General features: G+C 45.8%; 1 protein-coding gene across 1 annotated transcript; it reads right to left on the reverse strand.

The window, feature by feature from the left end:
* Positions 1–60973: 60973 nt before the first annotated feature.
* Positions 60974–121317, reverse strand: LOC144097420 (uncharacterized). Its single transcript, XM_077630147.1, has 5 exons — positions 121182–121317; positions 100455–100606; positions 99057–99124; positions 86538–86624; positions 60974–61279 (listed from the first exon to the last, which is right to left on the reverse strand). Exons 1-5 carry the CDS (start codon positions 121296–121298, stop codon positions 61143–61145), a joined length of 561 nt encoding a protein of 186 aa, XP_077486273.1. The 5' UTR covers positions 121299–121317; the 3' UTR covers positions 60974–61142.
* Between the last annotated feature and the right edge of the window lie 579 nt (positions 121318–121896).

Here is a 121896-nt window from a genome sequence, read left to right on the forward strand (position 1 = left end):
GCAGACGAAGCCTCAGCCGCAGCCTGGTCTAGTGCGGCGGGATTTGTTGAGGTCACACCCGGTTTTCTTCTGGACGCCGTCGCCCCAGCAGCAACAGCAGCACCATCAGCAGCAGGCTGGAGGTGGGCTCCATGGGTCTCGTGCTGGGAAGACCCTGCTCCTTCGAGTGTAGAGAAGAGGGAACAGTGACGGTGGGGGGTGGGGGGGAGGGGCTTCGAGCTTCCCGCTTGGCCTCCGCGATGTCCCTTTTGGTTTTCGAGTCCCTCTCCTCCTCAGACCTTGTTGAGCGTCGCCGTTTCCGGAGAGCAGACTCGTCCATTGGGGTGCACATGCTGTCCTCGGCTGCAGAGGTTCGCGGTGAGCCCGCAGCAGCAGCATCAGGGGGAGAGGGCATCACAGCCGGTTCCCCAGGTGTAGCAATGGCGGCAGGAAGCGCAGGAGTGGCCACAAATGGCGGGGAGGGAGCCGCCATGGAGTTCTGCGTCTGGTGAGCGAGCGCCATGGCGTCCCTCAAGGCTAGAACGCGTGGGTCCGCCGGTGACACGTCCAAGGTCCCGATGACGGACTCGAGGTTCTCCGAGGTGGTGATGAACGCCGCCGTCAGGCACCTCACCGTGTCCCGCAGATCAGCTATCTCGGCCTGCATTCGCCGAATGGTGCTGGACGACCTTGCTCTGGTTGGCGTTCGTCTCCGTGATCGTGAGCGTCCTGCTCTGCGTTGCTCATTGTCACCGCCGAACACAGGCCGTCGCTCGTTCACGGTGTCTGTGGCCTCCATGGGGAGGCCCCGCAGCGCCGCGAAGCCTTAGGCCCAGCGTCCGAAGGAGCAGAGAGCTAAAAAACACGTCCGCTCGCTTCGAGCGCCCGCCCTTCTGTCGCAACTCTGAGCTAACGCTCTTAAAAGCCTACCTTGGACGATCAACAGCTGGACGGCCCGCTCCAGCTGCAGTGTACATAGTTGTTGTTGTTGTTAGCCTATAGTGTTGTGCGCTTGTGCTTTCTCTTCTTTTATGGACTCAACACGCGTGCAACCTGTATATATGCATTATTGTGTAAATAGTGTATTTGTGTTTGTTACATTTCCCCGTATCCTTTCTTACTGTTCCGTCACCTCTTGGAGTTCATTTCTCCGTTCTGCCTGCTATCCTTTTTTTCCGCTGCCTCAGCCCAGGAGACTCCGTAGTGATTGCAGATGCCAGGGCTAGCAAAAATTTTTTCCTTCCTTTTGATTTTTATGTTTCTATCGAAGCGAAAAGCTTCACTACGCCAGATTTTCGAGCCGTCAGCGGGGCTGCATGCTTGACCTTGAATGTAGCTATAGCATATAGAGAAGCATACGTAAAGAGCGGACACTCCCGTTGGGCCCTGCGGCCGGGGTACTACACTGCCGCCAGCGCCCCGAGCGGGTGGTCAGACCGCTAATTTTGTCCTCCGAGATTTCAGGACCGTGTTTCAGCTCTGTTTCAGTTTCGATTCCCCATAGCAATGCTTTCGATACTGATTTACCTTTGGCTACTGATATATTCAACTACATCGTCTATGTGGAGCGCAAAGGCCTTAATATTTAATTTCTAAGCATGCCACACATACAGACGTAATAAACTCTCGGATCGCACACATTTACTGGAAATACCACCATGCTTCTCAAGAACCTACGCAAGCTGAGTTAGTTCATGCAGGTTGGAATATTGCAATCAGAGCTGTTCTTACTTCAATTTTGTGCCGTCGTTGAGCCGCCTCTTTCAGTTGCAGGAATAGAAGGATGTGGTTCCGCCCCTTTCAGTTGCGGACATAGAAGGAAGTGGTTTCACACAGAGTTTTCTTTTGTTTAGAATTTAACTTTACAGAAAAAAATACAGGATCTCGCACATTTTATAAAGTACATCATTATACAAAGAGCAACAAGAAAGAAGTTATTATAAAGCCGGTGGCACCATGTCAAGAAGAAAAAAAATATTGCACATGCGCTGTGTGGGTTTGTCATCTAAAACATCACACGTGCGAACAACACAACATGAGTTCTCAACAGCTAGACACAAGCAAGGGGTTAAAAAGGCACGTATAGCATGCTCGATTCCTGCACGTCAGCAGCTTTGAGCGATAGATTCATAGGCTGTTCAGAAATGCAAGCACAACATATTCAATACATCATAGTAACACAATAGTAAGCTTGCACGCTTCTAAAATGGCGATTATTGCGATTTTTTATTGAAAGTGTAGACACCACGCAAAAAAAGCCGCCTCGAGCGAGCTGACAACCCCATATCCTGTAGGCTGGACAGTCGGAATAGCCGTCTTCTTCAGCGAAGTCATCCCGGGGTCCATGAAGTCATCTGCGGTGAAATCTTCCCCGCAGATGCGGTACGTGGCGTACAGCTAGGTCGGCGACTTTTCTAAGAGGTCGCCCCTCTTTGCATACTCGATCCAAGCCATCGACCTGAAACAATTATAACCTGTAATTATTCGCTTCACTCGCAGACTAAAAAAACATGCGCATAGTAGCCGGTTCTAGCAAGAGATTGGAAGCACTGTTTTATAGTTTCATTAAAGTGCACAGAAAAGGTATCGCAGCTGGAACGCCTTGAGGTTTTGCATAGAATGGGACTAAGGAGGGCTCTCGGCGTTTCGCAGGCTGCTTCAAACAATGCAGTACTGTATGAGTCTCAGTCGAAACCTCTTCGGCTAGCCGCTTCACAAAGTCTTTTGCTGCAAATTGGCCGCCTCAGAGAGACTGTTGCCGAGAGAGCGCTTCTACAGCGCCTTCGAAAGAGATCTGAATCCCGGGTGTACTTGGCTTTACATACTCTTCGTTCTGTGGGCCTCGACCTTCGAGATCGACCTAAGACGTTGAAGCCACCTTGGTCCTTTCCGAGCCTCAATTGTTCCTTGACAATTCCCCACGTTCGCGCTAAGCGGAATTCTCCTTTAGCGGCAATGCGTTCGCTCTTACTGGAACATCTTGAGACCGAATATGCCAGTCATCTTCAAATTTTTACAGACGGCTCTGTAGACAAGGTCAGAGGATCTAGTGCAGCTGCTTTTCATATTCCGTCTTTGAAGTATGACTGGTCTGTTCGTTTTACTAAAGTCGTGTCCTCCACAATGGCCGAAAGCGTTGCCATTGAGGCAGCTCAAAAGAAGCTACGGTGTTGTACGCCTCAACCTACTGGCATAATTACGGATTCAAAATCTGCCCTTCAAAGGTTAAAGTACGGGTTCCCCACTGATGCCTTGAGTCTTAGATCCCTACGTTTTGTGCAGAATCTACATAGCAAAGGCTTCTCTATACGTTTTCAATGGGTGCCCTCGCACATAGGTGTCTTAGGCAACGAGATAGCAGACAACCTCGCCCATACAGCTCTCTCCGGGATTCCAGTACATGGAGTCCCTCATGAAGTCAAGCAAATGTTCAGAGATGTGGTGTTTTGCCACTTCCGTTCTTTGTGGAGCTCTCCTCATCAGCCATGTGTGCCCAAGGGTCTCAAAAGGTACCAAGCCACTTTGCTGCACCGCGTTCGCACGGATTCTGCTCGTACGCCGGCGTGGATGTATAAGACTGGCCTAGCGTTGTCACCATTGTGTTCAACGTGTGGTGTGTGTGGTGACATAGAACATTACCTCTTGTGCTGTACTTTGTACTACGCGGAACGGGCTGTGTTATTCGGATCCCTCAAGAAGGCAGGAGTTCCTCACAGTTCTCTTCAGGACATTGTTTTCCCGCGCGGGAGCCAGTCGAGTAGAAGGGATGCTTCTCGCCTTCTTCTACTTTACCTGCAGGACACGGATTTGGCCTCCACATGGTGACCTCAGGCGTGTCTATTTGGGTTTTTGCGGACAGTGTTTCTGTGATTTCAATTTAAGTGTCGCTACGGTGGAGCAATTGCCGGCAGCAACTGCAAGGCTAATCCCACTCGTAGTTTACAACCACTCAACTCAACTCAAGTGACGTCACATCGGGCAGGCTGACACTTGCAGAAGCCGCGTCGCCAGCGACATGAGTTTAGTCCCTGCTGTTCTTTCACGCTCCCTGCGCCGCGCGGGCCCGTTCGTTGCAGCGGCGTGGTCGCGTTTGTCGTCTTTCGTCGTTGTTTTGCGGCAATTTTGTTTCCGTGTGCGATGTGCAGTGGATACTAAATTGCCGAACAAGTGTTGTGTCCTGGAGTGCACCGGCAATTACGATGAAGGCAGGAAGATACAAGTGTTTTCTTTCCCAGAAGACGACGACACTTTCAAGAAGTGGTTACGCGCCATTCCAAGGAAGGACTTCGTGCCCACTTCGTACACTAAGGTAAGTAATGTTTATGGTACTGTTATGCGCTCCTGGTTGCTTTTACTTAATCAGCACGTTTATTGTGATACTTCCGAAGCCCAGACAGATTTATTGTGGCCACATTTCTTTGCTGCAAACACCCTTATAGACAAAGGGGCTAGCATTAGGCTATTTTATTACGTGGATTCTGAGACGTTTACGAAAAGTTTGTACGTTTCTGCAGGTTTGCGCCGATCATTTCGACGCTTCATGCATCGAGACGACAACATCGTACACGGATCCAAGAACAGGAAATGTTCATACAGTCCGATTGCCAGCACCGCGTTTGCGCCGTGGATCCGTGCCTAGCGTATTTCCCAACTGCCCTTCGTACCTTTAAGCACCAGACAACAGCAAGAGAGAAGCACCTGATGCTAAGAGGAGCCGACTAGAAGCTTCCCAACTCGCCGTGCGGTCAAAGGATCACTGGCGTCATATGAAGCGGAGCAGGAGAGACGCTAATTTTCGTCACTCGAAAAACTAAATGCGCGCCTGCATGTGGCCTCAGTGCAGTAGACTGTGATTCATAAAAAAAAGTGTACGATGGTTTTGAACATCACCAACGATTGTGAACGTTGGTTGAAGGCGTCATTGACAGTGTTCGAAAACCTTTAGGTCTCAGCCTGCTACCAAGGATCCGCGATCAAATATCTTGGTAGCGCTGTTGTACCAGGCACGGATTGCAAAGTAAGCTCCTTGTTGGAAATTTTTGAACAACCTGTGCATGCTGTCTGACGAGTCTGGTGAGCGTTGTAGTTCTCACCACCTGTCGCTTGCAGTAAATTCCCTTCTAGACAAATTGGTAGCAAGCATTAATGAAAACAAGAAAGGGGCTGCGAAATTTTTAAAGGAACAACTAACACTCCTCTCTGCAGAGCGTATTCAGTACAGCACACAGGTAATGGTGTTTGCATGCATTCTCCACACAATATCGCCGCATGCCTACAAGAATTTGAGAAAACAAGTACACTAGCCTTGCCCCATCCGAGCACTATTAGGAAAGTGTGCCAAGAAATTGATTCTTGTGATGCAACTTTTCTTCAGTATGCTTGCAAAAAATTACGCATCTGCAGCCACATGAAAAGAAAGTGACGTTGATGTTAGACGAAATTCATATCAAGCCTTGTTTTGATTATAAGGGGGCAGCATATGTGGTGCTGCAGTGAATTCTAGCGACGCAGCCACATCTGTACACCTGCTTATGATACAATGTCTGCTGAGCTCATTTAAGCAGTAGCACACATTCTTCCGGTAAAAACGATACAGGGCGACAAACTACATGCCATACTGAATAAAGTGATCATACGGTTAGAAGAGATTGGGTACAAGGTCATAGCCGTTGTTTGTGACAATAACTCTCTAAACAGAACGGCAATGAAGATGTTTCTGCCAAAGCCAATGCTTCGTCATTTTTATCCACAACCGGCAGATCCAGATCGGCCATTATTTTATGTGGTATATGCTGTACATTTCTTGAAGTGTATCAGAAACAATTGGCTGAATCAGAAAAATGCGGGCACTTGCTATTTCTACCCACGCTTTGAGCTTTCAAACAATGATGTTCGTCCTGAATGCAAAATGACTGCCTCATTTAAGAATTTCAGAGATTTACATAAAAAGGAGTCATCTCTACTGATAGAGTCTGGGTATGGCTTGACATCCAAAGCACTTAATCCGAGCAACTTGGAACGGCAAAATATGAAGCTGGTACTGCAGTTTTTTATCCGCACGTAGCCACAGCCCTGGCAGTTCGTAGTGGTGAAGCTGATTTTCAACATGCTGCAGCAACAGCAGATTTCATCAAAATCATTCTTCGCTGGTGGAGTATTGTCAACGTAAAAACGCCAAATAAAGGCTTCCATCGTCGTACTGCTTACGAAGGACCCATGTCTTGCAGTACAGATGACCCAAAAGTAGCTTTTCTGAGTGGTTGCACTACCTGGCTTGATGTCTGGGAATTTTATGGGCATGACACTGAGGTCCTTACCCAGGACACATTGAGTGCCCTGATGCTATCTGCTCATTCCTTATTGGCATTGGCAAAGTACTGCATAAGTAAACTTCACTTCAAGTACGTCCTAATAGGGAAAGCTCAAACGGATCCTCTAGAGAGTCGTTTTGGACAGTAGCGGAAAATGGCTGGTGGGCAGTCCACATGTGTGTTCGACAGCTTTGTGAGACAGAGGGCAGGATTCGCCTTCAAAATGCCCTGCCAAAGATGAGCACTGATGACTTCAGAAACATCGAAGAGAGAAACAGTGTCAGAGAAATAGGAACCTCCTTTAGTGTTCAAGTTGTAGACGCTGACCTTGGTGCACCCAGAGAAAAAATGCCAGTTATTGCTTATGTTGGCGGCTATTGTGCGCATGCTACAATGAAAGTTTTAAAGTGTAAAAGTTGCCGAAGACACTTGGTTGTTACCGGAAGTGAGACGGAAATGGAAGAAGACACCCATTCCTTAATCGTACAACCGAACCGAGGTGGACGCGTTTCTCTCTGCCCTTGTGATTACAATAGTCATGTACACGGAGGTTGTAGTTACAAAGCGTGTGACACTAAGTGCCTGCACACAATTTCTCCATGGGCCCAACCAAAAGAATGTTGTTCGGCAACTGACGCTCAAATCTCTACCGAGGCTTGAGGACACAGATGCATGGGGAAGTGGGCATGCCTACGAGCTCCTTGTCACACTTGTTGCAAACTGTGCAGCAAACATAATGCTTAACAACTTATGCAAGCAGAGGAATGATCAACTTCATATTATAAAATAACAGAAGGCAAAAAACAGAAAAGCCCAAATCTTTATTGAAAAGTAATTTTACATAACGTGTACACCGCACCTTTAATCACTTTATATTGCACTGCAGGTATTTTATTGCAGTTTCCTGCTGTGATTTCTTTGCTGTAATTCTGCCTATTGTAGTGCAATGAGCCTTCTTTTGTTTGCGTCATGCATGCTTTCTAGCCCAGAGTTTAAATGACAGTTCTTTGTTTTTAATCTGAAGTTTTAAAGTATTTTGGCAATTACGTGCAATGTTGTTTTTTTTTTACTGAGCTGAACCTCAGACAGCGCCTGCTATGGTAGGTGAACGACTTATTTGTCGCACCTTTTGTCTGCATGTGCTCTTCTTGTGCAGTGTCTATTATGTATTATTGTATGAGTGTCTTTATTATTATGCAATGCAGTTTGTGCCGTGGATTCCATGTGCATTCCTCTACCTGCAGCAGTGAAATAAGTGGTTCTTGTTGTATATGTGGTTTCGGTTCCAGTTTGGGGATCACCTGCCGCCAGAGGCACCAGTGTCGCTATGTGTATATATATGACTGTATGTGGCAATAAACCGGGATGGTTTTGGTTGCTAGCAGTTCGTGTACTTGAGCGGCACCCGCCGCTACAATATTGGCAACGAGGATGGGATCCGAACCCACGGGATCATTTCGGGGGGCGTGACTTTCGCCGCTTGCTTTCCGGCGCCATGAGCATTTCTGGACTCGCGCCGCCGCTCCCGTTCCTGCCTGTGCCTGGTCGACCTGCTGTTGCGTGGCCGCAATGGTTCCGCATCTTCGCGAACTACCTGCTTGCTTCGGGGGCCTCTGACTACACGCCGGATCGTCGCAAAGCACTACTTCTTCACAGCCTCGGCGTAGAAGGTCAGCGCATATTTTACACATTACCACTTCCATCCTTGGACAACGTCAAGCTCGGTGAGCAAACTGCTACTGAGAAAACGTCGTAAGATGGCAAGGGCACAGGCGACACAAGGCCTGAAGTATCGTCGTACGATATCGCAGTCGCCGCTCTGCATGCTCATTTTTCGGCAACAAGCAATGTTGTTGCCGAACGGCATCGTTTCAGTATGCGAGTTCAGCAAGCTGGTGAATCAGTGAATGAGTACATCACTGCATTGCGGGAGCTTTCTGCTACATGCTCTTTTCCTGCCGAAGAAGATTCGCTGCGTGACCAGTTCGTTGCTGGTATTTCGTCTCGGAGCTTGCGCGAGCGTCTTCTGCTTGAAGGATCGTCTCTCTCGTTAGCTAGAGCAGTACTACTGGCAAGGCAGTTTGAGCAGGCGTACAATGATCTGCAAGAATTTCCTTCTGTAGATGTTGGACGCATAAATACTCGTAGAAATACGCCTACGCGTACACCAGAATCCGACGAGAGCTCGAAGTGGTCGCACAACCGCCAGTCTCGTTGTTATCGCTGCGGTTCATCTCGGCACAATGCAGCATCAGTTCGCTGTCCAGCCAAAGCAAGCGTTGTCACCATTGCGGTGTCATGGGTCACTTCCGCTCTGTTTGCCAGAAACGAGGCTCCGCTCCGGTGCGTGAGGTAGACAGCCAAGACTCTCCTAGCGAGGAAGTTTTGAGCATTCTGGCTGTGACGACGGCCGCTCGCTCCGCTGTTTACGTCACAGTTTCGATTGACCGTGCGGACATAACTTTCCTTGTACATTCTGGGTCGTCAGTTTCCATTGTTGCACACGATCTTAAGCAGTATTTTGAAGGCCAAGTACTTTTGGCCCCGACTGTTCGGTTACTGGACTATTCAAAACAGCCAATTCCGGTTCGTGGCTGTTTCTTCGCTGACGTTACGTACAAAGCTAGCACAACAAGCCTTCTTTTCTACGTCGTAGAACAAGGCACCTCACTCTTGGGTATCGATGCCATCAAGGCCCCCGGTCTACAGATTGATGGGTCATCTCTGCAATGCCTTGAAACGACGCTAACTTCTGATACTCGAAGGGAACAGCGCCCTGACCCGACGAAAGCCGTCAGGATATTAACCTCCCAAAGGAATTAGTTGGCGAGTTTGGATCTCTTTTCGATCCAGGCCTTGGCCTCGCGAAAGGTTTTGTGCATCACGTCAAAACGCGATCCACGGTGCAGCCAGTGCAATCCAAACTTCGGCGCCTTCCGCTCTCGCTAGGACCATTGGTCTCGGAAGAGCTCCATCGGTTGGAAAATCTGGACGTGATAGAGAGGGTGGAGGCATCTGAATGGGTGTCACCCATTGTGGTCGTTAAGAAGAAAGAGGGAGGTATTCGCCTCTGTGTAGACCCTCGACAAGCAAACAAAGCTGTCGTAATAGACAGCTTTCCCCTTCCTCATACAGAAGAGCTATTGCATAGTTTAGTGGGGGCTACAAATTTTTCTAAGCTAGACCTCGCATCAGCTTACCACCAGGTCATGCTTCACCCTGCGAGTCGCGATTTCACCGCATTTATAACTCACGAAGGCCTCTTTCGTTTTAAACGAGTGTGCTTCGGACTGGCTTCCGCGCCTTCTGCATTTCAGAGTATGATGTCCAAAGTCCTGCAAGGATGTAAGGGCGTGCTCTTCTATATAGATGACATTATAGTCTTCGGGCGGGGCCGGCAGGAGCACATAGATAACCTTGCAGCAGTACTTCAACGCATTTAAGAGGCAGGACTCAAACTGAACAGCAAATGTATCTTCGATACGCAGGAACTTTCCTTTTTGGGTCACAGGATCACAGCAAGTGGTATTGTTCCGCTGGAGGAAAAGGTTGCTTCCATCAAGGATACACCGGCACCCACCAATACAGCCAGCCTTCGATCGTTCCTGGGACTGGTCGAATACTACTCTAGGTTCGTTCCCAACTTTGCCGATATGGTTGAACCGATGCGCGTTCTGCTTCGAAAGGGGCAACCATTTGTTTGGTCTGGCGAGGTAGACTCCAGTTTTCGAAAGATCGAAGACACACTTGCGTCCAACGTAGTCCTGCGGATGTTCGATGCATCTCTTCCAGTTGTTGTTTCCACTGACGCTTCAGACTGTGGGCTTGGAGCGGTTCTCCAACAGGTGGAGGGAGAGAAACTACACACTGTCGCCTTTGCTTCTCGAGCGCTTTCATCTACAGAGAGGAGATATTCAGTAGGAGAACGCGAAGCGCTTGCGTGTGTTTGGGCGTGCGAGAAGTGGCATGTTTACTTGTGGGGACGCCATTTCACGTTGCTTACTGACCATCAAGCCTTGGTCGCATAGCTGTCTACTCAAGGGCCAGGAAGGCGTCCTTTGCGGATAGCACGGTGGGCGGAGCGCCTACTGCAGTACAACTATACAGTAAAGAACCGGAAGGGTTCGCAAAATCGAGTAGCAGATGCGCTCTCTCGCCTCCCTGCGTCACCTCCTCAGGAAGAAGAGACTTTACCAGATGAAACTGTATCAGTTGCCCTTATATCTTCTTGCATCACCAGGGAAGAGTTTGAACAGGCCCAGTCGGAAGACAGCGCACTGCAACGAACCAAGGCCTACATTGAATCGTCCTGGCCTGCGCAAAAATCTCTGCTGGGTGAGCTTCAACCTTTCCTCAAACTTCGCGATGAACTCTCAGTGGTGGACAATTTGATTTAGCGTGGCGAACGCCTTGTGGTTCCCGCATCACTTACAGCGCGGATAATTACCGCTGCTCATGAGGCTCACCCTGGAATTGTACGAACGAAAGCACGTCTGCGAGAAAAATTTTGGTGGCCAGCCATGGACAGGCAAGTCGAGCTAGCTATTCAAACGTGTCATGTATGCCAGGCAGCGGACAAGAGCACGAAGGTTATGGCTGCAAAATTGAACCCGGTCCCCTTACCAAAGGAACCGTGGCTAAAGCTTGGCATGGACATTGTTGGTCCATTTGAGAGAGCACCACACGATTGTCGATATGCGATCACGCTGGTCGACTACTTTTCTAAGTGGCCCGAAGTATACTTTTGCAACCAAGCCTCAACACGCACAGTAACATTCTTCTTGGTGTCAGTGTTCGCACGTGAAGGTTACCCAGAGGAAATTGTTTGCGATAACGGGCCAGAGTTTTCATCTCGAGAGTTCCAAGCTTTTCTGCAGGATCGCGGCATCCGCTTGCGGCATTCGTTCGTATACTACCCGCAAGCAAACAGACAGGTAGAACGGTTCAACAGAGTTTTTAAAAGCTTTGTTCAAGTGGCTACACTCGAGCAGCGTCCCTTACGCCAAACGGTAACAGAATACTTGGGCATTTACCGTTGTACGCCGCATGCCACAACTGCAGTTGCTCCAGCACTTCTCCTACATGAACGTCTGCCAAGGACTCGGCTCGATGTCGTTGGGTATTCGTCAGCAATATTGGCAGCCGGCCCTACTTCAGAGCTCCACCGCCTACGTGAGCGGGTGAAGCAAAAGCAGCAATCCAGTAAACTATACACAGACGCTCGCAGGGCCGCAAGGGAACCAAAGTGAATGTTGGTGACCTTGTACGAGTACGCAGACAAACAACTGCTTTTAAAGGTGACCTGGCTTTTAGCCGCCGAAGAAAAGTGATAAGAAAGCAGGGGCAATCGTCCTTCCAACTTGATGATGGAAAAACGTGGAACGCTTCAAAGTTGTCAAGGATGCCACGAGCTCCTGCATCTATCTGTGGGTGGGGGGAAAGGAGGGATACAAATGACACCGCTAGGGAAAGCAGCTCACCGCCTACCTTGGAGAGACCCGTTTCTGAAGCACCAACCGTAACTTCAGCTGTGGCTGCGGCGAAGCAGCCGCCTATGTCACCAGTGACCGGCTGTGAGCCGGAAGAGACTTAGCCTGCCGCCAGTGGTTTCTCAGAAGCATCGGGACCTCAGCGTAGGGTACAGCCATCAAGGAATAGACGACCTCCAGACCGCTATGGACACTAAGTACAGAAAGACACGTTTTGCAGTGAACAAGAACCTGTCACAATCTGCACGAGTGTTGAGTTTGCTGACGTTGTGAAATATGGACATAAATGGAGTTGTATCTTGTTTTCCTCTTTTTGTATTATATTTTTGTATTATGGGCATAAGACAAGCACATTGTTGTTACTGTAAATATAATTCTGTAAAAGAGCACTAACGTACTACCACTACTAAATCACTAACCCATGTAGCTGTCTTTTTTTTTATAAGGAAGGGAATATGTTGTATATGTGGTTTCGGTTCCGGTTTGGGGATCACCTGCCGCCTGAGGCACCAGTGTCGCTATGTGTATATATATGACTGTATGTGGCAATCAACCGGGATGGTTTTGGTTGCTAGCAGTTTGTGTACTTGGGCGGCACCCGCCGCTACAATAGTTCTTTGTGTCACTTATTTTTTATAACCTAGTTCCTAGTTTAGTCACAAGTGTGTTCAATGTACTGTGGTTCCTTTGCATGTTTTCGACTCTAAAAAGTAATATGTTGTGTTTTATGCCATTGAAGGGCGGCCACCTACTCTGAAAAATTGATGAAATAATATTTTCTTCTAACCTACAGTTAAGATGCGAGTATGGTTTTCGTTTTCTTCCTCTTGGCATTGCAATGTTCTATGTTCAGCTTCCTCTTATTCATCTAAATACCGTGCCACAGGGCCTACTTTAATATACAGATTGGTATTGTAACTGTGTGTACCTCTTATCGGTGCAACAACTTGTTTCGGCTGTCAGTTGTTTATGATTTTATAACACGCAGTATAAAAGACAACATCCGCCTACATTACAGCGCCATATCGTTTTCTGCCTATAATGTATTCTGGCCGCGAATGATGCGTAGTCGTAAATATCTGTAAATATGCATACAGACAAAGTCTGCTGTGAGAAATAAATAGTTATAATTCTGTCCGTAATTATTTGTCTTTGCCCTGATAATCGCGCGGACCTGGTGGTCGACGAGCCTTTCTGTGGCATCAGTTCCCGCGAGGTGAGCGCGCGGCATTCGCTCGCGGCCCTCAGCCGGCGCGCAGTGACGCCGTTGACGTCGCGCCACGTAACGCGGAGGCCTGAAAGCTGTTCAGGGGGTAACGGCTGAGCGTGGGCGCAGCCGGGAAGCAGCGGCTGCGCAGGAGGCCCCAACGACGTTGTTTTGTTGTTCCTTTTACTTTGTTTATTTCCTTGGAGCAGTGCACAAATCTGCTCTCTTGTTGCCTTTTATTCCGACATGACTCGGTCCCCTGCACAGTTTATGTTTTGTCCTTGAGCACCGGCAGTTATGGGCTGTCTATGATGTCACCAAGTAGAGGGGTGGTTGCATTTCTAGAGTGAAGAGCTGTAAGTACACTTAAAGAACGTGTAAATTATGCTGTTTTCGAGGTTTCCGCTAAGCATTTTTGCTATGGACGCACACGCTGCGTACCATTCGGCAGCGAAGATGGATGCACTCTCTGGAAGTCGTACTGTTTCCTCCGAATTCCCTCGAACCGATTTGCTTTCTACGTAACCATATCTTTTTCAACTATCAGTATAAAATTCCGTAAAGCTACTATATTTTATGACTGCAAGGAATTCTTGTATGATATGTTATTGTAAAGCTTGTTTCTTCCACAAGTAGGACTGAAATCATAAATTTGAGAGAAATTGCACCATGGGGGTAGTGGTTCTCCTCTTTGCGCAATGCCAGGTAATGTGTTAAGTACGCCAATATCCTGGAACATCTCTTCACACGCAGGAGCAGTCGCCTGGCAGCTTGCACTTTGTTTTTAAAAAGTGTTCTAGAAGGGCACTTTGTAAAAAACTGATACCATAAATTTTTTCTACAATAAACGAATTTTTAGAATGTATGAGCATGTGGGCATGGCGCTTCTGTCTGCAAGTGATGGTTTGTTGGTTTCTACATAAGGAATGTTTGTGGGTGACGTCCTGTGTGCACCGATCAAAAGATGCAAACCTAAATTATGTACTGGATCCAGTCGTTTAAGGTATGATGGTCTCGCTGACCCATAAACTATGCATCCATAATCTAAGCTAGAGCGAACAGCACAGCGATAAATTGTAAAAGACATGTCCTATCATATCGCCCGCGTTTTCAGGAAAGTACTTTAACTATGTTCAAGGATCGGGAGGCTTTCTTTTTGTAGAGCATTAATGTGAGGTATGAATGCTAGTTTTTTTGTCAAAAGTAATACATAGAAATTTTGCTTCATTTTACAGTTACTTGGATACACACAGAAGTCTTCGTACAAGATTTTCCTATACGTTTCCTCGTAGACACGGGTTCTGCTGTCTCCATTCTGTCGAACGCCACGTATTCAAGGTTGAAACGCTTCCCTTTGCAGCCAACATCAGCGTCACTCTACGATTTCTCTCGCCGCAGAATAACCATCGAGGGGTGTTTCACGGCGCCAGTCATCTTCCAGGATCGGCAGGCCGACATTCTCTTCTACGTCGTCAAGGACGGTACTGACATTCTCGGCATCGACGCTGTCGAAACGCTGCGTCTGCAAATCAACGGTACGTCATTGCAATGCACCCATATTACGCAAGCGCCAGAAGGCCTTGACCGTGAACTGTTTTGCCAGTTTCCGCACTTGTTTGATGGCAAGTTAGGGCTTGCAACAAATTTTGTCCATAAGGTCAAGATAAGAGAAGGAATCACGCCTGTTGTTGCTAAGTTGCGGCGTTTGCCATTTTCAATGCGAGACCGAGTACGCGAAGAGCTGCAGCGCCTTGAGCAAGAAGATGTCATAGAAAAGATTGACACGTCTGAATGGGTGTCTCCAATCGTAGTAGTAGCAAAGAAAAACGGCAAGATAAGAATTTGTGTCGATCTGCGCGAACCAAACAAAGCGATTGTCGTTGACAAATTTCCACTGCCGCACACGGAAGAAATATTGCACAAACTTCATGGCGCAAATTACTTTTCAAAGATTGATTTAGCAGCTGCATATCACCAAGTTCTGCTAAGCCCTGAAAGCAGGGAACTGACTACCTTCATAACCGATAGTGGACTGTACAGATTCAAGCGCGTCTGTTTCGGTCTTGCATCAGCACCGTCTGCGTTTCAGAAAATGATGGCCACTATTTTGCAGAACTGCAAAAACACTTTGTGCTACATAGATGATGTCATTGTGTACGGAAGCACACGTGAAGAGCACTTCAAGAATTTGAAACAAGTTTTGCACTTGATTGCAAAAGCTGGATTGAAGTTGAATGACAAATGCATTTTTAATGTGCAAGAAGTCGACTTCCTTGGTCACAGGATCAGTCACAAGGGAATACGCCCTTTACAAAGTAACATTGACGCCATCAAGGCTGTGCCAGCCCCAACAAATGTCGGTACTCTGCGCTCATTCTTGGGCATGGTAGGCTACTACGCCAAATTTATACCTGACTATGCGGTGGTTGTCGAGCCTCTTCGAGAGTTGCTACGTAAGAATGCCACATTCACATGGAACCCTGCAAGACAAGCTTGTTTCGAGCAACTGAAATGTTCCCTGGCCACAAGATGTTTACAGCTATTTGATCCTGCGGGTGACATTATTGTCACTACGGATGCCTCATCCATTGGCTTGGGAGCAGTGTTGCAACAGACAAGGAATGATGAACTGGTGACGTTTGCTTTTGCTTCTCGCAGGCTTACTTCACAGGAACAGAAGTATTCTGTAGGGGAATTGGAAGCCCTTGCTTGCTTGTGGGCATGCGAATATTGGAGAGTGTACCTTTGGGGTCGTTCATTCATATTACGCACCGATCACCAGGCTCTGGTCACACTCCTTAGTACAAAGGGAGTAGGTCGCCGACCGTTCCGGATTGCGAGGTGGCACGCCAGGCTGTTGGCATACAACTTCACGATTGAATTTCACAAGGGTGACAAGAATACTGTTGCTGATGCTCTTTCAAGGATGCCCCTTCCAGGTCGTGTGGAGGAAGAGGAAGAAGAGACTGTTTGTGTTGTCTCAACATGCATTACTCATGAAGAGTTTGTCATTGAAACGATGCAGGACCCGTTGCTGCAGCAGGTTATAAAGTGGGTGACATCGGCATGGCCCGCAGTGAAGATGTTGCCTGCCGAAGCAGTTCCGTTCTACCGGGTGCAAACTGAGCTCTCAGTCGTTGGAGACCTCCTGCTTCGTGGTGACAAATTTGTAGTACCTTCGTCCCTCGTAGCACGGCTTCTTGACGCAGCCCACGAGTCTCATCCGGGAATAACGAGGACAAAGCAGCGACTACGTGAGCAATACTGGTGGCCTGCTATGTGCAAGCAAGTAGAACAATTCATTGCATCCTGCGCGGTATGCCAATCTGTTGACAAGTCTGCAAAACCCGTGACACCACCTCTGCAGCCAGTTGCATTCCCATCTGCACCATGGCAGAAGCTAGGCATCGATATTGTGGGCCCTTTTTCCGAAGTGCCGGCAGATTGCCGTTTTGCCATTACAGCCATCGATTACTACAGCAAGTGGCCTGAGGTTTGTTTCTCAGCAAGGGTGACAACTGCAACAGTCATCTCCTTTCTGCGAAGCATTTTCAGCAGGGAAGGATATCCAGACGAGATTGTGAGTGATCATGGTGCTCAGTTTACAGCCTTGGAGTTTGACAGTTTCCTCAAAGAACGTGGCATCGCTCATACGTATTCGGCAGTCTATCATCCGCAAGCTAACGGGCAGGTAGAGAGGTTTAATCGAGTACTCAAAGAGTACGTTCAAGTCTGCGCACAAGAACATCGGCCTTTGAAGGAAGCTATCACCGAATACCTGGGAGTCTACCGTTTCACACCGCATGCGACCACAGGAGTGAAGCCTTCCGTCCTTCTTCACGGCCGTCATCCCAGAACAAAACTTGATCTTGTAGGAGCGCCAGGTAAAGAGTTTTTTCAAGATCCGCAGGCAGCGATGAAGTCCATCCACAGCAGAGTAGCACAAAGGCAACAAGCAAGTAAGACTTACACTGACCGTCGACGAGCTGCAAAGTACTCTCCATTAACAACAGGTCAACCGGTGAGAGTCAAGTTGCCTGGTCACGTGCCTAAGGGCGCTCTGAGCTACTCGAGTCCATTCACCATTGTGGACCAATGTGGTCAAGATACCTACAAGCTCAATGATGGCCGCACATGGAATCGGAGTCGGCTGGTACCTTGCCCTCAACCAGTTCCACCACCTACAGTTCCGAAAAGTTGTTCGCCTGAATCAGCAAAACCACTTGGCGAACCACAGCAGGAGAACCACGACCCACCCCAGCAGCCATCTGTTCAGACGCCAGTTGAAAGGGACGTTCCAGGACTGAGGCATTCGACGAGACAAAGAAGACCACCAGTGTGGTTTAAAGACTATGAAAGACATTGAGTGTTTATTGTGTTTTTCCAGTGTTAGTTGCTAACTCTTTTGAGGGGGAATAATGTGGTATTGTATTCTGTAGTTATGTTTGTATAAACTAGGTGGCGCTAGGCATGCGCCCTATCTGGTCAGCTGACTCGCACATCTGTATATATATTCATCATTGAACTGGAATAAAGAGGGGAGTTGGTCGAAGTAGGTACGTGGCGGGTGCTTGACGTGGTGGTGCTCCGGCTGCTCCGGGCAGTCGGACCGGGCAGTTCCCCAACGGTACGGGATACAACAATAATAAATAAGCAAAGTTCATTAACATAAGATTTGCACAGCAGCAATGCATGATAGGCCTGCAAAAACCGTAGTGGGCTTGGAGGGCGGGCGGGGCAGGCAAATGCAGCAAAGTGGACTACCGCAGTTTGTGCTGAAGCAATTAAAGCAGGAACAAATACAAGAAAAGAACTAATAGCAATGAGGAAAGGAATTGAAGACAAACAAACCAACCTCACTTAGGCTGAAGTGTAGTGAGAGGTAGCACTCCTAACACATAGCAGCCAAGCATTGTCATGTATTGATACAATACACAAAAACGCTTTTATACTCGCGAGAAAAAGTAAACAAGAACCTTTAGGATCGAAAGGGAAATGGAAGAGAAATGTGTATGCATCAGCAGGTTACGGGACAAAAAGAACATAAATTGGTCAGTTCGTGCTCTATTCTAACGCGTCAGCAGATTAAGCGGCATGAGTGTGTATCCTATAAGGCTGCGATTTCATTCAGATAGGTAGGATTAAAAAAAAAATCAAGGATAGCCTATGAAAGGTTAGTGCGATGAATAATTTTTTCAGGTTGAACTTCGTTTTCAAGCAAAGGCACTTGCTGGCAGTTGATTCAGAGAAGATGGTATAAAGTAATTACGGGTACGCTGACCGCATCTGGTTTAGCAGCGAGGCACCAGAAAACAGAATTTAGATCTGAGGCAACGCGCAGTAAGATATCAACATTATACATTTCGGACCAGAACTGCCTGAGGATAGCCGTTGCAGTGAGAAGGGCGTTGAAATTTCAGCACCTTAAGGCTTTGAAAAGGTCTGCGCCGGAGGGCAATCCTACATCGTAGCTAATAGCTCTCAGAATAGATCGAAGGATGGAGTTAATTGTATTTTTCCATCGAATAGCACAGTGACTAAACACTGTAATTCCATAACGGAGTATGCTACAAACTTTGTCCATAAAGTTTCGAGACTGATTTATTTTCTTGTCTCGAAATGATTCCCCAAAAGAAATGCTGGTGCTAATGTGCAGCGCCACTTTTCAGGCTAACCTGAGTTTTTTATTTTAGTTGCTGTGAGAGCCGCTGGATGGCACTACATGTAGATAAATACGTTGTCACTAGTCGTCGGCGCAGTCTACTGTGAGTGAATGTGGAGAGATGGGCGTCCACCTCGAACAGCGTGTAAACATGATATGATATGTGAAGCTTGGCAAGACAGCGACACAGACGTATGGGCTCCTTCGTGACGCTTACGGCTACGAGACATTATCGCGGGCGCGAGTTTGCGAGTGGCACAAGAGGTTCGTTTAGGGGAGAAGGTCGGTGGAAGACGACACAAGGCAGGGGTGCCCTTCAACCTCATGGAATGAAACCAACGTGGCTGGGATCAGGGAAATAGTACATCAAGACCGCAAGATTACTGTCCGCATGCTATCAGATGCTCTCGACATTAGTAAGACAACATGTGACCAAATTTTGCGTGAGAACTTCGGGATACGAAGCCTGAATGCAAGACTTGTGCGGCACTCCGTCACACAGGACCAGAAAAACACGCGGGCATCAGTGAGCGCTGATTTGTTCTGCGAGGCAGAGAAGGATGCTGCATTCGTCGACAGCATCATAGCTGAACACGAAACACGGTGTTTTCAATACGATCCGCAAACAAAGATGCAGAGCGCCGAATGGCGGCCCACAAGCTCTCCGGCATCGAGAAAGGTGCGACGACAAAAGACCAAAACAAACACGGTGCTGAGTTTTTTTTCGATGCCAGAGGTGTCATACACAACGAGTTCGTTCCACGAGGGTCGACGGTGAATCAGGAGTTTTATATCTGCGTGCTCCAACACATGCGTGATGCACTGCGACGCCGTTGCGCTGACTTAAGGGCATCTGGATAATGGAGCCTTCTCCACGATAACGCAAGGCCGCGCACTGCTCTCAGCCTGGCAAAATTTCTCGCCAAGCGCACCATTACTGTGCTTCCCCATCCGCCATACACGCCTGACCAATCCACGTGTGATTTTTTTTCCTGTTTCCTCGTGTGAAAAAAGCCCTGAAAGGTCACAGGATGGGGCGAGTGGAGGCCATTTAAGACGCCACGACTAAATGAACGAAATGACCTGACAGCACTGCCAAAAGAAGCGTATTCTTACTCCAGGACCTCAAGAAACCTTGGAAACTGTGTATAGAGTGCAAGAGAGACTATTTCAAAGCGGTGCTGCACAAATTATTTCATTGTTAAATGCATTTTTTTAATAGACTCAGTCTCGGACCTTTACGGACAAAGGTTGTATAACCGAAAGAATGTAAAATAGTTTTACGAACTTATATTGGCATACATTATCGAATATTGTATAATGTTCCTGAAACTGCATGAAGTCCTCAGAATACGTAAGCCAGGTGGCAATTCCAAGTGAAGTGACTGATAAGTAAGGCACCCAAGTATTTAACAGCTAAAGCCTATGGAACGGGAGAGAAGGTACAAAAAGAGCAAGAAGAATGGTGGACCAGCAGAGGACGGTTTAGGCTAGCTTTCATAACAGGATTGTGCAAACAAATAAGCTGCGCTTTGGAGACATTCAATTTAATTACATTCTTATCGAACCAGTTCACACCGCCGAACTTTGCATCTTGCGAAAGGGAAATTGCATCTGAAAAACTGGAATCTTGAGACAGGATAACTGTGTTGTCTGCGTGCTGAAAAGTATAGGTAGGAATAGCAGTGGGCGAGGTCATTGACATATAGATTAAAAAGAAGTGGACTTAATACTGATCACTGATGCGGTCCGGCTTATCAAAGTTATATTACTCCCGTACTGTTCAATTGAGACCAATTGTGTTCAATCTTCGACAAATTTAGTGAGCAGTTTTCGAAAAGGTCCATGAAATCTGATTAATGAAAGATTAGTTAACAAAAGACTATGGCATACACTGTTTGCTAACATTAATCAAGCGAGCGCATACAACCTGGATGGTGTCAAAAGCTGAATTTATGTGGCCTAAAATATTCTCCAGGAGAGCCTGTGTGCCTTTGCCTGGTATAAAGCCGTACTGCGCATTTGAAATAAAATTATTATCATCGAGATACTTGGCCGTAGCTAGCACCAGATATTTTTCTAGTATTTGAGAGATACACGGCAAATCTGAAATCTGGCGGTAATTTTCGTACTTATGAAATGCACCTCCCGTAAAGAGGAGAACTACAATGGCTTTTTTCATTTCTTTAGGGATAACAGCACTAAACTTCAATATAATTCAGCAATGCTAATAGCACACACATAACACCAAAATTTCTGCGCAACTCCTCCACTGAAATGCCGTCTATGCCACTTGATTTATTAGTTTTTTAACTGAAAAAGATTGATCTGAGACCATATTCTGTAAGAACAGGAAGGTGCGCAGATTTGCGCGCGCTGCTTGTTAAAGTGCTGAAATCAGGGTGCAGTTTAGTGGTATCAGAGACGCTCTTGAAGAATATATTAAAATTATTTGAAATAGTTGCCCCTTCTGCAGGAAAACGTGAAACAAGTTACAGCTGATGACCACCAAATTTAGATAGACCTCTTAATTCATTTTGAAGAGACCACGTCTTTTTCATTTCAGACTGAGGTTCATTGAATTGCCGCGCATGGGATTTCATTTTGGCATCCGAATCATGAAGTTGACTCGATATCTACATATTTTATATTTCAGCAGCAACTCAGCGCGGTTGAGAGCCCGTTTCGCTTGGGCCAACATAATCTCTTTTTCTGTAAATGCAGGTATTGTTTTCGGTGATAGCCATTTTTTTTTCTTCGCGACGTAATCTTACATTTAAAGAACGGGTACATTTTTTCCTATATTTATAGAGTATCCAAAAAAAAGGTCTAAAAAATATGCGGGAGAGACTGTACACAATAGGGATTGCCAATCACAGTGTGTGAAGCGTTCGTCAAAGAGCCTTCGATCGACAACGGAAATATCGTTCATCGTTCTAATGGTATTGGAATCTTTGGAATATTCTATAAGGGGACAGCTGACGCAGTAATGACCAGCGGCCTTAGTTTCAACAATCGCTGCCGGTGACGCAAGAGTGGAACATCGGACATTAATATGGTAAATCCAGCATTTAAACAAATTTCCAAATAAGAATTCTTTACGTTTTACTTGATGTACTGCGGCGACTAATGCCCGCTTCGAAAGAAGTTCGAGATAGTCGGTGATCGTGGTGGAAGTGTAGGGCGTAGTGTAGCAATGTTAATATCGCCTATCACACACACGTTGTCTTCAAGAGAAAGGGATGATGCTATAACGAATTCTGAAAAGAATACACGAGCGTTGAAAAAAGCGGGCCGGTAAAGAGAAAATACAACTAATGACATAATAGGTGAGCAGAGTCGCAAGGCAACCACTTCAGCATGCAAAAAGGGAAGTGGTATTTCGGATACAGACCATGTGTCTTTCACAAATACAGCCAGGCTCCCTCCCCTACTCTCTGTCCGAGTGTATGAGAACGATTGATAGCTGGGTATACAAACAGAAGTAATGATGTCAGCAGAAACATTAATTTCTGTCAAAACTAAGACATCCCAAATAGACAGGAAAGACTAAGTTAGATCACAAAAATGATTCCACTATTTCTGAATGCTGCGGATGTTGACATGTGTTGCTATGAAACAATCAGCGGCGTTGGCGGAGAAAAAGTTATGAACTTCTGAAAAGGTACGAAACGAGAGTTCACTAGTGGCGTCCATATTTAGACGAGTTTTGCGAAGCCGATCAGAGTATCGATGCGGAAGAGAGGGTAGCCTTCAGCCTTTCTAGCTAGCGCCCTTCTGTTGCGCGTCCACACAAACTTGCAGTCCTTTTCCTTTCCCCTTTTGCGGGCATGATGAAACAGCTCTCGGGTGGCGCGCGTCAGATTGTTATTAAAATAGAGACGAGGGTTCGGATCCAAGTAATCAAAAACAAGACTTGTGAGACCACTGCGAGCATCCAGCAACTTTTGGTTGACTGCAACAGTCTGCATTTGAACAAGAATTGCCGGAAATGAATCCTTGCGAGCCGGCAAGCTGCGTGCAATAGAAACGTCCGAAGTCTGAAACTCTTCATCGAGCTTTTCTGCCAAATGTCCAGTACAGATGTTAGGTACTCATTGTGCTCAACGGGAAATGCATGTATTTCAAGATTGCACCTTCTGGTGTATTGTTCAAGAGCATTTATATCTCTTTAGTCTTACGATGAATGACTGAAACCAGGGCAGAAGCAGTCAAGGAGAGCGTCTCGCACTGGCCGCGAAGCCTACTAAGTTCAACTTTGTTACCGGTTACCGCAGAGTGTACGGAATCGTATTTAGAGGAAAATAGCTCGACGGGCGTCCGCAGTTCTCTTAGTCTCGGCCGAGTGCTTAGGGCTCTTGGCTACTGATCCTGAGCTTGCGGAAATAACGGCGGGACCAGCGTTCCCGCTCGCTAACGGCGGAAGGATTCGTGCTCGAGGGAACAAAGAGAATGGGTGACAAAGCGTGAACACTCATGTGCTATTTATTAAACTTGCAATTCACACGCACAGAGCGGGCCAGCTAGCTACAAGAAATCAACGAAGCATTCCTCGGAAATAGAAGGCTACATAAGAAGGACTTCCAACTTACCGGATGGGGCAGGGGTGCGACTTCGGAAGTATCGGCGGCGAGCATTTGTATGCGCCGAATATGGCGGCCGGCTTTTCCCGTGCGCGCCGCAATCTTGCGGCAAAGCCATCCCCGAGCATTTGCTGGGAAAGGTGACGAGAGAGCGCGCTTGCTGCGCTCGCTTCGCTGCCTGGAACCATAAGTCCAGCGGCAAGGCAGAACGGATCTCCGTGCGCCTGCCTCGGAAGGTGACGAGAGCGTGAGGCTGCAACTGCTCCTGACGCTGGCCGGATCCTGAAGAGACCCTCTCCAGTTCGGCAGAACTCCACGTAACCTACGAGGTGGCGCTCCCGTCGCTGTTTCCGCTTCCTCCATGAGGAAGACTTCCCTCCTCGCCCAACCGGTGCTGTACTGACGTACGACGGTGAAGATGGGCCACGTCGAAATAGAGGGGGGAAACAGGTTCTCCACATTCCTCCCTCCTTAATTGTTGGCCTACGGTTGAACTCATCCATGAATGCCCACGACGAAGTTTCCACGAGCGCTGCGGTGACGACTGCGAGCGAACTCGTACCGGCGGGGCGCCGGGGTCATCCGACGAGCAGCAAGGTAACCGGGCACCAGAGGTGGGCAAACGCCATCATTTTTGCTTTTCCTTGCTCACCCTCACTTTAAAGAACTTGGTGGCCCTCCCTCGCCCTCATCCTCACATCGTCGGCCCTCCCTACCCTCATAACAGTTGTTAGAAAACGCGGGTTATTTTTTGTAGTCAGCTACTTCTGGCGATATTACTGAGTAATAAACATATAAGACAAGCCCGCAAGGTATTATTACACTACATGGTAGATGCTTATATTGCTATGTGTGCATGTGTGTGCGTGTTGTTTTAACGAGCTCAGCCCCAAATTATCACTCCGGCTTTATTCCTGGCTCGAACTGCATGCATAGATGTGTCCTGCACTTGTAACATTTCATTATTATCTATATTTACTGCTAAAATCAAATCACCTTGTGGTTTTGTCTGCGTGAAAAAAATAAAGTTCGTCAGGAATATTCAGGAAACAATGCAGTAGCATTTACTGCGACAATTATAATAAAAACTAAGCACAGAATATACTTAAAATAGGGAAGTTTGTAGGTCGCCTAATTACCACTACCTGACGACGCTGCGATAGCCTTCGGTCTTCTGAATTTCATTGCTTCTAATCTCCCGCCATTTTTTTGCGATTTGCTGCATGATGTTTGATGACGCTTTCACGCGCACGAATTGAAGATGATCAAGACGACGTTTTCAAAACAGCCAGAGAGACTGGCAGTTTAAATGCCGGTACGTGACGAGACGACGACATTGCAAACACAGCTCGAGAGCTTGGCAGTTCGTACAGGCAGGATGTCTTCCCCAGAAGCGATGCCTGCTTTTCGATGCAGTGGGACTTTTATGCTGTAGCTTAAAATGAAACGTTATTCAGATCTTTTGAAAATATAACGGGTCGTCTCAAATGCATCATTTGGGATGAATTACGGTAATCATTAACTCCCTGAGTATCGAGTGAAAGATTCGTGTGGTTGCCATTTTAGTGCCCTAGCGCTAGGGATTCCACTCCGCCGAAAGCTTGTTGTCTGTCTTTCTCGAGCCTGCTTCTGGCACGTGGGCTTCCTAGGTCACATGACGTTGTGATGTCATTACTACCTGCTCATCGGACTGTTAGGTAACTGCTCATCGTGGAAGTTCAATTAATAATTAGTCGCGAGAGATTCCTCAGGAACAACAACCTGCGTCTCGGAAGCCCCACCGATACCGATAACAGCAGCTGCAATCGCAGGGAATGGCGTGTAGCTTAACCGTTGCACCACTGCGCCAGGGGAAAAATCAGGGCTCCTAGGGACTTGTCAATGCAGAGAATGTCCAATTCTTCCGCAGTACAAATCTGAAATGATCAATATCACGCAAACTTGCTTCATATCTTTTGTAAAACAGCGCGAACAACGACGGACAAGAACAAGAAGGACACGGGACAAGCGCTGACTCTCAACTAAGGCTTTATTAGCAACACCTGGTGCTTATAAAGGGAGAAACATACACATAGTACAACACATGATAAGCTAAAAGAGATAAAAGATAAGGCAGAGATGCATCATGTGAGATGCATCTTTTAGCGTATCATGTGTTGTACTATGTGTATGTTTCTCCCTTTAAAAGCACCAGGTGCTGCTAATAAAACTTTAGTTGAGAGTCAGTGCTCGTCCTGTGTCTTTCTTGTTCTTGTCCGTCGTTGTTCGCGTTGTTTTACAAAAGATGCCTATATACCAACTCGCCCAACTGTACGTTTTGCTTCATATGATATATCAACCAAGGTAAACCCATTGATGTCAAACAAAAGCATACAAATTCAGGATAAACCAAGAAAAACCAGGGCTAATGGTGGTAGCGCACGATACTTCGGGGTCAATCCAAAGCTAAACAGCCCGTGATTTTTTTTTTTGGCAAGTCTACGCATTATCCAAACGCTGAGTATCCATTCCCGATGATGCCTGCAAGCAATTTGACAAAAATGACGCATGCAATTAAGTGGTCATATGTCTCACCAGGAACACAAATAAAGCCAGGGACGTTCCTGTTCTTTGGAGATCACTATAGCTATTTGCTCCTCGTACAACGCAAGGCGGAGCTTGCGACGATTCAGGCCAATCTATTTAGTCTGCTGCTTTATTTCCATGGTAAGACTACAATGGTCGGCTTTGCCCACCATACTTTCGTTTGGTCTATTCCATTTTATTTATTTTATTTGGGAGTTACACAAGTCTCGGAAGAGCAAGCAGGTTGGAGCATACAGACAAATTTTAACATAGCAGTGCTTCCATAAGCATACCTGCAACGTGAGCTTGGTTCAATAGAAGCAGGCACTTAAAAATGGCATGCACAACGGCTTATCAAGAGCCCAAAAAACAATTAAGGACTCCGGAAACTTCGACCACCTAGTGCTCTTTAGCGTGCACTGACATCGCACAGTAGACGGGCCTCTAGAATTTCGCCTCCATCGAAATGCGACCGCCGCGGCCGGCATCGAACCTGCTTCTTTAGGGTCACCAGACAGGCGCCATAGCCACTGAGCCACCGCAGCGGCCACCCACCACACTTTGCGGCACCGGCTTGCTATAAGGCAGTTCCGGCGAAAATATAAAGATTTAGCATATTACAGACTGACTAGCGCGGACGTATGGTGGATTACCGACAGTGCACTTAGAGAAGCAGGTGCACGCCCCGCCCAGCCCAGCACTTGCTAGTGCGGGTGCGCCGAAAACCTCGGCTTGTACGTGCAGGAATAAATCTACTATACCTTCTCGCGGCAGGCGAACGTGCCACATTCACCTCCAAAAGGTTTAATATTTTATCTCATTTAGCCGCCCTGACTGCGTACGATTGCGCGCAATTCATCGCGGCTGAGCAAGAACACGCCACATGGCAAGTTGCTCTCCGTTTTTTATAATTTGATTCTCGCCTACGACAATGTGCGCTTCGAGTGCGAGGCCTTGGTGGAAGTACATGGCAGCATTTTGCAGCTCCAAGGACCTAGCGGCCTGTTCCAGGAAGTGAGCTGTAAGTACTCTACAGCTGTGATGCAAGATTGGCAAGATTCCCTTTATAACCAGTAATGAAAAACGTATTTTTATAGTGAGTGGGTCACAGCATAGCACAGACGAGTTTGGCTAACCAGATTTGCCATATCGCCCTTGCGACGTGCCGTGCGAGGGTTTATGGGCACTGCATCAAGAAAGGACTTATACCTCATGAACTTGCCACATTGTTTGGTTTCGCCAGACCCTCCCTCGGTCATGTTAAAAGGATGTGCCGGATCCTACGATCCGAGCTATGGAGACAGGTTCGTCTGTTCTACAATTGGCTTCGTTTAATGTGTTTTTCTCGGAACCCTATGACCATTGCCGGCACAAAGCTACAGTCTCTGCGGAAACTAGCAGCCCAGACCACAGAATTCATGTGGCAAAGGACTCTGCTTTTGCTACCCAAAGGAAGGAAAGAAGCCCAAGACGGCTGTACGGCTCTTCAGATTCTCGGGGGAGCATGCGTTCCGGAAGACGTCGTTCAAGTCATCAAGAAGGGACCGAAGTACAGCCTCGAGCCGAGGATCCCGGAACATGAGCTCCTTTCCCTCAACCGACAGATTTCTAGCAAAGCCGATGTGGAGGACAAAGAAAGGTGCCTGCTCGACCGTGTTGACAGCCTTATCAGGACGGTACCTACTTTCGGACCTCGCCAACGATCTCCAATGGAGCATGTCGTAGATTTTATCAACGACAATGACCTACGACTTATGCATGCCGACAAAGAAGGAGGCTTCGTCGTCTTGCCGTCAGGCATGTTCAGCGAGAAAGTAGTCCAGGCCATCCACAAGAATTTCGAGACTACAAAACTGAAACCTGGAAAGGTAAAAATTCGGCCAATTTCCGTATGTGAAGAACTCGGTTTACAGAAGCTCGCAAAAGGTATTCACGACAGCAAGCGCAATAGTTTGGATGTGTTTTTCACTGCGAAGACACACAAGGAAGGTGCACCTTTCCGGTGCATAGTGAGCGAAAGAGGTTCCTGGCAAAATCTTGTTAGCCGCTACCTTCAAAAACAACTCAATAACCTGGTAGTGGAAGATCCTTTTGGTGCCAAGAACAGTCTGGTAATCATTCAATTTCTGCGGGAGAACGAATCACTAGGTTGTATTTTCTCTGTAGATGTGGTTGATCTCTTTTACTCTATACCACATGAAGAGTTGATGGCATCTGTCTTGGCCTGCATTGAAACAAGCGGCCTGATTGCTTTCCAAAATACTGCCGGAATATCTGCAGATAACGTTTTAGCACTCTCAGAGTTTTATTTGTCTTCGACAAGCGTTTCTTTTCAAAGTGAAATGTATGTGCAAAAAAGAGGAATATGCATTGGTTCGTGCGTCGCTCCCGTACTGTGCAACATCTTTTTTGCGGGCATTGACAGAACCTTATCGGTGGCATTTGACGCAAGCAAAGTCATCAAGACCTTTAGGTACGTTGACGATTTTTAATTATATTAACTAAGCAATCACCCTTGACTTATTTGCAAACTGTGCAGGATATCCTTTTAGATTTTAAACAACATGGCAAGGGTTTGGATTTTACTTATGAACTCACGGAAGAAAAAAAGTTAGTTTTTAGATATTGACATAACCATTACTGACGAAGGCGTTTGCTGGATGTATCGACCTCGTGCCCGCAAAGAATTGTTGCCCTACGATTCGACGCACTCTAAAACTGTGAAACGTGCCATTTCCATCATGTGCCTTGAAACATCTCTCAAAAAATCGTGCTGTCATAAAGTACAGGAAGGCTTTGATTTACAGATACAAAAGCTTAGACAGGCAGGCTTTCCTTCCCTGGTAATTAGTTTTGTCACGGAAGCATTACTGAAAAAAGTAAAAAAAAGATAGAGTAAGAAAGAGCGAAGATGGTGAAGTATCTGAAAAGAAAATCAAACCGGTGGTGATTCCATACTCCCACAAAGTGGCTCATAATCTTAAGCGTGTTGCTGCAAAATACAAAGTACCAGTGGTCTTCTCTGCACCCAGAAAACTTGCATCGCTGTGTCGAAAGATTAGAAATGATGATGCCAAATCAACAGAATGTGAAATTAAGCATGTAAACCCGTTTCTGAAATGCGCTGTGGGGGTGGTTTATAGCATCCCGCTGACCTGTGGAAAGGTGTACATCGGCCAGACAGGCCGATGTATTAATGCACGTTTAACCGAGCACAAACGATCACTAAGAGTTGGTACCGGGTCACATTTGCCGCATCACTTCAAGGACTGCGGCAAAGAAGAGAAGAATTGTCAACCAAAGCTCCAGGAAACTCAAATCCTTTTCAGAAGTAAAGATAAGACTGCCCGAGAACTGCTAGAAGCCCACCGGATTAAAAAAGGCGGGAGTTCCTGCATCAGCACCCCATCGCTAGTCATACAAAAGAATGAGAGTATATTTTTAGATAAGTTTAGAAAGGTTTGAGTCACTTTTGTTCCCTACAATGCAGTATCCATACCATCGCCAGTATCTTTAACCCTTTGCTTGTGTTTTTTTCCATCACCCCTACTTCTTGGCTATAAATAAGCGGTGCGTGTATCTAATAAACAGTTGCAAGTAGCGCCTGTGTTGTGTCCGTCTTTGCCTATGTGCCGTGTCTTTTGTGCGCTTCAACCACTCAAGCTGAGTGAGATTGGCTTGAATGAACTGTACGACAAGTACTAAAAGTATCTTGGCAGAACCCTTGTGGAATGTAAAAACCACCGCTTATATTTATGTAGTGTAAAGGCATGCAACGGTTTCTTTTCGTATTTCTCAAAATCTTTATTGGTAATATGCAAAATGAGTGGCAGACAGCCGCATCGTTCACTCTTTGGTGAGGTTCTTGAGGCGGTACTCTCTGTACAAAAGCATCTGAACCGACCTGTCAGTTGTCAGTCTCGACCTCCGCGCCATTTGAATAGCGCCTGCTGCGGAAAAGAGTCTTTCGGTATCGCCAGAAGAGGCTGGTATTGCCAAGAACTTCTTTGCCAGACGGCTTAGAATTGGATATTTTTCTTGGTTTTGTAGTAGAAAACGTTCTTGGGCAAGTTGGTTCATAGCTTGAGTGGTTGAAGCGCACAAAAGACACGGCACACAGGCAAAGACGGACACGACACACGCGCTACTTGCAACTGTTTATTGGTTACACGCACGGCTTATTTATAGCCAAGAGGTAGGGGTGATGGAAAAAAACTCAAGCAAAGGGTAAAAGATACTGGCGATGGTATGGATACTGCATTGTAGGGAACAAAAGTGACTCAAATCTTTCTAAACTTATATAAAAATATACTCTCATTCTTATGTATGACTAGCGATGGGGTGCTGATGCAGGAACTACCGCCTTTTTTAATCCGGTGGGCTTCTAGCAGTTCTCGGGCAGTCTTATCTTTACGTCTGCAAAGGATTTGAGTTTCCTGGAGCTTTGGTTGACAATTCTTCTTCTCTTCTTTGCCGCAGTCCTTGCAGTGATGCGGCAAATGTGACCCGGTACCAACTCTTAGTGATCGTTCGTGCTCGTTTAAACGTGCATTAATACATCGGCCAGTCTGGCCGATGTACACCTTTCCACAGGTCAGCGGGATGCTATAAACCACCCCCACAGCGCATTTCAGAAACGGGATTGCATGCTTAATTTCACATTCTGTTGATTTGGCATCATCATTTCCAATCTTTCGACACAGCGATGCAAGTTTTCTGGGTGCAGAGAAGACCACTGGTACTTTGTATTTTGCAGCAACACGCTTAAGATTATGAGCCACTTTGTGGGAGTATGGAATCACCACCGGTTTGATTTTCTTTTCAGATACTTCACCATCTTCGCTCTTTCTTACTCTATCTTTTTTTTACTTTTTTCAGTAATGCTTCCGTGACAGAACTAATCACCAGGGAAGGAAAGCCTGCCTGTATAAGCTTTTGTATCTGTATATCAAAGCTTTCCTGTACTTTATGACAGCACGATTTTTTGAGAGATGTTTCAAGGCACATGATGGCAATGGCACGTTTCACAGTTTTAGAGTGCGTCGAATCGTAGGGCAACAATTATTTGCGGGCACGAGGTCGATACATCCAGCAAACGCCTTCGTCAGTAATGGTTATGTCAATATCTAAAAACTAACTTTTTTCTTCCGCGAGTTCATAAGTAAAATCCAAACCCTTCGCATGTTGTTTAAAATCTAAAAGGATATCCTGCACAGTTTGCAAATAAGTGAAGGGTGATTGCTTAGTCAATATCATTAAAAAATCGTCAACGTACCTAAAGTTCTTGAGAACTTTGCTTGCGTCAAATGCCACCGATAAGGTTCTGTCAATGCCCGCAAGAAAGATGTTGCACAGTACGGGAGCGACGCACGAACCAATGCATATTCCTCTTTTTTGCACATACATTTCACTTTGAAAAGAAACGCTTGTCGAAGACAAATAAAACTCTGAGAGTGCTAAAACGTTATCTGCAGATATTCCGGCAGTATTTTGGAAAGCAATCAGGCCGCTTGTTTCAATGCAGGCCAAGACAGATGCCATCAACTCTGCATGTGGTATAGAGTAAAAGAGATAAACCACATCTACAGAAAAAATACAACCTAGTGATTCGTTCTCCCGCAGAAATTGAATGATTTCCAGACTGTTCTTGACACCAAAAGGATCTTCCACTACCAGGTTATTGAGGTGTTTTTGAAGGTAGCGGCTAACAAGATTTTGCCAGAAACCTCTTTCGCTCACTATGCACCTGAAAGGTACACCTTCCTTGTGTGTCTTCGCAGTGAAAAACACATCCAAACTATTGCGCTTGCTGTCGTGAATACCTTTTGCGAGCTTTTGTAAACCGAGTTCTTCACATGCGGAAATTGCCCAAATTTTTACCTTTCCAGGTTTCAGTTTTGTAGTCTTGAAATTCTTGTGGGTGGCCTGGACTGCTTTCTCGCTGAACATGCCTGACGGCAAGACGACGAAGCCTCCTTCTTTGTCGGCCTGCATAAGTCGTAGGTCATTGTCGTTGAAAAAATCTACGACATGCTTCATTGGACATCGTTGGCGAGGTCCGAAAGTAGGTACCGTACTGATAAGGTTGTCAACACCGTCGAGCAGGCACCGTTCTTTGTCCTCCACATCGGCTTTGTTAGAAATCTGTCGGTTGGTTATCTCTAGTACTTCAGGGTGCCTTCTTCACAGATCGGCTCGTGGAGGTAAGTCTCCACCTCGCTCTCTTGGCTTTCTCCCTGCGAATAATTGTCTCCTCCGAGCTAATCTAATTGGAACTCGAACACCGAGCTGCTGTGCCGACGTTCTGACGTTAATGCAGACTCTTTGCTTCCTGTACATTACAGAAAAATTTGACCTTAAGTTTTATGGCGACTGCAATTGGAGCTATATCTATATAGAATAAATGCTTTTCACCACCACCACCACCAACTGGAGCTGGTAAGATATAGCAGCACTAATGGTGTGCTGTACAGACCGCAACAAATAATTGCGCAATATTTTTAAATGAAAGAAAGAAAAACGATTCAGAGCCTTAGTCATGATGTAGAATGGAAATATGCATTCTAAGCAGCTGTGCGCAATGGGGACAGGTGCATGCTGAGTTTTCAAAAGCCCGAAAGAGCAGCTGTGCACGATGCGCCGTGCTTTGTTTGTCAAATATTAAATCCCAGCGCGGCTTTGAGGCATTGTGCGGCGTTTCCAGCTACTTTATCTTTCGGATTCCGTTCAAACTAAATAGGACATATCAGACATAAAGAAGACGAGATCAAATTTTTGTCGCACAAGGAGCCGCAGTATCACGGATGTCGCTTTTTAGATCCACGGAGGTATGATTAGGAGCGCCCAACGGTTTCCTGAGTAATAATGCATTATTCTAGTAGAATGAGCACAATAATGGTTCAAAAGAAACAGTTTATAGGACAAGGCAATGCTCATTTCTTCGGGACTTTACCTGCTCCTTTTAGCTAAGTCGGCCATATTCAATCGATAAATACAAATTTACACCTTTAGATCTACGCGATAAGTAGGTAATAAAGAACTGCAACTTGCGAATTTTCCCAGTCCATTTTCAGAAATTTGGAACAGCGTTACGAAACTCTGGTGAAACGAGCAGTTTTACATTCGGCATAAACACCAAGCTGAGGAAGTAATCAGATCATGGAAAGTGGCGAGTTCTTGGATGCTGTCTGTAGGCGTTATAGAATCAAATGCAAAATATGTGGAGCCCTGAAAGAAGCATTTAGCTATTAATGTTTCCGTACAATGTGATAGGCAGGACTTTGCATGTGCTGAACATCAAAATGCAATTTTCATTAAGGCGGTTCCTACCTTGCGTGTCCGTAGGCATTGACAGTGTGGCCCTCCTCACTTCTTGGATTAAGAGGCGTTTTGGCAGTGAAGGCGTGCTGCGCAGGAATCCTTCCGGGAAGAACTTTTCATTGATTATGCGCGTTTTGATCTTCGGGTGGAGGACAGCAGCGAGTATGAATGGCGTTTCGTGCACAATGGAAGAGAAACTCGCCTTCGGTTGATTGAGCAGCTCCCGGCGAAGGACTGGAAATCTTCTCTCCTCGTTTTCTTGAATTCTGCGGTAGGCTAAAATCACAAAGATGTACTGTCGTTAGCAATGTGAGAGGGGACTTCCTACACAAAATTAAAATTATTTTCGTTATTTCTCTACTAAATTTTGAGAATGATTTTGGAATACTCTAAGAGAACAACTATTTAGAAAGCAGAAAAAACTGCGCTTGTAACACATTATTAAGGAGTAATCAAAAAACGAATGCTCAGACTTTCGTCCTTCTCATATATCTGTACAGCCGGCATGTAAATTCCGCTGGGCTACTTCGTTATGACAACAGACGGCATGTTAAATCCAAAAAAATCTGCTATATTTCATTTCATTAATTTACTTTCAGTGCCGATCGGTGTTACAGAGAGCAAAGTAGGATTGGCGCCATGGTGAAACGAGCAATTGCACATTATTTGCTGTATCGCTGATCATCGAAAAACAATACCTCGCATTTTGTGTTCCATAGGCGCCACTTGTTGAATGTTATCTGAAACCGATTTTCTTGGATTGGGGCCGTTAATTGTCTACAAAATATATTTCATAAAGCTAGCCTGAAAGAACCACAAACGCAAACGCCAAGGAAAGAAAGGCGAGACATGCATTGACACTGTTAAATGGAATTGCGAATGGCCATGAAAAAAACTACTGGTTCCAGCGAGCGATCGGCGGGTAACAAAGCTTGATTCTTGCCGCTATCACTCTAGCTGGTCACACAATGTAGCAACATAAGTGAAACTCCGGTTGTAGCGACACTTTGGCTTCAATGGCTTCCATTTTTTTTACATACGGTAAGAACAGATTACGGATATAGCGCACAAAGAAACTTCTGATCCTCGACCCTTTGCTGTTTCACCAGTCTCAACACGGTTCTGAAAGCAGTCACAATACACAATATACATACCATTGATGATCGTAACAATGACCACAGACGATGTTACTCCTTGGGCCTGCACAGTGTTCGTAGCGTCGGCCATTGGCCTCAGCAAGGCAACGAAACCATTCAGGTTTTCTAGGGTGAAGAGAGCATCAGGAGTAACGTTGTCTTTTTTATATTGGTTGTGCCGTCGCAGAATGTCCATGACAGCTGCAAAAATATTAGCCTAGAAAATGGAAGGGTTTCTTAATGCACAATGTGGTGCCAGGACTTGAACCACACAGTGAATTGAAGCTAAACCACGGAATTAGTTTACTAGTGCTTTAACATTTATTAAAGGCGTTATAGAGAAGCAATTCCTGAGACCAATCGATATTTGATTTACTTATAAAACGAAGTATTGCATTCAGTGAACAGTGCAGAGAAGACCTTTTCCTCAAGCGGCTCTGTTGTAATTTCAAACGAAGCGCATCTTAACTGGGCTGACGCTCAATCGTATATCACATCTGCGACAAATAAATGATTCAAGGCGAATGCAGTACTTGAAATTTTCTTAATTTTGGCCCAAATTTATTACCAGTCACCAGTCTTGGTGAGTTTTTTATGCCGGCCTCAAAACTATAAACAGGCTTTTCACGTGATGCTACTTTTATACGTCTGAAAGCAATTTATTGATAAGAAATGGGTCTGACATTTACAGTGGTTATTTTTTAACTTTCTGTTATTACTATATTTATTTTAAAATGCATATGTGCTGCTTGAGCAACATAGCATCACAGTACAATAATATTTTAGTGCAAATACAGCGGTACGAAATTTGTTACTGTCACCCATAAGAAAAAGAAAGCCCCGTAAGGCTGGGTGCAGTGTCCAAAATAATCCAACTCAACTCAAGGTTAAGAAAATTATAGCATTTGATACAATACACCCATGGCAACATTATTGACATCGTTGTGTAGCGCTAGACTTCACGGGAAAGGACGTTTTAAACTAATGGCCGTACATACAAAAAAAGGCTTGCCATAGATCCATTTGCTCCCCTACAACCAACATGATATAAATTAAACTTATTACTACGCGTGGCTCTTCCAGTGCCCTGAAAGCCAAAAATATTCATATTGTGCAATAAATTGGTCTTATTATTGACAGGTAAACATTTATAAGGATTACGTCCTATACACAGCAGCCTATTTAAATTACCTAGAGATGGTAATTGTCTGGAAATAAAACTTCCCACACCAGTTATCCACGGTGCCTTTTGGAGCGAAAGGATGGATCTCCGGTGTTTCGATCTGCCACATTCACCGTATTTCCTGCGCACTCAACGCAAAAACGAAAGCGCCCACGGAACCCGCGGCTGAAGCCCAAGGACGACGGCACGCTGCCAGAATATGGCCTGCTGCGTTCGAAGCGGTGCGGTACAAAAGTAACGAAGCTCTGGCGTGAGCGGGGCAAACTATAAGAAAGGCGTTTTCAGCGCGCGACAGAAAAAAGAAGAGAAAGAACTCTACCCAACATTCCCGAAGGCACACGCGGCCTCCAAGCGCACGGTCTCCCAGCCCCGAAGCGCACGGGCGAGGACCTTCTCCCCCTCGACCTTGAAGAACCGCGCACCCGGGCAGATTTTCCGATACATTGCTCTCGAGAAGGCAGGAGGGAGGGAGGCCGAGATTAATAATAATAATATTAATATATTTATTCTACCATCATGCGGTACATGATGACCGGGAGCCCGGAGTAAAACCTGCCCATTGACAGCTTGACAGAGCCCTGAACCCCCTACATTCTGGCAGCAGCAATGAAGGCCGAAATCAGGGCAACACAAGCAATCACGAAAAAGCACTTCAAGGTGAAAAACTACACGATCACAAGAAATAAAAAACAGCAACAAAAGATTAGCACAGCCACACATGGACACTTTTTAATATTAGAGGGAGGTGAGTAAACATGCAAAAACCAATAGCACAATAACAAAATATGTGTTCAAGAAGAAGAAGAAAAAAGACATGAAAAAAGCAAGAAATATTAAATGTGAGAAAGGAATAGTTCCGTTAAACATTTATGTGATATATCCTGCAAATTTATGTTCTGTTCTAAAAGTTGGTTCAGTATTCGCGGGAGCCTAATTTGTAGCGTATGTAGACCGTAGTTAGTTCGATACGTTTTAATTTTCCATTGATTCCTGCTTCTTGTTTCATATTTCGGAGTGTGATTGTCTAATTCTGCTAGCGTTTGAAGGAAGCGTTTGTGATTAGATAATTCTTGTTTGAAAGCTCCACACAGACGATAAGGAAACATGTTAGGAATTATTTTATGCTTTGGGAAAAGTTCAGCGGTGTGATAAGACCGCGGCACGTTTTCAAGAAGGCGCAGAAAACTTTTCTGTAGTACGTGAATTTTTTGCAGGTTTTCCTGAGTTGTAGCACCCCAGACCAAGCCACAATAATTAAGGCGAGAATTAAAAAGGGAGTTATAAATTAAGAGCATCGCAGAATTTGGGAGTACGTGGCGATTACGGTAGAGAATACCAAGAATTTGAGATAATTTTGTGGTTATATGTAATATGTGGGCGTCCCAAGACATGCTTTCATTAAATATAACACCTAATGTTTAGAACGTTGCTGCTACTTCTAAAGGACAGGACCTTAAAGATATATTTTTGCTCAAATAGACTAGTTTGTTTTTAGAGCGGAAGATTACAACTTTCGTCTTTGGTATATTAATTTTTAACGCGTTTCTCAGGGCCCATTGATCTAGTTGCTCTAACGCACGGTTTGCTCCATCTACCAACTCATCTATGTTGTCCCCAGATATCAATGCACTAGTAACATCCCCATAAATAACAAATTTTACGAGCGGTACAGCACAAACAATGTCATTAATGTAGGTATTAAAAAGAAAAGAACCAAGTATACTGCCTTGGGGAACGCCAGAGCAGACGGGCTGCATTTCAGATGTGAAACCATGTAATGTAACTGCCTGTTTGTGAAATTCTAAATATGATTTTATCAGTGAGACTGCGTGCCCGCGAAAGCCGCATAGTTCTAACTTACGGAGTAGCAAATTATGATTAAAAAGATCAAAAGCTTTCGTGAAATCAATAAAGATTCCAATTACTTTTCTGTTTTGTTCAAGCGCCTTCAAAATGTGTTCTTTCTGGTATATTAAAGCATATTGTGTGGATAAGCATTTCCTAAAACCATATTGAGAGCTCGTAAATATCTGGTTATCAGACTCAAAAGAAATAAATTACTGATAGATAATTTTTTCAAGTAATTTAGAAAATATAGGAAGTGTTGATATTGAACTGTAGTTGTTTACTTCGTTTCTATCACCTTTTTTGTAGAGGACAGAAACACGTGCGCACTGCATACCACTAGGAAAGACAGCATTTGAAATACATACATTCATAATATGCGTAACACAAGGCAAAATAAGGTCAAAAATGAACCGGATCGGCTTCATTTGCATCACGTTGACATCACAGTCCGTAGAGAAGTTTATCGCATGAAAAATTGTGAATACTTTAGCTTCATCAACAGGTTTAAGAAATATAGAATTTGAAACTCTATTCACATCCCTTAGGTCGTTTTCAACAAGAAGAGCGCTAGAGACACTAACAAAGTGTTTATTAAATGTTTCTGCTAAATCCTGGCCAGAAATTTCAATATAATTTATTTTAATTGAAGAAATGGCATTTTGATTAATGATCCGCTCTAATAAATTATTCATCTTTTTCCACATGAGATCTGAGCGGCCATTAGTTGAAGCAAATTCAGTAGCATAATATACATTTCTAGCCTTCTTGAGTTCTTTGTTAAGGCGGTTCCGGTATGTCTTAAATGTATTGAAGTCATTTGCTTCTCTTGATTAAATAAAGTTATGATAGAGCCTAATTTTCAAGCGTATCTTCATATTAAGTTTGGGGTCAGCCAAGGCTTGCGAATGAGCCGATTCCGCTTGGCAGTTTCCATAGGGAAACTTGCTTTGTATAATGGCTTTAAAATGTGCAGGAAGTCGTCATAAGCTTTGATTGGGTCGCTCAGTGAAAAGATGGATTCAAAACTGGTGCTTTCAATTTTATGCCTAAACATAGATAAGTTATTGTCAGTTATTGCTTGGAAAAGTTGGGTTTGGTTGTTGCGCTTGTCATTGTTTTCTAAAGCAAAAAAATACAGGCATGTGGTCACTTATGTCATCTACAATGACACCGTATTTAGCCATATTACGGCCAATGTTTGTGACAAACAGGCCAAGCAATGACGTTGATCTAGGTGTAATACGCGTTGGTAGCTGGATTACATTATAAAAGCCATTTGAATTCATTAACAATTCCAGATTTGTCTTAGCCGCGTCATTACTTAACATGTTAATATTTAGATCTCCTTCAAGTACAAGTGTCAGACGTTCATCACGTGCAAAGGTAAACAAAGGTTCCAAGAAATTAAAAAAAAACGTTTCAACTTTTGACTTTGGAGGCCGGTAGCAGACCACGAAAAGAGTAGAGTCCAATAACACGGACTACACTTCGTGGTCAAAAGCACACTCTGTAAACAGCGGTAGTAAGTCAGGCTGCCATTCTTTCCGAACCAACTTGCAGACACAACCACCACGTCCAGTATCACGGTTTAGATAGAATGTCTGATAATCTGGTAGGCGGAAAACACCAAGTTCGTTCGTACACCATGTTTCTGTGATCATGATGATGTCAAATGACATACCGATGCCATCGAAGAAGGCATTTAAATTTGCATCTTTATTTCTAACAGATTGGGCATTAAGATGTATACACTTAAACGCCTTTCGGAACTCTGCACCTAGATAGCTTACAAACTGGCTTGGGCTTATGAACGATGCATTGGTGACGTTAGCCATTAGGAGGCACGAGAAACGAGAGAAGCAAAGCTGCCGTTTGCAAACCTAAGACAGCACGTCAAACTTGCCGACTTTAGACACAACAATCGCTGGCGCGCCGTCGATTTTCCGAGTAAGGATTTTGCCATTAGGGTGCCAGACATACCTGCAGCCCTTAGTTTTTGCCCACTCTTTGACTACTGCAAGTAGTGAGCAGCTACGCTTAGTTCAATTTTCGAGCACGTGTACTTCCTGTTAGTATCAGAAATATTCCGGCTACAGATAATGCCAGGAATTTTATCTCGGCTTGCGGGCAAGTGGTGGATTGCTGTCACGTCAGCATCAGTAAGCAGTGGTAGGCTGCTTTTGTCAGCAATAGCATTCAGCTTATCCAATAGATTTTCGTTATCTTCCAGTGGTACTTCGTGAATCTCCAGATTTGCTCGGCGGCTGCGCCACTCAAGGTTGCCAAGTTCATGCACGAATGACTAAGCTTTACTCTCAGCGGATTCAAGTTTTTCTACTTTGGCCCTGGGTTCCTTAATGTCAAGTTCATTTTTCTCGGTTCGGTTCAGCAACTCTGTCATTTGATCCGACATGAATTGAACAGAAAGCTCAATTCCATCAACTTTTTCTTTGAGTGGCATCAAAACATCGAGCTTTTCATTCATTGTTTCAAGCATCGCCCAGACATTTTGAAGGTTAGGCTCATTTTCAGGCTTATCAAGTTGTTGGGAACGAGATTTCACCCCCTTACACTTTTAACGCTTCCAATTTTTTCTATATGATTCAACTTTCGATTTCAGAGTTGGTTCGGATACGCCAGCACATTTACCTTTATGGTACTCAGATTCACACATACTACAAGAGACACTGTCATTGGGATCAGTTATGACCTATGCACATTCACTACACTCAACAGGGGGAGACATGGTATGTCACTTGGCAGCAGCATAGGCAACAGTAGGAGCGTGGAATTTAGAGCGGGTCAACGAGAAAAAATGTATCACCAGCCTGTAACGATACAGTAGACGGGGTCAAGTAGTGTTCCCACGGCCCCTGCTGCCGCCAAAATGTCTACTTCGGCCTTGCGCGTGGGTTTTATTATCCAGCGAAGGAAGAGCAGAATTTGTCAAAAACTGCGCGCGGTCCTCTTGCGGTGGCGATAGGCGACTTGCATCCAAAACAAAGCATGCGTCGGCAGCCTATCGGTATGAAGGCGTTCTGGTGATCCCTTGACGCTGGGCTATCGCTGAGAGTAGATTCCTTCGACAGTACACGTGCCTGTAACGATACAGTAGACGGGATCAAGCAGTGTTCCCACGGCCCCTGCTGCCGCCAACGTGTGCTGCGACGCCGCCTCTCTCTCTGTCGGCGCCCTCGCTCCTGTATGGAAATATGGAACCATGCAATTCAAGAGCGTGTTGCATCATGTTACGCGGTTCTAGGTCAGGCTTCGCGCAGCGATGTAAACAGGCCCCGGCTTTCGGCAATCCGTGCAGACTGAGCTTGGAGCTCGAGCGTTGCTTTTATGACAGCTTGGGTACCTGAGTGCATAGCCCCTGTTTCTTCTGTGTGTAGTTGATCTTCGCAGTTTATTTTAAGTGTTGCAAGACCTTTTTTTGTCCGCTGTCTGGCTATGTGCTATGAATCCAACGCCAAAAATATGAGCACCTCGAAGGAAGTGAGGTGTGAAGAAGGAAGAACCTATCTTTACTAATAATATCGTACATCCCAATCGAATTTAGCGTTAACATTTTCAGGGCAGGTTCTGGAAGGTACAAATATTCCTAAAATGCGTGTTGCTCAAACTCGATTTTTTTTGGCTAATTTCAACCAATCTAAGACCCACATTCATCCCCAGAGATGACTCGCGAGCCAATGTCCAACGCGAAGAACTGAAAATCATTCCCGTCACTGCGTTGCCAGCGCTCTCACTGTTTTAACAACAGATGAAAGCATTATTTACGTTCTCAAGAATCTTATAAAATAGCACTACGTGCTACGGCACTCTGCACACATACGTTACTGCTTGTTCTAATGTACTACCTGCTGATAGCAAAAAAAAAAAACATTAATTAGGCGGGTATACAGTGCAATGCATATACCTGCCGCTTGGCCTTATTCTCGCCTTCTTGCCTCGCACAGGCGCTCTGCTGCGTAAAGTAGTGAATTCCACCTGGTCCTGCAGGGCACTTTGAAGCCTTTTCCACAGGATTTCTTCAGCATTGAGAGCCAGTGTGGCGAGCGGCTGAAGAAAGAGACCACTAAAGATATGCTGTCTACGAGCTTGCTAGCGTCTTCGTCAGACTTGATAGCGCTGTTCACGCACAGCTGGAGGGTGTGCGCACAGCACGGTAGCCTCTGCCACTTTCGCCTTGCGATGGCGTCGACCTGAAGATCGCAGTCTTCCTGGCCTTTATCTTCGCTTCCTTCGTCGTTGTCGTCGTCGCTATCGTCTTCGGCAATGCTGCGCTCCGCCTTCTTTAAGTGGACCCCACTTTTTTTTCCATTCCTGTTGCTCAGTCGACGGCACTTTGAATGCTTTCACGATGTTTGCAGCGTTGTCCGCCATGACAAAACCAATGGGCTCTGGCGTTAGATCGTGCTTGTGTAGCAAGCTTTCAACTTTACTTTCTATGTTCTTCCCTATTAGAGAAGGTTTCCATAAAAATAACGCAACTATGAGTACAGAAAGCAATTTAACAGAACGGCAATAATCTCATAACCAACCTGTGTGAACCTCTTCGAATGTCGCAAATGCCAGAACGTCTGACCTCGGTTCCCACGCTGAGTCTATGAAGTGCACCTTAACTCCTATGACAGATTCCTTAGAGAAGCTCGTCCCCAAGTCCAAGTACAGGTGCGAGCAGCGGCACTCGACATGACGCAGCTTTAATCTCAACGCTGGGTTCACTGTGCTTTCGGCCTCTATTGTGAGCCTAATCAAAATATAAAAAAGTACAAAGTGCAGTTGACAATGTGTCCAGACTGCAAGCTAAAATAGAAATGGGCAGGCAATGCAAACCTTGCAAGGAAAGTTTTGCAAACGAAAAAAAAAATTGTTGCATAAAGCCTGTATAAAATTCACACATATTGACGGGTTATTGTCCTCCTGGACACATGTTTGAAACGTGGCAGGAGCTTTTCGGTAAAGCTCCTAAACGCAATCCTTCCACAACGCTGAGTGGCATCACATCAACAGCTACAAGATCAGCAAAAGTTTCTCAAAATCTCTTTGCTCAGTGGTTTGTAGCGAAACCTTCACGACAGCATCCTTAGTTTCCTTCAGAAAGAATTGCTTCCAGTGACGGCTGACCGAGGTGAGAATTGTCACGAAATTTATCTGGATGAACGTTCTGCAATGCGGTCAAAATCAGTTATAAATTAGGATTAGAGCGCAGATAACCGAGTTTGTATTTAAAGAAGTCAGCGCGCATGCATAATACCAGAAGCAGTCGTAGAAAGCTACTATCACACAAGCAATAAAGAATGCACCTTACCTTCATGTGCAGGATGAAATTCCATTTTTCGTTTCCTTTTCCTCGCAGTTCTTTGTTGCAGTTGATGCACTTCAGTATCACTGAGCTAGTGTCTTTCATATAACCGAGGTACGTAAAGTGTCCCCTTCAATCAGTATCCATTCTGTAGCTTTTGATAGTCAATCCTGAGTCATCGTCTGATTTGCGGTTATTGGAGGAACCTGGCGCTTCATCCATTGTTTCGAACTTCGCTAAGCTCAAATGGCAAGGAGCCAACGCAATGTATAAGCAATCAGGCCGCTTTGCTTTTGAACAGAAAACCTCAACTTTCAGTTTGTTCCGCGATGCTGGCGCTAGCTTTCTCTCCTAGCGGAGAGGCGAGAGCCAATGAAAAAGACGCCTGCGACGAGGCGCAGTACTCGTCTCAGTTCTCAGTGGACGCCACGATAGTGCCGTTAGGGAAGGGAGGAAGGGGAGAGTGAAAGAAAGAGGCACCGTGTGGAGAGCGCGTCCCGGATTCTAAAACGCTCCTTACCTTACAAAGGGCGCCTCACGCGCCCTAAGGCGACCTTATATGTATTCTGAAACGTAAGTTAGGTTCTCCTTGGTGCTTTCCCACGCTAAGGGAGCCGGCATGCTACATTCATGCTTCCTAACCCCGCTCCTTTACCTGAAGGGTTGCTTTCCCACAAGGATGTGCACACAGTACCGCGCGCAGCTCGTATGCACACGGCCCGCAGCAGCTCTGCGCGCGCTTAGCTAGGACGGCCTCGAGCCAGCCGAGCAGTCGCGAAGTGCCCACCCCATCGTCTTCCTGCGGCGCATGATTTTCGTCGAGGTTGCTTCGTAGTTCATCACAATGCTGACACGCACGTATTACTCTGACGACAGAAGTTTTGAAGAATACCGAAAGTTTTTACGCCACGCAGCTAGAAATCTGCACGGCGATGTTTACAGACCTCCGGTGACGCCTCGGCTGGGAGTCTCGCAGATCGCCTCAACCCAATGGAGCTCTGCAACGACCACGAGTTTTCAGCACGCTTCCGCTCCTCCTAAGAAACTGTGCTAGCCTTACTGGCGGAGCTGCAAATTTGGGACCAGGCAGACAACAGAGGAGCTCCGCTGACACCCGTACTGAAGCTGCTCATCGCACTCCGCTTTTATTGGACCGGTGCCATGGAGACTGTTGGGGGGGACCTCGTGAATGTGCCGAAGCCTGCAGTCTGCAGCAGCATTTTGGAGATGACACAACTAATATGTGTGCGTCTGTTCCCCAACTATGTGGACGTGCAGAGCTCAATGGAAGCAAGGGCAGCGATGACGAAGTTTCATGAGATCGATGGGTTTCCCGGTGTCACAGGGTGCATTGACTGCACCCATGTGCCCATCAAAAGCCCCGGTGCAGATTTCGCTGAAGTCTACAGGAATAGAAAAGGTGTCTTTTCTGTAAATGTGCAGTAAAGTTACTGCGCAAAATACTACAAACATTGACGAGAAGGGCAAAAGTACTATTTTGCGCAGTACCTTTACTCAACGATGTACGACCCACTCGCCCAACAACATGCACTTTTAAATAAATTTTCAGGTTTTTTGAACGCCGTACACTCTTTTGAATAGTGCCTTGCTATGTTTACTCACTGAAATTTATGTAATAATATTGCTTTATTTATATGAAGGACACTACGTGATTGTAAATGTGAGCAATGTAACTGCCATCAGGGCAGCTTGAAACCCCAAACCCGTACACTTGTAGTGCAGCATCAATGCACTTCATTAAACCACGTACCCTGAGGTTAAACACACAAAAACACGTCTGCTACGGTTTTCTTTCTTTTACAGGTTGTAACAGGTCCTGCGCTTCTCTTTTACGACGTCGTCGCTAGGTGGCCCGGCTCCGTTCATGATAACCGAATTTTTAACAACAGTAGGGTCATGGTGAAGTACGAGGAAGTACCTGGCACTCTACTTGGTGACCAGGGAAACACATGTTTGCCTTATCTCATGACACCACTGAGAAACCCTCGAACATCTGCACAAAAAAGGCAAGTAAGACAATTTGCGTTAGTGACTTGAAGTATATAAGCTGATCTTGTTTTAATTTTCTCTTAGGTACAACAGGAGCCACATAAAAACTCGCAACTCCATTGAGCGCGCGTTTGTAGTGTGGAAAAGGAGGTTTCCGTGTCTGAGCAAAAAACTGGAAAAAAAACTTGAAAGAACAACTGCAATCATCACAGCATGTGCAGCTCTTCACAACGCTGCCTGTTCTTTAAGGGACCCACTTCTTAACAGAGATGAGCCAGAACTTGAAGAGGATGGTGAAGCAGGGCCAAGTGTTCATGATAGTCATCTGGGCACGCAGCATAGAACCCGCCTTATCGATCGTTGCTGCTCAAGGAACCAAAGTGACGCAAACGACAGTGAAATGGATACCGATTAGAGGTAATACTGCGCGATTACTGCAGTGTAGAATTTTATCCTGAACTAATGAGGCTGAAAAAGCTATTAATAAGTGAAAATCACATGATTGAAGAAGGAAACCAGTGCAAAAGACGAAGACACAGGAACAAGGAACACAGGACAACGCTGGACTATCGACTGTATTTATTTGAGAAACGATCACATTTATACATTTCAGTTATCAACCAAGCTTGCGCACACATGACAGATTAAGAAGACAAGGTAAATAGCAGCATCACATACAACCGCGTGAGTTCATAAATCTAATTTCTTTATCAAATAGACTAACCGTCGTGTCACTTACACACAGATGTCTTTGATTAACGATATGGTATGCCTCTAGAATTTCACGTTGGCTCTTAGTTTTATCGCGTCAAAAAATCGTAGTCTTCTTGAAGGGCGGAATGCATTTGTGCTTTCTGCAATGTTTTGGCAAGTTCGCCCCGTCATCTGTGGAAAGCAATCTTTCATGTTCTCTGAGCCGGGTGTTAAGACAGCGGCCAGTCTGCCCGATGTACACATTCCCACAGGATAAAGGTAAGCAGTACACTACCTGGGTGGCACAGGTGACATATTTGGATTCGTGCTTGATCGTGCACTGTGAAGTTGTACTTTTCCTATCGTCAATCCTTCTGCACAAACTGGCCAGTTTTCGCGGGGCTGAAAAGACTACATCGACACCGTGCCGACTTGCGACCTTCTTTATATTGTGTGAAAGTGCGTGCTAGTAAGGCATCACTTCACACTTGCTTTTGTCCTTCCTTCCTTCCGTCAACATAGGTTTGGCTTTCATTTTTTTGAGAAGCTTTTCAGAGACACCTTTCATAACATGCGTAGGAAAGCCTGCTTCTATTAGTCTCTTCTGTCGTTGCAGAAAGCTTTCTTGTATAGTATGGAAGCAGCTTTTCTCCAGCGCATTACTGAGGCATAAGGTTGCAATAGCCCTCTTGGTAAGTTTGGAGTGGCAGGAGCTGTAAGGGAGTAATATTTTCTTGGTTCGTGGGGCATAGGTCCAGCAAAGGTGGTTATTGCACTTAAAAGTTAAAACAAGGTCTAAAAATCTACTACGATTGTCGTCCGGTAACTCATGGGTAAACGCCAATTAACTAGAGCACGAAATAAAGCGATCTAAAACACTAGTCACCACATGCTGCAGATTGTCATTAGGTAAAACTCTCAAAAGTACTAAAAATTCATCAACATAGCGGAACACCTTTGCCACATGGTTCATGTCCAATTTTTCTTTCAGTAAGGAGTCAAACTTAGACAGGTAGATGTGGGTTAAGATTGGCGCCACACAGCACGCAATACAAGCTCCTTTTTTTCTGGACGTACACTCCACCATTAAAATCAATCATTGTAGAGGACAGTAGGTCGTGAGAAGTTCTGAAAAACCTTCAACTGAGCAACCACAGCAGTTCTGGAACTGAACCGTGCCGGATTCTTCTATTAGGTCGCGCACTGCCTGCAGCATCTGTTCATAGGGCACTGAGTAGTACAGCTCCTGGATGTCTATGGACACACCTGCATTGGCTCCGTGAGCGCCGCTGTCAAATCCTGGGAACTCCCGACAGAGAATGGGTCAAGGGGCCCCAGAGTGCAAAGCTTGGATTTAAGGAACTGTCAGATCACTTTTTGCCAAGATCCTCGTTCTGTGATTACAGTCCTCAGCGGGCAATCAATTTTGTGGGTTTTAGCAGTGAAAAAGACGTGCAGTCTATCACCTTTCCACGAATTCACGGCTTTTTCAAGCCTGTCAAAGTTGAGGCTCTGGAGAAGCTTCAGGACATCAGATTTGGCTCTTGTCGGTCTTTTCTTGGCTTGAAAAAGCCGTGAATTCGTGCAAAGGTGATAGACTGCACGTCGTTTTCACTGCTAAAACCCACAAAATTGATTGCCCGCTGAGGACTGTAATCACAGAACGAGGATCTTGGCAAAAAGTGATCGGACAGTTCCTTAAATCCAAGCTTTCCACTCTGGAGCCCCTTGACCCATTATCTGTCGGGAGTTCCCAGGATTTGACAGCGGCGCTCAAGGGAGGTGATCACGGAGCCAATGCAGGTGTGTTCATAGACATCCAGGAGCTGTACTACTCAGTGCCCCATGAACAGATGCTGCAGGCAGTGCGCGACCTAATAGAAGAATCCGGCACGGCTCAGTTCCAGAACTGCTGTGGTTGCTCAGTTGAAGTATTTTTAGAACTTCTCACGACCTACCTGTCCTCTACAATGATTGATTTTAATGGTGGAGTGTACGTCCAGAAAAAAGGAGTTTGTATTGGGTGTTGTGTGGCGCCAATCTTAACCCACATCTACCTGTCTAAGTTTGACTCCTTACTGAAAGAAATATTGGACATGAACCATGTGCAAAGGTGTTCCGCTATGTTGATGATTTTTAGTACTTTTGAACGTTTTACCCAATGACAATCTGCAGGATGTGGTGGCTAGTGTTTTAGATCGCTTTATTTCGTGCTCTAGTTCATTGACGTTTACACATGAGTTACCGGACGACAATCGTATTAGATTTTTAGACCTTGTTTTAACTTTTAAGTGCAATAACCACCTTTGCTGGACCTATGCCCCACGAACTAAGAAAATCTTACTCCCTTACAGCTCCTGCCACTCCAAACTTACCAAGAGGGCTATTGCAACTTTATGCCTTAGTAACGCGCTGGAGAAAAGCTGCTTCCATGCTATACAAGAAAGCTTTCTGCAACAACAGAAGAGACTAATAGAAGCAGGCTTTCCTACGCATGTTATGAAAGGTGTCTCTGAAAAGCTTCTCAAAAAAATGAAAGCCAAACCTAAGTTGACGGAAGGAAGGAAGGACAAAAGCAAGTGTGAAGTGATGCCTTACTTGCACGCACTTTCACACAATATAAAGAAGGTCGCAAGTCGGCACGGTGTCGATGTAGTCTTTTCAGCCCCGCGAAAACTGGCCAGTTTGTGCAGAAGGATTGACGATAGGAAAAGTACAACTTTACAGTGCACGATCAAGCACGAATCCAAATATGTCACCTGTGCCACCCAGGTAGTGTACTGCTTACCTTTATCCTGTGGGAATGTGTACATCGGGCAGACTGGCCGCTGTCTTAACACCCGGCTCAGAGAACATGAAAGATTGCTTTCCACAGATGACGGGGCGAACTTGCGAAAACATTGCAGAAAGCACAAATGCATTCCGCTCTTCAAGAAGACTACGATTTTTGGACGCGGTAAAACTAAGAGCCAACGTGAAATTCTAGAGGCATACCATATCGTTAATCAAAGACATCTATGTGTAAGTGACACGACGGTTAGTCTATTTGATAAAAAAATTAGATTTATGAACTCACGCGGTTGTATGTGATGCTGCTATTTACCTTGTCTTCTTAATCTGTCATGTGTGCGCAAGCTTGGTTGATAACTGAAGGGTATGAATGTGATCGTTTCTCAAATAAATACAGTCGATAGTCTAGCGTTGTCCTGTGTTCCTTGTTCCTGTGTCTTCGTCTTTTGCGCTGGTTTCCTTCTTCAATCATGTACCGACTCGCCCAGCTCTCCACTCTACTGAAAATCACATGCAAAAAGCACACTGCATTGTGCATGAGCTCACTAGAACTTTATTTTGCCCTTTATGGCATATTCCAGCCGATGTGGTTGGTGCTTTTCACTGTTCCAGCTCTTCAAGCTGCTTCGAAAGAACAGCTTGTTTGAGTTGCTCAGTTTTTAGTTTCGGTCTCAATACCCTAATTTTCAGTTTGTGAACGGCACTTCTCTTGTGCCTTCGATCCACATATTGTTCTAGTTTTGCTGCATTCGCATCAGTAATCATCTTCATTCTTGATTCGTGTTCGATGCGCCTTTGACTTTTGTCGTCCTCCGCAGCCTGAAGACGAGCCTCGAGCTCAGCAGACAGTGCCTGCTCGATAGCAACAGCTCGACCTCCTTGCTTGCTGTGCGCTGCAGGCTCTGCTACTTCATCCGGGCTGCATGGTGGTGCAGCTCTCTCATCCTCAGTTTACGGCCAAGCAGCACTAACGTCAGGTGCTGGTGAGGCGAGCAGCGTGGCATCGGAAAGTCTGTCTTTGCTTTGGAAGATCACTGTAGACTCTGCAAGAAATTTAAATAAAGCCCTGTATAGTCAAGTTTGTTGCAGATTACTATGAGGCGTTTTTCTTACTGTGCACAACTACCAACCAGGCAAGCAATACGATTTTTGTTGGCATTGTTTAAGACATGGCAGCTTGCAAGCTGCTACTTCTGGCCAGCAGCAGGCAGATAAGTTAGCCTGGCGGTCTTTCGATGATTTACGATGCCAGAACTGAAGCATGACTTGAAGTTTTATATACAGAAGTTTACTTTGAATCCTTGATTATTTTCCAGACTGCATGACACGCCCTCCAACTTCGGTAAGGCAAATACATACTCCCCCTGAAAGGCACGCAAAAAATAAGCATTACAATAATTTAAAACGGCGAAATTCCTAGCAATGGCCTCAAAATGTCTGATTCCATGTTACGCGTCCAGCCCAACAGCTTGCGGGTTTTAAAAAAGGAAAACGTACGAACATTCCTCGTCGTCTTAACTGAAGGAATTTTGCTCGAAGTTCGTCGACCTCCGGATCTCCCGGTTGATGGGCGTAAAAAAAAAAAATCTGTGAGGGACTGCCGCCGTCGCTGACAACAGTGGCGCCTTGGCCGGATGACTTTTCCCAATATGAGCTAAGCCGTTCCGTCGCCAGCGCTTCTCTGGCCCTCAGGTTGGCACGACCGCTGCCAATTCGTCAGGTGGTAGCACTCAAGGCGCTTTGTTGAGTGCACAGACACTACGCGAGTGCTGAAGCGAAGAGAGCTCGCATGGCAGTCGTCGCCAATGGGACGCCGAAGCGCGCCTGAACCATCTTCGCACACCGCGAGACACCACGCCATTTCTGGAAATCGGTCCTTTCAACAGCCACCTGTTAGACGCGCTGCTCGTTGCTTTCGACGGGATGCTTCTGAACTTTGTGGAGCAGGTGCGTCGACTGTGCCACCTACGACAGTTTGGCAGTGGAGTGACGTACCTCAACCATGCATTGCATGAGCTGCCACCGTGGAGGGTTCTCGCGGATGATGGATATCATTTGAGCCTTGAAGGCGTGGCCGTCGTGTGCGATCACCTCCGACGCGTACTCTGCGCCACAGCCCCCCGCGACAAGATGGAGCTCCAGTCAGCTTCCGGTGGCTAACACTCCAAGAGGCGGCTGGACAGGCAACAGGACAGAAACAAAGTCTATTACTCGCCCCATGGTGCAAGAGGTCGAGTCGCCCCCCGTACCCCCCCCCCCGCCCCCCCGCCGCTACATGACGAGACGGGCCTGCGCCCGAGATGGCACGCCACGCCCCGACACAGCGCAGCGATTGACTCGCCACAGGTATGACCCGCTCCCCCAAAACTCACACACCCTCATTTCTGAAACTGGGAAAATGTATCGAAAATGGATCAGGTATGAAGCTCACGGAACAACACTAACACGATATTCAGAAGAGGGAAACGTACCCAAGGGCTTGCGGTTGCAACTAACCCCAGCGATGACCACCCTTAATGCTGACGAGGAGGCTGAGTGGAAACGTATTCTACACGACAGTTCACTACGCCTTGTAGACCTAATTATACGGCACAGTGAACGAAAAACTATCGAATTGGAGCACATTGAAAAATGCACCCGTCTCGAACCGGATCTAACGGTGACAGAAATAACGGAGCTAAAGAAATTCGAAGAACGAAAGACCAGAGAAACAAGCATAGAGATGCTTAGGAAACTCCGGCGGGACGGTGTGGCACCAGCGCCCCGTTTGATAAACCCGTCTCCTACTAGAAATACGTTAGCCCCTGAGCAAAACTGTGCGCCTACTACTGGTCAGCCTTCCATATGAGGTGACAACGTGATGAACGTGTAGAGCCTGCCTCTCACTTCCTCGGAACGTGCATTACTCTCTAAAGGTCTAACCTTCTGCCCACGACGAGAAAATTCAATGAATTTCAATTATACCAAAATCTAGCTAACATCGCAAGGAACTTACGTCTGCGTGAGTATTTTGAAAACCGCGAAACGAGCCTGGAAATCAACATACCAGGGACATCCGACAAGTCATGGACTACAAACGAACAAGGATAGACATTTGGATATGTACATCACTGCCGTTCCAAAGGATATCCTATCATCGTATTCAAAATCAGAACCAAGAGTAGTCAACAACAACTTCTCGTCCGTAGAACGCCAGGCCCTTAACTCTTTAACTCGGCGGTCCGACATCATCATCAAACTTGCGGACAAAGGTGGCGTTATCGTCGTTATGGACAAGACCGAATACTTAAAAGAAGGTTTCCGACAATTGCAAAATAAACAATTTCACACCGAACTCACCAGCGACCCCACAGGAGACTTCGAAGTCGAAATTAACAGTGAGATAGAATCTATCCTCCAAAAAACAAAAAGATATCCCAGGACATGTTTAAAGCAATGAAGCAGGTCAAACCAGTCACCGGGCGGTTCTACCTCCTCCTGGAAATTCACAAACTAAACCGTCCCGGTCGTCCCATTGTCTCAAGTAATGGCACACTCACTGAAAAAATTTCTGGCGTTCTCGACTTTTTACTCAAGGACATTATACCAACTATCCCCGTCTACGTTCAAAACACTAATCACTTCCTCAGAGTGGTGTCTAACATTGAAATTCCCGATGAGAGCTTCTTGGTCACAATGGACGTGACGTCTTTATATACAAACATCCCCCACTCAGACGGCATACGCGCGGCAGTGGATGCATACCTGCGGTCGGATCCTCCAGTTCACCTAGATGGAAAAACTCTCGCAACTATTCTTGGTTTAGTACTTAATTACAACCACTTTGAATTTGAGGGAAGGAACTTTCTTCAGGTGAACGGTACGGCGATGGGGACCAAGATGGCACCTACCTATGCCAATATATTCATGGCGGCACTCGAAACACAATTTCTCGACACTCAACCATCGAAGCCAGTCCCCTACAAGCGTTCGCTGGACGATATCTTCTTCTTCTAGCCTCACGATGAAGCTAGCCTATTAAAATTTATAGGAAACTACAACAAATTTCACCCATCGATATCGTTCACCCACAGCATCTCCAAAACATCTATAAACTTCTCGGACGTGACAATACAGAAAAAAGAAAACGTACTTAAGACAACGCTCTACAGAAAGCCCACCGACCGGCCGCAGTATCTACATTTTAAGAGCAGCCACCCGCACCACTGCAAGATGATCATACCTTACTCTCAGGCTCATAGATACCGACGCTTAAACTCTGAGCTCGATGACTTTGACCGCCATGCTGAACAACTAAAGACAAATCCCTTACTGAAAAAATATCCCGCTTCCATTGTGGAAGACGCTATTCGGAAAGCTCGCGGTCTAGAGAGAAATAAAATACTGAGTCCCCAAAACTTCCAGCAAAGTAAAAGGCAAATCAGCCTCGTTCTCACACATTCATCAAACATGCCACGCGTGAACAATATCCTCTCAAAACATTTTAACATTATCCAGCAAAGCAGTCACCTGTCCCGCATTTTTCAGCAGCCACCAAGAGCGGTATACCGGCACAGCAAGAACTTCAAGGACATTTTAGTTAAATCCAGAACATCACCCAATGCTAACCCGAACCCCGGGTGTCAACCCTGCCGAAAACCACGCTGCAAGGTTTGCTGTCACATGCTGACAACAGGAATTGCAAAAGGTACCTTCGCTGACTTTACTTTCACAATCAAAGAAACTGTAAATTGCGACAGTGCAAATGTAGTCTACATGCTTCACTGCGGCGTGTGCTGCATGCAGTACATCGGCCAGACAGAAACTCCGTTCAGGTTGCGATTCAACAACCACAAGGCCCACATTCACACACTGCCGAAAGTACCCTTTTCTAAGCATCTATGTCTTCCACAGCACTCATTTGAAAGCATCCGGGTCATCCTCCTTCAGTCGGGTTTTCAAACCGGCCGCCAAAGAGAAGAAAGAAGGAAATCGTATTTCATACATAAATTTCGCACATTAACCCATGGCATTAATGAGAATTTGGGCAATTTTGCATTCCTCAAAAACCATTCCAACTGAGAAAGAAGCTCCCGTCTGTTATTTTGCATTTGTTTTCCTTTTATCCTCATTTTAGCCGCCCCCCCCCCCCCTCTTTTTTACTCCATGCCGGTTTCCCTTTTTCCTCTTTGTCCTCCTAGCCTCCTCCTCCGAATTGTCAGCGGTGGGACGCGCGGAGCAGGCGCACTCTGCCGAACGGCCGGTGATTGCTGTCTGCAGCGGCTAGTTGCGGGGTCGAGTTTCCACACGGCGTCTGGACGACCGCTTTTCCGCCGCTGAGGCGACACGCCGCCCTCGTAACTGTCACTGGTGCCTCTTGAACAGGGCGAAATGACGCGGTCTTGACAGCTGACAGTAAATTACATTACAAGAGTTCTTAACATCTGCACCGCTGGGGAGCAGGTCATGCTATGTGCGCCTTTGTGTTTTGTTTCAGTGTATTCTGGTGTTTTCCTTTTTGATCTTTTCTTGTTTTCCGTGTTTTCGTTATTTTCTCCTTGTGCTCGAACTTCTCGCTTCCGCAGAAGGAAACCTTCCTTGCTTAAGTCTTCTCGGCAAAAATCCAATCGCTTAGCTCTCCTGCATGTCTGTAGCCTCTGTATTTTAACTAGCTTTTTTAACTTGTTTCACAACCATTCTCCTTTCCCCTTAGTGCACGCCGACACAGAGAGAGAGTGAAAGTGCCTCCTCTCCCTCTGCATTTAGGACCGTAATTTTCTTAATGGGGGTTTAACGTCCCAAAGCGACTCAGGCTATGAGAGACGCGGACCGTAAATGCGCACATCTGTGTATTCATCCGACTTATAACCCTGATGAAGGACTGTCCACGGTCTGAAACCGTTGGTGAATAAACCTAGATAATCGAACCAGTTGTGACCTTTTCACTATATATATATATATATATATATATATATATATATATATATATATATATATATATATATATATATATATATATATATATATATATATATATATAACAACCATGGTCGTTTTTTCTGCTGCTTTATAAGTAATTTTCTTTAAGCGATTTATTAATCTAAGTATTATTATCCCACTGATAGCATAACACATTTAAAAAAAATTTACGTTTCCCTATGCACCTTGGTTTCGGTGACTGTTGGCTCCCTTCATATATATATATATATATATATATATATATATATATATATATATATATATATATAGTAAAAGCAGCGAAGGAAGTTGCACTTACCGCTATCACTCCCGTCGAACCGGGCATCTCCTTGGACCATACTGTCGATTATGTTTGAAACGTCCGCGCTGGCTCGAGGCCGGTCAATGTCAAAAGCGTTTGGTGCTGTAGTAGTGATGTGCGGCACAATCGCTTCTATTTGTGACAGCCTTTCGACCAAGAGCTCTGGTGGAGGACCACTACCTGTCATGAACCATGCACACTTCGATTTAGTACTTATCATTTTCAAAAAGCACGGAAACTTACCTTTACCCATAACTCCTCTTGATAGCCTGGCCCTTTCTTTCTTTGCCTTCTGCTTCAAGTTGTCCCACAATTTCTTCTGTTGCTTCACTTCGCGAGGTCGCACGTTCGATATGCTGTTATATTCACAGCCCAACCGCTCCCACGCTCTTGAGTTTGCGATGAGCGAAACTCTGTCCGTTTTCTAACATTAAATTAAACGTTTGTATTTTCCGAAAAGCTCTTGAAGAAGATCTTTCTCTGGCTCGGTGAAGTACAGCTTCCCAGGCATATCGGCGTAAATAATATGCACAACCCGAGCTCAAACGACACACACACGAGAATGGCGAAGACTGCGGCACTACGTACACCCCGCTGGTGGCAACAGTACTATAGCTTGAGTTTTTGTCGCCAGACTCAGTTTGCTACTTCGCCAAAAGCATGCGTTTTAAAACAGTCAGCGAAGTTTCTACGAACCATATAGACATGGTGCTGACGAATAACAAATAAATCTGATATGATGAGCAAATTCATTTCAATTTTCGCCAATGCTGCTGAAATCTTTAAGAGTTCTTGTGCATAATCTCGACACCAGTACGGCCATGACACCACCCTTTCTCCGTAAGGCGCTGCTTTCGTGAGGAAGCCCTAAGGAAGCTTTCAGCATTCCGAGCGGCCATCTTAGCCCCCTTACGTTTAGGCAGCATGAAGGCCTCCTTACTAAAGGTAAGGAAATGGTGTAAGTGGAGGAGCGTTTTAGAATTCGGCCCCGAATCTCACGTGCTCTGACCTTGCACACCACACGGATTCCTTCGGAGTTTCGCCTTAATGCATCAAAACTCGGCCGCCGCCGTCGGGTTCCAACCTCCGCCTAGCGCGTCGTGTCGAGGGGGAGAAGAGGTGCATTCAAAATCCGCACATTTAGTTTTGTATTTTTTATTCCTGGCCTTACCGAGAGTTTAGCTGGAAAGTTTTTATCTGTACTATTTAAAACGAGAAACAATGATTAATCTACACTTCGTGACAGTAAGGTCTGCTTCAAGCCCTAGAACACGAGCCGCGAACACCGTCTTGAAAGTGCACATGCAGGCTGCTAGCGGTTGCGCGCCCTCGTTTCAGTTGTACTAGAACAACTTTATTCACCGGAAGTGTATGGAAGGGAACGACGGGATATTTGGATTAAAGTTCAGAGGGCTCTCTTGTAGACTGGACGTCAGGTGGCTACATAGCACAGCCCCTAGCCGTTGCACGGAGTTGTACCTTCGGGCCCGAGCCAGACAACACAGTCTCCCACTGCTCTAGGTTGGAGAGCCTCAAATTATCTGGAGGCTTGTCCGAGGAACATTCCTGCGTGTAACTGCCTCCAGACTACACCTTGACTTTTTGTTGAGCGAGGGGTGTGATGGAGGGAATTTGTTTGTCATTTGTGTAGTTGAAAGGAATTTCTTGGTACCAGACCATTCTCTCTCTGGCCGATTCGAGATTCGAATCGGCTAGCGGCCGGCCGATGAATTCTCAGGCATATTATGGCGCCTAGCAGCGTGCTTGGTAGTTTCGTAGGTGTCTGCTCTCTCGAAACCTGACGTACATTAATTGCGGTCTGGAACGCAGCAGCTGGCGATGGGCTCGAGTGATCGTGATCACCGCGCGGCGTGGAGGGGGGCGGGAGTCGCAAAAAGAAAACATGCGAAGGCAAAGCAGAGGAAAAGCGCTAGAACTTCGGGTTGCGGGTCGGCAGCCCAACAGCCATTTGTCTATCTAGACCATATCGCACTGATTTTAAATAATCGTGTTTCACGTTCGGCAAAACAAAACATCATAAAAGAGAGACCGAAGCCGCGAGAGACGAGCGCATTTGAGAAACTATTGCCACGTGCCGAACGCGCCGCGCGGCCTCCACGCTTAGTCAAAGACGACGACGAAGTGTTGGTTGGCTCCCGAGGCGCTCTGGCTCTGTCCTTCCTTCCTGTGCTTTGGACCCTGGCTGTCTGATTAAAGCGCCTAGCCTTCTGTTTCCCCCGACGTCTACCTGCACGGCTCCTCAGGTCGTGACAGTATCAACCGACGGGCAGAAAAGGAGAAACGACCACGCAGGTCGAGTTACCTCGCTGCCAAAGGGTGAGTTTACACGGTAGACCCGCCATAGAATTGCAATTCCTGTGCTTTACGCCCGGGAATCGGATTACCGGCTAGCGAAAGCAATAGCAGGAGCCCACATCTACTATGAGTGCCGTCGCGCCACTGAGGGCGCACCCCTGACTCGATGGAGTATTCACGCCGCAACGAACGGCATGAGCAGGCTCGTTTCACATCGCTCAAGAGGTCATCTACAGAACAAACGAAGCGAAATTTTATAGCAGGTACTGAGTTTCATCGTCCGTGCTTCGGCTGAAGCGAAGCTGCATAGAAATCAAAGCAAGACACGTTCACATTGCCCTTAACAGCGGCATCCCAAAATTGACGGCACCGAGAGTTACTAAATGTTGCGGCCCGATTAGAATGGTGCTGCCTTATGCATTTTGCTCTATGAGTTCTTATTTGTGCGCGCCAGTTTAATGTTTGCTACAGTGGAGAAGCTGGACTTTAGAGCTGCAATATTAGGTGAAAATTCGGTCCTATGGTGCAAATTTATGTTTTCTGCGCAAAGTTTTCCAAAAGCACTGAAATGAGCAGTGACAGCAGTAGCCCAGCCCCAAGCTCAGCCCGCGCAAAGGTAAATAAACACAGAAGTACAATTAAGTCCGTTGTGAACGGGAAAAGAGTTCTGAAGAATGGCTGCAGCCCAGCAAAAACAGTATTACCTACAAATATCGCACAGCCTGCGACATGGATTTCGTTGCTGGGAACACACTGTTTTGGAACTGCACAAGATAACTATAAAACATGAAGAGGACAAGAAAAAACTCTGTTGTCAGTCCACACTAACAAGCATATCATCCGTTAGCTGTGAAATGGCACAAAGAATTCAGATAAAAGAATCTGAGATCGAGCAATGTTTAGTTCTTACGGAGCACAACCTGCTGTTCACCATCGTGTACCTCTGACTGCAGAAATACGTCTTACCTGGGAACCTTCGCCCTATAATCTAGCGCTCTAAAAGGGAATTGATAACGGGCTGTCCAGACAAGAAGCATTAGCCCAGACTAGGTTTTGGGGCTCCAGCCTCGCCCTCAGACTGTGTATCTTGCCCTCCCTCGCCCTCACCTCACCTCACTATCTCCTCCCTCCTTCGCCCTCACCTCACCATGTCTTTCCTCCCTCACCCTCGTCCTCACGATTTTCATCCACGCATCCTCCCTCACCCTCACCTTATGAGTGAAATCCTCATGAGGTGAGGTTGAGGACGCCCTCATGAAGTTTCGCCCTCGTGAGGATGCCCATCTCTGCCGGGCAGCCGTCCTTGTCCCGCGGCAGGCATCCAAAATTACCGTGCCGGGAGGGTGTTGCTCGCACTGACACGACTCTGTTGGAAAGTAGGGAGGGTTGCGCCCCCCTCGCTCTTGTAGCTGCTACAAACTGTTTGCCGGAGACTCCGCAGCTCGATGACTCACGGTCGCAAGAAAGCAGGCAGGGACCCATACAATAGACAGCAGGCCGGTTCAGCTTCTTTAGAATTCTGCATATCACTCCTATCATCTCAAAAAGATTGAATAAAAGATAGGAGACCGCGCAAACTGACCATTTGGTGAAATGCGGAGTAATGCGAGCGCCAAAAATTTTTCCCGGCACCGCCCAAACGCTCGGTTCATTTGAACGTAGCTGGCTCTCTTCGCTCGAAGCACATTCGCGGTTCGCTTTCCGGCATGGTGATGTTAAGCTCACTTGAACTGCATTAGCGTCTCTGGTTCTGCGAAATTATCAATGCCTTTCACAGCCGAAGAAAAAATACCAAGTTCGTTTGAACAAAGTGCGGTTTTTATAGTTGAGCGAGACCCCTCGGCTCTAGCGACGTTCATATAAAACAAGCAAGCCCGTTTGCGCGTGCTTGTGCCACGGTACGACTATGTCCTCCCAAAAGCGACAGGCAGCTCCCGAAGAGCCTTAGGCCTACTCGCTCCGACACTTGCCGGTGCCAACAAAAGGCAAAGGACAGTAGCTAGAACACAACGCCACGAGGAGATACGTTTCTGCCAAGGTGTCCATACTCGCTCGCAGCTATACCAACAACTACAGAGCGAAATGACGCCCACCGATTCCCGCAGTGTCGGAGCGCCCAAGTTCTTTGCCTGCAATCACGGCTGCAATGCAAATCAGCTGATTACGGCACCCGGCTCTCAGTGACAAAGAGACTGAAAAGGGAACATTTACAGCTATGTACAAGAAAAATCGGGCCACCCTTCAGGCATCTGCATTTACTCGCTTCTGGCTTGCTATTCTCCGTGGACGGCTCGGTCTCGCTCTCCATGAGCGGACCTCGTAGGTTCACCTTCCACAGGTGTACCGATGAAGTGCTCATCAAAAGCGTACCATGCACGGCAATTCTGTCATGCTGCTATTACACTAATCTCGCTGTCAAGAATGCGTCTCAGCCTTGCTAGCAACTGCGAAATTTGGTAAGGCTTAACGCTTTTCCAAATCCGGGCGGGTATTCTACGAACCGAACTTACTGTCGTCCCTCGTCCCAAGAGCTTGCCACAGGTTGGGCTGCCATTGTGGGAATATGGGAGGCAAAGGGTAGGGACGGCCAAACGTGAACACTGATATGCTATTTATTACACTTGAATTTAATACACAGCTGGCCAGCTGCCCACAAAACATCAACGAGGCATTCTTCGGAAATAGAAGGCTACGTAAGAAGGACTTCCGACTTACCGAATGGGGCAGGGGCGCGACTTCGGAAGCATCGGTGACAAACATTTGCATGCGCCGACATTGGCGGCCGGCTTTTTCTGTGCGCGCCGCATTCTTGGGGCAAAGAATTTTCCGAGCATTTGCTGGGGAAGGTGACGAGAGCGCGCGTTTGCTGCGCTCGCTTCGCTGCCTGGAACCAGAAGTCCAGCGTCAAGGCACGAGGGATCTCCGTGCGCCTGCCGTGGAAGGTGACGAGAGCGTGAGGCTGCAACTGCTCGTGGCGCTGGCCGCATCCTGAAGAGACGCTCTCTGGTTCTGCAGAAATCCGCGTAACCTACAAGTTGGCGCTCCCGTCGCTGTTTCCGCTTCCTCCATGAGGAAGACTTCCCTCCTCGCCCAACCGGTTCTGTACTGACGTACGATGGTGAAGATGGGCTGCGTCGAAGTGGTCGGAGGGAAACAGGTTCTCTACAAGTTCTCGGGTTCGAACCCGACCGGGCGGCTGCGTTTCGATGGAGGCGAAACGCTAAAGCGCCCGTGTGCTGTGAGATGTCAGTGTACGTTAAAGATCTCCAGGTGGTCGAAAATATTCTGGAGCCGTCTTCTTCTTCTTCTTCTTCTTCTTCTTCTTCTTCTTCTTCTTCTTCTTCTTCTTCTTCTTCTTCTTCTTCTTCTTCTTCTTCTTCTTCTTCTTCTTCTTCTTTTTCTTTTTCTTTTTCTTTTTCTTTTTCTTCTTCTTCTTCTTCTTCTTCTTCTTCTCAAGTAATATGGAGCAGTCTACTACAACACCTCTTTCTTCTTTTTTTTCTTTCACTTCCTCGTTTATCCCTTCCCTTACGGCGCGGTTCAGGTGTCCGACGACATGCGAGACAGATACTGCGCCATTTATTTCCCCTAAAACTATTTTCAAACCATTTTTTTACATATTTTAATCACTACGCTGTGTTTTCAGCCTAATTATTTGCACTGGCAACATTACGATATAGTGTTCTCTCAGTGTGATAGTTTCGCACTGGCTGTAAACTTATCGCAGCATCTAAGGAAGAAAACAGGAATTTCCACTAACGTACAAATATATTTTTTTAAGAAAAGAGTCGAAAGAAGAAGGTATAGGTAACGAATGAGACTGGGATCGAAAGGCTCAGCCCTCTCTATATACTGAAAACAAAGCAGAACTCCTATACACCAGGAACGTGAACACCAGTCGGGTACGGGAGTGGAGTAGATACATGATATTATAGCGAGCAAGATTATTAGCTAGCTCTGCCCTTATGTTTCGGGTGCAGTGAGCAAACGTTGACACAATGGGGTTGAGATAACTATTTCGTTTGTGGAAGTAAGACAGCAGCAATGACCAATTTTCGTCGAACATGAAGACTGTCCTTTGCTGCCTAGGTGCACCGGCATTAGATGTCATAACCACTGATTGCGCTCAAAACAACTTTTGCAATGAAAAACAAAAGAAAACCAGTGTATAAAATGAAAATTTCTTGAGCACGACCAGTGGAGTCTGCGACAGAATTACACCACGGCGCTTCAGAACACGATTCACTGACCAAGAAGTTACAGACAAGTTTGCAATACCTTTATTAGTTTTTGATAAAAGCGTGGCAGAAAATTCTCTTTAATACACCGAACGTGTACAGTCTCTCACGTCCTCTTAAGCGCGTGTGGCTAACCCAGCCGCAAATAAGCAGGTGTCACTTCCGTGGTCTCTCCTCTGATCCTGTAATGTTTGCTAGTTTGACATTGTTTTTCGGTGAAGCAGTATAATCCGGCTCAAGGCCTACTCCTTCTTCTTGTCGTCAGCACAAAGATCCGGGCTGTATACGTTAACAGCAACCCCGCAAATGTCACTGAAAGCCTCCCTGCATTTGGAGGGCACGTCGTCTTCTACTCCCATAGACACGAGAAGAACGCAATCTGGAAAGATTGATCACACCATCTAATTAAAGTAAAGCGGACGTCCGTAGGCTACGACAAAAAAACCTGCGAGTTGGTCACAGTATGAGTTTTCTATTCAAGATAAAATGTGCAGTCCATGCTCAAAACAGAAAGACTTACTCCGACAGACGCGTTCAAAGCTAATTCGTCTTTTGTGGCTCAGCTTCATTTTACTCGTATTATGTGCGCCGCTTTGAAATATCACGTATTAAGAAGACCGACAGCTATATGCCTTTTGAAAAACAAAGTTCGCAGTGCGCAATTTCAGCATGCGGTGAATTGTATGCTCAAATGTAGCATTGCCCGTAAAGTGCCAGTGACTTTTCTCCATCCCTATTCCTCTGACGGTACAGTGTTTCTGTAATGCGTACGGTAGTTACTGTGCAATCCATCGTGCGAACACTAATAAAAACAGTTTGTATAGAATCACTTCGGCCCTTCCTCACTCTCGGAGACTGCAGCAGGTTGAAGAAAAGCTCCGAGAGCAGAGGACCTTAAAATGTGCTTTTCTGGGTAAAAAAATTTGGCATAAAAACATTTTCTCAGAACCCGCTAAAATTTCTTTAAGGCTGTAACAAATGTTCCCATTGGGCCCGGCAAAAACGTCGCTGGGTTTCAGTGAAATATCTATTGCGTTTTAAGAGAATAAAGTCCATTTCCAACAGGAGCTGAACTATAGAGGACAAGTCATTTTTTGTTCATGTGGAAATCTTTTCTGTGGATTCGTGCTTAGCCTATGGGATGCCAGAGATAGATGTAGTGCACCGCCTGCCATCATCCTGAGGTGTGGCGATCTCCTCAATTTTGCGACCGTGCGGAGGATTACATGTCTCCGTCCATTTCCTGGTCCTGAAAAATCCTTCACTAACCAACAACATCGCACTCTTCGGTGCATCGACACAAATGAGCTCTTCACCGACTTTTGTTCTTTATTTTTCCATCCGAGTTTTCGCCGCAAGCGCCAACTGAAACAAACCCTCCGTTAATTTCTTCAGTATGGCAATGACATCAAGGTGTGTAGTACTGACAAAGATATTCGTACTCAGGAGGCTGCCCTTCAATCTGCCTTGGATGTTACCTCTAATTACGCATCATCAATCGGACTTCAGCTATCCGTGCATGGAACAACAGTCACGTCGGTCGCCAACCGCTGGGGACGCCATAAACTTGCTGCAAGTCCGATCAGTCTTTGTCTATAAGACATCCCACTACAGGAAAGTCCGAGTGTGAAAATCCTTGAGTTGATGATTCACGAATGAGGATCAGCGACTGCATGGCTTTCTCATGCAAAAAGGGAAGCTATTCAGACTTTGGGTTTGAATAGAAGAATGGCTCCTAAAACGGGGGACGCAGGCTCGTTCGTTGCACGGCAATTGGTGGGGGCAGTTCTGCCGCCACGTATTGTTTATCAAGCCCAGTTTCAACATCTTACAAGAGCCCAATTGGATCACCTTGAAACCATGAACTGAGAGGCTATGAGGACCATTACGTGCCTTCCACGCATCACACCGGTAATAGCTTTACAAGAGAATGCGCAGCTCAATACCATTGATGTGCTGGTGCAGCAGCGCCATGATGCGCGCAGACTTAAGGCCAGTCTCTCGCACTCGACGCATGCAATGAGGACTTATGCAACGTCACACTCTATTCTCCAGCCGCCAACGCCAGTTCTTCCCCCATGGAATTTTGCACAGCTCAGCGACAACAAGCCAACAGATAATTGCCGACCAACAACCGCTAATTCGGCATCGTTGCTTTGCCAGAAATTTAAGGAACAAGATGCTTGCCCCTGAAGGATTCATTGTTGTCTACGTAGACGCAAGCATACAAGCCTGCGAAGCAGCAACAGCAATACACTGCCCATGAAGACCTGCCCTGAATCAAACCTTTAGGTATCAGCTTACTGAACGCCCTTCGCCCTTTTGTGCTGAGCTCATTGCAGTTCAAGAAGCACTCTGCTCCGTGGCCGTCATAACTATGCTTCCTGCGGCCCGCGTTGTCATCCGCACTGACACCCTTCAAGTAGTCCGGTTCCTACGAAATATTAGCCGCTAACGATATGTTAGGACATCCACCGGCTCACGGCACGCATCCCGCAGCCAGTACGTATTGATTGAGTCCCACTGGATCTGCTGACTTCTCAAAGCCAGGCAGATTTAGCGACCCTCCTTGATAATCTAGACTCATCACTGCCTCAGCTCCTTAATTTGGACAACTTTACCCTCCTTTCATCAAGAAAGGAACTCCTACGGCCCCGCACAGGTGCTCTCATCCCTCCGTGTGCGGTAGCCCTCCCGCGCGGTCTTACCCGTGCAGAGGAGGTTGCGCTTAGGAGGATCCGGGTCGGGGTTGCCTTCACACCTGCCGTCACACGGAAGTGGTCTCAGTACCGAAATTTATTTCCTCGGCCAGGGTGTCCGATATGTAAACACGAGGACATTGAAGACGTAATTCATCACTAACTGTGGGACTGCACAGCTCTCAAGCCTACAAGAAATCCGGCACCTGTAGGTAGCGGGTCTTTCACTAAACAACCCTGCTTCATAGATTTCCTGGACGCAGGGACTGTACCATCGTTCTCTACTGGACTTAATCAAATCAGCTAGCCTTTTTTCAGTCATTTAATCGCTACTACATTTTTCATCACACCTTCACCCATCATTGATGCCCTAGAGCAATTAATTTCGTTTAAAAAAACCCCTAGGTCAATCTTGAACATCTTTTTCGAGGGTCCCGTCGCGATTGTCACTACCAAAAAAAGTTATGGCAACACTTTGCCAATGCCCTAGAGCAATTAATTTCGTTTAAAAAAACCCCTAGGTCAATCTTGAACATCTTTTTCGAGGGTCCCGTCGCGATTGTCACTACCAAAAAAAGTTATGGCAACACTTTGCCAATCTAAATGGCGGCAAGGCGAATGCCTTTGGCCTTGCTGACTGCGATTCTAGCTTAACAGGTTCCCATACCAGTGGAACTCCCAAAAAAGGTCTACCTTGCCACACTTTTCATCTAGACGACGCTGTTGGCGCTTGGGGTCTGCTTCTATGGCATTTTCTTCTTCTTCTCTTCTCTGGCTTCTGGCTTCTCTGGAGGTGGCCCGCAGGTGGCACCACCAGCGCGCGCGTCGCTACCATGACGACCTCAAGTGAGACGTCACCCTCTCCTGCCGCTATATAGACGGCCAAGCTATATCGACGCATTTCTTTTTTTCGCTATAATTGGCTATTTTTAATTAACTAATCCTTTCACAGTCAATGAAATTGGCGTGGTGGTATATTTTGTCCCCTACATCTGATGCTGGCATTCGTTTTCTGCTATCCTGAGTAGTTGCCGCGTTATTTGTGGAAGACAGCGTTAGACCGTATGCGCGAGTACGAGCGAATCAAGGCTTTCGCCTTAATAATTCATAACTCTCGCCCTCAATATGGTGGGCCTTGATATACGCTCCGACTAGCTGACGGACCAGTTAGCGTTTGTGAGCGCGGAGCAGGATTTCCTAAATCCGTAATGCTGCGTCACAGCAAAGTCATTTCCTTCGGACTACATACATTTTAAAGGAGCCCGATGCCACGAACACATGTTCCCCCGCGTGCACCGTTGCAGCCTCTACAAGGTAGGAGATTGGTCCTGTCGTTTACAGTGGGCACAGCTTCGTCTTTGCTAAATAAATGACTCACCCATATATCGGTCGGGAGCCACGGCCTGCGTCAGGAGCAGAAATTCCGCAGAGATTATGGGAACTTTTCTTTTTCTTTACTTTCAGTACCGAAACAACCCCGGCCCCAAAACTTTGTAAAAATACACACCACTCCGAAACTTGAAGAGATAAAAAGATTATGCGAAAATATGCGATGCTGCCCTTTATGAGTTCAATAATGAGCTTACAAAATTATGTGACGTCTTGGAGTTAATCTAAGCGAACGAATTGAAAATAAGAAGCCTTGTGTGCTGAAAACAAGAGGCTTATTGACTATGAAGGCAGAGCTTGCCGAAACATTCTTTTACTTTACGGTATTCAGGAGGCCCCAGACGAAAACACGCAGGACGTCTAAAATAATGTTGTCCGCCAGGTTTTCCAAGAAAAACATAACGTTAGTGCCAGTTCAGTGCAACGCATTCATAGGATTGGTGAGTCGGCACATGACAAGCCAAGACCTGTGACTGTCCGTCTGTTCAACTATAATGAAAAGATATCCCTGTTTAGGAACTGCTCAAAACTCAAGGGTGACGTCATGCCACTTTCCGGCGGATATTCTGCTAAAGCTTTGCTGATGAGAAAGAGACTGTGTCAATCCGGTTTAGTTGATAGTTGTCCAGATAACAAACTGAAACTTTTACACGAAACATTGTTGCTGAACGGTTTCTGAAACTGCAAGTTGTTTCTGAACTGCAAGTCTTGCTTCATAAAGAAAGTCAAATCATATAGCACACGTTACCGTGCTGGAGAGAAGCCTGCGCAGAAGGTTTTTTGCGTTGTTTGCCCGCGCAATAATCTAGATGATCTGTTTGATAAACTGCGTACTCTATGAGGTTATGGTGCCAAATTTATGATTTTCTGGTTTAACATGTTGGGAATACGATGTCGAACATCTGTTTGCCATAATTAGTACGAGTACAGGGTATGTACCATTGTTTATGATTCGTTTGAACTTAGTAAGGATTAGTTCTTATTGTTAGCTCTACCAGTATATTAAAAAACTGTTTCCTGTCCTGCGGTAAATGTGATATGCACGGATTATTATTTCATCTTATCTTTTCGTGGCCGGCATAAATTGGAGAGCATGAAAAATAGGTTTGGTATGTGCGGTAAATAGAACATCAGAAATTATTCGAACCGATTTCTTTTGTAATGTGCGCAATTTAGCAACGTTAACAAACGTGGCAGTGCCCCATACCAGGTGAGGCTTGTTTAGGAGTAATGAATTATAAATTAATTTCTTAACCGCGACTGGGAATAAAGAGCGAATTTAGACACCATTCAAATAGCTCGAGGTGAAGACGAAGTGTCCTGGTTAAGGTGCCTTCATATCGCTGCTGTGGAAATCTCGCCTGCCGCGTAACTACGTTCTCTATAGCAAACGAACTGGATTCAAGCCATCCGAGGAGGCTTCGGACGCCCAATCGCCGCCTGGTTGCATCTCGCACAGCAAATCTCACGCAGTTATTCCTGGACCTGAACTGCGCACCGAGGCTAGGCCTAGCTCCTCCGGTAACGTGCTGGCGGGGGTAGCTCCGCCTGCGCCGCTTGCCTGGGTGGCATTCCCGCCAGTACAACAGCCCACTGAGCATGGGCCGGACCTTCAAAATCGTGCTTTTGGTCAATCAGATACGGCGCCTGCCCTGCCTTCTCTATATGTACAGCAGCTCGTGAGTGCTTTACCGTCTGGACGGCAAACAGAAACGGCTTGTAACGCTTCGTAAATTCCCGAGCCTCGGGACAGTGGGTTTCGGACGGACATCCGCTGGTCTGGCCAAACTGCTCCAAGCTGCTTCCTCGGGTTCCCGGCGCGCGTATGTTTTCAATTGTGTGCATCGGGAGAGCGGCGCCGAAAGAGTCGTGCGCTAAGTGGCAAAGCCCATTACAACCAGTTGCCGGAGGCGGCGACAGTGTGTCTGGGTGTCCTGTTGGGTGGCCCGTGCCCGGCGGCGGACGCGGCTGCTGTTGTTTACAGCGAGCCCCACCACCTGTGTACCAGCCGTTCTGAAGACGCCTCCTCTTCCATTGTGCGGAACTCCGTTCGCAAGTGCTGCTTCGACTTGTGCCTTGTTTTCGCTCCTTCCACCTGGGTCGCCTTTCGTGTTTGTCATCGCTGCTGCAGGAACGGCCAGGCGCCGGAAGTGGCGAGGGTGTGTCGGGGACGTCTCGGTGGGTGGTTCCCGAAGAAAGTGCACGTGACCCAAAAAGGTAGTGATTGGACGCTTTTCATTAAACCAAGTTCCCCAACTAGGGACCTGGAGACACGGGACCCTTTAAAACGAGCCGCAGTGCTCATTGTGGGACCGAACTCGCTTCGATCACCATGTAAATAAATCTCTGTTAGTTTTCTCTATTGCTCGACTCGTCTCTGCATCGTCGTCAAACGCGATGCCCGAGTGCCTGCTGCCCGACTTCTGACGATCGGCTCTTCGCTACCCGTTGGGTCCGCTAACGGAGCAGACACAACGCAACAGGCTGCTCAGCCTGTACTTCTGGATCGACCTCTACCAATACCACATGGCACATTGAGCACTCCAATGGACCTGTCATCAGCCCCTCCAATCGGGTCGCCAGCCCTCCGCTCTCCTCAAAAGCGCCCTTCGGGGCACGCTGCAACGAGTTCCTCTTCGGCCAGCGACGGCTCACAACGCAAACGTTCCTGCTAACCACAGACCGCCCAGTTGTGTCTACCCACTGCTCAGTGAGTTACATAGCCACTATCAAATCTCTGGCAACGAAAAGCCTTACAGATATACCGACCAGAATTCTGCAGGCAAACCTGGATGCAAGTCTCGGAACGAAAGGTTTTCGCGGCTTTACTGCCAGAAAGAAGTTCAATACTATTGCTGTGTGGCTCCTGACCTTAGCTGCCGTGGAACGTCTGCAAATGCTGCAGTGCATTACAGTTAGCAGCGAGGTCTCGGTACCGGTACAGGTGTACCTGGTTGATGGATCCGACTTGCAACGTTGTGTTGTCTACAACGTCGATGTTAATGAGGACCAGGCCGCCCTTCAGCGTGAGCTTTATTGTCCCACTCACCGAGCGATCCAGGCACGTTACATGAGAAAGGGCGCTCATGCGTCGTCACCTTGCAAGGCCCACCAACACTGCGGGCCTGCTTGTACATTTATGGCTACATTTTACGGCCTCGGTCATTCAAACCAACCGCCGTCTACTGCTACAGGTGCTTCAGACCTGGCCATATCTGTAGATCCTGCCCTTTCACAACTCAAGTGGAACCTGCGTCAGAAGGCGCAGCGGCGTATAGATGTGGCCTCTGCAAAACTGACGACCACGACATCACATCACCCATTTGCCCCACAAATATTAAAGCAACAGAAAAAATTCGTCCTCAGCAAACGACTCAGAATTCTAATACGCCCCTTGTGCAGACTTCCAACCGGTTTGCACCTCTCCAGTGGGATGATGACGAGTGGCCCGAACTTCCCATGCTGCACACGCATGAAACTGCTACCAAGCAGACTTATAGCGAAAATGTGCGTAACGGCTGCCGACATCAGCAGGCTACAAAACAGCGTGGCATCCCGGAACCTCTCAACGATTACATTGTAGCAGTTGATGACCAAATTTCACGCCTTTTGGCGGAGGTCTCAAGGCTCCGACAACACCGTGAACTGCTTTCCTGCCGTAGACATGCAGTGGGATCTGGCACCGCCACTAGAAATGATGAATCAGCACCGAACATGTCCTGCCAACCACTTTCTTTCACCGCTCCTCCCTGAGTACCTGCTACATTGCCAGATAACTCTACAACATCCCTGCTGCGCTTCATAGTTACCCAGTTATCCACCCTGACATGTATTCTCTTGAAACGCTTGGACAATTAAACGAAGATGGCGTGTTCCGGCTTTTCTGGTGTGCTCCAGTGGAACTGTAAGGCCTCTCCACTAAAGTGGGAGAGCTCAAAACCCGTCTTCGCTTGCACAAGCTCCAGGTGTGGGCCATGTTACTGCAGAGGCCAATGCCTTGACAGCAATTCCTGGCTTCAGTGGTTACGCGTCGCCTTCCATCAACGACCATCGTGTGCACACTGCTTGCCCTCCGGGAAAGGTGGCGGTGTACGTTAACACGCGTTTCCCTCACGTATGCCTCTCTCTGGAAACTTAGTGCACTTCGTATCAGGAGGTAGTTGCAGTTGCTGTAAAACCACCGAAGGCAACTGTTGTGGTGGTATCCTTCTACGTAAGACCAGCGTGTGGCGCTCCCTCCCGTATAAATCTGGGCTGGTTATTGACTGTGCGCAGGAGATACCCCAAATGTCCGATTTTAGTCGGAGGTGACTTCAACGCCCCACACACAGACTGGCTGTACCCTACTTCGAGCCCCCGCGACAGGCGTGTGCGGGATGCCTTCGCGGATGCGTTGTTTATTCTTCTAAATCACCCCAGTTCAGCAACGCGGGCCATGCGTCACAGTCACAGTGCCAGCTATGCTCCTTATCTTACGTGGTGTTCTGGCCCCGGCACTCCCTCGTGGCACCTTGATCCTCACTGTTGAGGCAGTGACCACCACCCTATAATCATCGGTGTCCATCCATCACGTGCTCGCCGGTTACGCCGCAAGTGCACGGTGGTCAACTGGCATTGTTTCCGTGCTATTCTCCAGGATCTCCCTGCAGAGTCGTTACTATCGCTTGTTGACCGCATACAATGCGCGTTAAACAGGGCTGCCACCAGCACCTGGGCAGACATCGATCGACCGGTTCCGGATATCGGTCTGCAAAATTTGTGGGCTGCTCGCCGACAGGCCGAGCTGGCAGCGTCACGTGATCCCACATCTGCACAGGCACGTATAAATCTGAACCATATTACTGCCAAGGCTCGCAAATACGAACGAGATCTATCACGAAGTCAGTGGCATGCGTGGTGCGAGCAGTTTTCTGCGAAGTCGTCGAATTCATCTCTCTGGCGAACTTCCCGTGCCATGGAACACGGTCACCGTCGCCCCGACGCAGCTAGCACCGCATGCTTTGCAGCTAACTTGTCTTCGGATGATTTCTGCAGAGAAGCGGCACAGAAATTCTTTCCAAAATATGATGTGTTGCCCCCCTCAGTTAACCAGTCTAACTCGGCAGGGATTCCAGCTCACGTAGATACACTCCCATCAGCACCAGAGGCCGAGGGTTTTGCGTCTCCTTTTACCATGCCTGAGTTGCTTGCAGCAATAGATGAGGCTAAACGGAACACATCGCCTGGTCCAGATGCCATTCCATATGAGGTGTACAAGAACATGAGTTTTGCTGTCCTCTCTGAAATTCTCGACACCATTAACACAGTATGGCTAAACGGCTCTGTGTCTGAGACCTGGAAATTGGCCACTGTGATCCCAATTCCAAAAGCCGGGAAGCCACTGTCGGATCTTAGCAACTTCAGGCCTATTTCTCTAACATCAACACTGTGCAAGCTGACAGAGAAAATGTTAGCCACACGACTGTCGTGGTGGCTGGAGCACCACGGTTTCTACCACCCCGCCCAAATTGGCTTCCGTCCATTCATCGGCTCTGAAGATGGTATGACTCTCTTGGCGTCGCAAGTTCTGTCAACTTGCAGCCACAGCGTACGTACCGTCCTCGCCATGGATATCGAAAAGTCATGCAGCCATTTTGCATTCTATTGACATGCTGCATTTTCCTCTTCGCGTATGCAATTTTATAAAATCCTTCCTTGAAGGCAGACGATTTGCGATATGCCTCAGTGGTGACTCCATAGGATCATTTCAATCTGTTCGGGGTGTACCCCAAGGCTCGGTGCTGTCACCAACACTGTTCAATATTGCCTTCATTCCTCTTGCATGGCGCTTACATGATGTCCCTGACGTTAAGTTCCTACTGTACGCTGATGATATCACGGTATGGAGCACTCACCATGACCTGCTAACTCAAGCGGCGGCCCTACAGTCAGCCTTAGATATTACCGCCAATTACGCTGTGTCTATCCGTCTACAGCTTTCAGTGAGCAAAACTACGTTCATGTCAGTGGCCAACCGCTGGGGACGCCGTAAACTTGCTGCCACGCCAATCCGTCTCAAACTATCTGTAACCCCAGTTCAAGTATCTTCGACATTGAAAATTCTGGGTTTGTCGATACATCAGTCCGGAACGGGTACTGCCTGGCTTTCTCAGGCTAAAGAGCAGGCGTTGCAGACTTTGGGCCTAATCAGAGGTATTGCTCCCAAAACCGGCGGCGCTCGCTCTCATGTCGCACGACATTTGGTGAAAGCGGTTTTGCAACCGCGCCTCATTTACCAAGCACAGTTCCAACACTTAACCAGAGCTCAGTGGCATCGTCTGGAAGCCGTCAATCGAGAGGCAATGTAAGTTATCACTTGCATTCCACGCATCGCGCCGATCGTGGCACTTCAAGAATATGCTCAGTTAAATACCCTTGTCGAGCTTGTGCAGCAGCGCCGTGATGATTGTAGCCTTAAGGCCACCCTTTTGCATTCACCGCGAGCACTCCGGACCTTTGCTTCATCACACACCGTACTGTCGCCGCCACCGTCAGTTCTTCCTTCATGGGACTTTGTGCAGTTGAGCGACAACAAACCTACGGATCTACGTCTCCCAACCTCACCTTAAGCGGCATCGTCCCTTCGCCAGCGAATCGCGGAACAAGATAGTCACCTACCCCGCGGCTCAATTATTATATATGTTGATGCCAGTATCCCGAACTGTGTAACGACGACTGCACTTTACTGTCCCTGCCAGCCTGCACTTATCAAGGCGGACAAGTTTTGATTCGCGGAACCCCCTACTTCCTTCTGTGCTTAGCTGCTTGCTATACAAGATGCGCTTCGCTCTGTAGTCGCAGTTACTTTGCTTCCTACAGCTCACATTATCATCCGTACTGACGCCCTTCAAGCAACTCGTCTACTCCGACGCGTCAGCCGCAGCCCAGAAATATGCCAGAATATACATCGCCGGGTGGCTCGCATCCCGCAAGCCACTCAAACCGAGTGGGTCCTACGTGACCTACTCAATTCAGAAAGATCTGCAGATTCTGCAACCCGCTTGCCAACCCTACCCACGTCAATGCCTGTTTATCAGTATAGATGATGCTGCTCTCCTACTCACAAGAAAGGAACACCTCCGGCGCCGCACACGTGCTCTCGTCCCTCCGTGTGCGATAACCCTCCCCCGCGGTCTCACCAGTGCAGAGGAGGTTGTGCTTCGGAGGATCCGGGTCTGAGTTGCCCTCACTCCTGCCGTAACTCGGACGTGACCTCAATTTCGGCACTAATATCCCCGCTTAGGATGCCCAGTCTGCAACTCACAAGCCACTGAGGCTGACATTCACCACTTATTGTGGGATTGCCCGGCACTGAAGCCAACCAGAATTCGCCTCCTGGCAGCAGCGGGTCTCCCAGACAATCCGTCCTCATATATTGATTGGGCGCAGGGGCCACATCACCGCTCCCTCCTCGCCTTCATTAGATCGGCACATCTTTCCTGCTTTATTTAACACTCACCCACTCTTTCCTTTACTTTCTTTTCACTTTTCTTCCTAACCCCCTTCTGCCAAGAGGCAATAAACAACACTATAAAAAATATAGCTCTTGAACGTTTACAGCAAAGATTACAGACATGAAGTTCCCAAGATATATTTTCCTGTATTATGACAAGGCTTTTCACCAAAGAAACATTGTCTACCAGGGCATGCCCAAGCACGAGATTCGGTTGCCCGCGCACTGTTGTATTTCTTACTCCGAATAATACAGATTATCTTTATTGGGCTAATATATAGTAGTGGTGCTCTACTCCTTACAAATATCCTGTTACGTGCCTCATTCGCGTATACTGTTAATTCTGAAATAGTTCTTGGTCTAAAAAATAGGTTCACTTCATAATCATAGGTAGGGAATTTGGAATTTGCACTAGTATGTTCTAGCCCATAGACGTACAGGTTAAATAAAAGCGGGCCCGAGATACTCGCCTTAAGAACATGTGAATACATCGGCTTTATGTGCGACAAACCAATAATGAGGCAACATTGTGGAGGCGATGGTTTAAATAACTTGTTAGAAACATTTAGAAATTAGCACTGAAGCCATAATGCTCAAGTTTCTGCAAAAAAAAATTTATGATTGATATTATCGAACGCTTTCGAAAAGTCTATATAAATAAAGAGCACATCTGAGAGTCTTTAAAATGATTCTAAATAATTTCTCATTGGTTTAGTAAAGCTGCTTCAGTGGACCTGCCTTTAAATCACCAAAACTGAGAACCTGTTAATATGTTAAACTGATTAATAAAACGAACCATACGTTCGTGAATTAACTCCTGTATGCACTTCGAAATCATAACGAGAATATATATTGGTAAGCAATTAGATAACGCGTCCTTTTCCCACCTTTCAATGTTACTGTTACTTTTTCACTTTTGAGTTTTAGACGCCAGATGTAAACATGTTGGTTTTAAAGTGCGCCAGTGGTTGCGAGATAAAGTTAGCAACATGCTTCATTGAAAGAATTTGTAAGCCATCTAGGTCACAACGTTTGCTATTCTGAAATGACATCAACATTTTCTCAACATCCGCCGCAAAAAATTTAAGGGGGCACTTTGCTGACCTAATGTGCGGTGAGCAGAAAGCCTTTAGCGCATTGTTGATGCTTGTGTCACTGATGTGTGGTTAACATGTTAAATAAGTACACAATTGTTTGTGAATCTTTAAATGCTGGAGACAGTGGAGGGCATTTGAAAGGCATCCATCTGATTCGACGCCTTTCTGCAAACATTCTCCAGCGTCCTAGTCAAGGAGAACTACATATGCGTTGGCAGGAAGTAGCGCAGTCAGGAGCACCTTATCTTGCCCAACAAGATAAGGTGCTCCTGACTACGCTACTTCCTGCCTCCTCTTCCTTCCGCTACTTCTTTACGCTACTTCCTTTGCTCCTCTAGTGCTCGGCTTGACAGTGTTTACGTTTCAGCAGACATGTTATCCAGCGTTTATGGTTACTGGGCCCGGCCCATATTTTTCACTGATCACTGCATGGTGTCTCTTCAGTTAGGGATGTACAGTCGGCGCATACTCCGTTCTCGATGGGAGCTGTGGAAGCTGATTAGCTGCCTGCTCTCAGATGAAATCTTCCAACGTGCTCTATCTAATTGCTTGAAGGACACGTGGTCACGCGGTCACGCCTCAGTTTTGCAAAAATTGGAATTATTTAAACAAGAAACGAAAACATTGCTATTGAAGCCTCAGCAAGAATCGCGTTTTTGAAGAGATATTATCTTCGAGAGCTGAGCCGTACTTTAGTTGAGCTACATGAGTTAGAGAGGATTAGCCCACGTGTCTATGTAGAAGATATCACACCGTAAAATTAGAGCTTCAGCAGTTTGAAACTGAAAGATAAAAAGGAGTCTTGATGAGATCTAGGACCCTTAGATTTTTGGAAGAGGAACCATCTCGTCGGGCCTGGAGTGATAAAAGGCAGACTCCTCTAGCTAAAAAGATATTGGAAATTCAGTATGGTGGTTGCACATAAAGCGATGGTCCTGGTATTATTGAGGCTTTCTTTGACTATTATCGGAAGCTGTTTGGTGGTTGTGCGGGCACAATGCGACGTCAGATTACAGTCACTTATTCGAAGCCTTGCCCCGACTTGACGATGAGCAGCGTGTTTTAGTGGAGGGGTCTGTCACTTTGGACGAAATTAAATCTGCTATTTTTGACCTAACGGCTGAAAAATCTTCTGGGCTAGATGGCATTACAAGCGAGTTCTATAAAACATTTCCCACTTGCCTAGCACTTGTCTTGATGGAGGTTTTCCAGGTTTCTTGCGATCTTGGTTTTTTGCCCCCCCCCCCCTTTCTTTTCTGGGCATACTATATTAATTCCAAAAATCACAGATTCAAATCGGTTAAAAACAGTTGAGGGATATTGTCCAATTTCCCTCTGTATTGAAGATTACAAACTTTTTGCAAAAGTTCTTTTCAATCGTCTGCAGCTAGTTGTCGCTTACTTAATAGGCACGCATCAGGTCTGCGGTATTTGAGACCGCAGCATCCAAACCCATTATCATATTGCACGCTCAGTAGTGGAGACAGTATCAGATGAGATCGAACAAGTAGCTCTATTTCAAATTGACCTCTTGCAAAAGGCCTTTGATAACATTCGTCACGATTTCTTGTTTGCGGCCTTAGGGCATGCAAATATTAGAGATGTTTTCCTTAGGCGCATAAGACTGTGCAGTCTTATTAACCAAAAGCTAACCAGACCTATTGCATTCAAATTATCTGTTCGCGATGGCTGTCCCTTCCGCCTTTGTTCTTTGCCCTATATCTCGAACCCCTTTGCCTCAGTATTATTAACCACCCATATATCCATGGTGTCTCCTTGGCGCAGTGTGAAATTAAGATTTTAGCCTATGCAGATGACGTCGCCCTCTTTTGTTCTGACAAAAAGAGTGTGCTTGAGACAAAAAGAGTGTGCTTGAGATTGAACAGATTTGCGACGTATCAGGTGCGGCTCTTAATCTAGATAAATCCAAGGAGTTTTGGTTGGGCCATTGTGGTACAACGCCAGGTCATTATGGTGGCATAAGCTGAGACTGTGGGACCCTTCACTACCTAGGGGTTACTCTTAACCAAGTTCGCAACAGGGGCGCCTACTGGGATTCTCAGATAGTCTCCATGATGCGACGAAGCCAGGCTTGGATGGGTAGGGAACTATCAGTGTTTGCTCGGGCTCAAGTCTGCAACATTTCTTTATTTGCAAAACTTGGCTATGTGCTGCGGGTTTTGCAATGTGCGAGAAAGAAAGATCAGGTGATGCACAGAATATTGGCTGCATTTGTATGGCTTTCCGAATAGGAACCCATGCGTCGCGATAACGTATTTTTTTCTCTAGAATCTGGTGGAATCGGCCTTGTTCACTTATTCGTGGATCAGCTTGGCTCGCGTTTTTTTCTTTTTCAAATCTTCAAACCACACTTCTTAAGTACCCGTGCTTATTAGGCGCCTCAGTGCGCATTTGCCTTTCCTATTCACACCGACGGGACACACTTTTGAGGGGCATTTACTGAGATTCGTTAACAAAGTTGCTGACACCTTCAATTTCCTCACCGTGCGCTTTTCTGTAGACTACCTGTATAGCCTCTCCAGAAGGCAGATGACTCAGATACTCACAGAGTATTTGTTCCCTGTACCGTTGTATCGGCAACCTTTTCTGGAGTTCCTTGACACCACTGTTTTGAAACGTGTTAGGCGATTGTGCATTTCTTCTGCCGCAAAAACATTCTTTTTCTAAGCTGCACACGCCAACGCTGCCTGTGAAGGCGTGACTTCATGCTGAGGAGATGCTTGTGCCATGGACGGTGAATTGTCGCCTGTGCAATATACCAGAGAAAATTGACCATTGTTCTGTTCTGTGCATTGGTGCTATGTGCTTCAGGGGCATTTTACAACGAAATATTATGAAGGACACTAACATCACATCCTACAGTATTCGTTTTTTGCCCGCGGAGAAAAGCAGTGCTGTGCCATATGATCTATTTATGTTGCTGGGACTCTTTAGTCTCTGGAAGCGCCGCATGATTGACCGCCACGCCGAATCATCATGGTCGTCGAAATTTTTGTTTCGTGAAGAATGCGCCTTAGTGGGGGCAGTATATGCTGCCCTGCAAGAGCCGCCTAGCTGGCTCCCCTATCTGGATGCATATTGTGCCTCCTAGACTTTTGATGTTTTGGAAGGACGGTTCATGCAGGGGTAAGGTGACCTGGTGTTTTGTATAGTAAGCATGATAAAACTTTTCTTTTCGGTACTATTTCCATGCAATAAAGATAAAAAAAGAATGTAGCGTAGTCGTTAGCGTGATCAGCTGCGGAACGGAAGGATAGTCCTTCAAATCCCATCGTGCACACAAAGATTTTTTTCTGTTATCGATTTGAAGAGTGCCACTGACGAACGGACTGACGGGCACCGCGAGCATGAGCCATTAAAGGCTTTCGCCTAAATACTAGATCTAAAAATGCCCTTTCACAAACCTTGTGCTCAAAAACCTTAAAAATTGATCTGAATTAGCGGCCAGGGCGGCAATACTGAATAAGTTGCTGAATATGTTCGCCAACTCAAGACCAGATGATATTTAGCTACAAATGTTTAGCTCGTTTACTGTGGTCTTTTGGTTTGTGTTTAATAATGTGCCTTCAGGTTTCCAAACGACATCGGTACTTCTATTTGCGTCTGGTCTAAACAAATTATTTACAACGTTTCTCTTGGCGTTCGCTCAAGCTGATTTAGGTTATTACTATAAGTTTGAAAGGTTTTTACACGCTCTATGTTTTCAGTTGGTATAAAACGCTTAAACAGCTTTTTCTTGATTCGTATCTCTTTTAAGCATTCTCGTTTTAGCCATAGTTTCCGCGTTCTGGAGGACTGCTGTCTGGTAATCAATGAAAAAACGTTCTGTATATAAGACCTTCAATACTTCGGAAAAAAAAATGTTGTAGGCGTCTTTTACATCAAGTAATTTGTAGACGCCATCCCATGCGATTTCCTTAGATCTGCGAGAAAATTCCTAGTGCAGCATGGCTTTTCTGTTGGGATGTAAACGACCGGTTTTTATTCTGTTTGGATATAACCGAAATTTTTTATAAAAATATTTATGGAGATTTGAACGCTGATTTCGGCTGCCAGTACACTATATGTAGCGAATCCTCATTGATGTTTGTTAGAAAAGTATCAAGAAGGGTTGCTGTATCGTGCTAGATCCGCGTTGGGCTCCTAATAACTTCGCCAAAAGCGTTTGGGTCCAGAATTTGAACCAGATCTCATCTAGCAGAAGATGTATCGAGCAGGTCTATGTTCCGATCGTCTCGAAATACAACATCATATCTGCGGTCATTGACACAACATAAACATTTCTCAAATAACGAAAAAAATAACACTTTCAAGTGGTGGCCGGTTGAGAACAGAAAATACATATTTATTTCTCTGAATAGTAAGTATCTCCTAGTCGTCTGTTGTCTGAGTAAATACTATGGAAATGTTGAAATTTGCACCTTTTTTGCTTTTATCATGACTCTGCCGCCCCTCTAGCTACAACGATTTAAAACGAAACATGTGTAGCTTGGAATATTGGGCTGTTTGCTATTCATTTTTATACCATATTTCAGTTACCGTGATAATGCCAAATGGAAAGGCTAAACTAGATAATAGTAGATATATATCTTTTCTTTGTAGCGCGCAGTCCGTACATTTAGGTGAAGAAAGAAAGGTATCAGTACTCGAGCAGACACCTGTCTCTTGTGCCGTTACTAAATTGACATGTTTTGCTTTGGACATCTTTAACACTGAAGGCATGCGCTTGTGGAATCTTGTCTGAATACGCACTGCAGGTATACAGGACGGGCTCGTGACGTCCCGTTCTTTCCTGCGAAAAGTTTTTCACCTTTCGCCGAAGCAAAACGTCAGTCTTTATGACTCTTCCGGGGTTTAACCATGCCAAGCAAGTTTTGCCGTGCAGGACAAAGGTGTTCGTTCACGTAGACGAAAGGTTGACCAGAAAACCCAAGATGAGTTAGAGAAATGTGTGCTTCACGGGCTTATTCTAGCAAACTGTCTCTCCGTGAAGTGTCGCGAAATTGAACCAGAATGCTCTTTTCGGAACCGTCCTTCCTTCAAAATTGGTGGAAAATTTGTCTCCCGTCTTTCATTACCGAGGCATTTACGGTTTCCCCGATCTTGACAGCCATGTCAAGCATGTTTTCACTCTCAGCTGGTGGACCACCATTGATTTCAATGTTCCGGTTCCCCTAATACTGTGTAAGCTCAACTAATTACCCCAATTTTCAGTTCAGCTTGCCCGCTTTTTATACTTCAATTTAATAATGACAATTCAGTCATTCTGAGGCCTCATAGTCACAAGCGAACTAAAATAATAATTGTTTTCATTCATCAGCTATGTCTGACTTTACAACTTTTTCGACCAATCCTGAATTAGTGCTAAAATGCCCAGGCCTTTTTCTCCATTCCACTGCAGCTGAGCGCTTGTAAATTAGGTGAGTGACATCAGTAGTATGTTAATAACATCCTCGCCTTAAGGCGGCGAAAATTTGTAGATGGCCTCGGCACGATTTCGCTAGCCCCAGGATGCCGAACTGTTGCTGTGATTCTCAGAGCTCCGGTATCGTATCTGCTATGAGGGGGGGGGGGGGGGGGGGTGTTGACGTCCCTTAATTACTGATCAGAGTAAGGAACGACGCAAAGGAGCAATAAAGATTAAGTTTTACCGCCGGGCGTTCGGTGTCGAGCGCTCAAAGCCCGTGGCGTGCGAGCGGTTTTTCAGATCAGCTACAAGGAAGTGCAGCTGACATGGTCGAGATTAGATCCCGCAACCATAGAATCAGCAACCGAACGCCAGTGCAATCAGGCCAGCGTGGCAGGTGTCTTACAACTGCAAACTCCGTAATCCGGGCTCTACAGAACTGTGTGGATGGCAGAGTACTCTATAGCTGTCCAGCTCCTTCGCTCTGTTCTATGAGTAGTGAGTACCTCCCTCTCCGATAGGTTTGAGTGCCCAAACAAAAACAATTCAGAGAAGACGCCCAAGATAAATCATGAGCAAAAAGTAGCGGTGCAATCCATGCTATTCCACGTAACTTCACTGCAGTAATACATGCGTGCTGACCCGCATTCTTAGGTCACGAAAACAATTTTTGGGCACGAATTTTTCAAAGGGTAGTCGAAATAGATCTTTCCGAAATGTTCCTTGAATGAAATCTGGGACAGTTGCGACCAGTGGGAAGGTCACCTAGACATGCTTCTTTGCAAATAGCGTATTTTGCGCGGACAGCCTGCAAGACAGGTGCGTAGCATGTGCCGATACAATGTCACGAAATGCGCAAAATGGACGGGAGATGTCTAGAAATGTGCCATGAGACAACGGGTGAAGCAAGCAATTAAGGAAACGAGGACGCTAGCTAACACACGAGCATAACCGTTACTTTTAGCACGGCGCGTACCGCTAGCGTATCACGCGGGTCAGTGCTCACCAATTGACTGGCCGAGATGCGTCCGGTATGCAACACTCAGCTAGCCGGCATGTGGCGCCATCCTGCAACGTCAGGAAAATTCTGAGCCGTATCAAGGCTGCAGCTGCGAGCCCAGCTCGCGGGCACGTGGCGCCCTCTGGCGTCATCACAGCGGACTTTGAAGCTATATCTCTGTGCCTCCCTTATCTTTGGTTGACAATAATTCCCTTTGTGATCCTCTACATATGTGCTTTCCAAATGGTATTTGAAGTGAAAATTTCAAACCCGGTGTAATTCTTGGAGCTCAAATCGGTGATATTCTTAATTGACGTTTACAAAAACAGAAAATGAGGAGTTTGAAGCCAAAAGTTTCACTAAGCGAGGTAAAGTAGCCTGTAGCTGTGGAGCACAACGACCTTAAACGACCTTCAGTGCAACCAAGGATAGCCGTGATGACTATATGTGGTACAGTCATAGTGTCGAACCCGTGACCACTGAACTTGATCCATGACCTTTAGTTGACCTTTGACACTGGGCGTCCTTTGGGTTGACCTCTGACCTTCAGAACATCCGATGGGGTGATGTGAAGCCGCGTGATGAGATCCGATGGGGGTGTCATAAGACCATGTGATACCATGTCATAGCCAAGTGGCCTTGTGCGTATATACAGGGCGTCCAAGCTAAGTTTAGCCAGGGTCTTAAAAGACGCGGTGACATTCGAAGACGACGCGACCAAATGCATGTTCCTGGCAATTGTATAGAGCAACTCACAGTATTTTTTATTGTATTTAACTGCATAATTAGTAGAGATTATTTAACCAACTTCGCAATCAACGAAGATAGGCGAAAAAGTCCAATAAGAAAGTTGTAGAACGGACAGCGACACGTTCACTTGAACAGTATGTAACTTTCCACCTAGTATTACGTATCGTTTTTTTTTCACTCTCTGCAGAGGCCCATGAAATACAAAAAAATACCACGTGACATGCCCGCTTTCCCGCCGTGACTGCAGTCAAACGTTCCGTGTATGAACGAACAGATCATTTAGTCCGATGTGTTGCACCTTAAGTGTTTAAAGGGCAGCGACGCAGCAGCTGGCTGTGCGATATAGGCCAGCGGCATGCTTCCTTTGTGTCGCTTGATAGCGACAAGCAGACAAAGTCCTTATCGCTAGCGCTCGCGTAAATCGCACAGCCAGCTGCCGCGTCGCAGCACTGTCAACATTTTTAAGCAGCACACCAGGGTAAATGATCTGTTCGCTTCCTACACGGAGCGTTTGACAGGTAAGTGCTATATAAAAATAATGCGAGATGCTCCGTACAATTGCCAGAAACATGCATTTGGCCGCGTCGTCTTAGAGTCCCGCGGCATGTTTTTAAACACTGGCAAAGTTAGCTGGGACACCCTGCATAGAAACGCTGTCGCGAGCGTGTGTAGCGGAGCTGCCATGGACGAGCCTCAGACACTTAGCAAGCGTTTGCTTTTCGCTGGATTCCAGGGAGAGCCACGTTAAGCCACTGGTAATTTTTTGGACCTCGTTCGTGTGCACAAATGCATGTTATGGAGCACCGGCCTGCACAGACGTACTAAAACCGGACAAAAGAAGTTCTAAGAGAGACAGAAATGTGGCGGTTAAATGCATTCTTGCATTAAAAATTGAAAATTGAAGCTACGGCTTATTGTATATCGTGACAAATTTAACGGTTATTTGCTTCTTTATTTCTTAACTAGTACCTCTTTTAAGTTGCCCACAATCTTTAGCATACGTACAGAAGTAGCCATAGTAGATACACCGCAAGGCACGTCTTCATTTTATCCAAGTAGAAACAACGTGACTTAGCGTTAATGAGTATGATTTGCTACCAGTTTGATTCGGGAGAGCCACGTTAAGCCAGAGAGAGCCACTTTAAGCCACTGGTAATTTTTTGGACCTCGTTCAAGTAGTACCCTTGTGCACAAATGCATGTTATGGAGCACCGGCCTGCACAGACGTACTAAAACCGGACAAAAGAATTTCTAAGAGAGACAGAAATGTGGCGGTTAAATGCATTCTTGCATTAAAAATTGAAAATTGAAGCTACGGCTTATTGTATATCGTGACAAATTTAACGGTTATTTGCTTCTTTATTTCTCAACTAGTACCTCTTTTAAGTTGTCCACGATCTTTAGCATACGTACAGAAGTAGCCATAGTAGATACACCGCAAGGCACGTCTTCATTTTATCCAAGTAGAAACAACGTGACTTAGCGTTAATGAGTATGATTTGCTACCAGTTTGATTCGGAACTAATTTATCCTAACTTAGTTTTGCGTGCTGCTCATTTACATACACAACATAATGGCATTTGATTGATGGTACGGCCTCATTAGCACAATTTAACTAAAGTTTTGATCATTGCAATTCCACAGCTTAACCTATGACGTCAGGACGCCCTCCACCATAGGTATTTTGTTTGCACACCAACGCAGCAACTACGGCGATTTATCCGCTGAACGCAAGCATAATGCTGTCGCGTAAAACAGAAGAAGCGCTCGCCACCCTAGCCACCCGAGCGGTCACGCAACCACCCGGGCTTGGCTGTGTGCGCAACCTTGTGGACACATACCAAGCATAGCCTCACAGTCCGCGCGGCGCTTGTGATATGTGGTAAGAGATCTGCTCGCACTGCTCACATTTCGATGGTCTCGTGCCTCGGTAGCACTGTGGTGTTCGATTCGTTAAGTTTGGGAATGGCTGTAATCTCCAGGTGAATGAAAATATACTTGAATGCGATGAACGACTCCCAGCTACAGCACCTTAGAGACTGCTCAAATAAAGCAGGACGAGAATGCGGACTTCGAAAAGCAGCAGGTCAAGCAGCACAGGTGATCGGCTCAATATTGGAAACGTAATGGCAGAAGCGAGTCGTAAAAAGGGCCACAGTGAAACGCTTCACTTGCAATATTGGGCGTATTACCTGTGCTGCTTCGGAGTGGTTTGGTTTATGAGGATTTAAGGTCCCGAAGCAATTCAGGCTATGACGGAGGCCGTAGTGAATGCCCCTGGAAATTTCGACCACCGTGGGTTCTTTAAGTGCACTCACATCGCACAGCACACGGGCCTCTAGAACTTCGCCTGTAACAAAATGACCACCTCGACCGGGATCGAACTCCTGTCTCCAGATCAGCAGACGATTGGCGTTACAGTGTAACTGTTGTTTGGCGAGCCTTTGCCCAGAAATAAAAACAACTCTACGGCGAAAGCAACAAATTTTCACGAGGCTCGTTAATCAGAATGCCTGTCGCTTTCGGCATTCCTGATGTTGACCCTTTGAAGCCCTGACCGGCGTTTCAGTGGATAAAAAAGATGTTTTCCTCCCGGAGATTCTACCGTTGTCTAAGTAAATTCCTTTAACTTGTTTAGAAGTAGGAAAGCTTGCTTACTTCTTTTCAAGGGCTATGTGTACAACTGTCTGTAAAGCGCCTCAGTGGTTTCAGATTTGTCAAGAGGGCGAGTGTACTACAAAGCCGCTGTTATTCCATTTCATTTTATACTTGCACACTCTTCGCCTGCTGGTCAACCTGGGTTACATGGAGGGTATGGCAAACCTTAAGCCAATGATGAACCTCGAGTATGATCATTACATAAAATCCGTAATTATTCAAGCCATGCTGTCTACAACCGAAGCGGCCAGAAATAGTTATTTTATTTGGCAGAGTAATTCTTCACACAGTGAACGAAGTGCCTTTGGAGGAGTTAAGTGAACGTTTGAACGGTAAGTAGCCATCACTTGTTACATTTACAAGCACCAGGCTACGGCGCGTGTAAACCTCAGAAGCGAAATAAAAACGGATGCTAATACATTCTGGTAGTATATGACAGTCTACGGAGCAGATCAAGGTGGTATTACGAATTTTTTGTTCAATAATACAACGTTATTACACGACACTGAGGAGGGTACTTCTCTGAATAACTACTTTCAGCCAGCATATTTACCATAACACAGCTGTAGTTCCTTAGCCCAAATAAGTTCTGTTCTGGCCATGAAATCACTAGAGCTATATGTGAATATCAGAGCACAGCTAACAATTAATTGTCAGAAGGGAAATTAACCTGAAGGCATTTATAACCGAATTATTTAATAGTGTGCTAACTTATTTTCATTTATCTCTATGTATTCTCCGCCTAGTCTCCATCTTGCGGCGGCTTTCCAGACGACTGGAAAATTGCACTGGTTGTTCCCATTTAAAAAGGAGGGTACAAAAAAGAAGCCGATCAACAGAGGATCATTTTACTTAAGTCGTTACCGTGCATAATAGAACACAATTTACATAAAGGCATAATGAAACATTTATTAACAAACAACTTACAGGATTGACAACAAGATGGTTTCCCGAGCGTTCATTTTTATTCAAAATTTTAAATTTTATCACAACTTTCTATGAAATCTGCACAAAAGAGGACCCATTGGTCACCTTTTTTGGACTTTCACAATGAGTTTAATACTTTTTTGCATTCTTTGCTTTTAACAAAACTTGCGTCACTAAATACAAACCGTACAGTTTTTGTCTGGATTCAAAACTGTTTATGTTCCTGCTGACAGTGCTTCGTATGAAAAGGCAAGAAATTCAGTTTAGTAGATAACAAATCAAAACAAATGTCGCACATCTTTTTGTTTTTCATACATATCAACAATATATCTTTAGAAAACTGGTTCTAATATGTGGTTGTTTGTCGAAAACTTTTTTTGAGACAAATGAGAAATGAAGGTGGTATACCCATTTTCCAAGAGATATATCCTGCGGTCTTTATTGGTGCTTAAAAGAGTGAATGAAGTTAAATTCTAAAATTGAGTTTATGTCGCCTTTAAAGGTTAAAAAGACAAGCTTACGGCCGAGCATATATTCAACAGTAATATACTGACACCAAAAAATTAGAGCATAAATATTTAGATGCGACATTCACAACCAAATGTTCACGTCATACGCATGTCGACACCATGGTTTTAAATGCCGTTAGTACCATAAACTTTAAACAGCCAAATATCAGTCCCACGTCAAATTTTTTTCACTCAATAACTTATTTACCATACCATCGACTAATGCTCAAACACACTTTTGCTCTATGGGACCCTTGGTCAATAACACTGAGAAATGAAATTAAGAACCTTCAAAGCAGAGCAGCAGGAGTTTTCCTTAGTCGGTACTAGAGAGCTTTCACAACCGATGGCTGCTGACAAAAAAAAGTTAGGATAGAAAATTCTTTCCTCTCAGTGAATGCAATTTCGGTTTAGGAGCTGTATCAAACATTTCAAGAACAAACTTCATTCGAAAGGAAATATACTTACACATGCCACACCTTCTGTTCTCGCACCAATAAATGTTTTCATCATCATGATCAGCCTTCTTGCTCCCACTGCAGGGCAAATCGCGGTAACATTTCTGTCCACTTAACCCTTTTTCTTGTGCCAGCTGTATGCCCGCAAACTCCGCAAGTTCATCCGCCCACCTAACTTTGTGCCGCTCCTTACTACGCTTCCATTCTCTTGGAATCCACTTCATTACCACTTCATTAAGGACCATCGGTTATCTTGTCTTCATATTACATAACCTGGCCGAGCCCATTTCGTCTTCGTCATTTGGGTTAGGATGTCATTAACCCACCTTTGTTGCCTGACCTGCTCTACCCTCTTCCTGTCTCTTAACGTCGTACCTGTAATTTTCCTTTTCATAACTTCCTGTCTAAATTCAGTTGAACCCTTTTGATTACGCTCCAGGTTTCTTTCCAATGCTAAGCACCGATAAGAAACAGCTGTTATGTACTTTTCTTTTGAACGATATTGGTAAACTGCCCTTCATTACAGAGAGAGCGTGCCAAATGTGCTATACCCATTCTTATACTTCCAGTTACCTCATTCTCAGGATCCGGATCAGCTTTCACTACCTGATCTAAGAAGACGTATTCCCTTACCACTTCCGCCACCTCGATACTAATTATGAGATGCTGTTCCCTTCAAAGACTGTTGAACTTTACTTTGGTATTCTTTGCAAAAATATTCAGACCTACTGTTATGCTCTTGCTGATTGAACATGATTTTCAGTTCATCGCCTAAGTTACTTAGAAAGGTCATGTCATCAGATAATCGCAGAATACTATGGTATTCTCCAGTTACTGTTATCCGAAACTGTTTCCAATCTAGGCTTCATTTTCTTAAGATTAGGAAATACCGTGCAAAAACTAATATGTATACTGGCTCCTGTTATAATTTTAAATGATGATGTATTTTTTTCAACCATGTAACCATCTGCTGTAGTTCCCTCGAGGTAAGCGGTAATGAATGAATAAAAATAAAAATTGCAAATTATACGATGACAGGCATACACTAGTCCTTACGAGCCATTATGCAATGACGCCAATCTTCGGCTATTCCATACTTTATTTGCAAACCCTACGATGAATATTGACTTGATCGGGCCCGCTGGCATTCATTTTGTTTAAATTCATTATATAATTAACAGGGTAAGTGCAGCGCCACTGATACAAAGGGTTTTGAAAGATGTCACTCACGCTCTCCGTTGTGGTAAGGACCATCCACGACGTAGCAGTTCTTGTGGTCCGTGTACAGAATTATTCCCACATCTTTTCTATCTGCGTCTAGAATGCAAAACAGGAAAAGGAATTCTTGGAAGTGGGAGATTACGTAGCTCTTATATTTCGATCCGAAACCAGCTACATTCACTAGTTTAAACTGAAATTTTATTAACGGCAGGGAGGAACTCACACAGTTCGATATAACTCCCCCATGAAATTCATTTCAAGCTAATTGCACAAAGGGCGACATGGATACAGGATTCTTTACTTTTCATCCAGAGACGTGATGTGCCGAGTGAGGGTGATTACGCCATGGTTTATTTTGATGTAAAACAGATTATCACGCTAGATCGAGTCGCTTTCACCTTACAGCTCTGCAAAGAATTTCTTCACGTAGACACCATATTGTCTTTAAGGACTCCATTCAAAATAAGCGACCTATGCCGCTCCTGGGAATTTCACCTTCGTAAGACGTACTTCATTTTCAGCGGGCACTTCAACAGGCAACGATTCAGCGCAGGAACCGGGTGCAGCTGTTTCCGTAGTCTGCGCTAAGCGTGCAGTAGAAGCCAGTGAGAGAACAGCTGTCTCTACGTTCACTCCGCCCACAAAAATGTTCCTTTTTGATGCGACATGCAGTCTGTCCCGCGGCGACTGAATTACATCAAGCCTACAGTGTAATTGTTTGTGGAAAAACAAATTAACAGAAAATTCAATTTCAAGGTATCCTCGGCGAGTGAAAGAAAATGTCACTGTCATAACATCGGCGTACCGTACTTTGACACCAACTGGAAAAATACCTCAACTTTCAGTTTGCAATCCTTAAGGGACAAAAGTATTCGGTCGCCAAGTTGCTCTTTGCTCGCACCTTCACTTTGTGCTTGAACTATGTGCTTGAAAATCGGTTAGGCAAAACAATATGTATAAAATGACGTATTTCCTGTCAAGCAACCGTAAAGGATTGAGCGCTACACGGGAGGTTAGGAAAAAGAACTTGTGCAGAGGGAGCGGGCCTCGAACAGTTACCCTGGCATCCGGCATTTTGCAAGGGGTTAAAACAGTGAGCACTAAAGGTAGTGATCTGATAGCGTTATAGTAACCATCGCGAGAAAAACCGGCGTCCAACCGGCCATGTGAGGAAAAGCAACTTGCCCACCTTGCCAGGTGGAAATGATATTAATGCAAACAAATTAAGTGAAATTTTTACGTGCCCACCGTGGCAGTGCGCATCAGCTCATTGGGCGAGATATGGACAGCTTTCCGAAAAGCAATCCGGCAAGAAATGACTTAGTGGTGCTACGTTGAAGAAGTGATTATTCATGTTATGTTGGAGAATGGTCACGAGTCATGATTATTCATTGCATAAGCTCTGTGCACCTTAGATTACGCCACTTTAACGTGTTAAGTTATCATACGCTACAGAATTACTACCATGCTGTCAATACTTTCATAGGTTCAGTTTCATCATTCATGGCTATACGCGTTCCCTTGCATATTGTGGCATGATGCGCTGACATTCTGACATCATCCGAATTTCGCGCCATGGACGCCGACAGAAGCGCATTTTGTGCCAATGCGACATACAATTCTTTATGATGAAATTTCTATTGCTTGACTCATTTGAAACCTGCCTCTGTAGCTGATGGGGCGTTTGGAACTTGTCAGCAGGGGTTCAGTTGCAACTGGCGAGGGCTCACAGTGTGCAATGTTCTAGTTGAGCGAGTGCGCTATCAGCAAAAAGGCATAAAACGAACAAGGCACACTGTCCCCTTTTCGCGCATGCTGTCACAAAGGAAGAAAGAAAACGCGTTTTTTAGGCAGCATAGAAATAAGCCAATGTATACGAAGCGTTTCGTATCAATTGGGAAACGGATTAAAAAAAAAAGACGGAAGCCTCAGGTAGTTTAAACGAACGAGATAAGGCGTCCCTCATAGCCCGAGTCGCTTTTGGACGTTAAGCCCCCCATAAACCGAACGAGATGTGTGTTTGCTGTCAAGCACCGCTCTTCAGAATATTCTTTATATTCGGTGTAAATTTCAATTACTTGTCATGAATTACGAAAAACTTTAAATATTCAATTTAGAGCAAAGTATATTTCATTAAGTTGTAGACGACGCTCAGAGACAAATAATTCAATATGTTGTGCTCCCCCCGTAGTTGCTGCGTAGTCCTTATTTCCCACATTCAAAGAAAACCGCCAAAAAGTTAAAGTTCACTACGTTACTAGGCACATGCGCTACCACGCGCAGCACTCTCAACCGTGTTCTGAGAGAACAAAACGTGCGCGCTTATCGCCTCGAAGTGAGCGACTAACGCTCAATTAAATACGCACAATAATAAAAATGGGGCCACTTGTCCTCAACTTTTTCGCTGAACACGTGGCGTTCGGTCGCAGACCCACAATATGGCAGCTGCCGAAACGGCGGTTGGGAGCCAGTCTCAATATGATGAGCGACGTTTGACGGCTCGCCTAACGGAGTCTGGGAAGCGTCAAAAGCGCAGCGGAACGTTTGCAGAAGGGTGGGGAGCTACGCACTATTGGCCGACGGAAGAGTGTCGTCGATGGCAGTTAAGAGAAGGTCGTCGAAGTAGGTGCGGAATCCGTATGCAACATGTTGACTGAGGGACCAATGGCAGTCTCGCCGATTTTAATGTCAGACAGCTGGCGGGCTGGTTGGATGGTGCCAGGGGACTCATCATGCAGCAGGTGAGGGAACATTAGGACGTTTGTATATCAGCACACTATCGAACTCCCACCCCCACCCCCCGGGAAATCGAGGACAGCGGCAGGCAGCGGCAGGTTCTTGCGGCGGAGGAAGAAAGCGGACAGCGTAAATAAAACGGTGACGACTACGCGGTACGACACGAGAGAGTAACAAGCGCTGAAGCTTCCGGAGCGACGTCGACATCCACAGCGCCGATGAGCTTGTGCGGCCCGGTGGAAGGGCTTTCAGCAGCAAAGTCGTCACACAGCTCCGAATATTCCAGCTCGGAGAAAGAGAGAGATAAATTTCAAGGTAAGAACTGCAGAGAGGTCGGCCTTTGAAACGGATACCTGGCCTGCTGCTCTACTGGGGAAGGGGAAGATTACAAGAGTGTCGCGATGGGTGGCGATGTGATGAGAAGAGAAATGAAAATATGAGCACGAAAATTTTATGGGATCACAATCACCAGTCGAGGCCTTTGTCGGTCAAACGAAAGTTGAGAAAACGCCCGCATTGCCTGAATAGATTGCAAACTCTATGGCCAAGCGCAAAAAGTGAGTCTTCGAATAGTGGCCTGCTGTTGCAACCCTTCAAGGAAGCGGCCGACTTTAGTCTTTCACGCGCATTTACTGAGCACAGCACGGGCGCAGTCCTTCACGGCGTTATATTGTAACAAGAAATTTTATCTGTCAATGACGTCATGGAAGCAGGATGATAGGACCAAGAACATGACAGTGCAGGAAAAAAAAAACGGCTGGCGGTCTACCATTGCTAAGTCCAAAATATTGTGCGAAAGCACAATATTTACCTGACCTGAAAGCGCGATTGAGGTGTCCGCTTACTCAGGCAGCCAGCTAGGTGCGAATTCAACATTTTTTATCATCAATGCTAATCTGCCCAACGTACGCCTGCGGCCCGTTGTCCAGTGTTCGGTTTCTGGAGCAATGTTGTCAACGCCAACTAGTGCCTTGCTTCTGCCTCAACGTTTTCCACAGCAATGCATGCAGCGCACATCTCTCTGCCTTTGCCACCACATACCTGAGAGCGGGAATATTAGTTCGATAGTTGTATTACTTTTTGAGAACATAGCGAAAAAAAGACACGAACGGCACAGATGTAGACGGCACAGGCGCTACAGGTGACCGCGGCTGAGGATAAAAACGAGCCCAATGTAGGAGAAATTTGATGGAACAGTAGGTTGGTTTGGGCTAGTCGGTAACAGATTTTGAAGACATACCGGAAAAAAAGACACGAACGACAAAATGTGGACGGGACAGGCGCTATGTCCCGTCCACTTCTGTGTCGTCCGTATCTTTTTTGCGCAATGTTTTTAGAAAACGGTTACCGACTATCCGAAACCAACCTACTGTTGCAGCAGATAGTAGTATTAGTTTGTGAAGAACATGTATAATGCACAGCGTAAGAATGGGTTACAGTTGAATAGGAGGCGTGCTCGGCCACGGCCACAGCCTAGTGCTCTCGCGTAGTGGCCAGCGAAGCTGTTCTGTTCGAACCGCCCCGGGTTCGAATCCCAGTGGCAGATATATATTTTATTTGTATATATTTATTTATTCCACTTGACACAAACCCACAAACACGGTAAGCATACAGACATTGCAAGACCTTGCTCGAGCTTTATACACCGGAATAGAGATTTCCCTCAATTATCGCAATGACGACCCGCGCTGTGCATGCGGCCAAAGGTCCAGTTCGCTCTTTGGTAGAGGTGCGGAGCGAAAATTGGGAAATTATGCCGTCACTTCACGGAAAGAGCAGCAGCATTTGATGAATTACGGATTCTGCAGCACCCGTGTCGACAAGCGCATGCAGTGGCAAGCATCGACGATGACTTGCGGGTGGAAAGATGAGTCCTCGAACTTTTCGACGAGCATGCACTTGTTGACTCCAGAACAGCGTAATTTAGTTTCCCTCGCCAACGGAGGTTGTTCGACGGCGCATCGGTGACAGTCAACAGCGACAAGGGGACGGATAACGATGGGTAGTACATGGACGCTGGGCTTTTCCGTACGCATTCAGAGGCGAGCAGGCCGGATCAGAGCGAAGCAAATGAGGTAGGCACGCAGATGGCGGAGTGACAATGCGAAGGCGACAGTGACGGCCCACATGCTCAGAGAACCCGCTAGGAATAGCAGATAGGGCAATTTTGTGACGTGCGTCAAGGGTTATAAACGTGCAAAAGTCAGAGGAGGAGGGGGGAACCGGTTCCATGCTGAGAGCAGGAGCTGGCACGAGGGCGGGCATCGCATGCGGGTGGTCGGGAATCTTGGCTTCGGCGTAGGTCAGTGCAGCAACCGAAGGGACTTGGTGGCGAGCTGGAAGGGTTTCAACAAGTTGGTCTCGGATAATCTGCTGCAACGGCCCCACCAGAAGAGAGGGAATGTCTCTACGCAGGGGTAGCATAGATAGCTGACGTGCGACTGCCACCCGAATGAACTGCTTGATCTGGTTGAGCAGTGGCGACGGTCGGGAGTCGGGCGTGAGGGCAGCAAGAGGATCCGGCAGCGGAGGAGAGAACGAGTCAGAAGGCGTCTCCTGCGGAGTGCGTCGTAACTCAGGTATTGATTGATGACGTCATAGACGGTGGTTGGATTCTTCGCAAAGAGCATCTGCAACGCGCTGCCGTCATTCCTTGCGGAATGTGGTCAATTTTCACGCGCCCTAGAATAGTAGCATCCACACGCTTGCAGAGGCCCACAACGTCTCGTTGTAACTTGTAATTCTCACCAGGTACCTGCGCACGGCCACGCCGACGTCGCTCCGGGCGCAGCTTGCGTACTTCTGGTCGGGAAAAGACATCGCAGAAGCTCGTCTTGAAGCCCGAACGTTGTGATGCCAGCTGTGTGGCTCTGGAATCAGAGGCTTACAGCGCCCGAAAGATAGAAAATGACGTTCAATTTGAAGCCATCAATCCACTAATGGGTGATCACCCGGTCGTAGGAGGCCAGCCGGCCCTCAACTTCTTCAGCTCTGGTACCGCTGAAGGCAGTGGGCTCGCGCTGGCACAATGCTAAAGCCCAGAGAATGGCCGGTGGACGGGTGGCAGAGCTGGGATGGGTTCGTTGGGCGTAGTTGAAGTAGGCAGGGTAGGGCTTGGATGGTCTAGGGTGGCGGCGGACCGCAACCTACACCAATTGAAAGGTGAAAAGTACAAAAGTTTAACTAGGAACGGAAGTCACACAAATGTAAACGGCAGGCGACAGAGAGCGCAAGTGAACTCAAGCACAGCCAGTCCACAACCACCTCGCGCAGCACGTCCGCGCTTCGTCCTTTTCGTCTTCATCAGCCAGGGCAAGATCAAGCGCCTCCGTCATGGTTCGCTACTGTACAATAAAGTGTAAGATACTATGAACTAGGCTGCTTCAATGATTTTCCTTTGTTTGACGCAACAGCGTAGAGAGCTGGGTCTGTCGACTAGCCGTCATGACCTAGGATTGAGAGGAAGGCCCCAGAAATGTACCAGATGTATTTTCAGAATTTTCAAATTGAACAGAAAATTCTTTGGCTTTAGGGTTCAAAGCCAGGCCTTCTGCGTTCCAGGAGGGCAAGCAAAAAATACGGTCACAAACGCGTTGTGTATGAAAAAAAAAGATCAAAGCAAATGTAAATATATTAATCAGATGCCTCTGATAGTGCCTCTTGCTGTAGTGCCTCTCATTCAGAGGCACTACGGCAAGAGCAAGAGGGATGCTTGTCATGTGCGTCATGTGTCGCCTCTATACCTTGCGAAGTAGGGGTGGTATACCAGGTCCCCTTCTCCTGCGGTGCCATGGACATTGGCCAGACTGGCAGTTGCGTTAAGAAACGCTTGATGGAGCATGAAAACACCAGGAAAAATGACCCCTGTCTCACACACGCTCCCACAGCAGGCAATGCCAATGCAGGCATGAAAAGGATCATGCAGAAAGGAGAACTAAAGGGGACCCCCTTGCCCAGGCGCCTTTCTAGTGCAAAAAGTGCCAATGTGTTCCCGATTACAAGAACACGTGCATTCTGTTCCGACATAACAATAAATTAACACGCGAAGTAATACAGGCTTTTTATATTCACCACAACGGCACAAAATGTATCAGCAGCCCTTCCATAACGTTATCCGAGAGGGAATTGAGCTATCTGGCCTCCCACATGCCTTTCAGATAACTTTTGTTGATTGATAAGTAGTTCACTGTTTGTATTTATACGCTTTTCGTTCTTCAATAAAAAAACCAGTATATAGTCAGCGCCTGTTTGTGCTAGTCCTTCGTCTTGTGTTCTGTTCGTGTTGCGCTGCGAGCGAAGAATTAATTGGAGAGGCATGGGAGAGGGCTTTGCCATGCAATGGGAAGAGTAAGGCTGATGGTAAGAATTGCTGTCTTGCCTTTCACTTACCGCCGATCACGAAGCGCGCTCTTCATGTTCTGGGAGAATGTGCTCACGTCCTTGCAAGACTGTGATAGCAGCGTCGTCGGCGACATTCTTCAAAGTTTCGAGCGCGCATGCTTCCTTCTATCAAAACGCATTTAGGAGCGCTACAACACGGCTGCGCAAGAACGTAGTCACTTGTTTATTTTTTTTGATGCTGTCACGTAGTAGTCACGGCAGTCTCGTGTGCAGCAATACAGCTAAAAGGGTTTCCAATCGAAACTCTTTACGTATAGGCTGTCCGGCGCCCAGGAACAACTCAGCGGTGGCGTAGCAACATGCGTGCTCGGTGGGCGCCGGAAAGAATCCTTGCCGCTCTAAGCTGCACTCAATTAAAAACTGATAGCGAACTTTCGAGATACGCGTGCAGTTACCACAGCATTCTGGAACAACATAGAATCTGTTCAGCCTTGGTGCTATCAACAGCGGTAAGTCTGGTCGCGCCTTACATCACAAAGAAAGCGATAAAGCGGCGTGCCGGCAGCTTTGAAGAATGAACAGACGAATACTACTAAGATTACGGGCAATATTTTGCGGCCCCCGTAGTAAACCAGTATAGCAACCCAATTTGTGATTGATTCGAAGCGTCATAAGTATATCGAATTGGTGATTTATTGGTGAGGTCACTGATTTCGTTACGTCATAATTAACTACTCACTTGACTATGTTTCATCGCTTGTAACTCAATAGTGATGAGGTCATCATAAAACGAATTAGATATTTGGTATCCTCTAGATGAGTTGAACACTTTAGACACCAATATTAACCAATAAAAGTAAAATAATTTATGGTTAGGCTTTAAGGTAATTGCCTATTATTAATTAACTGATTACGTCATGATCTAAAAATGGCAGATTCGTAAAGGGCTCGATCAGTAGAACATGTTAGACATCAATATCGGCTAATTGAGTTAATATTTAGTTATACCTAGGCGTAACATGGTGGCCGTGACGTAAGCACTCAGCAGCTCACAATTTCATACCTCATGGCTACCGCGCACCTACCACCGTGAGGTAAATAAAAATGGCCCTCCAAAGAGTATAAAAGCTTTTTCGGCCAAAATTGGTCAAAAATATAGGACCTCACGGCGGTAGGCGCCCGTTCGCTGCTAGGTATGGAAAAGTAGCCTAATAACGTGGTAATACATCGCATGGAAGATAGACTGCGCTACCAAACAGTTAACGCTCTATAATTCAACGTCTTCCAGAGGGTGGCGGCATATTTTTCTTAAATTCTCGATGAAAAGATCATGTTGAAAGTACGGTGCAATAAAATAAGCTCTACTAATTGTTTTCAACCCTGCCTACAACATATATAAACGGATTTTACCCTAATGTGAACTTGTAAAAAATGCAAAATTATAATAGAAAATTATAATAGAATTTAGAAGTTGGCTCTTATGAGCAGGACCGGACGGAAACGTCGTTGACCTCACAGTGGTGCTGTGCACCGCTTATTACTAATATTTAGCTAAATTTACGTGAAACGCTCTGACGATATCTCCCGCAAGTGAGCGTCAAAGCGATGGCTAAGTGTGAGAAGGATGGTAACAAAAAGATGCAGAAAACGACCCAACGAGAAAATTTGAGTAGCGATGAAATCTGGGCTGGATGGCTCATACTTGTGACGAGTAGCGCAACAAAAAAGGGAGCGGTGAACAAGTAGGCAAACTCTGCGCTGTCTGTGTCCACTCGTTCATGGGTCCCTTGTTTTCTTGTGATACTGGTCAGAAAATCTGGCAGCAGAATAAGGGTGAATAAATTTTAAAATCTGGATACAGTTCGTAGACAAGCCTAATGTCGGGCAGATGCAGAAACTGGGCTTTTCAATCCTCAGTGCACTTACAAATAGCAAGGCAGAGTATCTAAAAAAACATTTTATTGTATACAGCGCTTGCTTAAGGGTCTCCTTTTTGCGTTCATGACTTCTCTGATTGTGAATATAAGTAGAGTTTGTGTGCTATTTCTGTCCAGCTACAGTTTGCAACAGAAAGCTACATAACAACTGTATCTTATCGGTAACCTATGAAGCAGGAACATCGAGGACAAAGAAAAGGGTTCAGATTAAACTCATAACACAACACTCTCAGGAAAAAGAAATAGCTTTACTGTTGGCAGACAGGAAGGGAGCACGGTGGGTGAGATAATAAACGCGCGTTAATGTCATCCTTGTCGAAATGAATGAAAATTATACCTGAGCAGGGCAGATGTTGGAAAGACAAGATAGTCGATGGGCGTTAAGGGCAGCGAAGTGGTTTCTAAGAGGAAGCAAGAGTAGCCGTGGGCGGCAGAAAAAGGTGAGCAAATGAGAGTAAGGTATTCGCAGGGACAAGACGCCCACGATGGACACCGGACAGGATTATTTGCAAAGATATGGGAAAAAAGCCTTTGTCCTGTAGTGGGTGTAATCAGACTGATGATGGTGATGAGTTGTCATAAAGTGGAATCATGCCATGTCCGATGGCTTGTGTGTAATAATGTACTGGTTTGCAGACCTCTTACATTCTAGCTGCTGATAAGTGGTAATAAATGGCTTACATCAATACACGCCTTTGAAAAGCTGAAAAGAAACTAAATAAGCTTCTCTATTCTTTCGTGATGCGCATAAAAATTTTACACCGCATTTTGACATAACAGAATGGTTGAGAGGTAAACAATAATAGGAAGTGTTGTCTGTTAAGGAGAGTGCTGTGACACGGAGTTTCGGGCACGTAGGCCGCCACCAACGCGCTCCAGGCTTGAATGCCTTCAATTTGCTCTGAACAATCACAGCTCTTTGTCCTGCTTAGAACGTTACCGCCACGTGCCATGTTGGCGAGGGGCTACGTCGTGAAGCAGCCAAGCTTCCGAAGATGAAGCCCTCTCATTGACACCGCGTCTGGATTTCGTGCAGCGTCTCGAGCCGCTCATCTTCCAAGGACTACCCTACGAAGATGCTGAAGAATGCCTAGACCTCGTTGAAAACGCGCTTGCATACTGCGCGTGGAATGGTTTAGTGAAATGAGACATGCCTATTTTGAAGTTCAAGGATGTACTCGGACCTGGTGTGAAAATCGAAAGCTTGTTCGCAGACTTGAGATGTATTCAGAAGGGGGTTTTCAAGGCTCTTACGAGCATCATTCGGAAATAATGAGAGTCGTTCCTCGAGTGAGGGATTCAACTCCCGAAAGACTCTTCCCTCGGTAATGGCGAATAAATGGAGTGTTTTCTTTCCGCGCTAACCACAACATGGCCGAGGAAAAGACAACACCTTCTAATGCTTGGTCTCAAATAACTTTTTCTCTGGCGTCTACGTTAGCTGCCGAAAATTCCAGCAGAATGCCCGAAGAAGCGTCTACCGTGCAGAAGGCCCTTGACGTCGGTCACGCTAGTAACGCGGATCGCTGCAATGTTTCCGGACAAACCACTTAAACGGGATACCTGAATGGGGAGAGTAACCTGAAAAATGTTATCCGCGATATTGGGAGAGAATAGCAGATTCGGATGTTAGGCTCTTCCCACCAACCTCAGGTAGCGACGCTGAGGGATATCATTCACGAGGCAGTCGAGAGACCGCTTCACCACCTTCATAGAGGACTACAACGGAAGCCCAAGCTGTGATATCCTCCACTGGAGAATGCTGTCCTAGGCCTCTTCGAGGTGGTACGACTGTGCTAGAGCGCCACCCCCAAGTCCCTGCTCGCCCATTCAATGATCGACGCTCTAGGCCCAGAAAGTGCGATGTCTATAGAGAACCCTTAAAACTGTTCCTTGTGATTTGAGTGCGGGAAATTCCGCCACAACCTGCTACAGCGAAGTCGAAGATAGTTGCCCCAAACTGAACAGCCGTCACCGTCTTGTCATTTCCACGCTTCGCATCGCCAAGCCGTAGCTGCACACCGCCCATGTCAGGAAGGCCACAGGATCTCACAGGGGAAGCTCAAGAAAGCAACCTTCGTAGGTGAGGTTACTGGCCGACGAGAAGATGAATGCTCGCTACCGCCGACGACACAAGGTGACGCCGCATCCACTACGGCTGCACTTGGGAACGAAGATTACCCCAATAGCGACATGACGAAACTTCGAGATGATGACGCTGCCATGCAAAACGGTAACGACGCGCCCCAGCCGCAGCTCAACACCAACTGAAGCAATGAAACGCCGAGGCCAACATGCAACTAGAGAGCATGAGCCTTTGACCTAGAAATGACAATATACAGCCTTAGAGTTATTGCAGTGGTTGAAATGGGAGTGGACTAGTCTGCTGATTGGAACATTCTCCGCGCAGCTGAAGAGAGTCATGACACCATAAAAGGCCCATAAATATGGAGTGCTGGAAGGCACATTGCTAACCTATGAGACTGTTACCTGCTCACTGCTGATGAACGCAGTGCTCAATGGTGCGGTATCCGCGGAACCTACTGCAGGGTTTTTCCGCTGACACCTACTGGTCGCGCCTTCTAATGCGTGAAATGCAAGTACTTGAAAGCATCACTCCTTTCTATTTCTCCCATGCACGTCGCAGCGTTTGCGCCACCGCATGGTCCACACCCACTTCCACATCGCCTTCCGCATAGGTCTTTTTTTTTCAGCAAACCTTCGCGCAGTTGGACTTGTGAACAAAGCAACCAGATGGAAATGCACCCATTGAAAGAATAGTGTGCTTTAAGTCCCTTTAATATATGGCAAAAATTAGCAGTCAGTGGTAGTGCGCCGTGCGCTCTCTTTTCGAAGGTCTTCAGTTCACCAATAAAGGTAACGAGCACGTGTGTGGTTCTTTTCCTGGCCTTGGGTTCTGCGCCATAGTCTTCCTTGTCACAGACGCCATGATGGCTCACTGCCAGGTGTTAAAACATCCTGAGGCGGCGCTCCGTTTCTGGTGTTTATAGTGAAAATATTCAAGGTTAACCTAGCACAACCACCAGGTTAATGTGGACTTGACTGCATATCAAGTGGGATGTATGCGGTCTGGCCCTGATCATGGAAACTCTGCTAAACACCTTCACTGAGTTTGTTTTTGGGTTCGTTTAATCCTGGATGCTTCGCAAATATACCTTCTTGCAATCAACCGCTCGCACTTTCTATGAAGTATATTTAGTTCACTCCATCAACTAGTAAGCCAAAGCCAAGGCAACAGCGCCAATGAATGCACCACCAGTTCTCACTTAGCATCCGCTCTTCTACATTTTCTAATTCATTAGTTACATTACACCTCAAAAATTGAAACCGCTCTGCACTCTCCCAAGAGTAAGTAGGTAGAACGTACGACATTGTTTGAGTAGTACTTAAAGCACTTCACAAACAGATATATAAGCAAACTTTTCTTAGAAGGCAAAGTAGGTTCCCCATAATTAAAATTTCCGCCCCCTTTGATACAAAAATGGGCACTTACCATCGTCCATGTAGTATTCAAATTTATCCGGTGTATCTCCTGATGATATGTGGAGACTGACATTTTTCCTACAAGCGAAAAAAAAGTTCGTTACCGCAGACAGATTCAGCTTTTCGCTATTTAGCAAGGTGACTAAACGAACCATACAATTAAAAAGATAGCATCAGGATCCCCCTGATCCAAGATGCGTCGTCGGTCATAAGGTTTGCCCATTGGCTGGAGGGATGTGACGTAACAAGGACGTAGCATTCTCAAAGATTGGAGGTAGTGACGTCAACAGACAGAGCATCCCCATTGGCTGAAGTAACGTCACGGGACCGGAAGTGACGCTGCTTCCGCTAAAGGCATTAACAGTTCCTAATGTTACCGCATTGCGATAATATTATGAATTAAGTGTCCCTGTGAATTTTGTTTCATCTTTCCTTCAGTATATTCTTGTGTATGAGTTGCTCTTCCTATGTTGCTTATTATGTGAACATGTGTGCAGATGCGATAATAGGTTGGCTGGAGTGTCACGTTCATTTCTACAGCATGCCTTGTCTTTAGAAAATTAACCCGAGCTTTCGGTTCGTAATCTCTCTTCTAACATTGGCGATTTCTGGGCTCATTGTTTCTAATAGAAAATCTAATATTTTGCCAAAGTCCGTCGTAAGGCAACAAGTGAAACAAAAGGTATGTTTTATTTTTAATATATTGCTTACCTTAGTTTAATTAAAGCGCCACGAAGGAGTGGGAAACACAAGAGCCCTCAAGCAGGGCCGAGAATGTAAAAACATTTTAACAGAAGCGTATAAGAGAAATTTCTGTTCGTTTAAATACGAAGGAAGGCGGGGAGATCATTTAGTTTGAAACATTTAAATAATGAAACTAATAACAAGGGCGTAGCCGTTGAACACCGTGCCCAGAATAACAGCACAAGGACGAAAACCTGCACGTGGGTCTGTGCAATGACCTGAACACAAATCAGTACTAAGAACCTGGCCATCATAGCGACTATGAAGGCATAATTACCGAACTGAAGAACATCAGTAATTCGTAATAAACAATTGATAAAGAAGAAGCTCAAAACGAAGAATCGCTACCCAAGAAGGCGCTACAAAGGTGCGTCATTCTTTTCGACTTAACTCGGATTCCGGTGATCAAAATTACCTTGTGAGGGCTTTCTGCCTATAAATATATTGTTACCGTTTCATGCTGTGGCAGATCCCCAATGTAGCGGCAGTTTTGGCTCGTCTCTCGATGAATTAGGTTAAACTATGAGTGTGTACGCTGACATTCTGATGTAATTTTTTTTCAGATTGAATGACATAGAAAAGTCTTTTAGCTTTCCTTTGTGACTAACAAGTTTAGTGCATCTTCGTCGACACCTTTATATATTTATATAGAAACAGTGATTACTTTTTTGTTCCGTGGTGCCCTTTAAATAAGAACACATAGGTGGCTGTTTTGGACTTGCGGTTAATGTGCGTTCGCTCCAGAGTCAAGCATTCCATAATGGTGTCATTGTTGGAGTCAGAGATGGCCACGAGGTGAGGAAACATAGCAAATATCTGTAAAAATGAAGTACAAAAGTTAGAAATGCACATTGTTCGTTTGGAGTAGACTAGATTATTACGTCTTTTCTTCTGCAGAGGATCTGAGCAGGCAATTCTTTACCAATGATCAATATCAAAGGCAGTGCAAACACAAGAAAAATAAAAATATTTTAAATGATGAGTACTATTTAGATGGGCACGATATGAGATATAGAATATACATCCTATGTTGCAAACGGGCCTCGGTTTTAACGGAGACAAAGGTGTCAGCTAATGCAGGTTTTGGTTTCATTGGAGTCATGTTGAGAAAACTTAGGCACCACCTTGAGGGCATGACGCGGGAGCATTGATGGGCTAATGCCAATGTATGCTCAATTGCTAATTCTCGACTTTACATTATTAGAGTTCCCGGAGTCCCCATACCACACCTGGCGCAGTTGTCCAGCAATTAAACGATAAGCTTTGTACTGCTGATGGGAGGTGCTGCCATAGGCAGGGCTTCTGTAACTCAGTTTGCTCTTTCTGAAAAAGCTCTCGTGGTCAGTCATTAATTAATTGCTACCTGCCCCGGTGGTCAGTTTGCTTGCAATCCGCTGGGCAGGTTGCGATGACGCCACAAGGTCACGTGACCAAGTCGGCCCACCAATGTTGCTTTTCCGGGGATTTTTTGCTCAGAACGCTGACAACGACGCCGGATTTTTTTCACAACGGGAGTGTTAACGGTTTCTCAACAGAATATCGTTCAATAGACTGCTAAATGCTGGCCAGGTACATTGGGAAAGCATGCTAGTTATTCTGTTAGCTGAGCAGGAAATGGCGCACTTATCCCGCTGTTCTATGCTTAGCGCGTACTTATTGGTTCCAGAATAGCAATAAGTTCACATCGGCTACCCTTCCCTACCTTGTGACATACTGATTTGCCTTTGTTGCACAATCGTCTGCTTATACAGGCGGATTTTTTTTTCATCGTCTAAATATTTTTGTTTGAAAAGCCGTCAGAGATACGTCGCTGCAGTCTGTACAGGTGCATTGCGCAGGAAGGTGGCAATTGGTTATGTGATTGAGCTCAGTATGTGGACGGTTAAATACGAGTAGACCAATTTCTGACTTTTGGGGTAACATTAAATTGCGACATTGAAGCTGTGACTTACATTCAAGAATAAATATTGAAGCTTAGCCCAAATTTTAGAAGTCTTTATCGGCAGTGTAGTTCGAAAACTTGAATGTCAAAATTACGCATATTAAAGTTCACTAAGGAGTTGTCTTTTCACCATTGCTTTTGACCGAAATTTCTTTAACTGCTTCGACGCGATAAAATGAACAAACGCCGTTAGTATTTCTGCGCTATAATTGAGAGCGACATCATTTTACAAATGGCGCGGAAAAGCCGACTCGGTATGTTTTCAAACACGTATTTGTAACCGTAAATATTTCGAACTACACTGTCCTAAAGAAAATTTTCAAACTCAGCGCATTTTCGATACTCACGCCCTTCGATTTCGCAATGCAGTCCTGTCCCATGAATCAAAAAGAAATTGATGAATAACTTTTTGTTAATTGGTATTAAATTATTAAGCTCTGAAACTACACTAAATACGCCGTGCTTTGCAGTCCTCGTGCACAGACAGCACCGATGTATCTCTTACAGTTTTTGAACTAAATATTTGTAATCAGTTGAACAGAAAACGGTAGCATAGCATTGGAAAGCACAGCCAGATGGCAGGTCTCTGGGTGGAGCCCCATTTCAATCGAAAGCAAAAAAAAAGTGCAACGAAAGTCTCTTAACGAGCCATAACAATTTAACGAATTTAGCTTCAGTTATTTTCCTATGTTAATGTAATTAACTGAGATGTACTGAAACTAGTTATATTTTTAAAACACGAAGATACACAAATCCCCACGTAATTTCATTACGATAGCTTTAATATTCAAAAGCACCATTTTAAAAGCCGCGTCTCCCCTTAATCTCATCCGCTCACTTAATTTTCTGCCATTCCCTGCTACTTTTGACTTCTCTTGAAATCAATTCTGTAACTCATAAGGACGATCGGTTATCTTGCCTTCGCCTTGCATGACCTGCCCACGCAAACTTCTTCCTCTTGATTTCGGCTAGGACGTCATTAAGCCGCATTTGTGCCCTGACCCACTTAGCACTCCTAAGGTATTACTAATGTACTCTCCATTAAGTCTTATCCCCAACTCTTCCCAACCCAGGCCTCTGAATACCTCCTGCAAATATGCGGTGAAAAGCATTGGAGAGATGTTGTCCCCCTGGCTGAATTTCTTACTTTACACATAAAGCATTCATAGATTACTCGAAAGCATTTGACTCAGTCGAAACCTCAGCAGTTATCTAGACGTTGTAGAATCAGGGGGCAAAGCTGTACGCAAAAATATTAGAAAATGTCTTTAGTGAGGGCACTGCAATCATATTCCTCCATAAGGTCAGCAATAAGATTAAATTAATATTCGTTTCAATTCAGTTCATCATGACTTATTTAAGAAATACTAGAAATACGTTTTCTAGCATTTTTACGTAAAGTTCTGCCCCTTGATTCTATAATGTCTGGATCACTGCTGAGGTGTCGACTGGGTCAAATGTTTTCTTGTAATCTGTGGAGGCTTTGTTTATAAGAGATGGCTGTAATCTGCGCATTTCTCCATTACATGATCGATTCTGTGAGTACGGGCTAATATCGAGCAGCCTTTAAGAAAGACGGACTTGAAGATTAAGGTTCTACTGAACCTATTAGCAATTACCTTAGTAGACATCTTAGAGGCAACGGTTAGTTAGCACTGATCTCCACTAAAACCCTGAATGGCACCTCAGTCGCCCGAACGTGAAGCCAGTAGAATTAAGCGGCCGCGTCTCGGGTAGTCAGCCTTCGGCAGTGCGCGGCTTTGGGGATGAGCACGGTTTTTCAGTTTCAGTTTTCGTTTTCTCGTTTGGCATTTCGCCTTTTCGTCCTTCTGCTCTTTTCCACTACAATACGTGCCTGAAGCGCAAGCTGCACGAAAAGAGCAGCAAAGTCTTCGGAAAGGACGTGCCTAAAGGAAGGGCCCTTTGCATCTCAGTGAAGGTCACTAGCAGTCGGCAGGACGCTGCTACACGCAATAAGCACGAAGCATTGTTGGTTCAGCTCTGTGTCGTGCCTTCGCGCTACCGTCATCGACCTGTGATTGGTTGCGACATCAGTTTCCGTGCACTGAGTTTGTGCCTCCAGAAGGGATTAATTTTTAGAAGGCATAGGCAAAAACGTTCTCCAGGCAGCCAAGTTTGCATTGATCACTTCATTAAGGTATGCGTCGATCGAAACGCAGCGAGAGCATAGCTGCTACCTCACGCTGTGCCGACGGCGTTCTAGTCCACAAGACTTCCTCCAAAAGGTATTTTACTGCAGTTCCAACCGTGTGCACCCATGACTGTTCCATATTTTACTAAAAATACCGGAATGACCTGTAATACATAATGTTTGGTGCAGTTGACTTCTAACAGCGCTTCTTCTTTCTTTCTTTTTTGTCGACCATTTCTGTCGCGTTGTGCTAATCGAAAAAGGCACACGCTGCACCATTCTTCTTTTTTGTCAGTCATATCCTGCACTGTGCATGTCTAAATATGGTAATATCTGGCACGTAAATTATTTTGCGTGTTTCTTGTAGTTGCAAATGCTCAAACGTGGATGTTACGATGTTACAATACAGCTTAAGAGCACGTCTCGTAGGTAAATGTTGTCATAAAGCAACAAATAACTTCACCCACTAATGTCGAAACGACACATCGACTGCTTGTTGCTCGAAACTGAAACTGCGTTGAGGGTCGACTGTGCGGATTTCAGCCACGCTTCGCCGTTTCTTTCCTGCGCGTATATGTTTGTTTAAGACGGCTTTGACCTCATCGTGATTTCACCAGTGCTCCTCTGCACTCTGAAGGCAAAAGCCAGAGAACAACGGAGTGTATAATGTAAGAACCCCTTTTTAGTGCGGCAAAATGAAACCTGCATCTAATTGTGTAAAAATACAGGGCTCTTCAAACGATGACCAAATTTTTTGCGTTCACTTGCTTATTTTTTTTATTTAACAGCAGATATACTCAACAACAACGCCAAACCCTGCAAACCAAAGGTCGAAAAACGTGAGTTTTTGAAATGAAATCCAGAGCAGACACCCGACTTCCAAGACAAGACGTCCCACGTCTGGTGCCTTCTCTCGAGCCTGCCTCGAAAAGCGGGAATGCGGCATCCACGCACCTCATCATCATCATCATCAGCAGCAGCAGCATCATCATCAGCATCATCATCAGCCTGACTACACCCACTGGCGGGCAAAGGCCTCCCTCATGTCTCTCCAATTAACCCTGTGTTTTGCCAGCTGCGCCCATCGTACGCTCACGAAGTTCTTAATCTCATCCGCCAATCAAACTTTCTGCCGCCCCCTGCTACGCTTGCCAGCTACCTAGTGGAGGTCAGTTCCAGTGAGCTAAGGCGTGTTTAATTTTTCAAGTCTCTGACGTCTCTATGATAGTTTGGTATGAAGTTAGTGTTCTTGAAAGCTTTTCCTGCTCTGGAGAACATGACGCATTGAGTTTAGAAGGTGGCTAGTTTTTCTAGGAAGATCACGACACCCTCCTTCAACATATCTGCTGTTTCCTCAGCCTCACTTTCTGCTTTCGCCCTTTTCAATGCTCCTGAGGCATTATTCCGCCTTTGTCACTTGCGGGATGTCCTGCGCGCTGCTACCTCTCTCATTAACATTCAGATTACACTGACTATAGTAGAGGTTTGTGAATAACTCTTCGGCTACTGAAACTATCTCATCCAAATTGGCAATGATACTGCCCTCTTTTCTCTTACCGCGTACATCTGATTTTTTTAGTGCATTTAGTTTCCTCTCACCAATTACAGACCACCTCCGTATTTCAACAGGCTTGGTGCTCTCCAAAGTTAACTTCTTTATGCTGTCTGCTTTTTGTTGATTATTAAGCTTGGAAAGCTCTGCTAGTCTATTGTGCATGTGGTGTTACATTCTTTTATGCTTTTGGCGTTGTTTAAGAAGATCTTTGGTCACATGAGACAGCTTGCCTGTATCTTGTCTGAGCAACGTTTCGCCAGACAGCTGGGAGATTATCGTTGAGTGCTTGAACACTAATACATCATTCGCCGTTAATGCCGAATATCTGTTTTGCAGCTAGATCCTTGATTCCACTACATTCTCTCTTACCGCTGCCTCATAATTGGGCTCCCGCCTCACTAATTTATTCAGTTCCCTCTTCATGTCTAGGCTAGTTCAAGACCTCGCCATCACGTGGTGACTACAACGTACCTTTTCGTAAGCCTCCATCGCTGTTAACGATGGCTGTGCGAGCGCATAGTTTGAAGTTTATTTCATTTTTAACGCGATGGTGTTAAAGACCTCGTTGTCAAGAAAATCGATGTCCTGGTTGTGCGCGAAAAAACTCTAGCATGAATCTGACGGGTGGTGCCCAGGGAGCAACCTTGGAGGCAGGTGGGCCGCCTTGGTCACGTGGTTTTGAGGCGTCATCAGAAGCTGCTCACCGGTATAGCGTAAAAACTGTCCACCATGGCAGGTCACTGTGAAATTAATAATTTTCCGCTCGGGAAGCGCAGCCTAGTGCGTTCTAGGCCCACCGCTGGTAGCCCATGTCATTGCAAGGCAGTGGCGTATCTCTTAACCACTGCACCACTGCGCCATGAAGGTAATCTATTAATGTAAAGTAGAGAACGTTCTGCTGCATATATGAGAATGAGCCTACTACTCTATTGCGCCATACCCTTATGGTGGGGCTTAACTGCCCTATCAATTTTTTTACGTTGCACACTGCTGATTCCAGGACTTGATAAAGCCTTCGAGAATCTGGTAATCGTGGCTGGAAGTATGCATACACACCTGTATAACCGTAAGTTTGTACTTCTTAATAACGAGATTATTAGCGATAACTGCCACGCTATTTCTAATAATATAAAAATACTGTATGCTATATCCTGTATAAAAATTCTGTAGCTATATCCCAATTAATGGGGAACCCCGCATCTAGTTCTGGTCTTTCCGCTAATATAGGATAACATAGTACGTGCCGCCTATTACAACTTCAAAAGTCTCATCTCTGCCCCTTCGCCACTAAGCCCAAACACGTACGATTTAATGCCCGCTAGGTCCCCGAGCAGCACTGCTAGGCTATTCCCATTTGGTAACGTTCTAGCGTCAAACTTTGCCAGGTTGTTTCTAATGGCGACCTGTCCGGAGCCAGGGGCTCTTAGCATCCTCCGCTGCGTCGCAGGTCTGACCGCTGCCTTTTTAAGCTGCTCCACTGCCGCCGAGGACTGAGGGCCGATAGTTAATTGGTTTGCTCATAGAAGGTTGTGGCCAAATACTACACCAGTGGGGCCAAATGTTGTTCTGGTGAGGGAGTGGGTGGTGGGTTCCGGCTAGCGAGATCGCGCCTAAACCTAGAGATAAAATGAGTAGTTTGCTGCGCCAGCGGCTTCTCTCTGTATTCACGCACGAAATGTAGGGAACATGCAAGTTTTTCGAATGCGTTGACAGTGCCAGCAAAACAGGTGCGCACGTTACTGCCTCTTTAAGAGAGAAGCAATGAATGCCAAATGAGCTCCTCACTCTTTGGAATACGAGAAGCGGCTGAAGGCGGCCGCTCGCAAAACCGCGAATTCGTCGAGGGAAGCGGAAAGCGCTACGCAGCTGGAGAAAATAGGCTAAAGGAGAAATCAGTGGAACAGCCAAATAGACACTAGGGTACGGGTGTCTGCTAGTTGCTTTCTATAAGTGACGTTCTACAGCAGAAAACTTCCCTAATGGTAAAAACAACTCATGCACATGCAAGTGGGCACTTCCATTAGAAATCATCTCGAAAACCCAAAGGCTTATAAGGGGGCACAATTCTGCTTAGGTAATACTAAAAAACAAGTTAACAAACTGTTTGTACGTCATCATCGTCACCAGCAAAAGCCAGACTACGTCCATAGATAAACGGATGCCTCTCCAATCTATCTAATTAAACGAAGTTCAATTATATTACGGCCGTATTCTACGCCATGAAAAACTGGAATTCTTCTTTTTAAAGTCGGTGGTAACCTAATATACAGCCTTCGAACTACATACCAACGCTGCTTCTAAAATTTATTCATTTATTGTGCAGCCCCAATGAGGTCATTGCACAAGTAGGGCAGGGGAAGGAAAAAGGCAACTTGGACAATTCAAGCACAAAATTCAATATATCAATAACTAAAAATTTCCACTTAAACAAGTCCATAGCAAGCGAGCGGCTGGTTTCAGGCAGCGAAATTCAGAGTTCAATGTCCAGTAGAAACGAGATGTGCTTAAATATCTCTGTGCGAAAAAGAAAAAACACAAAACTTTTAAAACAGCGAGTGCAAGAATGTTTGCGACAATTCAAATGAAAGCGCCGAGAATGAAACAATTTCACAAATATGTCTCAGTATTCTAAGCTGCGGAGAAATGATAGCTTCCCGTAGTGGTGACAGATGTCCAGACAATCAGGAAGAAAGCGAAAGAAGGCTTCCAAAAGAAACAGTTTATTGCGATGACCTGCGCCCAGAGTGAACTGAGTCACTGGGCGGCAGCGAAAGCAACAAACATTTTCGGCGGTCGTCGAAGAGAATCCCTGCCGCTCTCAGCAGCACTCTATTTATAGCTGATAGCGAACTTTCGAGATACCCGTGCAAAGTTACGACACGATTCTGGAAAGGCGTAGAATCGGCTCGGCCTTGATGCGATCAATCGAGATAAATCTGGTCGAGTTTTGCTTCACAAACAGAGCCATAAAGCGGCGTGCCGGCGGCTTACATGAATTAACAAACAAAGATTGCACATATTCGCGGCATAACTCCTCTCTCAAAGAAGCATCCACCCGATGCTTGAAAACAAATAAGGTGACGAAAAGAAACCGACTTTGCACAATAGACACCGAGATTGAAATCCCAGCGTCTTTAAGAGCGCATAATATGGGTTTATACGAATTACTTGAACAACTTCTGGTCGTACGCGGCCTCACTGAGATGTAGTCATTTCCTTAGGGATGACTACATAGTCCAGTTCACCTAATCGATGAAGGACCTTGTACGGGCAAAAATAGCGGCGCGAAAGTTTTGCACTCAATCAGCGTTGGCGATGGGAGTCCAAACCAAGACTCGGCCTCCTGATTTTATTCTGCTCTGCGTCTTCGTAGGTTATAGCGTATGGCGTCGATCCGCTGCTGGTCTTTGATCCGTAATTGGACATCTTCGAGCTTCTGCGCGTTGAAGGTAGGCGGCGACGTCGACGTTGTCTTCTTCGGTAACGTTCGGCAGCATAGCGGCCATGGCATCGTGGCATCCCTGCCAAGGACGAGCCTAAAAGGCATCATGACATCTCGGTGGTATCCTGCACACGAGTGTTGCAGGCGAGGACGACGTCAGGCAAGATGACGTCCCAGGTCTTATGCATGAAATCGACATACATGGCGAGCATATCAGCGATGGTTTTGTTAGGGCGGTCGGTCAGTCCGTTTGTTGGCGGTTGGTATGCAGTCGTCCTCCGGTGGCTGGTTTGGTTGTAACGCAGGATGGCTTGCGTTCGTTCCGCCCTGAATGCTGTTCTTCTGTTCGTGATGAGCAGATGGGGGCGCCATGTCGCAGAATGCACTCACGAAAAACTTCGCGACTTCTGCTGCCATTCCGTTCTGTAGGGCTTTTGCCTCGGCATAGCGGGTCAGGTAGTCAGTCGCTATGATGATCCACTTTTTTCCAGGTGTTGACTTCGGGAAAAGGCCAAGCAAGCCTATGCCGATATGCTGGAAGGGCCTCAAGAGGGGTTCAATAGAGTTCAGAGATCCTGCTGGTCGGGTGGGAGGGGTCTCTCGTCGCCGGCAATCTCGGCATGTTTTCACATAACGTGCGACATTGGCAGGCAGTCGGAGCCATAATACTTGTTTTGAATGCGGCGTAGTGCACGCGAAAACCCGAAATGTCCGACTGTCGGCTCGTCTTGTGAAGCCTGCAGTACCCCTCGAAGACTGGCAGGTACAACAAGGAGGCAGGTTTTTGTTTTCTGCGAAGTTCTTCAGGAGGACATCATTCTGTACAGAGAACGGAGACGATCGTCGCTTGAACGAGGCGGGGGATGAGTAGAAGAGCTGGGGCTGATGGGTCCCAGGAAGGCGTCCTCATCATCGTCCGTCGACGGTGCATCTGCAGAGGCGTGTGACAGGCAATTGGTGTCAGAGTGCTTGCGTTATGAGTTGTAAACGACGCTAACGTCACACTCCCTAAGGGCAGGTTCGATCGAGCAATGCGGCCAGAGGGGTCCTTCAAATTGGGAAGCCAACTGAGTGCGTCATCATCGCTGACCATCTTGAACAGTCGTCCGTACAGATAGGGGCAGAAATTCGACGCAGCCCTGATGATGGCGAGGCACTCCTTCTAATTTGCCGAATAGTTAACCTGGGCCTTGAACAGAGAACAGCTGGTGTATTCTATTCCTTTTTTTATTCAGTCTGTTTTCTGAACAAGGACGGCGCCTAAACCCACGCTGCTTCCGTCTGTATGAATTTCCGTCTTGGCGTTTCATCCAAAGCGTCCTTCACTGTTATGTTCTTCCAGCGCCGGTAATTTGCGCACAATCGAAGTGCGCCGGCTTTATTCTTCACTAGAACAGCCGGTGCCCTCCAGGGACTCTGATGGCTGGTGGTGTCCGGTCGTACTAGCCAGGAGTGATGTCGAGGGTCTTCTCGATCGTAGACGCTTCGGTTGTGAACTCGGCAACGGTCATGGGTGGATTTCGGACCAATCCGGCGAAGAAACTTCTCTCTGATACCCCGCCTCAAGAAGCGCACCTTCTATTCTCGGTCATTTGAGGGTCTGAGTACTGGACTCGATGGCACATCTCTTCGACGTGTGCAAGGATGGTCCCATTTATCGGTTGGATGCAAGTTACAAGCAGTAATTCGGCTTTTTCTTCGCAGACGATACTTGTGAATGTTTTCACGAGTTCTTTCCTAAATTACTTCTAATTTTGCTGGGAAGTCTCATGATTCTCATACCATGTTTTAGCTTGGCCATTCAGGACGAAAACCATGTTTTAGCGTGGCCATTCAGCATGACACCTCATTTCCTCTGCCGAAAATAGACGCTGCGTTGCCGCCGTGTCGCCTCGAAGCGAACATTTCTGGAGAATATTAATAGGTTAAATATTGCTATTTCGGCGACCTGTTTGGGCGTTTTGCAGTCTGAGTGTCCCTACTGTACACACACATAATAAAAACTGCGTGCTTTATCGACGTCGAAGGCCACATTTATGTACACCAGCACTAAAAACTACAAATCAGACAGCAGAGTATGGGTTACAACTTAAAGGAAAAACATATCGGAGTCATCCAACGTAAGTGCGCGGAGAATCTCTTATTATATTTATTTCTTCAAATACCCTGTAGGCCCTCCGGGAAGGGTATTACATAAGGGAATAGTGGAGAAACACGAAGCACTCTGACAACACTTTGCTCGAAACAGAAAAAAAGGGGAAAAAATACAGACACCATCTTGAAGTACAGTAAAAAACAACAATAACAACAAAGTTGTAGTGCAAATAGAAAAGCGTTAAAAATTCAAACAGTTGGGATTAAAAATGCAAAAACAACGTAGAAAGAAAAAGAATGGCAAAGAAACATCTCGAATAAGGTTGTGGTATTCGATTGAGCACAAAAGAAGGATCACTAACTCTATAAAAGTAAAGTGGAGGACAGGGACGTCAGATTCTGATGGGTATGCAGCATTTTGTGAAATTTGTCTGCGTGAACCTCGGTAGCAATATCTGATGGTAGGTTATTCAAGTCACTTATGGTTCTAGGTATGAATGATGGCGCGTAAACTAATGACTGACAAGGCACTGATGATCGTGGTGCCTAGTGAACCGCCGCTTTGCACAGGATTTCACCGCTGTTCCGTGGTGAATAGACAGGCCAAACTGAGTGTGAGCGAGATTTTGGAAGCAGCGGAAATATCTGGACCGCCGGGTATACGTGTTATTGCGCTTTCCGTTTTCATCACGAAATCTCGGTGCCCAGTGGAATAATTCACGTATGTGCAGTCTGCGATATGTTATGCCTTACCTAGTCAGAAATTACCAGCTTAATCGTTGTTAATTTCGCATTAAATTTCTGTTTGAACTCTGTGCTTCCGTATCTGTTCATTGTTTCGCCCCTTTGGCTTCTGCGCTGCAGAAAGTTCGCAGGAAAAAAAAAGTAAAAATCGTCATTATTATGAACAAGCTCTTAGTATCATGCGGCCAAACCACATTACCTAACCGAGTCCCATTCACTTAGTCTGGCCGGTGAATGTTCTATGCAGACATATAAGAATAACATCATCATAACTGTGTTTCAATTTCATTCATGTTCGGGATGGTCGCGAAATACTGCAGCAAGGTGGTGAACTAGTGTACGGTGAAGGGCTGCTTGCTTCTGTGTTAAGGCAGAAACTCTTTGTAGAGTAATTGAACCAGGGCCAGCGCATTTGTTGCACTGCTAGTTGCTGGTTTATCACGCGAAGCACATTGCATCTGAGGGATTTTGCTTGTGAAGAGTGGCGGCGGAAACAGGAATCATAACACGGGCATCCTGTACCCTCTTCGGGAGCTCTAACTCTACAACGCTGTTGTTCCTAATTGTCTTTCTTGACGTCCTAAACCCTACCTACACTCGCAATGATTATGCCGAGTTCAAACCTGGCTTCCTCAAGCCCTCCACCAATAACGCAACAGAAATCCTAGCTATCCATTGACAAAATTCCTAGCTCTGTGCCCTCTCCGGCGCTGCAAGCGTTCTTCATCATGCCGTTGTGCAATGCCTCTACGTACACCAAAAACAGGAGGAAAGAAAAAGCGATACTTTTATTATACGGAAGGAAAGTCAGAATTACTTTGCTACCTTTGTCCTGCAGGAGGAAAATGCCTATATCAAATTTATTCTGTAGCTGAAAAAAATAGCTGGCGGTTTAGCATTGCTAAACATAAAATATTCTGCGCAAGAGTGGTTTTTTGCTGGCGGACACCACCGTGCAACTGATGTGTCCATTGAACCAGGGAGCCACTTATCTGTCTTTTCTTGCCGCAAAATGAACAATGTCTAAACCTTGCGCTAGTTTTCAATAAAGTAAAGGCGAAGAACTTCCTCAGTTTTGTACTTTGTAGTTTCTTTGAGAAAAGGAAACGATTAACTAATTGCCTCAGTTCTTGGTGGACACCTCAACCGCTCCGTAAGGGAAGCGAGGAGGTGGTTAGTGAAAGAAGATAGAACGACGAACCGGAGTGTAGTGCTCCAGAATAGTTTGTACCACCTAGGGATCCCTAACGTTGACTTATATCGCACAGTACACGGGCGCCTTTAGCGTTTCGCCTCCACTGAAACGCGGCTGCCGTGGTAGGATTCGAACCCTGGTGCTTTAGGTGTACGCCGCCGCGTGCCACAGCCTGTTTGAGGTGTCCACGTAAGCAGTGATGGTGTGCGTGCATGAGCAAGCCGTTGTTCTATATTCTTCACAAATACGCCATTGAAAGCCGGTGTTTATACTTTCTGAGAAAACTGACCGAATCAGTTGTACCACTTCAGCAGTATAGCCCGCGTTTCCTGAAAAGACTACTTGTAGACGTCTTCACCGGAGAGAACTGCGAAAGGGCAGTGTCAGCGGAGACACTGAAGACTACCTACGTTTGCGAATGAGGAAACATTACTGCCTTTGGTGCATTGACACCCAACCACGCACATATATGCGAACATAAAACCACCAGGAACTGTGGAACAAGCGGTTTCATCACTATTTTGAGGCAAAAGCCTGGGAAGGCATATATCTGAAGGTGCATATGGCGTCACTTCGGACCATTTTTGCAAAGTAGCTTCCAACTTCCTTTGCTCATGTAAGCTATATGGAACAAGAAATTGTATGACACCACCTCGATCTTTCTACGACTCACGGTTGCAACAGAATATTGGCCCGAATGTAGGGAGATCTGGCACCAAATGGAGGTCGGCCAATGGCGAGTATACATTGACGAACGACATGTATATAGAAAATTATTTGAAGGGGCCGTGCTGGGGGCGTGCTGTTTGCGTCAGATGGCCGCTTGATGACGCTACCCTATTTTTCTACTATCGCTGCGATTTTCTGTACCATCTGCGGTATACACGCACAACCACACGCTGCCGGCTTTTCTCCCATTGGCACTAGTAATGCTATAGCAATACAGAAGGAAGCAGGGAGCGCCGGAAATGAAAATTGGTTTTAAGAAATTGGTTTTACGGTTTAGGAAGGGATCACGGCGGAAGTGAAACAAGAAAGAGGCACCATAGATGAATGATCAGGAATAATTTCGAGAGCCTGGGAATATTTAACTTGCACTGACGTCGCACAGCACATAGGCCTTTTGCCTTCCGCTTCTGTCACAGTGCGGCCGACATTGAATACGGCTCCTGCGGCGCACTAGGGCATCGCCCAACAACTGAGCAACGGTGGCCCTTGCGCAGCACTGGAGTGCGGTGTAAGAGGAAAAGGCAAGAGAGAGAGGAGGAGAGCAACAATAGCACCACTAGTGGATAGCAAGAGGAACTAGCGCTCGCGTCGGAACGCCGCAGCGAGACAGAGAGGCAGTGCGAGAGCTAAAGGTTGAGGAGGATCAGTGCAGCAATAGCGCACGTGTCCGGAGCGGGAGCACCAGAGCTCGTGCCGCCGTTTTCATTCAGTCGTGTTCCAGCATTTTCTGTGCAGACTCCGTGTCGTTCGACTCGCGATGTCACAGCTGCCAATTGGCATGCGTGGCTGCCAATATAGAATAATCGTGCAATCAATACAACAATACTGCTGTCGCAGAAATGCCGCATCACGTTACACAATTGCCTTTTTCAATACGGTAGTATATAGAGGGTCATTAACTCGAAAACTGCCAGTAAGCGTAGACGCCTGCGAGCAGCCTTTAACTCCTAGGTAATGTTAGGATCAGTTGTATATCTCCACCAGCCACTTGTCAACCCTTCCCCTCTACTCTTGCCCCTACCCTCTCCCCTTTTTTCTTGTAGGGAAGGTGAGGCAGACACAAACAAGAAGAATGATTTGGTAAAAATGAAAATGGCTTAAAAGAAAATTATTCATAGAACAGGCATGTTGAAGCTTCCGGGAACTATTCCTTCTGTCATTGCTCGGAAAGAGCAACTTGGATTTCGCAAGCCCTCCCTGTAGCTGTGTTTGGGCTGCTAGTGCAGTGGTGCTAGCTTATACACTTCGCCGATAGTGGTGTGAGGGCTTCACGCGATCTGTTAATATGGCAGAGTTTCAGTAGTTGCGCAGTCGGAATTGGAATAGAGTTAGAATTCGGCCAGTGAAAGATGGATGCTTTCGCAATTCCTCCCCATCAATCTAATATAACGCCCCAAAGTATTTTTAATGCGCTAGCATTAGGACAGCCATTTCTGAAAAATATTTCTCGCCATTTGATGCGTCTGAAGCCTCGGTAGGCAAGTAGGAAAGGGGAGAGAGGGAAATCCTTCTCTTCATTTCCAGGGGACAGAAAAAGTGGGAGACGACGGGTGGAGAACCAAAGCAGTGACCTTGCAGTAGATCGTCCGCGCCGTATTCAGAAGGTGCTGAATTCGATCGCAGCGGCCCAGGGTACGCTTCAGTGTCTTTATTTTATTTATACATACTGCAGCCTCCAGCGAAGATATCGCAGGAGTGGGGTAGAATAAAGGAAACAATACAAGGAGGAAAAGGAACAATCATAAACATTAGGAAGAGGTAAAACTTTTTCTACTATAATGAATGGATGTTGTCAGGTAAGAAATTTCAAACCTCAAAGGAACGAAGGAGAAAGCTATACTTAAAGAAGTTAGCGTGGGAATAAAAGGGCGAAATGTTTTCGACATGGTGACTCCCAGTAGATGACAATTGTGAAAAGTAAGATAATTATCTAGCGGAGAAAAACGAGGTGAATTGATTAGATTGTACATTAATTTCAGCCGTTCTAGACGACGACGAGCGGTAAGAGTAGCGAGGCCTAGTTGCGGATGAAAATTATACGGCTAAAAATAGATGTCAAATCTGCACACTAAGCACAGGGCCTTTTTTATGCGCAGATTCCAGTTGGTTCATTTTACACTGCTTACAGAGATTCCATCAACACAAGCATATTCGAGTGGGGCGAATAAGGGTGTTTTATGTTAAAAGCTTGGCTTCTTGAGAAGCGGCGCGCAATGGTCGATTTCAGTTTCTTAGTCTTTTAAGAGCCTTATTGCAGATGACGTTTATGTGTTTTGACCATGACATGTGCGTCAGAAGACCGAAATATTTCTATTGGTACAGTCTGTGTAAGTTGACTGCATTATATGAATATGTGAGGAAAGAAGAGCACAAGTTTGAAAATGATATACAGACAGTCTTAGAAAAGTTAATATCGTGAGCACTTTTCTTGAACTTCAACCACATCTGTGATTATCAATCATCACCCTCATCAATCCTCATCATCATCATCAACGCTTGTTCGCCGGTTCGTATTTCGTCGTCATTATTGGAACTGCCAGTAAAGCTCGGTCGCCCAGCTTACAATATTGCCACGAATCTTTGCAGTGTTTTTTCCTTATTTAAATCTGCCGCCACGCCACTTTATCGCTTTGTTTGCAACGCCAGACGCGACTAAATTTATCTTGATTGATTTCAGCCAGGCAGAGCTGATTCTACGTTGTTCCGGTATGTTCTAGTAACTTTGAACGCTTTATCTCGAAAGTTCACTATCAGCTTTAAATTGAGGACGGCCGACAGCAGCGGGCCTTCTGTTCGACGACCGCCGAACACGCTTGTTGCTACGCCGCCGCAGAGTGAGTCAGTCCATTGTGGGCGCAAGTCAGCCCAATAACAGTTTTCTTTTAGAATAACTTTTGCCCGTCTTCATTACTCCTTCGAGTGCCGTCACCACTACTACATGACAATATTCAATTGCCACGTCATTGACCAGTAGCATAAATGAGCGAATGAATTGTCAAGGACATGATCAGATGGTGATTTAATTGTTCGGCATAAAACACGGTCATCGGCATAAGTTGTATCTTTACTGAAGCGTGAAATGACAGATCCTTAATACACGGCAGGAACAGAAGAGGACACAGACAAAACCTTGAGGAACCCCAGATGGAACAATTGGAGATGAGTTAGTAGAGTTGAACGGTACGTACTGGGAGCGCTGAGAAAATCCGATGTTCAGATCACCAGGAACGAATTTTCAATATAGCGGACAGCTTCAACTTTAATTTAGAGTGCGAAATAGTATCGAAGGCGTTAGCTAAATCTATAAAAATAGCAACGACGTGGTAATCTATATCGAGAGAACTGCTGATGCCATGAACGAATTATGTAAGTTGTGTTACAGTACTGAAGCCACGACGACAGCCATGCTGGAAAGCACTTAGTATGTTATTAGATTCGAGAAATTTCATGATATGTGTAAAGACAACGTGTTCCAGTATTTTGCATGATTGCGGTATTAAGGAAATTCGCTGGTAGTTAGGTAGTAATTGCACATCACCAGATTTCAATAGGGGGAGAACCTGAGCGAGTTTCCACAAGGAAAGAAAGGTGCCGGTTGTTGGGGACTTTATAAGATTGCTGTAATATATCCGCTGGACCAAAGTGAGTAGCGAAGAAGAAATTCCGCATAGATGGCGTCAGGACGACATGATTTCTTGGTATCTAAGTTTAGTATCATATTGAGCACACTTTCAGTGTTCAATGACACATCCCCAAACGAAGAATGCGATTCAGCATCAAAAACTGGAATTATCGAAATGTCTGTAGTTAAAACTGAATGGAAGTAGTCGTTAAAAGCAGAAGTAATTATTGGTGGTTCAGAAACTGCAACATCGCTTATTATCAATGTATTTGAAGTGGACCCAGGAGGTGGTACATACTTCCAGTGTTCACAGGGAGTAGCTTTCATTATTTTGAGCTGAGTAACTTTGTGATAAAAATCTTTTACGGCTGCCATTTTAATACGAAGCTGCTCTTTGGCGCTGATAAACTGATTGATCCTAGCAGGCTCGCCACAACATTTCGGTCCGCGTAATCTGCCGACACCGCGTTTTAAATGCAACAAGTCTCTAGTCATCCAGGGAATCGGAGTGTTAATTTTCTCTGTTTTTAACGGCAAGAAACGATTACTGCACATCTTTACAAGATTTTCAAAGAAAGTTGTTAAAGTAGAACTTATTTGCCCAAACTCTTCAAAGGAATCAAATTGAATGTCAGTTAAATTTAGGAAACGTCCAGTTGACAAAACAAGATTTAGGAACAATGCAAGTAACTCAAACTAACACAGCTTTATGATCGGATAACTCCTCAATCACGTCGCACTCATAACCGTTGCTTATAACAGTGGGGGTAAGAAAGACTAATTCTAAAAATGCCGCCTGCCAAGTGCATTGCCGAACGACTTCAATTAAGCTACAAGATACTGAAAAGCATAACAGCTTCCTTACAAGAGACACTTCATGTCTGCTCACTGTCTTCGACGACCAGTCGAAGACAGGTGCGTTAAAATCGTCCATATATATAACGGTTGAAGAAGTATGGTAATCTAGCAGCAAACTACTTAGAGTTTGTAATTGATCAATTACAGAACCAGGAGGATGGTGAACAAATCCTATTATGAAAGATAAGTTGTCTAAATGAACCTTCCACCACAAAGAGTCGATATCAAGCAGGACTGAGAGTAGAAAACCGAAGGTTGAGTTGAAAAAAGAGGGCAACAGAACAACCTCTCGCTAACCTCCTGTCTCCTCTAACCAGCTTCAAGCCAGGTGAGCGGGGGAGGGGGGGGATCACCTCTGAATCTTACTCACCAATATGTATCATGTGTCTGTGACATCAACAATATGCGGAGTGTAAGAAGAGATTAGCGACAGGAAGTCTGGAAATCTGTAAGACGACTTATTGCTTTAATGTTCACAATAAAAAGATTTTTACAGGAGCGCTGGAGTCAAAAGGAATCGACATGAGCTGAGGTATCAATGGGCTTCGATGGGAACTAATATTACTTGGCCTGATGTTAGGCTTTACTGAAGTTAAAGTTATGAGGAAATGGTCCTGGACAAAACCGTTGCCAAACGCGGGCCAGAGCTGGAGACTTCGGTCGCCAATCAGGGTCTGGTGGTGGAGCGGAAAGGGGATATAACGTGTCACACACTGATAGCTGTACTGAATCGGCAGAGTGTAGTCGGGTTTATGCATGTCACACTAAGAGTGATGGTCCCGACTCCAGCTCGCACTGGCTGAACCGGTCAGCGGCAGCTACTCTCTCTGGAGGAAACACTACTGATACGAAAGCGTAAGAATCCTGTTCAGCAGAGAACCCTACCCCGTCGGTGTCATTGGAAATGATCAAAAATTATGATAGCTGGCGGCCCACCTACCCCCTAGGTAACATGACCATGTGAGGTCTTCACAGCCGGGCCATCCTAGAGGATGAGAGCCTGATCACGGCATTGTGAGCAATCTGCCCACCGTGAAAGGCAGATTTATAATAGGTCGTATGGGTCCCCTAAGCCTCACTGTTGGCTGTGCTTCAACCAGCCACCTACTGGTGCAGCAACTCATCGCTTACTGGCTCCACGATTGCGCTACAGGTGGTATGAAGACTCTCAGCAATCAATGAACGTAAAATAGAGAATGACGAATTCCGCCTACGTGGGCATGTTGATGGAGGAGTACTTGCGCTGAAGGGATCTCTAATTCTATCTCGTTGCACTCTTAATAGAAGGTGAAACATTATGTGCCTGAAATTAAAACAGTAAGTATCCATATCGGTATCCAGGCCGCCGAATCGTCAACCAGGCCGCCGAATCGTCAAACTAAGGCTATCGCGTAATTCCTTTACAACAAAGCTAAGTGTCCTCTCATGTTCTTCCTAATGCACAATCTGCCACGTAATTCGGATTTTATATATATATATATATATATATATATATATATATATATATATATATATATATATATATATATATATATATATATATATATATATATATATATATATATATATATATATATATATATATATATATATATATATATATATATTAGGTAGCTTAAGAGGGCTCTCGCAGTTTCCGCCCTCGCCGTTAGATGACGTTCCACGTCACACTCGCGGTATTACAGGAGGTGCTACGTCCGCCGCTATGGTCGAGGGTGGCGCTGGTGAACACTCTCAAGTTCCGCTTACACCCAATGAACATAAATACCCACGAGAGCAGCAGATTGGACAGCCGTCGCCGTAGCTCAGTTCGTAAGAGCACCGGACGCGAAATTCGGAGGTCGTGGGTTCGGATCCCACCGGCGGCATGGTTGTATTTTCTGCTGCTTAATAAGTAATTTTCTTTATGCGATTTATTAATATAAGTACCATAATATTCCATTGATAAGCACAACACATAAAAAAAACATTCCCCTATGCACCTTGGTTTTGGTGACTGTTAGCTCCCTTCATAAGTTTGTCAAACGGGCCCCTCATTTCATTTAACTTATCCTGTAATATATATATATATATATATATATATATATATATATATATATATATATGTGTGTGTGTGTGTGTGTGTGTGTGTGTGTGTGTGTGTTACATTTATTTACGAATCAATGATTTTTTTCTACACACTGTTTGTAAAGTGATAAAGTTTAGGGAAAATGCGGTGGGTCCTTCAAGTCATGGAATATTTGTAACTGGGGCTGCTTTCACTAAGGCAACGCACAAAGAGATAACGTTTATACCCAGTACTTCAGGGAAACCCGGCATTTATTGTCCTTAAAAAGCGGCTTTAAAAATTAGAGGCAGGACTCGTTGAAACACCTGGTATATAGAAATAAGTTACTCTTGATATCTTACACTGCCTTTACAACATATTTGAACGCCTAAGGAACCATGGAATTATCCAGTAATATTTATGTAAAGACAGGTCCAAATCACCCAGAGGGCAGCAAAATCGTTTTAAATACATGTTTCTAAATCACAGCACCGCGAATTTATCCCTCAGCAGCAGACCCCAGATATGAAGTTTAACATCGTCACTTCTGAGGTGTCAAAAAATGAAAAACAAATCTGGAAATCATTCTTACCCACCCAGTAGTGAAAGAAATGTTTTTAGAATGAGCGCCTTTTGATTATCAATTGTGGATACCTTATAACGAACACAAATATGCGCCTCACATTTAACTTGATTATCTTCAGCGATATGCTGTCCATCGTAGAGAGTGGGCAGGTAGATGAGTTTCTTGCAAACACAGTGTTAACGAGGAAGGCGGAAGCCTCAGTGGGCTTGCCAACGTTTCGCTAAGGCAAAAACAATTACTCTTGTCGAAACTTTGGCAAGCCCTGAGACGTTTTCCTTCCTTATGCACTTGCTTGTTTTTGACGATATGCAGCTCACTTCTGAATATGGCCGACACTTTGCTAACAAAAGACTAGCACTCAGGTGCGTGATTGCGATGGCAGAATGCTTAGGAATGCAGTGAGTAGGCTTAAAGGCCACAGGTACCTCAAATGCATCCAGAATGCTGCGCTGAACCACGTGGGATCTTACAACAGCCTCCGAACTTCGGGAAGATAATAACAGGTAAAACACGGCGAGAAGTAAAAAGATGGCGGCTCTCATTTTCTTCAAAAACCGTGGCCCGTAGAACGGCACTCAGTAGCAGGCTTAACAGGACAGAACGTTTTATACCTTGCGCACGCAGCTTTCTCTGCCTATTGAGTACGACAGTTGAAGAGGGAAAAAATGCGCAAGAGTGTAAATATGGCGCCTTGGCGTTCAACAATTACGCGAACAAAAACAATTTGCCCTGCTGTCACTGGGGAGAAAATTTTTAAACTCCATCATTACAAAGTTTTCAGTCTAGCAGTGATTATTTTCAGCTACTAAAAGGAATCCCACTTCAATTACTGCAGCTGTCACTCAAGAGGGAGACATTGATACGCAGCGCGGTTTGAAGGTAAAATTGTCATGTACTTTTTGACTCTTTTTTTCTAAAAATCTAAATTTCTGCAGAACAAAAATATCTCGGACCGTTCACAATAGGATGACATTCATATGAACGCTTGCTTGGAGGTAATTGCATCGGCCACTGCTGCTCATATTTCTGGAACAATATCCGGTAATCAAGTTGTAATATTCTGACACAGCACTGTATTAAAGCAGAAAGTGACGTCTGGAGCAGGAACACGCCACAGTAACTGTTCTTTGTTTTTCATAG

This window comes from Amblyomma americanum, chromosome 7 (genome assembly GCF_052857255.1).
Source record: "Amblyomma americanum isolate KBUSLIRL-KWMA chromosome 7, ASM5285725v1, whole genome shotgun sequence".
NCBI classification, from domain to species: Eukaryota; Metazoa; Arthropoda; class Arachnida; order Ixodida; family Ixodidae; genus Amblyomma; species Amblyomma americanum.

What these genes read in the sequence shown, in the direction of transcription:
- LOC144097420 (XM_077630147.1), bottom strand. Translation starts at nt 121,298, where the DNA reads ATGAGAGCCGCCATCTTTTTACTTCTCGCCGTGTTTTACCTGTTATTA. An exon ending in GGGCACCACGGAACAAAAAA is followed by an intron (nt 99,125 to 100,454) that starts GTAATCACTGTT and finishes TTTCGCTTGTAG; the next exon opens with GAAAAATGTCAGTCTCCACA. An exon ending in TGAATACTACATGGACGATG is followed by an intron (nt 86,625 to 99,056) that starts GTAAGTGCCCAT and finishes TTTGCATTCTAG; the next exon opens with ACGCAGATAGAAAAGATGTG.